The sequence below is a fragment of the Carcharhinus amblyrhynchos genome, chromosome 2 (genome assembly GCF_965287045.1).
Source record: "Carcharhinus amblyrhynchos chromosome 2, sCarAmb.v2.hapA, whole genome shotgun sequence".
Classification (NCBI taxonomy): Eukaryota; Metazoa; Chordata; class Chondrichthyes; order Carcharhiniformes; family Carcharhinidae; genus Carcharhinus; species Carcharhinus amblyrhynchos.
Genome location: NC_137325.1, coordinates 70061508 through 70205686, shown reverse-complemented (window position 1 = coordinate 70205686; position 144179 = coordinate 70061508). Strand labels below are relative to the sequence as shown.

Here is a 144179-nt window from a genome sequence, read left to right as displayed (position 1 = left end):
GACTGCTGGATGAGTCAGTATGGCTTTGAATATTCTAGTACCAGTTCCTGTGGAGGTGAAGGTAGATTTGAGAAAGAATTAGAAATTCTCCCAGTTACCATAGTAGAGCTGTAAAATCGGCACAGATTACAAATAAGAGTAGCAACCCTATTATCAGTGCTGGGGAATAACTGCTACAAGCTACGTTTCATCCTACCTCACTGAGAAGCAGAAAAGCCAGTCTTGTGCAATTTTGGAGGCCTTGAAGACCCACTTTAAATCTTCTATGAATTTTATTTATGAACACCAGAGCTCAGAATGAGGGGGAGAATATTGATCAGTATGTGACTGCACTGAGCTATCTTAGTTGAATATTGTGAGTTTGAGCAACTGAAGGTTGATCTGATCAAAGAAAGAATTATACTATGGCCAAGAGATCTGGCTATGACAGCTTGTCTGCAGAGAGAAGAGAAACTTACTCTCAGGAAAGCTGTTGACATGTGCAAAAGCTCTGACGTTATGAAGAGTACTGATGGGAGAACTGATGAGGCTTTGCACTGTGCAGAGAGGCAGTCCAGGCCTTACAAATGCAAGGCAAAAAATGAAGAACTATTTACAAAAGGGTCAGCAAAATGATCAAGGCTAGAGTACAGGATGTAAATATTGCAGCAGATGCCACACAAAAGTGAAGGAAGCATATCCAGTGTTGGAAGCCAGCATTTTAATTGTAAGAAGCTGAATCACTTTGCAGGCAAATGTTTTGCTGGAAAGAAGAGAAGGAGGCTTATAAAGATGGTTGCTGGAGTGATGTCGGACATTGATTCTAACAAATCACTCTATATGTAGAAAAGCTGGCAACATCAAGTCTTTTGGTAAAAATTTATACAATGTGACTGCAGAAGGACAGCATCAAGTTAATCAGATAGACACTACTGCTGTGCGCAAGATCACGAGCTTTCCAGACCTGTTTAAAGTTGCTTAAGATGATGACCCAAAAATAAACTTAAAGATAAAGATCAATGACTGCCAATGAGATTGTAGAATGCCAGAAAGCACACTTCAGGCACCATTCCTGACATTATGATAAGTGATGATGGCCCTTATTCAAGAGTGAAGAATTCAGACACTTAAGCCCAGATTCTGGCCATGACTGAGAAGCTCTCTGTCACAGTGAAAATCCTGGAAATGGCTAAAAATTCTAAATCCTATTTCCCAATGTGGCATTTCCCATCCTCATGGGGTTGGGACTGGGTTCATGCATGCACAATTCATGGAGATAAGTGGACGTTTAGGATGTTCAATTGCCTCCAATGAATTGGGATTTTGGTAGGCCAGGAGTATGAAACCTGTAGTGTGCAGATTAGACTAAGTAAGAGCTGGTCTGAACTTGGTAGATTTGTCTGGATACCCAGAGGTGCTGTATGGAGAGGTAAGGTAGCTCTTTGGATAGGGTCATATGGCACCTTTGGAAGAGGTAAGGCATCTTTTGGGATTGTCAAGACACCCTTTAGGATTGTTAATATGATTATGCATGAACTCATTGGAATTGTGGGGTTGTTAAACAGTCCAGCTGTCAAGTACTTGTTAAAACTGTCAAAGCCATTAAGGAAGGGTTAAAACTCTCCGGGAACTGTCAAAGATACTAAATGAGTTGACATGGAGGGTTAAGGGTGGTGCCTGGGTCATGGATTGGCATGAGTTGGCACTAAGTCAACATTTGGATAGAAGAGACTTTGGTGGAGAGAGTGGCATGGTTGGCAAGAGGGTATGAGAGACAATTGGACATGGGCCGAGGGGCATTGGGAAATAAGAAGCCATGTGGGATGGGTGAGAGGCGTAAATTAGAACATAGAACATAGAACATAGAACATTACAGCGCAGAACAGGCCCTTCAGCCCACGATGTTGCGCCGACCAGTTAAAAAAAAACAATGACCCACTAACCTAAACCAATCCCTTTTCGTCCATAAACCATAAACCTATGCCATAAATTGGCATAGGTTGGCATTGATCTTTGTGCACCTGACATGGAAGGAAAAATCTGAGCCTTGAATGAATGGGAAATTCAACAACACTACCTGCAGTCAAGTAGAAAAGCTGAAGCAGTGGTACAAATTTCCAAAAGCGTCATCAAAACATTGCATGTGCATTCAGCACAAATCTGCGCAAGGCAATCCTACAATAGTGAAACACACCTACTGAAAGCAGTTTGTGCAGTCTTGTCTAGCAACTATTATTGTGTTATTGTGTTGCACCCAAACTTCTCTTCCAATAGCTAAGAACTGCTGAAGCCAGAAGTAATAACAGGAGTCAGTAACAAAATCAAAGTGAGATGGGAGGAAGTCAAATAAAGTGGCCAAATCATTGCCTGAGTTGAGAGTTGGAGAGCTGGTCAAAGGGCAAACATTCAATGCACTCAACAAAAATCAGTCCACCTGACAACTTGGAACCTGTGTAAAGCAGTTGTACATAGGGAAAAGGAACAGCCAGATATACTATTGCAACTACAGATGAATGTGTGCAACTGGAGAAGCTTCTTCATAACAGACAGCTGATGAGGAAGAATTGATTTCTGAACAAAGAACAGGAAGACCATCAATCAGAGAAAACTGCTCCCCAAAAAATGCAATGGATCAGCAATAACAGTTGCTATAGAAATGACATTCCCTGGAGTGGCAAGATCACCCCAGAACCAGCAGAACCAGATGAACAAGCAACAACTTGTACACGTAGCATTAGAAGGCCTGCATTATTTAAAGATTGTATGCAATGTATGTGGAGAGACAGATGAAAGTGAGTCAGACTATAATGAACATTTTTCTGTTCATGCATGTTTTTTTCATAGACAGTGTATAGAGCAATCTGTAACTTCAAATGATGGTGCGTGCAATACATCTGTCAAGGGAGCATGATTGAAGAAGTTAACATCCTTTTGAACTTGGTAGACTTCTTTCACTGGCTGAGGGTTGCTCTGTAACCTATTTACGGTTTCCATAGCCCCAAGCCATATTAAAATATTGATTAGCCTCATCATCAAGTATATTTGCCCAACTGGGTAGAAAGGGCATTGCAAGTTTGATTGTCTACTTCCTAGTTCTTGCTGGGTCTGCCCTTCACCATTTGGGCGACGTGGTGCTGCTCTGATGTTTCTGCGGTAGCTCACTACATAATGGAGTTGGAGTTTCCACCCCAGTGCAAAGAGGAATCCTGTAATTTCTGAAGCTGTGATGCATTCCTAAACATGTTCCTCCATTTAAATATGTATAAATCCTTGCCTGGTGTAAAAAAGCAAGTGATCATGGTACAACAGTTACATCACCTATAAATCAGATGAAGTTTCAATGCCACCTAGTGTATGTATAATGCCTTGCAAATTAAATACTACTTGCTCCAAATTTACCATGTTGTGACCGTCATCTTGTGCCAGTTTGAGTTGTTCCTTTTATTTATATGTTTATTCAGAATAATATTACAGAGTAAATATTCAGATGCGAAAGCATTTTCAACATCTTCTAAAACCAGTTCAAAACTGCTGACAATTAATCATTTTCTTCCTTTTCTTTGGAAGTAGATATAGATCATAAACAAAATGCAAAGAAAAGCTGCATATGCTGGAAACCTGAAACAAAAATAAAAGAAACACTCAGCAGGTCAGTAAATATCTCTGTAGAAATTGGATGAGTTTAATATTTCAGGCATAGAACTGATGAAGATTTCACAGATGCTGATTGACCTGCTGAGTGTTTCCAGCATTTTCTGATTAGATATGGTCAGGCACTGGTAGAGACTGCCATTGAACCTCTTCAATATATCCACAAATAATGGGGGGAAACTGACTTTAGAACTGTCTGAGACTATGGAGAAAAGCAAAGGCCCTGAAAGCCTATCAACTGTAATGATGGTGATTTGTGCACCAGAATGAGACATAGCACTCACACTGCCCCAGCCCGCAGGAGTCAAGCTTAGTGTAGCTATGATGCTGAACCTATATATTTTTTAGTCATTGATGGATCTGGGCATTGGTGGCTAGGCCAACATTTATTGCCCATACCTAATTGCCCCTGAGAAGGTGATACAAAGAACAAAGAACAACCCAGCACGGGAAACAGGCCCTTCGGCCCAACGAGCCCGCGCCGCCGCATCACCCTACACCTACCCTGCCCTGCGTGTATGTGAGTGGAACCCCTAACTTAGCCAGATTCAGGGGAGAATAGTGTCAATTTGGTACACCAATCAGCCTAAGAGCACATCTTTGGGGTGTGGGAGGAAACCGGAGCGCCCGGAGGAAACCCACGCAACCACAGGGAGAATGCACAAACTCCCACAGACACAGGCCCAAATCCATGTATCTGCACAGCTAGCAGTGCTAGTCACCGAGCTGTTGCGGCGCCCGTCTACCGGTCCAGGATCAAGCACACACACCGACATGAAGTACTAGGCCACTCCCGGAACCTCCAAGAGCAGCCCACGCACGACCCACCGTGTTCATGCCCCTCGTTTGACAACGAGGTGGACCTCCACCTGCGGAATAAAAGACAAAAACGTTAACACGTAAGTCTGCATTTCCGGTGTCCCCCGAGGCTCTATCCCTATTTAATACCCCCTACTATTACCCTCCATCCTTGTTTCGCTCATGTGTCTATCTAAGTAAACCTTAAACAAGTCCAACGTGCCTGCCTCCACCACCCTAGTCGGTAGTGCGTTCCATACCCCCATGACCCTCTGCGTGAAGAACCTTCCTCTCACATCCAAATTATACTTCTCCCCCCTCACCCTTAGATCGTGACCTCTCGTAATTGTACCCAATCTAGGGAGCAGCCTCTCACTATTGACTCTATCTATTCCCTTCAGTATCTTATGTACCTCTATCATGTCTCCCCTTAATCTCCGTCTTTCCAAGGAGAAAAGTCCCAGTTTCTCCAACCTTTCCTCGTAACTCAGTCCGTCCATGCCAGGCAACATCCTGGTAAACCTCCTCTGCACCCTTTCCAGAGACTCCACGTCCTTCCGGTAGTAAGGTGACCAGAACTGGACGCAGTACTCCAAATGCGGTCTAACCAATGTTCTGTACAACTGAAGCATTAGACAGCAGCTCCTATACTCTATACCCCTTCCTATAAAGGCTAGCATTCCATAAGCTTTCGTCACAACCTTCTCCACTTGTGCCGCAACCTTCATAGACTTGTGAACCTGCACTCCCAGGTCCCTCTGTATTTCTACACTCCTAATCGGTCTACCTTTTATCACGTAGCTCCTCTCTGCATTATTCCTTCCAAAATGCATCACCTCGCATTTGTCAGGATTAAATTCCATCTGCCACCTATCTGCCCAATGTACCAACCTATCTATATCCTGCTGTATCACCTGACATTCCACCTCAGTATCCGCCAATCCTGCCATCTTGGTGTCATCTGCAAACTTGCTGATCACACCACGTACGCTCTCTTCCAAGTCATTTATGTATACTACAAAGAGGAGAGGTCCCAGTACTGAGCCCTGCGGCACACCACTGGTCACTGGCCTCCAGCCCGAAAAGGTCCCCTCAACAACTACCCTCTGTCTCCTATTGCCCAGCCAGTTCTCAATCCACCTAGCTACCTGCCCTTGTATCCCATGTGCCTTAACCTTTTCTACCAGCCTACCATGAGGGACTTTGTCAAACGCCTTACTGAAATCCATATAGATGACATCAACGGCTCTCCCATTGTCAACCGTTTTTGTCACCTCCTCAAAGAATCTACCAGATTCGTAAGGCAAGACCTCCCTCTAACAAAGCCATGTTGCGTATCCCTAATCAGATCGCAACGCTCCAAATGCTCATACATCCTACCCCTAAGTATTTTTTCCATTAATTTCCCTACCACCGATGTCAAACTCACCAGTCTATAATTTCCAGGGTTATCCCTATTACCTTTTTTAAACAGCGGTACCACATTAGCTACCCTCCAGTCTTCTGATGATGATTAGCTATGTTCATGAACTGCTGCAGTCTATGTGGTATAGGTACACCCTTAGTAATATTGTGTAGGTTAGGTGGATTGGCCACACTACATTGCCCCTTTGGGCCCTGTTTTACCATTTTGATTTTAAGTGCTTGGCGGACTTGAAAGTGGGAGTGTTTCAGATCTGACTTTTAGACCCGTTCTGAGGTGTCCCCAAACGCATGCTGACTGCAAAAGTATCAGTGATTCCGAATCGCACTGCACAAACCTGTGAGCAGGGCTTAACGTGCCCTAAGCCCTGCAACTCCAAGTGGAGCCACGTCCCTTCCAGGTTGGATAATGCCTCTCCCTGGCCCCCATAGACATTACCCCATCCCCCAACATTACTGACTCCTTTTACCCCCCAAACTCCTGCCACCCAGACTGATCGCAGGCTCTTCCCTCCCCCCTTCCCCCTCATCAACTTCAAGCAAAATGGCAACGGACACCTCTTCCCCTCACCAATCTCAGGTAGAGTGGCAGCGGACCCGCCCCTTCCCCTCCACTGATCTCAGGCAGAGTGGCAGCAGTCCCCCCATCCCCTCCACTGATCTCAGGCAGAGTGGCAGCAGAACCCGCACCCCCCCTCCCCCCCACCCCGCCCAACCTCCCCACCATCACCACCACTGATGTCAAGCAGAGAGCCATCAGACACTAGGCACTTACCTCCGTTCTAACTCTCACTGATGGAGCACCCAAATCGGACTTATGTGGAGCATGTCTGTTTTGCGCCAATTTTGGATGGGCGAACACACTGGTAAAGTGGGAAGTGGGCATGCAGCCCATTAAGTCAATTTAAATGCTTTTGGGGTGTGATTCTGATTGTGGCCATTTTTGGGCCTTGTTAAAGGGCTGCCGTGGTATAGGCTGGCGTGGATCGCGCTACTCGCCTCACGCCTGACTTTACCAAGTTTGCATGCCCAAAAATGGGCACAACAACTTGGTAAAATTGGACCCTTTGTGTCCAAAGGTGTATAGATTATATGGATTAGCCATGGTAAATGGGCCTGGATGGGATGCTCTTTTGAGAGAGTTGGTGCAGACTCAATGGGCCAGATAGGATTCTATGACTAGGGAGAACATTCCAGGATTCTCATCCAGTCACAATGAAAGAATGGTAATATATTTCAAAGTCAAGATAGTGAGTGACTTGGATGGGAAATTCCAGGTGGTGGTATTTTCAGGTATCTGTTGCACCTGTCCTAGAAGGTAGTGGTTGTGAGTTTGAAAGGTGCTGCCAAAGGAGCTTTGGTGAGTTCCTGTAGTGCATTTTGTAGGTGATGTGGAGATGCCAGTGTTGGACTGGGGTCTACCAAATGAGAGGTCATATGACACCGGGCTATAGTCCAACAGGTTTATTTGTGATTTCTGCCACATCCCTCCTGGGCCGGATAATGCCTCGCCCTGGCCCCACAGACATTGCCCCACCCCCTCAACATTACTGACCCCCTTATCCCCCCAACCTTCTGCCACCCAGACTGATCATGTGTTCTTCCCTCCCGTCTCGCTCATCAATCTCAAGAAAAGTGGCAACAGACCCCCCATTCCCACACCAATCTCAGATAGAGTGACCACCCCCTCCACTACTGATCTCAGACACAGTGGCAGCAGACTGTCCCCTCACCCTTCACCTCCACTGATCTATAACCAGTGTTGGATTATAATGTGGTGTTGTATGACATCTCATCTTGTAGATGGTACACACTGCTGTCACTTTGCATTAGTGGTGGAGGGGTGAATATTTGTACATGGGGGGCCAATCAAGGAGTTCTTCATCCAGATGGTGTGAAGCTTACTTAGTGTTGCTGGAGCTGCAGTCATCCAGACAATGGAAGGATTGTATCACACTCCTGACTTGTGATGCTGGACAGTCTTTGGGGATTCAGAAGATAAGTTGCTTACGGCAGGATTCATTACCTCTGACCTGCTCTTGTAGCCATTGTGTTAATGTGGTGAGTCTAGTTGAGTTTCTGGATAGTGATAACCCCAAGGATGTTGATAGTGGGGGATTCAGTGATTGTAACACCATTCAATGTCAAGGGGTGATGGTTAGATTCTCTCTTGTTTGAGATGTTCATTGCCTGGCACTTCTGTTTATCACCTGTCAGCCCAAGCTTGGATATTGTCCAGGTCTTGCTACATGTGGATATAAACTGTTTCAATATTTGAGGAGTTGCGAATAGTGCTGAACGTTGTGCAATCATCTGCTAACATCCCCACTTCTGACCTTTTGATGGTCATTAATGAAGCAGCTGAAGTTGTTGGGCCTAGGGCACTTCCTTGGGAAAAAGGAAGCATTTGTCAAGGCTAGGAGGCTGGGAATACATGAAGCAAGTGTGGAATACAAGGAAAGTAGAAAGAAACTTAAGCAAGGAGTAAGGAGGGCTGAAAGGGGTCATGAAAAGTCATTGGCCAACAGAATTCAGGAAAATCCCAATGCTTTTTATACCTATATAAAGAGCAAGTGGTAGCCAGAGAAAGGGTTAGCCCATTAAAGGACAAGGGAGAGAATCTTTGCATGGAGCCAGAGGAAATGGGTGAGGTCTTAAATGAATACTTTGCATCAGTATTCACTAAAGAGAAGGACTTGGTGGATGATGAGTCTGGGATGTGTGTGTAGATAGTTTGGGTCATGCTGAGATCAAAAAGGAGGAGGTATCTTGAGAAGCAATAAGGTAGACAGTCCCCAGGGACTGATGGGATATACCCTAAAATGCTGAGCCAGGCAAGGGAGGAAATTGCTGGGGCCTTGAGAGAAATCTTTGTATCCTCACTGGCTACAGGGGAGGTCCTAGAGGATTGGAGAGTAGCCAATAATGTTCCTTTATTTAAGAAGGGTAGCAAGAATAATCCAGGTAATTACAGGCCGATGAGCCTTGTTGCATCAGTGGTGGAGAAATTATTGGAGAGGATTCTTTGAGACAGGATTTACTCCCACTTGGAAATAAATGGACATATTACCAGGAGGCAACATGGTTTTGTGAGGGGACATCATGTCTCACTAACTTGATCGAGTTTTTCAAGGAAGTGATGAAGATGATTGATGAGGGTAGGGCAATGGATGTTGTCTACATGGAATCAATAAGGCTTTTGACAAGGTCACTCATGGCAGACAGGTACAGATGGGATCAGAGGTGAGCAGGCAAGATGGATACCGAACTGGCTCGATCACAGAAGACAGAGGGTAGTAAGTGACGTTCTTCAGGGACCAGTGCTGGGACCTTTGCTATTTGCAATATAAATAAATGATTTGGAGGTATATGTAACTGGTTTGATTAGTAAGTTTGTAGACACAAAGGTTGATTGGATTGCAGATAGCAATGAGGACCGTCAGAGGATACAGCAGGATATAGATTGGTTGGAAACTTGGGCAGAGAAATGGAAGATGGAGTTTAATCCAGACAGATGTGTGGTAATGCATTTTGGAAGGTCTAATACAGGTGGGAAATATACAATAAATGGCAGAACCCTTAAGAGTTTTGATAGGCAAAGGGATCTGGATGTACACGTACACAGGTCATTGAATGTGGCAACACAGGTGGAGAAGGTAGTCAAGATGGAAATGTCATGCTTGCCTTCATTGGCCAGGGCATTGAGTTTAAAAATTGGCAAGTCATGTTGCAGCTTTATAGAACTTTAGTTCAGCCGCACTTGGAATATATTCAATTCTGCTTGCCACACTACCAGAAGGATGTGGAGGCTTTGGAAAGACTGCAGAAAAAAATTATCAGGATGTTGTCTATTATGGAGGGCATTAGTTATGAGGAGAGGTTGGAGAAACTTAGTTTGTTCTCAGTGGAATGACGGAAATTGAGGGGTGACCTAATGGAAGTCTCTAAGATTATGAAGGGTATGCACAGAGTGGATAGTCAGAAGCTTTTTCCCGGGGTGGAAGAATCAATTACCGGGGGCACAGGTTTAAGGTGTGAGAGGGAAGGTATAAAGGAGATGTACGAGGCAGGTTTTTTTACACAGAGGGTGTTGGGTGCTTGGAACTCGCTGCCAGGCAGTGTAATGGTAGCAGATACAATAGTGACTTTTAAGGGGCATCTGGACAAATATATGAATAGGTTGGGAATAGAGGGATATGGTTCCTAGAAGAGTTGGAGGTTTTAATTCAGTCGGGCAGCATGATTGGTGCAGGCTTGGATGGCCGAAGGGCATTTTCCGGTGCTGTAATTTTCTTTGCCCTTTGTTCTAACTCCTGCAGTGATGTCCTGGAACTGAGATGATTGAACTCCACCACAACCATTGTCTTTCATGCTGAGTATGACTTTAACCCACAGAGAATTTTCTCCCTGGTTCACATTGACTCCAATTTTGCTAGGACTCCTTGCTACCACCCTCAGTCAAATGCTACCCTCATGTCAAGGATAGTCACTTTCATATCCCTGGAGTTCAAATTTTTTATCCAAGTTTGAACCAAGGCTGTAATGAGGTCAGGAGTTGAATAACACCAGCTGTAACCAAACTGAATATAAATGAGCAGGTTATTACTAAGCAAATGCCACTTGATAGCACTGTTAACCCCTTCCATCACTTTACTGTTGATTGAGAATGGATTGATAGGGCATTGATTGGCCGGGTTGGATTTGCCCTGTCTTTTGTGCACAGGCAAAAACTGCCAGTAGATGGGGGTGTTGTGGTTGTATTGGAACAATTTGGTTAGGGGTGCAACAGGTTCTGGAGCACAAATCTTCAGTACTATTGCGAGAATGTTGTCAGGGCCCATCGCTTTTGCAGTTTCTTGATATCCTGTAGACTGAATCGAATTGGCTGAAGATTGGCACCTGTGATGCTGGGAACCTCCAGAGGTTCACTTGACGAAGGGACTAACCCCAAAAGCTAGTGAGTTTACTATCAAATAAATCGGTTGGACTTAAACCTGGTGTGGTCAGACTTTTTACTGTGGGAACCTCCAGAGGAGGCAGAGAAGGATCATCCACTTGGCACTTCTGACTGAAGATTTTTGCTAGTGATTCAACCTTACCTTTCACACTAATGTGCTGGGCTCCTCCACCATTGAAGATGGGGATATCTGTGGAACTTTCTCCAGTACGTTATTTGAGTGTCCATCAGCTTTCATCTCTGGGTGTGGCAGGATTGCAGAGCTTACATTTGATCTGTTGGCTGTGGAATTGCTTTGCTCTATCACTTGCTGCTTATGCAGTTTGGCATGCAACTAGTCCTGTGTTGTAGCTTCACCAGATTTGATACCTGATTTTTAACCAGGCCTAGTGTTGCTTTTGGTTTGCCCTCCTGCAGTCTTCATTGGTCTGAGATTGATCCCCTGGCTTGGTGATAATGGTAGAGTAGGGGATATGATGAGCCATGATGCTACAGATTGTGATTATATACAGTTCTTCTGCTGCTAATAGCACCTCATGGTTGCCCAGTCTTGAGTTGCCTGACCTGTTCAAAGTATGATTTAGCACAGTGGTACTACCACACAACATGATGGAGGGTCTCCTCTATGTGAAGGTGGGACTTTGTCTCCACAGGATTCTGTGTTGGCTATTCCTACTGATGCCTAAGCTCATCCTCATGACAGTGTGCTTTTCCCTTGTGTCCTCTCACCACCTGTTGCAAACCCAGTCAAGCAGCTACATTCTTTAGTACTAGGCCAGCTTGGCCTGTAGTGTCAAAGAACAAAGAACAAAGAACAACGCAGCACGGGAAACAGGTCCTTCGGCCCAACGAGCCCGCACCGCTGCATCACCCTACACCTATTCTACCCTACGTGTCTACGAATGGAACCCCTAACTTAGCCAGATTCAGGGGAGAATAGTGTCAATTTGGTAAAACCGATTAGCCTAAGAGCACATCTTTGGGGTGTGGGAGGAAACCGGAGCGCCCGGAGGAAACCCACGCAACCACAGGGAGAATGCACAAACTCCCACAGACACAGGCCCAAATCCATGTATCTGCACAGCTAGCAGTGCTAGTCACCGAGCTGTTGCGGCGCCCGTCTACCGGTCCAGGATCAAGCACACACACTGACACGAAGCACTAGGCCACTCCCGGAACTTCCAAGAGCAGCCCACGCACGACCCACCGTGTGCATGCCCCTCGTTTGACACGAGGTGGACCTCCACCTGCGGAATAAAAAGGCAAAAACGTTAATCTTACAAGCCTGCTTTTCCGGTGTCTCCCGAGGTTCTAACCTTATTTAATAGCCCCTACCATAACCCTCCATCCTCGTTTCACTCATGTGTCTATCTAACTGAACCTTAAACGATTCCAACGTTCCTGCCTCCACCACCCTACTCGGTAGCGCGTTCCATACCCCCACAACTCTCTGCGTAAAGAACCTTCCTCTCACTTCCAAATTATACCTCTCCCCCCTCACCCTTAAATCATGACCTCTCGTGTTTGTACCCAGTCTAGGGAGCAGTCTCTCGCTATTAACTCTATCTATTCCCTTCAGTATCTTATATACCTCTATCATGTCCCCCCTCAATCTCCGTCTTTCCAAGGAGAATAGTCCCAGTTTCTCCAACCTTTCCTTGTAACCCAGCCCCTCCATGCCAGGCAACATCCTGGTAAACCTCCTCTGCACCCTTTCCAGAGACTCCACGTCCTTCCGGTAGTAAGGTGACCAGAACTGGACGCAGTACTCCAAATGCGGTCTAACCAACGTTCTATACAACTGAAGCATTAGACGGCAGCTTTTATACTCTATACCCCTTCCCATAAAGGCTAACATTCCATAAGCCTTCCTAACAACCTTCTCCACTTGTGACGCAACCTTCATGGATTTGTGAACCTGCACTCCCAGGTCCCTCTGTATGTCTATACTCCTAATCTGTCTACCTTTTATCACATAGCTCCTCTCTGCATTATTCCTTCCAAAATGCATCACCTCGCATTTGTCAGGATTAAATTCCATTTGCCACCTATCTGCCCAATGCACCAACCTATCTATATCCTGTTGTATCACCTGACAATCCAGTTCAGTACCCGCCAACCCTGCCATCTTGGTGTCATCAGCAAACTTGCCGATCACACCACCTACGCTCTCTTCCAAGTCATTTATGTATACTACAAAGAGGAGAGGTCCCAGTACTGAGCCCTGCGGCACACCACTGGTCACTGGCCTCCAGCCCGACAAGGTCCCCTCCGCAACTACCCTCTGTCTCCTATTACCCAGCCAGTTCTCAATCCACCTAGCTACCTGGCCTCGTATCCCATGCGCCTTAACCTTTTCTACCAGCCTACCATGAGGGAATTTGTCAAACTTTGTCCTGTTGCGTTTTGTGTCCTTGCCATTCTCAGTGCTTCCTTGAAGTGATGTTCAATAAGGAGGAGTACTGATTCATCAGCTGATTTAGGTGGGAATAGTAAGTGGCATTCAGCAGATTTCCTTCCCACATTTGACCTGATGTCATGAATCTTCATGGGGTTCAGAGTCAATATTGAGGACTTCCAAGGTAACACTGTTCCACGTGTATAGAATTGTGCTGCCATCTCTGCTGAGTCTGACCTGCCAGTGAGGCAGGACGTACATATCTGGTGATGGTGGCGTATGGAACACTATCTTTAATATATGATTCCATGTGTAAGACTGTGTCAGGCTGTTGCTTGACTAATTTGTGAGACACTTCTCCCAATTTTGGCACAGATATTAATAAGGAGAAATTTTTAGTGTGACTGGGCTGAGTTTACCACTGTTATTCTGGTGCCTAGGTTGGTACCTGGTGGTCCATTAGTTTTATTCCATATTGTCTTTTTAGTGGTTTCATACAACTGAATGGCTTGCTAGGTCTTGCCAGAGAGCATTTACAAGTTAACCACATTGCTATGGATCTGGAGTCACATGTAGCCCAGACCAGGTAAGGGCGATAGGTTTCCTTCCCTAAGGGGAGTTAATGATAATTAACAATGGTTTCATGGTCATCATTTTACTTTTAATACCAGATTTTTACAGAATTCAAATTCTACCATCTTCCATAGTGGATTCAAACTCCACTCCCCGGACCATTACCTTGGTTACTTGTCCAGTGACAATACCACTAAGCCATGGCTTCCCCACAAATATGAAAAGTTGCTCAGCGTATATATTAGTCACAAAAAAAGCAGAATAAATCTAACCTGGCCAATTAACACTATGCTGGTATCAGATCAAAGTGCCAGCATGCAACGTAAAACAAGTGGCATTAACCAATCAGCTATGTATGACCTCACCACCACTGATCCTGTCTCTCCAGCAAGGACTACTAAACGTTAGTCAGGATTGGCTGACTATTCTTCTAATTAGTTCAGGAGTACTGAAATCAATTGTAGTGCTCCACCAATTGATGTCAGACTCTATGGCTTATCCGGAAGGATTTTTTTTTGGTTCATGCAGTTGGCTGCACTCAGACGTTAGAGTAAAAGGATTTTTGAATGAAGACCTTCTCACAGCCATTGTTGAATTTTCAGGCTTTGCACCAGAGAATTGTGGAAAAGCGCCTAGATTTTGGCTGTAGATGGCTTGGGGGTCTGATGGAGCAGGGCTCATGATTTGGAGGACAGGGAGTAATAGGACTTGATGGTTGCCAGCCTCAGGGCCTGGTTTTATGTCACCCAGACAGAGAAGGCAGGACAATAATATTTCAGGGCAGTGGGACACACAGTTGGCTAAGAGGTTCGTAAGGATCATCATTACACCTGAAAGACTCTTAACACTGAAATAATCAACACTGCTTAAAATACATAGCAAAATCCGAACTAACTTTAGCTGAAGCTTGTTACTCACACTCCAAACTCACTTTGTTATAAACAAAAGTACTTTTTAATGGAATTAACAGCCTCATGGCAAACCAAAGTTTAGAAAAAAATCTTTCTTTCACTTTTTGTGCACTTTAAACATTTTAAAACACATTTACAAAGATTAGCCCATCTAAAAAATCTCTGAGATGTCTCCTATCTCTGCACACCGTAGTTAGAATGAAAAAAACCTTGTAAATAAGTAGGTGTAAATATTTATCGAACATTGGGGCAAGCAGGCGAAGTGAGCCACATGATGGCACAGTGGTTAGCACTGCTGCCTCACAGCACCAGGGACCTGGGTTCAATTCCTGGCTTGGGTCACTGTCTTTGAAGACAGTGTTCTCCCTGTGTCTGCATGGGTTTCCTCCCACAGTCCAAACGATGTGCTGGTTAGGTGCATTGGCCATGTTAAATTCTCCCTCGGTGTACCCAACAGCACTGGAGTGTGGCGAATAGGGGATTTTCACAGTAACTTTATTGCAATGTTAATGTAAGCCTACTTGTGACACTAATAAATAAATAGTTAAAGTTAGCACTAATTTTCATTAAGCCAATTCAATGCAGCGCTTCCATACGGAGACTTAAAAAAAAGAGTTGGGAGTTTAAACGTGGCTTGCATGCAAGTCTGTGTGTTGGGACTTCGGCATAGTCCCCATGACATGTGCAGCGTATAGTCTCTGCACGCCTGAAGATTTCATGGAAATTATGGGCTATTGCTCATCAGCTGAGGTTCATAGCATGCACATTTATCAACTGACCCATAGGGATTGCTCTATTATGCATCATTAATCAGGTTAAAGTCCAACAGGTTTATTTGGTATCATGAGCTTTCGGAGCGCTGCTCCTTCATCAGATGAGTGGAGAGCTGGGTTCACAAACAGCTTTTTAGATAAAGATGCAATATATATAGTGCTCCAAAAGCTTGTGATACCAAATAAGCTTGTTGGATTTTAAACTGGTATTGTGAAACTCCTTCCTGTGCCTACTCCAGTCCAATGCTGTCATCTCCACATCATGGCATAATTAATCAAATGCTTCACAGTAACCCATTGGATTTCTTGATATACCTACAGTAATAACTTCACAATCATTGATCCTGAGAATCTTTTCATGCATCAAGGGGAATTGGTAACTGAAAACCTAACAGAATGACTCATATTTAAAAATGAAACAATGTTATACAAGTATCTTGAAACAATCTGAATTAGTACCAGCTGACATACAATAGATATAAACACATTTTAGAATAGGGCAGATAAACGAAATACAACACAGAGAGGTTTGAAACATACGATTATACATAAATTTTTAACCATAATGCAGAGAAACTTAGGAAGGACTAAAACTTTGTGACCGAATAATGCTTCCTTGAAGGAACCTGTTAAACCACATCTAAACTGCATTGCATTCCATGGAGTCATCGCCTCCTTCTCCACCACACCCCAATCATAGTTTCACAGAACAAAACTTTAACACATATCATGCGTTCTGATTGGGCAACTTGCGGGAAGTCATCATTATTCCGTGATACTTGAGGGGGAGGTGAAGAAGAAAATCATCAACCTAATCATCTGACAATCAAAAGTTCTCTGAGTGCTTAGACGAAGGGTCATTCTGACTCAAAATCTTCTCTCTGTTTTCCCTCCACAGATGCTGTCAGACCTGCTGAGATTTTCCAGTGTTTTCTGTTTTTGTTTCCGATTCTAGCATCCGCAGTAATTTGCCTTTATCTCTATGAAATCTAACGTTTCCAGGAAAGGATATCTGTTTTACCTGTCATGCAGAGGATGGAAAGTCCTGAAAAGTCTGAAAATACTTTTCTCCTTGTAAGGAGCAATGAAGCACAAGACAATATTTTCTGCACAAGCAACAAAAACTCTTGAACTGCTGAAATATAATAATTTAAGTTTTGAAAAACAATATTAAAATCCTTTGAGAGTACAACTGAGCTGATGGGTAATGATAACTTAATTCAAATAACAACTGATGTTTTAAACATATTTAATACAATCCCTCAAAAAAGGGCATAAATCTAGGATTAATACTGGTAATTACAGTAAATGAGGGGACTGGAAGAAATGTCTTTGATTGGCGGTTGGTGACTAGTGGAGTGCCCCAGGGGTCGGTGCTGGGGCCTCAGCTATTTACCATTTATATAGATGATCTGGAGGAGGGAACCAAGTGTATGGTGTCGAAATTTGCTGATGACACCAAGATTGGTGGAACGGCAAATTGCGCAGAGGGTGTGGAGAGTCTGCAGAAGGATCTAGATAGGCTGGGCGAATGGGCCAGGAAATGGCAAATGGAATTTAATGTTGGCAAGTGCGAGGTGGTCCACTTTGGTAGGAATAATGGTAGGAAGGACTGTTACTTACGTGGCGAAAAACTGCAGCAGGCGACGGTGCAGAGGGACCTCGGGGTCCTTGCGCATGAGTCGCAAAAACCCAGCCTGCAGGTGCAGCAGGTGGTCAGGAAGGATAATGGGATGCTGGCCTTCATAGCGAGGGGGATTGAATATAAAAGTAGGGAGGTCTTGCTGCGGCTGTTTAGGGCATTGGTGAGGCCGCAGCTGGAGTACTGTGTGCAGTTTTGGTCGCCATACTTACGCAAGGATATTTTGGCCTTGGAGGGAGTGCAGAGGAGGTTTACTAGGCTGATACCGGAGTTGAGGGGGTTGAGCTATGAGGAGAGGCTGAATAAACTAGGCTTGTACTCGTTAGAGTTTAGAAGAATGAGGGGAGATCTCATTGAGACGTATAAGATGATGAATGGGATGGATAGGATAGAGGTGGAGAGACTCTTCCCGCTCAGAAAGGACAGTAGGACTAGGGGGCACAGCCTCAAGATAAAGGGGGGGCGGTTTAGAACGGAGTTGAGGAGGAACTTCTTCACTGAAAGGGTGGTGAATCTCTGGAATTCTCTGCCCGTTGAGGTGGTGGAGGCTGCCTCGCTAAATATTTCTAAGCGGCGGGTTGATGGGTTTTTGATAAGCGAGGGGATTAAGGGTTATGGGGAGAGGGCAGGAATGTGGAACTGAGCCACGAGAGATCAGCCATGATCTTATTGAATGGCGGGGCAGGCTCAAAGGGCTAGATGGCCTACTCCTGCTCCTATTTCTTATGTTCTTATGTTATGTTCTAAAGCTTATATAATTGGAAATGCATCACTGTAAGTAGCTTCTGAAACTGAGTCAATCGGAAAGTTTAAAAAGGAATCAGATGAACCCTTGAAAAAAAATGCTGACATTTCTCTAAGTCTATAAAAAGTAATGGCTAACATGAAAAGTCCCTTGAATAAAGAAACAGCAAAGTGAACTACTGTATCAATAACAGAAAACACGCAGCGGTTGTTGACAGTAGTTATTAATAAGGTAGATGTGACTTAACAATTAACAAGTCGTCAATCCTTGGTTGTAAGTCTAGAGGGCGAGTAATAAGTAAATATATGTGATAAGTTAACATAAAGTCAGGATCGGTTTCAAAGCAAATCTGGCCTCCTAGTGATAGGCATAACAAAGCTTTTTTTCCAGTTACTTAGGTTACCTTACTATAACAATTTGTCTTTCCATTACAATTCTCTTTGTCAATTCCCCTCCCCCCCTCAATGTTCTGACTCCTTGTTGGGCTTGATCTTCATGACAATGGTCTGTCTCTGGTACCTTGTAAGAAGTCTCACAACACCAAGTTTAAGTCCAACAGAATATTAGCAAAAGCCACTAGCTTTTGGAGCGCTGCCCCTTCAGGTGAGTGGGAGTTCTATTCACAAACAGGGCATATAAAGACACAAACTCAATTTATAAAATAATGATTGGAATGCAAGTCTTTACAGGTAATTAAATCTTAAAGGCACAGACAATGCGAGTGAAGAAAGCATTAAGCACAGGTTAAAGAGATCTCCATCTCCAGACAGGACAACCAGCAAGACCCTGCAAGCCCAGGCAAGTCACAGGGGCCACAGACAGCGTGACATGAACCTAAGATCCCGGCTGAGGCCATTCCCATGCATGTGGAACCCGACCACCAGTCTCTGCTCAGCACCTCCATGCCACCTTGGCCAGAACAATAAATGAGGCCAGGTTTCCTGATCACATAACTGAGCGCCATCCTGTCCTCGTTCCTATGGATCACTGGGAAGTACTGATTGATTTTCTTCGCATGTAAGGGCAACGAGGGCAACTGCTGTAGCACTTCTACTTCCTCATTGATTGCAGTTCATTAGCTTAGATAAAATTGATACCAAATCTAAAAAACACTGTAGTCCATGTTCTGTAATTACTTATTTACTGACTAAATAGATTTGCTTAACTATTGGACCTACTGAGCTGAACATAAAACTATTTCTTTCCCACGGACAATAACCTGTTTCTGTAACTTCAGCTGCTCAGATACAATTAATTTGTCATTCGATATCCAGGAAAACAAATAAATTATTAATTGCATTGCTAAATGATTCAACACTGATGGAAACAATGTCTCTAGCCAAAGTCAACAAATGACGAGCTTTTTGTTTGAAAATACAATATAAACTATTATTCGAAAAGCAGTGCTAAAAGGTTTTTAAACCAAAATACTAAGATTCAGACTAAACACAGTGCACCAGCAACACCGATATATTTAATTGTTCACATTTTCTTCCTAACCTCTATGATAAAAATCTACAATCCTCCAGCAAAGATTAGTGTTGAAACAATCAAACATACTTTTCAAATAATTAATTATTTTTTCAGTAGTTTAAGAACCAACTTGTTTTTATAATCTAACAATATGCTTCAGTCCTGAGGTACAGTGTAACTCTATTCTACAGTTTGTACAGCATATAGGTCCATGCTAATTATGGATATGATGACTGAGCCATTAAAGACCATTGTGGTATCCCTCAATGATGCTACAGAAACAATACAAAAATCTTCATCAGAATACCACACATTAGTGCTCGTATGAACACATTGGTCAACTACTTTTGAACACACATAGACGTTGGGAGTAAATTTATTGGGAGCTACTCCATTCCCATAACCATGAAGCAGAAATCTCCTTTAAGCAGAATCAAGCAGGTCAGCTCACCTGAAATTGCAGTAATGGAGCATGAACACACAATGACAGATTTATAATGAAAAACACCATGTTTGGCACAGGGCCCCAAGCAAAATCAGTCTCTGATTGGATGAGAACCAAAGAATGGGAAGATAATTAATGGTTGGTCAATGTGTGTGCACGAGGCGAGGGAGAGGCGTGGTGGACATCCATAATGAGGACACATTGTGGGAAGCTGTAGTCTGCACCGACAGCAGAGTGGACGCCCCCTCTCCCAGGCTACCAGCAGGAGTCTGAGGGCTCAAAGCCATGACTAGTTCAAGATTATAGTGTGGTGTGCAGAAGCCAAGCAGCAGAATATATCCCTGGCCCTCCCACCTGTCCATGCCAGCAGCAGTTGTGCGGTGCCCCAAGGTGAGGTATAGGCGTAGCAGCCACAACAAGAATACGGCATGAGTGATGTAGACTGCCTTGAGTCTCCAGGTGAATGAGGTGAGGGTTGGGGAGAGAATGTGAGGGCATTGGAGTGGAGGGAACAGTGTAAGTGAGTTGTGGGGAGGAAGAATTTGTGAGTGAGTTGCGAGGAGCGAGTTTGTGAGAGGGGAATGGATTGGGGAATAGGAGTGGAGTGGAGAGCATAAGAGGGTTGAGGGGAGGGAGATTTTGTGAGGGGATTGTTAGGAGGGAGAGTTTGTGAGGGGGCTGGATGGAGATGAGGGGGGGAGGAGAGTAGAGTACAGTGAGTATTTGAAATCCACGACAAGGATCAAGGTTTCATAGTTAAAAGATGAATTCAGTTTTTGCAGAGCAAGAACCTGATAAAACTTTGGGATTGACTGTGCAAATGCCTGCTCTTTCAAACACTTCATCAGGTGCCTAAAAATCAAGATCAGTTTCTTTTGCACTATAAAGCAATATGAAGCGACACTGTCAAACTGGCAATCAAAATTTCAGAGAAATGAAAGCACAGCAAGAGCTTGGGTGAATTGTCTGATGACTTGCCAATTTCTGGAAATACCATATCGACTGCAAAATTTGAACAAGTGGGGTCTGAAATGACAATGGAGCTACAAGATATTGCTGATTCTATTAAAGTGAGGGAAGAAACCTACCCTTAAGACATTGCTTTATGGCCAAAATATGTTTCACTGGGTGTGATAGAATATTTTGTACTAAGTAAACTGGAAAACATAGATAAAATGGAACATTTGAGTAAGGAGTTTGAAGTTGGTGGCCGAAAACAGGTTAGAAGTTTTCATAAATCCTGTCTTCTGAGGGCACGGGAAATGGGATGATGGAAATTAGCAGTTGGTTGATTGCTTTTCTGAAAATCTCTAAGGCCATCCACTATTATGTTGCAAATTATTCTCCGACCCTAGAAAAGGGAAACAAATATTTGTCAGCGGGTATTTTAATTGAAGAAATTTTGAGAGATGTTGCTGATCATGAAACTTCCAAAGTTCATATTAATGCTATGAGTGCTTTTATTCAAGGGTGTAACTTATCTGGAAGAATTGATTCTGCTTATCAGCTCAATTTGAAAAGGAGTCTTCTTATTGGAGGAAAGTGCTGAGATGTGTTGTTGCCACAGTTAAACGGCTATCTCCTTTGGGACTACCTCCAAGAGGACATGATGAGACATCATTGTCAAATCAAAAGGATAATTTTTCAGCAAGTTTTGTGTAAATTCAAATCAGACAAGTTGACTCTGATTGGTTAATGTGTTACCAAAGGAATGAACCAGGGAATGTCTGTCCCTCCCAAGCTTTTCTTTAGCTGAAAAGATGCAAAATGTGGACATGTTCTTTTTGTTTGCAAAGGACACTGTCCTGTGCGGAGGCCCGAACCTCCTGGCTGTTTATGCTGGCAGGATCTACTGGTCCTGCCAATGACACACTCCCAGCCATGGGTTTCCCAAGTAGCATAAGCTGAAATCAATGGGATATCCCGTTTACAGTGGTGAGATCAGAAGATGCTGCAACCGGCCAATGGCATGCCACTTCCTGCCATGAGAAAGATGCTACGGGGTGACCAGAAAATCCAACCCCCTCACCACCCAGCCCCCCACCCCCACTCCTGTAGTTTCTAGAATGTGTAAGTGAGCCTTGTTACAATCCTAACTAATAATCATAAATTGGTTGTCAATGTAATTCCTAGCACAATCAGAGTTAATTAGTCAGCGTTGTCTAATCACAGAATCACATGTTATGCTGGATATTATGTTCTGAGTTTTGCGAGCATGGGCTGATTGAGTATAATCAGTACTTTTCCTGTAGTGAACCGCTAAAGGGATCTGTTGTTTGATATGATCTACTAGTCATTGGGATGTATGGTCTACATACCTAGTGTCATGCTGAAATTCATATATCACATTTCTCATTTATGTAGTAGCCAGAAAGTTGTTTTGGCTTGACAGCTGCATCCTGTTAGTAGAGAATACCACTTGTGTTGCTATTGCATTGTATCAGCATAAAAAGGCTAACTTCATCTGTTGCTCAATATTTAAAATACCTTAGCCTTCCAGGGTAACCTAAGGTAGGCTGGGCACTTCTCAGGACAAAAGTGACAGATTGAGGCCCATTCATGAATTTGTGTGATTATACAGCAAGTAATGATCTGATCAGGGTAGCCATTATTCCACAGGATAGCTTTGACACATCCTATTTCAGCATCAAACTTGCACTGTGAACAAATAGCTCAGGTCCTATTTATGAGGTTGCTGATAAGGCCAATCTTATAGTGTTTGGAACTATAGAAATCCTAATGTTTATATTGACCAGCAATTTAAAATTCCCTCCATTGCCCATGATGGTCTCCCTGTGACTTCCACACACACTATCTCCAGGGATTCATCAGTGATTCCCAGCGAATACCCCACAGTAGTAATGGTAATAGCCACCGCTTCCAGTAGGACTACTGGTACAGGAGAACTTCTGGCCTTTGATTGGCCTTCAGCTCTTGGGAGTTGCATTTCCACCACAGAGGCTCTTAAGATAAGAGGCTTGATGCTGCCCAGGTAAGCGCCTGATTTGAATGTAATATAGTATGGAGAAAAGCATTGGTTCTCCCACTGGTGAGCATGGCCCCCATAATGGGGGAACTGTTGCCCCCATTAAATCCTGCCTGTGGAGTCAACTAAAGTTTTTATGAGGGAGATAGCCATTTACTTGTGTACATTTGCTAATCAAAATAAGTTCATAACTTAAAGTTTTCAAGTTGCCTGTCCAATTTCCAAGGATTGGGTCAGAATGTGCATGAAAAGTTTTCTCTACATTCACAGCTGGGTAATGAGATAACTCTCAAATTGCCTCTTGGGCTCCCTAATGGCAAATAAGGAAGGCAAATTGAGTTCTCTAACATGCTGAAGAACCTCTATTTAAGGCAGTTTAAACCAGTTTCCCTTTGTACTAGCAGGGTTAGAAACCACCTCGACTAGTAATCCATTCAAGTTGGAGGCACTGTGAACTGTAAGGAGGATAGTATGGAACTTCAAAAGGATATGAACAGTTTAGTGAAATAAGTGAACAAGGGACAGATTAATTCAATGCAGGAATTGGCAAAGGAAACAAAAAATAGAGATATAGGAGACTTTTTTTCGCACAGTGAATGGTTAAGTTCAGGAACTTGCTAACTGAAAGTCTGGTGGAAAGAGGTATCATTGAGGCATCCAGGATGGAATTGGATATTATCTATAAAGGAAGAATTGGCAGGGTTACGGGGAAAAGTTGTGGCCATTTGGAGAGCCAGTGCAGACAATATGGATCATTATGGGTCTCTTGTGCTGTAACAATTCTGTGATTCTGTGGAAATTATAACATCAACAGCATGAGATAAACATAAACGTATTTAAGGATTATCACTTCTCTTCAAATAAGCGGATTTTAAACAGTGATACAAATGAAAAATTGGAATCATTGTAAGAAGTTTCAAGGAATTTTTGATTGGCAATTGTCCCAGAATGTTTTTGGAACATCATCCCTTCATCCACAGAACCTCTGCGCACATGTGGCAGTTCAAGTAGGTGGCTTTAATGTTAACTTCTGGTGAAGTACTATTTTAGTAATTTAAGCCTTTACGTAGAGACATAAAGGGCCATTCATGATTTTCAGCTTCCACCCAGGAAGCCAAACCCCAATGGGCACAGATTGGACTTAGTGTTACAATATTGTGGACTTGGTAAGAACCAGCTTATGTGGTTTTCTACTGGAAGTGTAGCATTGTCAGTTCACCCTACACTCTGAAGATCTACATCAAGGCTTGGATGAATATATGGTTGTTAAATTTGCCAATAACACCAAGATAGTTAGAAAGTAAGTTGTCAAGAAATGGTAGGTCGTCCACAAAGGGATGTGGATAGGTCAGAAATTGGTAGATGGAGTATAATGTGAGAAAATATGAACTTGTCCATTTTGGCGGGAACAATAGAAAAGCAGTAGAGTATGTAAATAGAGTGAGATTACATAACTCCATGGTACAAAAGGATATGACAGCCCTGGTACATGGATCACAAAAGTTGGTGTGTAGATACACTGAATAATTAGGAAAGCAAAAGGAATGTTGTTGTTTATTGCATAGGGAATGAAATATAAAAGCAGGGAACATTTCATTCTCAAGTGGAACAGCATCTTGGTGAGACCACATTTGAGGTATAGTTTTGGTCTCCTTATTTTATAAAAAATATAAATACATTAGAAGCGGTTAAGGTTCACTCAACTGATTGCTGGGATGAAGGGCCAATAGAAGGATTGAAAAGTTGAACAGGTTGGGCCTATACCCATTGCTGTTTAGAAGAATGAGAAGTGAACTTTTAGAAACATACAAGTTCCTGACGGTACTTAGTCAGATGAATACTGACCAGGAAGATGTTTCCTCTTGTGGGAGATACGAGATTAGAACTAGAGGACATGGTTTAAAAATAAAAGGTTTCTTTATTTGAGACAAGGTGAGACAAATTTTTTTCTTTAGCGGGTCATTAGTCGGAGGAATTCTCTTTCCCAGAATACAGTGGAGGCTGAGTCATTGAATTTACTCCTGGCTGAGTTTGATAGGCAAGTGAGTCATGGATTTTTGTGGGGGAAAGCAGGAACATGGAGATAAGGCCACAATCAGATCAGCCATGATCTTATCGAATGACAAAGCAGGTTTGAAAGTCTCAGCAATCTGTCTTCCTGCTCTTAAGTCCTATGTTCCTATGACTACCCATATCAGTGGTACAAAGTGAAGTAAAATGAGAAATAACGAGACATATGATAAAAATGTAAAATATACACTGCAACAATTGAGATGAAGAACAAAGAAAATTTCAGCACAGGAACAGGCCCTTTGGCCCTCCAAGCCTGCACCAACAATGCTGCCCGATCGCACTAAAACCCCCTACCCTTCTGGGGACCGTATCCCTCTATTCCCATCCTATTCATGTAATTATCAAGACACCCCTTAAATGTCACTATCGTATCTGCTTCCACTATGTCTGGCAGCGTGTTCCAGGCACCCACCACCCTCTGTGTAAAAAAACTTGTCTTGTACATCTCCTTTAAACCTATGCCCCCTAGTAATTGACTCTTTCACCCTGGGAAAAACAGTTGAGGGCTGTACAGATACACAATTCAGCATATTAGCATTTGACATTTCCCTCTTCCATGTCCTGAACCCAGGCCAAACAAAACCAACAGGAAGTATCAGCTGAATGAGAATGAAACAGAATGCCCCAGTCACACCACAGAAGAACCTCGCTAAAAACTTTGGCGTTCACAACATTGGCAAAGTCAAAATCATTAAAATTAGTAGCCCATCTGGAATGAACAGGTTTATTTAGAGAACAATGACACAAAAATGTCACTTTGTCCCCTATAAACCAAATCAGCAACATACTGAAGATCAGCAACACTGGCTTCACAGACCTTGATTAATTTTGGTGAATGTGCTGGGTATTGAAATAGTTAGCTGCATATCCTAACTTTCAAGTATTAAGCAAAAATGAAATGTATGCTGCAGTATAAAAAGTACGCTGAGATACTAGCAGAGCTATTGAAACATTGCAGGAACATAGTCACAACAGAGTTTGCTGACCTATTCAGAGGATCGGGACTGCGGCGAACATCCAGGATGACTGGAGGTGAGGAGTAATCAACAAGCTGCCAAAGAGGTAGAACCTCAGTGACTTCAACAATTGGAGGGACATAATACTGCTACCTGTACCTGGCAAGGTCTTCAGCATGGTGGTCATTAACATGTTGAAAGTGGAAGTAAACAAGACCCTTTGTGAAGAACAGATGGCTTTCGGGGTTGGCAAATAAAGTAGATCTTTACATTTAGGAACATCTTGGAGCAGAGCCAAGCATATCAGAAGTCACTTGTTATCAATTTAATTGATTTCAAGAAGACTGTTGATAACAAACATTGGCAGTCACTCTGGTAGATTATAAGACAGTAGAATATCCCAGAGTGACATATTAACATCTTTATACCATGCCTCCAGCTGCTGCAAGCATGAATACGTTCAGTATCATTACAGGAGTCTGGCAATGCTGCATACTCTCCTTATTCCTTTTCTTCTTGGTGATTGAGGGAGGTGGTTGCAAACTTTGGCATTCTGTGAAAACACCAGTAGTTGACAGAGCAGTATTTCACAGATGACATTGCTGACTAGAGAACTGCACACACACTCCAATACATGAACACCAGTCTTGAGTGTCATGGCAACAAAGTTGGTCTACACACCAGCTTTAGGAAGATCAACAACTGGGTAACAACAAGGCCTTCTCAACGTCACTGGACAAAGAACACCAAAGACTTTCAACACTTCTCCTACCTAGGGGATAAGACCTCCAGAGAGGGTGATGTAAAAATCGACATCCACACAAGAATTGGGAAAACAGCATCAGTTTTACAGCAACTTCACAGGATCTGGCCATCCAACACCATCAACATGGCTGTGACACAATATGCCCATTAGTAATGCCAACTGCAATCTATGCCAGTTAAACATAGAAGAGAACAGCAAAGGTGTCACCTTAAGTTGGACATCTTTCACCAGTTTTGCCTATGTAAGATACTGGGCATCACATAGAGAAACAACATCACCAATGAAGATGTGTCACAGAGGATTTTTAAAGTTTTTTACAGTTTATTTGTTATTGTCACAAGTAGGCTTATATTAATACTGCAATAAGTCACTGTGAAAATCCCCTAGTCGCCTGGCATCCCCTGGTGCCTATGCTGATCCACAGAGGGAGAATTTAGCAATACACCTAACCAGCACACCTTTCAGACTGTGGGAGTAAACCAGAGCACTCAGAGGAAATCCACACAGACACAAGGAGAACGTGCAGACTCCACACTGACAATGACCCATGCCAGGAATCAAATCCCCGTCCTTGGTGCTGTGAGGCAGCCGTGCTAACAACTGTGCCACCATGCTGGTTAGTCAGAAGCACCTGTGGGATATTGTGACACAGAGACATCTAAGATTGGCAGGACATGTATTTCGCTTCCTGGACATTTGTTCTGCCAAATTTGTCAGCAGCAAGGACATCACAGATAGAAAAAGATGGGGGTGGCCAAAGACTTGGAAAAGTATATTTAGGGAGGACCTCAATAAACTGCAAGGGACTGGAGCTGGTGACTAAGCCTTGTTGCCAGCTGACCCACACGAAACCAGAGGATCTAAATCAGGTACTGAGATCAAATCATTTTTGAGTGAAAAATGTAATTTATTTTGATGTGCATGAATAATATAAACATTCTATACATTTCCAATAGGCATTCCATCCCTCTTTCTTAATTTTTTTATATTCATCTGTGGGACAAGAACATCAATAGCTGGCCAGCATTTATAGCCCATCTCTAGTTGCCCTGCGAAGGCAGTTGAGATACAATCACATTCCTGTCAGCCTGGAGTTACATTTAAATCAGACCAGGCAATGATGGCAGATATCCTTTCCTAAAGCACATTAGTGAACAAGATGGGTTTTTTCTGACAATCAACAACAGTTTCATGGTCATCAGCAGATTCTTAATTCCAGATTTTTTTTATTGAATTCAAATTCCACCACCTGCCATGGCAGGATTCCAACCCAGGTCGCCACACCATTAGCTGAGTTTCTGGATTAATACTCTAGCCATTGATGCCAGTGGCCCACCATTTCCCCATGTTCACAGCCCGACCCCGACCCCGACCCTGCTGACTGGCTCTTGTAGGACTTCACTCGTCATAGTCGGTCCCTCGGCTCATTCCCAGCAGTTTGAGGTTCGAAAGCAAAAGTCAGCTGATTGCAGGCGCCTGCGCATCGTTGGCGTTTCCGAGCAGCCTGTCTTTGCGATCCTGCAATTCTGAGGGAGGAAGAGGTGCCGCTGCTGCTGGGTTTGCGTCATTTTCAAGCCAATAGTTTGCCTGCCTGTGGAAGAAGGAAGGCTTTCTTGTGTTGCTGGGGCAGCGGAGCGGGTGCTGATTGTCCTTCGCCGTCCCCGGAGCTCGCGACTTCTCTGCACAGCTGTGTCCAGGGGGCTTGATTGTGAGGATGGTTTGCGGCGGCTTCACCTGTTCGAAGAACTCGCTGTGTGTGCTGAACCTGCTGTACATTGTGAGTACCTGCTGCTGTGGGAAGAGGGAGAGAGACATATGGCAGCAATCCCGCAGGGCTTGGAGATGACGGAAATGACTGAAAATATCAGCCCCCCCCCCCTTGAAATATTATTGCTTTGCTTCTTCTGATTTGCAATTGATATATTTGAAATGTTGATTTCCTCTCGGGCTGAATTTATATTCAGTGCAGTTGTTAGATAGAAGGTTGTTCGACCACCGTGCTTCATTCACCGCCCCGTTGTATATTCACATTGTACTTGTACATTCGCCCCCCCAGGTCCTATCCTTCACCCATCTATTACACCTTTTTTTTGTATGTGTGGTGATAGCCTGTGGTTTTTCATCTGTTCGAAACCCGTCGCACCGTCCCCGTGAAAGCACATTACGTGTTACACTCCTACATATGGGCTCTGGTAATATATTTGCATAAGCAGCAAAATATTCAGGAAGCTGTGTGGTTGGGCGTGTATCTTGCAACATTCAGCACTTGCACTACTGTGCTCGAGATTCGACATTTTTTAACCGAATTTTAGTATTAAGGACAATTTTAATGAGGCTGGAATTCATTGTACATGTTTTGGATAGTTGTCAATAACGTTAAGGTTAAAAGATGCAGTGCCGTACCCCATGTCATCCGTCTATTTTGTGAATAATTAATGCAGATGAAAAATGGTACCTTCTGGTTTTTGGCAGCATTTTCTGGATTGCAATGCTTAATCCTTTACAAGTGATCAGAGTGACGTGCATCTATTGAGAGTAAAATAAACCCGAGTTCAGACCAATGTCGTATGAGAATTGGTCACAAGTCTTGTGTGAAATCAGTGGCTCATTTATGGTCTTGAAATCACTCTTTGGAGTCTGGTACACTGTGTCAATTCTATGCAAAACTGAATTAATTTTTTTGTCAGTGTCCACAGTTAGTTCACTCAATTTCAGGAAGTGATAACATCAGTGTTAATTATTTCATTGCTTCCGAACGCCCAGTTTCTTAGTGAGATGATCATTATTTCTTAACTTAATTTGAACTTTTGGTAATTGTACAATTTTTAAAGATTTTTAAAACCAGTTTACTTTGCAAGTAATGACTCCTACTCTCTCTCTTACACCAGTAGCAGTAACTGTGACATGTTGATCCAGAATTTTTATCCTTAAGCAGTGAGATCCTGAGAAAATTGGCCAGATTGTTTGGAAGTTTATCTGCATATCAAAATGCATTATTCGAAGAAAAGTTTAACTTCCATGTTATTTTTCTTCAGAAAAGGGATGTTTACCAGTTAAATTAAGCAATTCCAGCAAAGGGTTCAGAGATTGTAATTCTGAAGATAAATGGGACATCGAGCATTAGAAATTGACACATTTGATTTATAGTTATCATATGCATAAGTATACAGTGAAAAATATTGTTTCCTGCATGCTATACAGACAAAGCATTCTGTTCACAGAAAAGGAAAGGAGAGAGTGCAGAAAGTAGCATTACAGTCACAGATGGGGTGTAGAGAAAGATCAACTTAGGTCCATTCAAAAGTCTGATGGCAGCAGGCAAGAAGCTGTTTCTGAATCATTTGGAACGTGACCTCAGGCTTTTGTATTTTTTTCCTGATGGAAGAAGGTGGAAGAGAATATGTCTAGGGTGTGTGGTTCCTTAATTATGTTGGCTGCTTTTCCGAGGCAGCAGGAAGTGTATATGGAATCAGTGAGTGGGAGGCTGGTTTGTGTGATGGACTGGGCTTCATTCACGACCCTTTGTAGTTTCTTGCAGTCTTGGGCAGAGCAAGAGCCCGACCAAGCTGTGAACATCCTGTTGACTTCCTCTTTGTGTGCGGTTTGTTTAAATACTTCTGTTGTATTTCCTGCCCCTGTCCTTAAGTGTGAAACCTACATTTGGAAGTAACTATTCTAGTCTTAAAATTGCTATGTAAGTAGTGCTTACAATTATTCAACGAAAAAAGAATTATTGTGTAATGAGAGCATGCCAATTATCGAATTTTTAAACTGGCAAGTGACAGAAGACTAAATTATTAGACTGTCTTATAGCCCAGTTAACATAAACATGGTACAACATTTTTAGGATGTAGATGAAAATTTTGTTAAAGTTACAAAAATGTTGGGTAATTTTAAAGTTCAGAGTTGGTCTTAATAAGCAGGGTACTTGCAGGGCAGACAAGGAAGAGATGGTTGAGAGTGAACACATTCAAAAGGGAGGGAGAGCTGAGGGTGAATGTACTAAAATCAAAAGGGAGTGATAGCTGAACGTAGGAATTGGTAATAAGTGAGTCATCTCGTAAACGTGATGTGGCCAGCCTAGATTCAGACCCTGAGTAAACAATCAGACCAGTAATTTCAGGGCCAGTATTGCCATGTCAGAAGGATAAGTGCTGAAGGATGCAGAGTAATAAGGGACATTGGATGAATTAACATTAATAAAATAAGCAAGACTGGTATAAACCACTGTGTAGATACCCTCCTGATTATGTGCGAACATGTGAATTTAAGCGACTTAGTCTTTCTGACCTGCTCTGCCATTCAATAAGATCATGGTTACCTGATTGTAATCTTAACACCATGTTCCCACCTACTGCTGATAGCCTTTCACCTCTTGCTTATCAAGAATCTATTTACAATCTATATTATCAATAGATTCCAAACACTGTCCAACATTGAAAAGATAAATTCCTAGCAGCTGGTTAGCAAAGCTGAGAGGGCAAAGACACCGCTTACGTGTCACAGGTTATGTTTATACCTGATTGTTCCTTAGGAAAGTGAATAGGTGGTAAATTATCAGAGCAATGTATACAGAATGATGAATTGTCAACCTAGAGCTAGAGTAGTATGTATTGAGGGAAAGTTAAAGGAATGCTGAAGGGGCAGATAGGAATTGACTGGTAATTGTCCATGTAGGGTTAAATGATGAAATTTAGGAAGAAATAAGATACAAAGAAAAAATTTAGGAAGAAATAAAAGATTGGCATTTAAAACCACAAATGAGGAATAGTTCACAACACCAGATCAATCATGATCTTGAATGGTAGAGCAGTCAGAAGGGTCTAAGTGGTCTACTTCAGCTCTTAATTTGTATGTTCACAGCAAATTGATAGAGGATGCAAACTATATTTTAAGCATAATTCCAGTATATAGGAATAAGAGCATTCACTCTGAAAATTAAGGTGAATGAGTAGCTTTGTAGCATGTTGTGAGCACAGCAGCATTGTTTTCATGAATACCTCCATCCTCCTGGAATAAAAAGGACAGGTTCAGAAGGCTAGAAGTAAACCAAATAAGGATAAAATCTTATAGGAATAGGACCACTGAAGCTTAAACCGCTGACCTATTAAATTGGACCGGTTGGGGTGGGTAGGAGCCTGGAGAAGCAGAATTCTAAACAAGATGGATTGTCAGGTAGAGGGCAGTCAAAGGTAGGCAAGAACACCATTTCACCAAAGGGCACATTAGAAACAAGGAATAGGTAGAAACTGGTGAATGCCCTCAGGGGAAAGACAGTAAGTTGTAAACATGCAAACACTATTCAAAATTACATTATAAAATCTGCCAGCTAGGAAATTAGGATGTTGCGGTATAACAAAGACATGATTTGAGTTGGAGGATGGAAATGAATATAACTGAAAGAGATGTGGATTATTCTAGAAAATAGAACAAACTAAATAGAAGTTGATGCAACCCTATATGACAGAAAGCCTTGGAGGTAAAATAGGTCAATTGTGCACAATGTAAAAAAAACTCCCATAATGGAACACTGTCAACAGACTTCTAAATGCAAAATTAAATGTAGATGCTAAGGGCATATTATTGGCTACCGGTTCAGCTTAACTTTCTATCTGGAGAGAATAAGTATGTGAAACTACAAAATTATTTTGATGAGAGTGTGATGACTAATATAAACCAGAAAAAAACAAGAAGTTTGAAGTCAAGTTGATTACGTCTAATGCATGTTCGCTTTTCACCTTTTTTTATTCTTTCATGGGATGTGGACTTCTTTGGCTAGGCCAATTTTTATTGCCCATCCATAATTGCCTTTGGAAAAAGTGGTGGTGAGCCATTTTGAACCACTGTTGTCCATGTTAGAGAATCATAGAATACTAACAATGCGGAAGGAGACAATTCGGTCTATCAAGTCTGCACTGACTCTCTGACAGAGTGCCTTACCTAGGCCCGCATCCTCCCCTTTCCTTGTAACCTCATGCATGTACTCTACTGATCCCCTTAACCTATACATTTTGCCAACTAAAGGGCAATTTAGAATGGCCAAATCACCTAACCACATCTTTGGACTGTGGGAGGAAACCAGAGCACTGGAGGAAACCCATGCAGACATGGGGAGGTCATACAAACTCCACACAGACCAGTCACCCAAGGCTGGAACCAAACCTGCATCCCTGTCACTGAGAGGCAGCAGTGCAAACCATTGTGCCACCCCTAAAAAGAGGCTATCTGACCCACCGAGTCTGTACCAACTTCCCAAGAGAACGCTCCACCTGGCCCTCCCATCTGCCCTATCCTTGTAAACCCACGTTCACCATGGCTAATCTATTAACCTGCTCATTTTGGGACACTAAGGGGAATTTGGTATGGCTTATCCATTTAACCTGAACATCTTTGGACTGTGGGGGCAAACCAGAACATGTGGATGTTCCACGTAGACATGGGGAGAACATGCACACTCCACACAGTCACCCAAGTCTGGAATTGAACTCTGGTCTCTGGCGCTGAGACTGAGCACTGCTAACCACTGTAGTGGTGTAGGTACACCGCAGTGCTCTTTGAAAGTAAGTTCCAGATTTTTAAACCCAGCAACAATGTAAGAATGGTGATAGAGTTCCAAATCCGGATGGCATGTGGCTTGTGAGGAGAGCTTGCAGGTTGTGTTTTTCCACTGCATCTGTTGTCTTGTCCCTCACTTCACATCTTGAGTTTAGCTCATTGTTCATGTTTGGATTAAGACTGTAATGAGGTCAAGAGCTGAGTGGCCCTGTAGGAAACAAAGATTCAGTGAGCAAGTTATTTCTGAGTAAGTGCTGCGTGATCCGTTCCATCACTTTGTTGATGACCATGAGTAGACTGATGGAATGGTTATCAGCTGGGTAGGATTTGCTCTGCTTTTTGTGGATAGAACATAACTGGATAATTTTTCACATTGTTGGATAGATATTGGTGTTGTAGCTGTACTGAAACTCGAGGGGCACAGTCCACCACCTTACACGATTGACTGTGGCAGGACTGCAGAGCTTAGATCTGATCGTGGGACCACTTAGCTCTGTTTATCACACGTTACTTCTGCTGTTTGGTATGCAACTGTGTCCTTTCCATCCTTAGTCCAAGTTGTATTCAAGGGAGAGTACAGATTCATTAGCTGAAGGAGGGTGATAGGTGGTAATCAGAAGGAGCTTTTGTTGCCCATGTTTGAGCTGATGTCATGAGACTTCGAGTCCAAATCAATATTGGCAGCTGCCTCCCAAATGCATGCCATATGCCACCACCACCTCTTGTGGGTTTGTCCTGTTAGTGGCACAGGAGCAAGAGTAGGCCATTCAGCCCTCTGAGCCTGCTCTGTCGTTCAGTGAGATTATGGCTGATCTTCGACTTCAGCATCATTTCCTACACTATCCCCTGCACTATTGAACATGTCTTGAACGTAATGACTGAGTCTCCACAACCTTCTGGGGCAGAGAATTCCAAAGGTTCACTGCCTTCTGAGTAAAGAAATTTCTCATTTCAATCTTAAATGGCCTACCCCTTATTTTGAGACTGTTCCTTGGTTCTGGATTCTTCACCAGCCCCGCCCCACCCCACCCTGCCCTGCCACCGCCACCCTTCCCAGACATATCCTTCCTGCACCTATCTTCTCAGGCCCAGTAAGAATTTTGTATGTTTGAATGAGATCACTGAGGTCTGTTCACATGCTTCTAAACTCCAGAGAATAAAGGCCTCAGTCTATTATCCTATCCTTATTGGACAATCCCTCCATTCCAGTATTCAACTTGCTTTTTTTTGACTTCCTGAATATAAGAAGTATAGAGTGATGCAAATTTGTAATTTAAGGGCTCTGTGATAATCTAAATTTCTGTGAATGCTTGCTTCACAGCATTACATTTGTTAGTGTACATCAATTTTCTCGGGTATTGTGATGTAACTGCAGGATTGAAGGTTCGTGCACAGTTGTTTATCAGAAAATAACTATAATTTGACGATGATCAAGTATGAAGTTAAGAACACTGAAGAAAAACAAGAGTTCAAGGTTAAAGGTATCTAAATGGGAACTGTTTTATTATAAGAAATACATCACTTCCTGACAGTAAGTTTGAGCAGGTGTTACTGAGTTAGAGATCGAGCGTAGTAATGCTCCTGACATTTTTTATTCCCTTGTTCAGCCAGATGGTGCTCACATGTGCACATTGGATCTGATTTTAGTTTCTCAACACACCTAAAAGGCTGTGCTGATTTCAAAGCAGCAACACCTCACTATTCAGCCCTATTTTACCTTGATACGCCAACTTCCAAGACCACGTGATTTAATATGTTAGAGCTTGTTAAGTATTTCTGCAAGGCAGCTTTAAGGAATGAAAGTATTGCAAGAAGCCTCACAACACCAGGTTAAAGTCCAAGGTTGATTTGGAATCGAGAGCTTTTGGAGCGCTGCTCCTTTATCAGGTGAGTGAAACAGCAGCGTTCCAAAAGCTTGTGCTTCCAAGTAAACCTGTTAGACTTTAACCTGGTGCTGTGAAACTTCTTACTGTGCCCACCCCAGTCCAATGCTGGCATCTTCACATCATGAAAATATAGTACATTTGCAGTTGGAGGAGGGCATTTTAAGGCAATAAAGAAATTGTAATATAAACAATGAGTAGATGATATATTATTGTTAAAATTAGCACAGGATTCAGGGTGTTTTAGGATTTGATTTTAACTTATGGTTGCATTTACTTTAGAATATGTTACTGGCAACTATTTACAAGCTATGATTAATGCTTCCATTATTTGGGGAGAAAAGTAAATAGGAAATACCTTATTTGTAGTTAGTTTGAATTGCCATAGAGAGCAGATATGCATTATTTTTAAAATTAATATTCAGTAGAACCCCATCAATGTTTCTGATTTTTCAAACAATTTAGTGTGCCTGCGTGTTTACAGTGGGTGTAGGCTTGAGAAATGATGCTTACAACTTTTTGTACAAATGGTAATGTTTAATCTGTCAGTTAATTTGTACACCTTTTTAATTTAATAGTGAACAGTAATTGCTGCAAGGTTTAGATATCTGCAATAAAATTATGCAGTGGGATAGAGAATATAATTTTTCCCTGTGGTGTACTGATGTTATGTAGAGTAGATTTTCTAGCACCAGCAGCTTACAAAGGGCTTCTGGCACATTGAAAAAAAGACTGTTTTTCTATTCTGTGAAGTAATTTCTGAAGTGTAATCGTTGTAGGAAACAATTACAGCAAACTCTTACAAGCAGCACTATAATAATGACTAGATAATTTTTTTATGATGTTGATTGAGAGAAAAACATTGGCCAGGACACCAGGGACAACTCCCATGTTCTTCAAAATAGTGGCATCTTTAACATCCAACCAAGTAAGTTAGGCTTTGCTTTAATGTCTCATCTGAAGAATGGCACTACTGGCACTGGAGTGTTGGCCTTGATTTTTTTTTAATGTGCTCAAGCCCTGGAGTGATACTTGATCCCTAATGATTTAAAGGCGAGTGTGTTACCAACTGAACATGGTTAGCATGTAAAACTTCAGTAATTTTGATGGGAGAGGAAGTGATGTGGAACACTGAGCAAGTAGCAAACTGGTTTTTTGAAACCAAAATCATAACAGATAGATAGTGATAAAAGCCACTCATAAGTGCTTTATTAAAAGGCCACGGCTACCCAAGGAAGGGAAATAAACCGTATGTTTGGAGCAATTGAAAGGCTTTGCAGTCATTTCAACTATGTGAGGGCTTGACTTATTTAGGTTAAAAAGGAGGCCTTAACGAATCTTCTGCACATTCACTGCATGGGCTTTATACAGCAACTATAAAATTGCAATGCATTCTGGAGCATTAAGAATTGATTCAATAATGAGGCCAAGGAATCTGAAGCACAGCTACACTTAATATGGCTGGCAAGAATCACCAGTTAGCTTTATTGTTGTATTTGAACCTAAATTAATATATTGCAAGGAAAGATGTACTGGTAGCTGTTGTAGAAGATACTATTAGAAAAGAACAATTGTTTGAGTGAAAGGAAAATGAGTTCTGTTTTGTTTAATCCTGGCTTTCTCCCTCAGTCCTAAGACTGTAACTTGTCTCAAGTAGTTACATGATTCATGTGTACCTTCATGGTAAGTCTTGACAGGCTACTCAACCACATTAAAGCTTAATACTGTTCTTGTCCAACACCCAACCATGCAGCTTCTGTAGGAATTTCTGGACAATGATCAGAACTGGGAATTCTGGCCACTTTCCATCTACCTAACTCAACAACAATTTATTTGTATAACACTTTTTAACATAATGCCCCAAGCAACTTCACAGGAGCTATCTTGGAGGATTATGAGGCTGAGGTTACAGAGCTAGGGAGGGGCAAGACCATGGATGGATTTGAAAACAAGGATGAGAATTTTAAAAGTCAAGCTGTTGCTTGATTGAAAACCAGTGCAGGTCAGTGAGCATGGATAATGGGGGAACGGAATAGCTAAGGCATGAGGTCATCCAAAATTCTGTTGCCTAAGTTTATAGAGAGTAGAATGTAGGACACCAGTTTGGAATGTCTGGTCTAGAAATAACAAAGGCATGAATAATGGTTTCAACAGCAGATAAGGAAGAGGAATCATAGAATCCCTAAAGTGTAGAAGGAGGCCATTCCACCCATCAAGTCTCATGCCCACTCTTCGCCCTATCCTCGTCACTGCATGTATTTGCCACACTAATCCCCCTAACCTACATGTCTTGGGACACTGAAGGGCAATTTAGCATGGCCAATCCACCTAACCTACACATCATTGGACTGTGGGAGAAAACCAGAGCTCCTAAAGGAAACCCATGCAGACATGGGGAGGATGTGCAAACTTCACGCTGGCAGTCACCCAAGGCCTGAATCTAACCTGGGTCTCTGACACAGAGGTAGCAGTGCTAACCACTGCCATTGTGCTGCTTGGAACGAAGTGATATTGGTGCAAATGGCTGATATTCAAGATGGCATGACTGAGTTTGGAAGTTTACTCGGAGTCAAATGTGACATGAATGTTGCGAACAGACTGGCTTAATCTCACTGTTGCCAGGGAGAGTGATGGAGTTGATAGTTAGGGAGTGGAGTTTGGAGCAGGGACTGAAAATAATGACTTAGAAATAGAAACCCTACAGTTCAGAAAGAGGCCATTCGGCTTATCGAGTTCGCACCGGCTACAATCCCACCGAGGCCCTATCCCCACATCCCTACATATTTTACTGGGTAATTCCACTAACCTATGCATCTCAGGACATTAAGGGACAATTTTAGCATGGCCGATCAACCTAACCCGCACAACTTTGGACTGCGGGAGGAAACCAGAGCACCCGGAGGAAACCCACGCAGACACAAGGAGAATGTACAAACTCCACACAGACAGTGACCCAAGCCGGGAATCGAACCCAGGTCCCTGGAGCTGTGAAGCAGCAGTGCTAACCACTGTGCTACTGTGCAACCATTTTTTTTGAAATGTGTGCTTTTTTTTATGACTATATTGAGTAATTTTAATATAATTTGGATCTTAACAGCATTTTCTTTGCATTTTTGATGTCGTGATTGTCAAAACAATTTTTTTTACAGTAAACAGTTGAGTAATTATTGTTTACATAGAAACATAGAACAGTACAGGCCCTTCGGCCCTCAGTGTTGTGCCAAGCTATGTACAAACCCAAGGTCAAGCTATTCCACTCCCTATCATTCTGATGTGCTCCATGTGCCTATCGAATAACCGCTTGAAAGCTCCTAAAGCGTCCGACTCCACTATCACAGCAGGCAGTCTATTCCACATCCCGACCATTCTGAGTGAAGAATCTACCTCGGACATCCCTCCTATATCTCCCACCGTGAGCCTTATAGTTATGCCCCTAGTAATAGCTGCATGCACCTGAGAAAATAGTCTCTGCATGTCCACTCTATCTATCCCCCTCATCATCTTATATACCTCTGTTAAGTCACCTCTCATTCTCCTCCGCTTTAAAGAGAAAAGCCCCCGCTGCCTCAACCTTTCCTCATAAGACCTATCCTCCAAACTAGACAGCATTGTGATATATCTCCTCTGCACTTTCTCCAATACTTCCACGTCCTCCTTCTGGTGAGGTGACCAGAACTGAACACAATATTCCAAATGTGGTCTCACCAACGTCCGGTATAGTTGCAACATGACCCCACGGTTCTTAAACTCAAACCCCCTGTTAATAGACACTAATACATTATAGGCCTTCCTCATGGCTCTATCCACTTGAATGGCAACCTTCAGACATCTGTGGATATGAATCCCAAGATGTCTCTGTTCCTCCACATTCCTCAGAACTCCGCTGTTGACCCTGTAATCCGCATTCAAGTTTGTCCAAACAAAATGAACCACCTCGCACTTATCAGGGTTAAAATCTATCTACCACTTTTTGGCCCAGCTCTGCATCCTATCAATGCCCTCCACCTCATCCACTACTCCACCAATCTTGGTGTCTTCAGCAAATTTACTAACCTATCCTTTAGCCCCCTCTTCCAAGTCATTGATAAAAATCACAAATAGCTCTGATGCCTGTAGTACACCACTGGTAACTGGCCTCCAGTCTGAAAATTTTCCTTCCACCACCACCCTTTGTCTTCTATGAGACAGTCAGTTACTTATCCAATTGGCCAAATTTCCTTCTATCCCACACCACTTTATCTTTTTCATGAGCCCACCATGGGGAACCTTACCAAATGCCTTACTAAAATCCATGTATATGACATCAACTGCTCTACCTTTGTCTACACACTTAGTTACTTGCTCAAAGAATTCAATCAAATTTGTGAGGCAGGACTTACCTCTCACAAAACTGTGCTACCACGGATTAAACTGCATCTTTCCAAATGGTCGTAAATCCTATCTCAGGACCCTTTCCATTAACTTACTGACCACCGAAGTAAGACTAACTGGCCTATAATTACCAGGGTCGTTCCTATTTTCTTTCTTGAAGAGAGGAACAACATTTGCCACTCTCCAGTACTCTGGCACAATCCCCATGGACAGTAAGGACCCAAAGATCAAAGCTAAAAGCTCCACAATCTCATCCCTTGCCTCCCAAAGTATCCTAGGATGTATGCCATCTGGCTCAGAGGACTTATCGACCCTCAGATTTTTCAAAATTGCTAATACGTCTTCCCTTAGAACATCTACCTCCTCCATCCTATCAGCTTGTATCACACACTTATCCTCAGAAACATGGCCCCTCTCCTTAGTGAACACTGAAGAAAAGTATTCAACACCTCACCTATCTCTTCTGACTCCATGCACAAATTCCCATTACTATCCTTGACTGGCCCTAACCTCACCCTGGTCATTCTTTTATTTCTCACATGAGTAAAAAGCTTTCGGGTTTTCCTTTTTGACCTACCAAGGACTTCTCATGCCCCCTTCTAGCTCTCCTAAGCTCTTTCTTGAAGTCATTCCGAGCTACCTTGTAACCCTCAAGCGACCCAACTGAACCTTGTTTTTTTCATCCTTACGTACGCCTCTTTTTTCCTCTTTAACAAGACATTCAACCTCCTTTCTGAACCATGGTTCCCTCACTTGGCCATTTCCTCCCTGCCTGCCAGGGACGTACCTGTCAAGGACATGCAGTATTTTTATCCTTGAAAAAGCTCCACTTTTTGTTTGTGTCCATACCTGACAGTTTCTGTTCCCATCTTATGCTTTCTAATTCTTGCCTAATTGCATCATAATCACACCTGCTCCAATTATAAACCTTGCCCTGCCATGTGACCCTATCCCTCTCCATTGCAATAATGAAGGACACTGAATTGTGGTCACTATCTCCAAAGTGCTCTCCCACAAACAAATCTAATATTTGGCCTGGTTCATTACCCAGTACCAAGTCCAATGTGGCCCCACCTCTTGTCGGTTTATCCATTATTGTCAGGAAACCCTTCCGCACACACTGTACGAAAAGTGTCCCATCCGAACTATTCGACCTATAAAGGTTCCAATCACTATTTGGAAAGTTAAAATCACCCGTGATAACTACCCTGTGACCTCAACACCTATCCATAATCTGCTTTGCCATTTCCTCATCCACATCTCTCTTACTATTTGGGGGCCTCTAGAAAACTCCTAACAATGTGACTGATCCTTTCCTATTTCTAACTTCAGCCCATATTACCTCAGTAGGCAGATCGCCCTTGAAATGTCTTTCAGCAGCCATTAAACTATCCTTGATTAACAATACTACTCCTCCACCTCCTTTACTGCCTTCCCTACTCTTACTGAAACATCTATACCCTGGAACTGCCAACAACCATTCCTGTCCATGGTTCTAACCATGTCTCCATAATGGCCACAATATCATAGTCCCAAGTACCAATCCACGTTCCACGTTCCAAGTTCACTTACCTTATTCCTGATGCTCCTTGCATTGAAGTAGATACACTGGGTATACTGTTAAATGTAATGTAGTAATCCAGAATTTTCAACCGCTATATTATGCTCAGTCATTTAGCACACTACCTGATGCTAGGGTGCTAACATTTGAACGAGCTTGAAAGGGTATTGAAAAGGTTACAAATTGGGAAAGAATAGTGAAATGATCCTGTTTGGACAGTGATAGGAGTTAAAGGATAGACCTTACAGATTTCTAAATTTATTCATTTTACAGCATGTGGGCATCACTGGCTGGGTCAAGAATTTATTACCCATCCCTAAATGCATTTTAGGGATTTCGGAGGGCATTTGAGAGTCCCTCCATTTCAGAGGGCATTTGAGAGTCAATCACATTTCTGTGGGTCTGGTGTCACATGTAGGCCAGAGCAGGTACAGGTGGCAGATTTACTTCCCTAAAGTGAAGCAGATTGGTTTTTCCGACAATCGACAATGGTTTCATGGTCATTAGTAGACTCTTAATTCCAGATTTTTTTTACTAAATTCAAATTATAAACGGTGGATTATTACATGTGCAAATCAGCACAGATAAACAGATTGGGGTGGTGACATATAGTTGAAGGAATAGTGTGAGAGAAAAAGGAGGATTCTGTTTTTTTGGAACACACAACAGTATTGTGAGTGGAAGGAACTTTACTTTTGGGACAGGCTTCACCTGAATTAGGGTGGGACTGAGGTCCTAGTGTGAAGGATAAATAGGGCATTGACAAAGGGTAGACGTTAGTAATAGAGAGGAGGCTCAGGTGGAAAGCTTGTGTCGATAATAGTTCATAAACAAACTGAGCCAAGGGAGACACGAAGTAGGTTTAATGGGCAAGTATGACAATTGGCAGGACTTGACGATTAGTTTTTCCAGTTGTGGCCTCAAATAATCCTTGTCATTAAAATTATTAGTGAATACAAGATAGAAAGCCACATATCCAAATTTACTGATGGCACAATGGTAAGTGGCCAGTTTAAGCAGTGTAGATAAAATAATCAGTGAAGTGAATGGGTGATTCTATAGGAATCAGATTTCAGCGTAGACAAATGTGATATCATCCATCGTAGACTGAAAAAAAGATTGAAAAGGGTATTTTCTAAATAGTGAAAGTGAGAAACAGTGCATCCTAAACTGCCAATAACAGGTGCTGAAAATATTCAAAAAGGTTAATGGAGTTCTTGCCTTTATGTCAAGAGGAATCAAATATAGTTTTTGGAATCATACTAAGTTGTAAAAATCTAGTCAGACCACATTTGAATACTATGAGAGATTGCAGGCATCACTCCTGAAGAATTATAAGTAGGCCTTGGAGTGCAGTGTAGGTTTACCAAAATGACACCTGGACTCCAGGGGTTAAATTGAGAACAGTTGCACAAATTAGATTGTGTTCTGTGAAGTTTAGAATATATTGATGTGATTTGTTTGAAGTTTTCAAGATAATAAGGGAAAACATAAAGTAGGTTGAAAAAACTATTTCCATTGGTTGTGGAGTCTCGGACTAGCGGGGACATGGTCGTAAAATTAGAACCAGACTTTTCAGAAGTGAAATTAAAAGAAACACTTATTTTCTCTCAGAGTTGTAGAAGTTTGGAGTTCTTCTCAAATAGCAATTTCTGCTCGATCAGTTGTTGATTTAAAAGCTGAGATTTATAGATTAGGGATATGGGGCAAAGGTAGGAGTTAAGCTTCAGCTATGATTTCATTGAATGATAGCATAGGCTTGCTGGGCTAAACAGCCGACTCTTGTTGCCATGTTCCTAGGTGTAAAATGTGCTTTATTGTGGTGTGTTCTTATGTAAACCGTGAATTATTCTTTGCAAATGGTTTCTCCACTTTCACTTTATTGAAGCTTACCAGTTCAATCTTATGACTCAGGCAGGTGGAGTGAGTGTAATTTGCTATACGTAGGGCATCTTCAGTAGACATCCTTGACCTTTCCCAACCTTTCATTCTTCAGTTAAATCTGCCATTGGGATTTGCATGCAGAAGGCATACCATCCTAATTTAAATATATATGCATTTGCCACTAACTCCAATTATAAAATAATTATATACTAAGGTAATATTTCCTTGTAGCATTTACTTATTGCTTTGCCCTATGGAGTCAGAGGCTGATCATTGGTGTGATCTGCATTCTCGTTGTATGGGCCTTTATTTTAAGTAATTCCAGCCCCCATCTCGGATCTTTTTTTCCTTACCCTTTGAGTTAACTGCCTGCCCGTCATCACCTCTTAATCTATATAAATTCTTCTAACGATATAAATGATTTTTTAGAGCCACTTTTTTTTTTGCAATTATTGAGGTCACTTCTTGGTATCATCTGTATCAGTTAAACCACCTCAGCATTACTTCCTTGTGCATGTTCACCTCAAAAGACAAACACTTCATTGAGTCAATAACAACTCCAAATTCAGAAGTGCCAAACTTTTGGCCTTACATTTGTCATATCTCTGCAATTGTTGATTAACTTATTCTCTTGCTTCCAGTTTTGAGGCATTTGTTTCCAACATGATTTCATCATTTTCCTATTCTTGTCATTTCCCTGATGTGGTTACTATCTTCAGCTTACTAAGTCCAAGGGATGCAAGCTGAGTTGTACCTGTGTTATCGGTCAGTTGCTTGATCTGACTTGACCACATGCAGGTCAGATTAATCCCACTTTGCTCTTCAAATAGTTTCATTATTCTGAATGGCAAAAATAATAACAGGCTCCTTTTCTTTACTAATACTTTACTAATAACTACTAATAACTATCCCATCTCACTCCATACTAGTAAGTGTGTAGATTTCTTAGTGTCCAAATCAAAGACAATTTGTTCAGCTGCCTCCATTGCATCTCTTCACACTTTAAGACAAACTTACTGTCGGTCTCATATTCTCATTTGCCATGAATCCTTATCTCTTACTCTAAACACCTCCTCCACAACAGCCTCAAACCTCCCCCCTCATCCATTGTTTCCATCACCTTCCCCAGTCTTACCAGTCAACTGGCCATGCATTCAACAAGTGTGATTAAGCTTGCTGATAAAATTTGTGACATCATTACTGTTCCCACAGCACTAGGGACATCAGATACAGATTACTTGACTGTTTTGTGCAACATCCCAGTGCTATGTTGAAGGGTGTCTCTAACTTTGCTATGACATGGAAGTCCTTCTCCCATTTATGCACCAAGTTCTTCCTCTTCAACCTCATAGTGTTCAATGCAAGCTTCAAAATCTGTCCATCTGTCTTTTTGCTTGGCATTCTTATTCGAACAAACCAATCTCAGACTTCAGTGATACCTTCCATTTTCCTCTCTGCAGATTGGTGTTTGTGGCATACGAAAGATCTGCATTAGGAGGAGTAGATGGGGATTATTATTTTGGTTTGACGCACAGCATGTGGGGAATGAGGGGAACAAATTTTTCTTTAGACATTTTTGTTCTTCTATCTCAATGGCTAGAATATTTGCTGTGTTGGTTTTTCCTCCTTCATGCCCTTAAAAAAAATCCTTTATTTTGTCGTACTTTTGTTTGTCTGCACTTATTATCATGTGGATTATTTAAATCTCTCTTCCACTAAGCATCTGGCATGTCATATAATTCATTAAGTTATTCTCTGGTGATTTTTTAGCAATTTTATTAATTCATTGACCGGTATTGATGATTTTTCATGGTGTCAATGTTAATGTATCTGTTCCATTTGCCTTTTGCCAAAGAGTGTGATGCAGCTACTTTCAAAGAAAATTCATGAGTTTATTTAAGCTTCCAAGTTTGAAAGTGAGGGTTCTCAACCTACACTGAGCCTTCAATCTGTAACATTTCAGCTGTAATGATTTGTTGAATAATGCAACATTTGTAGTTATACAACATGCCAACCATAATATTTTTATTTACCACGTTGTTCCATTTGGAAAACATGACTCAGTACTGTTGTTTTAATAACAATGTTCAAATACAATTTATGATAGTTTATCATAACCTGTGCTAGTTAATTTATTTCTTGTGGTAAAGCAGGAAATATTTTGTACAGCATTACAAAAGACATGGGTGTATCATTGACATGACAACCACACAATAGAACCTACGTAGAATCATAGAAACCCTACAGTCAGAAAGAGGCCATTTGGCCCATCAAATATGCACGACCACAATCCCACCCAGGCCCTACCCCCATACCCCTACATATTTATCTGCTAATCCCTCTAACTTAAACATCCCAGGACACTGTTTTAGCATGGCCAGTCAACCCAACCTGCACATCTCAGGACTGTGGGAGGAAACCGGAGCACCCGGAGGAAACTCTCACAGACACGAGGAGAATGTGCAAACTCCACACAGACCCAAGCCGGGAATTGAACCCAGGTCCCTGGAGCTGTGGAGCATAGTGCTAACCACTGCGCTACCTTGCCGTCCGTCAAAGACATTTGCACACTATCTCAGTCTTCAAGCAGTATGTCTTGTGTTAGAACAACTAATGTTAATACTGGACAAGTCAGATTGCAAAATGAAACCTGGACCTTTGTATATGCTTTTAGAAACCATGGAGGTAAAGTTACTTAACAAATTCACAGGAGCCTGCTGATGAACTTCTAACACAAAGAATAAAACATTCATTAAACAATATAACTGAAGTTTATTGCAGTAGACAAAAAGATTGGAAAGATCTCAATACAAGCATAAGATCTTTACTCCACACGTGGTGATTTCTGCTACTACTCTTGGACATGTGTGTGTCTCCTGCAGATGGAGGAAATGATGGAAGTGTCACACTGGGCTGACTTTGCAGGAGAGAGAGAAAGTAAACCACTGTTTATGCCTGACCAGTGAATCTGCTTAAGTGAGCATTTACGAGGCACCCGAACCTCTGCGGTTCTAGACTTTGGAATTATGATCTAGTCCTGTGATCCACCAGAATGAAAAGGGAGACCAGTAGGTGACACAAAAGGCCAAATTTTATTCAGGAAGGGATGACATTAACCAGATGTGTCAACATGCACGCATAATCAGTTACTATGCTATGGAAGGAAGAGACTAAGAACATAAGAACATAAGAAATAGGAGCAGGAGTAGGCCATCTAGCCCTTCGAGCCTGCCCCGCCATTCAATAAGATCATGGCTGATCTGTCGTGGCTCAGTTCCACATTCCTGCCCTCTCCCCATAACCCTTAATCCCTTCTCTTATCAAAAACCCATCAACCCGCTTCTTAAAAATATTTAGCGAGGCAGCCTCCACCACTTCAACGGGCAGAGAATTCCAGAGATTCACCACCCTTTGAGTGAAGAAGTTCCTCCTCAACTCCGTTCTAAACCGCCTCCCCTTTATCTTGAGGCTGTGCCCCCTAGTCCTACTGTCTTTTTTGAGCGGGAAGAGTCTCTCCACCTCTATCCTATCCATCCCATTCATCATCTTATACGTCTCAATGAGATCTCCCCTCATTCTTCTAAACTCTAACGAGTACAAGCCTAGTTTATTCAGCCTCTCCTCATAGCTCAATCCCCTCAACTCCGGTATCAGCCTAGTAAACCTCCTCTGCACTCCCTCCAGGGCCAAAATATCCTTGCGCAGGTGCGGCGCCCAAAACTGCACACAGTACTCCAGCTGCGGCCTCACCAATGCCCTATACAGCTGCAGCAAGACCTCCCTACTTTTATATTCAATCCCCCTCGCTATGAAGGCCAGCATCCCATTCGCCTTCCTGACCACCTGCTGCACCTGCAAGCTGGGTTTTTGCGACTCATGCACAAGGACCCCGAGGTCCCTCTGCACCGTCGCCTGCTGCAGTTTTTCGCCACGTAAGTAATAGTCCTTCCTACCATTCTTCCTACCAAAGTGGACCACCTCACACTTGCCAACATTAAATTCCATTTGCCATTTCCTGGCCCATTCGCCCAGCCTATCTAGATCCTTCTGCAGACTCTCCACACCCTCCGCACAATTTGCCGTTCCCCCAATCTTGGTGTCATCAGCAAATTTCGACACCCTGCACTCGGTTCCCTCCTTCAGATCATCTATATAAATGGTAAATAGCTGAGGCCCCAGCACCGACCCCTGGGGCACCCCACTAGTCACCATCCGCCAATCTGAATAGCACCCATTGACCCCCACTCTCTGCCTCCTATTTGACAACCAATCCTCTATCCACGCTAACACCCTACCCCCAACTCCATGTCCCCTGACCTTCTGCAATAACCTCTTGTGAGGTACCTTGTCAAACGCCTTCTGAAAATCCAGAAAGACCACATCCACCGGCTCTCCTCTATCCACTGCCCTAGACACATCCTCATAGAACTCCAGTAAATTTGTCAGACACGACTTCCCTTTAATGAAACCGTGTTGCGTCCGCCCTATCAAGCAATTCCCTTCAAGATGCCTCGCAATTTCCTGCTTAATGACGGATTCTAACATTTTACCTACCACAGACGTTAAACTAACCGGCCTATAATTCCCCGCCTTTTGCCTGGCACCCTTCTTAAACAACGGCGTAACATTAGCCGTTTTCCAATCTTCCGGCACTTCCCCGGAATCCAGCGACGTCTGGAAAATAACCACCAAGGCATCCACTATCACCTCCGCCATTTCTTTCAGAACCCTCGGATGCATTCCATCCGGTCCTGGGGACTTGTCCACAATCAGCCCCTCCAGTCTGTCGAGCACCACCTCTCTAGTAACAGTAATGTCATTAAGACCCTCCATTCCTACCACCTTTCCATCGCTAACACCCGGCAAATTATTCACGTCCTCCTCCGTGAAGACAGAAACAAAAAAGTTATTCAAGACCTTCGCCATATCCCCATCCCCTACCACTAGCTCCCCTTTCTCATCCTCTAAAGGACCAACGTTCACCCTAGCCAGCCTCTTCCTTTTTATATATTTATAAAAACTCTTGCTATCCTTTTTTATATTAAGTGCTAGCCCAGCCTCATAGCTTCTCCTACCCTCCTTTATCAACTTCTTTGTCAATCTTTGTTGACATTTAAACCTTTCCCAATCCTCTTCTCGCCCACTGCTCTTAGCTACTCTAAATTCCTCCGCTTTTAATTTAACACTTTCCTTCACCTCCTTCGTTATCCACGGCTTATTACCTCTCTTCCTACTGTCCTTTTTAACCATCGGAATAAATTTCTGCTGAGCACCAAGAAAGATCTCCTTAAAGATCCTCCACTGCTCCTCAGCAGACCTACCTTCCAACGCACTCCCCCAGTCCACATTCGCCAATTCTTCTCTCATCCTACCATACTCCCCTCTATTCAAACAAAGGACGCGCGTCCGGGAACCCACTTTCTCCTCCTCCATCTGCACCAGAAACTCCACCATACAATGATCACTCTCTCCAAGAGGATCCTTCACCGCAAGGTCCCTAATTCTACCCGCCTCATTACATAGCACCAGATCCAAGATAGCTCGCTCCCTCGTCGGCTCCAACACACACTGTTCAAGGAAATTATCCCGGCAGCATTCCAAGAACTCCTCCTCGAGCCCACCTCGTCCAACATGACATATGGATATTTTTAGGGTTACACAATTTTGTACAATTCTCAACCACCGTTCCTCAACACTTGGCTGTTTGGGGATTTCTGGAGACTGTAGATTATACTCACCACTCCTGGGGTCAAAGAGGCGGTGCTGTCTTTAAGAAAAGATCAGGGCCATCTTGCCTTCATGGAACATGCACCTTAGTCGTGTGGTTAGGTAGGTATAAACATCTTTGCTGTGCAGCCCAGACCTTCAGTTTGGGGTTGTGTACTGGATCTTTGCTGGTAAATGCTTGTTGAATTTCTTTTTGTTTGAGGAGTAATTTTAGAGTCTTTTCAGCTGCTGGAGTTGATAAGGAACAAGGTTGCGGCTCAGTCAAAGTTGATTTGTTCTGCTTGGAGGAGAGTCTGTGGCTGTTGTTATGGAGAAGTGAACCATCTACATGTTTGGGCTAGAAGAGTCTCCTGTCCTCTGTCTTTATCCAGTTTTAAAAAGATGCAGCCTTTGAATTTCTGACAGCTTTCTCCAAATGGTCAGTTGAATTTTAATGAGCGCTTGGAGCTGATGAGGTGCAAAATCATTTTGATGGTTCTCGAGGTGTTGATTGCTTTCCCATTGTGATGGTTTTGCAGCCTGGGCCCAAACCTGTTGGATTTTTGCAGACAACTTGGAGTCTATAATGTCTACTGTCCGTAGATATTGCAATGGGTGGCATTGTTAGCCAGCTCTAGCAGGGTCAGTTTTTGTGTAACTAGCAGGCTAGTTTTGCCATGACTCATCGGCCTTTGTCTCCTGGATGGATTTGATAAGGCTGTGTATCTCTTTTGTCTGTTGATGTCTTGTTTGCAGCCATTTTATGTCCATGTGTTTTGAAACATGGATTTTTGTTTCTCTGTATTTCAGCCAGTTTTGTCCATATTCTGCATATTGTATTAATGTCCATTAAAAGTTGGATTTACCTCCACTTACAGTGGCAACCCAAGCAGATTCTATGGATTCCTGAACCCACCCAGAAGCTTGTAATAGTGTGAACAACTCATCTCACTGAAATTTCATCTTTTCCGCAAGGAATTCCGATCTCCAGATTTGAAAACCTCATTTGGAATTCTCCAAATGTTGCTCCTGCTCAGATGGCTTCAACAGGGATCCACCTACAGGGTTTCAGTCTTGCCTTCTGAATTTTTTTTCCTTTGGTTCTCTGTGTACACTCTCGGGCTTTCCAATCTTCAGCCATGATAGCAGAACACCACTGCTTCAAAATGGTACCTTTGCCCCTACGGCCCACAGCACCGAGTCACCAACCTTCGGATGCTCTCTCTGATCTCCTATGCTTCTATCAAGCCTGCTGTTTCTTTAACTTGGAGCTTTTCTGTATAAAGTTTATCTTGACTCACCTCTGATCCCTGTCTTTGTCCCTTACCTCGGTTGCAGAATAAGCTAATTATTGCACAATGTAAGTGGTGCATTTTCTCTCTGTAATGATGAACGTTTGGTATTGTATCATTGCTGCTCTTAATATTAATGACCCATGCTACACATATATTAGATGATATTTATAGGCAGATGCCAACAATCGGCATTATCATTTTACTGTACCTTTCTGTAATAATTTGGTGACTTGATGGTACATCTTGAAAGGAGGCAAATATTGTGCATGATGGAGAGGGAGGGTTAAATGGAGGTGGGGTCTGGGGGGAGGATACAGGAGTAAGGAGCCTGGAAAGCGAGAAGCTACAGGGCTCATGATTTCTCTTGCTGGCCCTTGATCAAATTATTGCAAAATAATGTTGTTCAGCTTATTTCACCTCATTGATGCAGTTGGGATATATGATTTCCAATGTTGGTGCAAAGAATAAATCAGTCACATGACGTTTATGATGATTTATGCATGGTGAATGCATTGTATTTGTTTCACCTGTTAAGAGAGGAGAAGATCATATTCATTCTTAAAAATGGACATGCTTTCCCACTAATCTTCTACTATGTCTGTCAGATTTCATGCCAACATGCAAATTTATTCTGCAAAACAGGTCAAGCAACTTTGTCTATAGATACCCTATGCATAAGCTTTACTTGGCAATGTTTTCAATTCTTAAGTCTCACCTTCTAGTATGTGCTCTTCAACTCCTAATTTTCATCCTTCCTGTCTCATTCCTTCAGTGGTGGCAAAACCTTATGTACATATGAGCATACAAACGTTGAGAAAAAGGAGGCTATATGGCCTCTTGATACTGTTCCACCATTTGATAAGATCATAATTTCTCTGATCATGACTTCGACTTTCCTGCCTATCCTTTTATATCCTTAAATTCTTGACTTAAAGGGAGTTAGTTTAACTCCATCGTAAAAATATTCAATGACCCTTCCTTTACTGATCTCTGGAGACGAGGATTCCGCGACTAACAACCTTCTAAGAGAAACAAATTTGCCTAATCTGCATCTTAAATAGGAAGTCCCATATTTTTAAACTGGATCCCTGTTGGGGGTGAGAAAACGTCAAAGATTGAAGTTTAATATAATTGTGTAGTGAGGTTTAAGAATCTGTAATTAGTAAGAAGCTAATAAAATGGTTATAGATTCCTTTGTTACACAAAACCAGTTTTCTTTATTTAGGGATGATAAAGTTTTGGAGTTAGACAGTAAATGATGGCAGGGCTAGGCGCACAAAGATGAGTAAAAGCCTTTGCAATAGGAACACAATGTGACAAATAGAAGATGCGCTTCTTTTGGTAAATCTTGTATGTATTGTTAGATCAAAATTTAAACAATGTGTGCATGCAAAGCATGCTATAAATATATGCCTCCTTCATGTAATCATCAGAGCCTGCTACAGAGACCTCTGAAGGGAGACTCTCCCTGCATATACTTGAAAAATAACATAATCCTAACATGTTCTCTGTCTCCTGTGATTATCTTGTAAGAAGTCAGAAATCACAATCCCCAAGTTCTTAATAAGGGTGGCATGGTGTCACAACAGTTTGCACTGCTACCTCAGAGCACCAGGAAACTGGGTTTGATCCCAGCCTTTGGCCACTGTGTGGAGTTTGTGTATTCTCCCTGTGTCTGCATGGGTTCCCTCTGGTTGCTCCAGTTTCCTCCCAAACTTCAAGAATGTGCAGGTTAGGTGGATTGTCCATTATCCTTGGTATTTAAAATATGTTGATTAGTATCCCAAGATATGTAAGTTAGGTGGATTAGGGGTTATGGTGATAGGGCGGGCTGGGAGATGGGTTGAATCCGAGTTAAATGTTCTGTTGGAGAGTAGGAGCAGACTGAATGGACTGAATGGCCTCCTTTTGCACTGAAGTAACCTTCTTGAGTTGTCTGACTGAAAGGAGATTCATCCCATTGCACCCAAGATCTCCACCACAGGTAGGTTAAGAAGGCAGATTCTAAATCTACCCCAGCCAGAATGGAGATGGAACCCAATGTTGTTGGTATCAACCTGATCCACAATGACCATCCAAGCATGGTCCTCCAAGGAGTCTGAAATGCAGTGGCAGTGTATACTTCTACATGCAAGTTGTAGCAGAGAGTTATGGTTGGCGATGGTCAAGTCTCTGCTTTCTTTTCATCACGTGGCTGACCAGGAATCTTTCTCACTCTTCTGACCTCAGAATTGGCCTAAGTTAAAAGGATTTACAAGTTGTTCCTCAACCTGTTTTGTCATGTTATGAATACCCATTCATCGGCTGTCAAGTCCTTGAGTGAAATTTGAACATGGCACCTCTAGCTTAGAGGCAGGGTTGCCATGCACTGTGAGAATATCTCTGCCCTAGTTCTAGTCCCTCCCATAAGGGTAAACCCACTTTTAGCATGCACCCTGTCATGTCCCCTCAAAATTTTGTATATCTCAATACAATCACTTTAAATTCTTTTAAATTCCAGTAGGTACAGACCCAGCCTGTCCGATCTTTCCTCATCAAACAACTCTTTCATCCCAGAAAGTCTACTTTGAACTGCTTCCGTTACAGTTATATCTTTTCTTAAGCAAAGAAACCAAAGCTATACAGAGTTCCAGATGAACTCTCACTGATACCCAGAAACACATCCTTCCTTTTATGTCTTATTTCCTTTGGAGCAAATGTCTGTGATCTTGCTGTACCTTCATACTAACTTACTATGATTCCTGTACTAGCGCACCAGACACCCCTCAACTCTGCAATCTCTCTCCAATTAAATAATGTGCTGTTTTTCTGTTCTTCCTGCCAACTGAGTAACTTCACATCATCCTATGTTATACTCCATCAGTCACATTTTGGTCCACTCATTTAACCTATTTATATCCCTTTGCAAAGTTCTTATCTCCTCTTCTTAACTTATTTCTTACCTATCTTTGTGCCACTGGCAAATTTGCAACCACACATCCAGTTCCTTCATCCAAGTCATTGATATAGATCAGAAATAGTTGAGGAACCATCTCTGATCCCTGTGGCACTCCACTGGTTGCATCTTGCCAACCCAAAAATGACCAATTTATCTCTGCTCTCTTACTTTGTTAACTAACCAGTCATCTGTTCATTCAGATATGTTACGCATGATACCACAAGCTCTCTCTTATTTTGTGTAGTAACCTTTGATGTGGCACTTTATCAAATGCCTTTTGGAAATCCAAGTACATCACATCTACAGGTTCCTCTTTATCCAACTTTCTTGTTAGTTCCTCAGAAGTCTAGTAAATTAGTTGAACACAATTTCCCTATCTCAGAACTATGTTGATTCTGTCTGATTATGTTAAAGTTTTCTAAGTGTCCTGATGTAACCTCTTTTCGTAATAGATTTTAGCATTTCTCAGTGACATGTTAGGTTTGTTGGCCTGTAGTTTCCAGTTTTTTGTTTTCCTCTTTTTCTGAAAACAGTGGTTCTATTCACTATTTTCCAAAACTGATGGGGCCTTTCCAGAATTTGAGAAAATTAAAATTAGTTAATTGATTAAAAGATAAGGGAACGGCACTAAGCCATAATACTGATTTGGAGAACTAGTACAGACATGATGGGCTTGATGGCCACCAGGTGCTCCATAACAATTTTGTGATATCTGTAGCCACTTCTTTTAAAACTCTAGGATGAAGTCCATTAGGACCTGAGGATTTGTCAACCTTTAATTCTAATAATTGTCTGCCACCTTTCCCTGGTGATTGCAATTGTTTTGTGATCCATTTACCAATTGATTCCCAATTATGTATGATATTATTTGTGCCTTCCACAGAGAAGGCATACATGAAGTTTGTTCAATGTATCCACTTTTTTTTATTAAACCTGATGTGGAGTTGCCAGCGTTGGACTGGGGTAGGCACAAAAAATAGTCTCTCAACAAATCCAACAGGTTTATTTAGTGCCACGAGCTTTCAGAGTCACCTGATGAAGGGGCAGTGCTCCAAAAGTTCATGCTACTAAATAAACCTGGACTTTAACCTGGTGTTGTGAGACTGTTTATTAAACCTCTTCTGTTGCATCTTTATTGACTAACTCCTTACCCTAATTTCCAAGTTCACTTCAGTCAACTCTCTCTTTATACCCTTATAGTTAAGTTTAAAATATGAGCCTCAGGCCTTCTGTTCTCTCCCTCAAATTGAATGTGAAATTCAATCATGTTATGATCACTGCTACCTAGAGGCTCCTTTACTAAAAGGCTAGTAATTTACTTCTGTCTCATTGAATATGGCCAGGCCTAGAATAGCCTGCTCTTTGTTAGCTGCAGAGTATGCCACTGTAAGAACCTGTCCCAAAAACACACTATGATCTCATCATCCATGCTACCTTTGCCAATCTAATTAGTCTAATCTATATGTAGTTTCAAATGAAATGATTTTCATCAAGTGCCTGTTATGTGTTTCTTTATACTTCATTCTCCAGTTTAATTACTGGTAGTGAACCTAAAAACTACTGCAAATAGTTACCATAATTAACAGAGTTACCTCACCATCTTTTCCTAACTTCCTGTCCTCCTGCAATGTCATGTACCCTTGAATATACAGGTTCCAGCCATGTCTCTGTAATGGCTCTCCAATCAATAATATTTATTTCCGTTTGAGCTGACAATTCATCCATTTTGATACAAATGCAGTGTGCATTCTGTCAGAAAATTATTTCTTTTTACGATTCTTACAACCTCTGGCCTTATCTGCTGCCCAATCTTAAGTTTGTGTTCCTTCGCTTTCTATGTTCTCTGGTTATCATTAACCTTATTGATACCTCGTTCTCTTGCCTTGTCTTTCCCTCCAGTTTACTACATCTTCCCTCACTTGGGGGTGGTGGGGGAGATTCTCTCACCCCGCTGCGCTAGAAAATTAGCGTGGTGGGGGAGGGAGAATCCTGTGGCCGGACATGTGCGAGATTTGCACGCGTGTTTCCGCTGCACGCACATCTCCCAGTGCCGGATTTCCGCCACCATCAGATCCGTGTTGGAAACCAGCGGGAAGACAGGTAAGTAATTTAAATCTTTATTTAAATCTAATTTTAACGTAATTAGCAGCTTCCCATTTTCAGGGAGCTAGCAGCCCGACACTGCTGGAGGGTTGGGTGGTGGGGGGAGTGCACCCTGGGCAGTGCCAGTCTGGAACAAAGTGCCAATGTCTGAGGGCACCTTGGCATTTTGCCTATTGGTATTGGGCAGTGCTGGGGGGACAGGACATATGGGGGCGATCATAGAGGTGGGGGATTCCATTGCCACTTTGCATTGGGATCAGTGGGGACAAGAGGGAGGCCAGCAACCGGGATGGGAGGGGGTTCTGCACTACGAGAGGTTAGGGGCTGAGGGGCAGCTAGAGATTGGGGTGGGCTGGGGGGTGGGGAGGGGGGAAGAGAAGTCGGGGCTGGCCTGGGAATGATTGATAATGATATTCACGCTGGTGGCCTCTGCAGTGCAGGGTGTGGGAGATTCTAGTCTGAACTCCCACTGAAAAAACAAGCATGAATTACTCCAGTTTTCCTGCAAATTTAATGCTTAGAATTTTTTGCGAGAATTCCAGTCTTGATCTCTCACCCTCACTATTTAATTTAAAACCCTCTCTTGTGTCCTAGTTGTATGTCTCTCCAAAACATGGGTCCCAGTACAGTTCAGATGAAGACTGTTTCAACAGTATAGATCCCACTTTCCCAGAACCGCTTCCAGTGCCCCATGAATTGAAACTCATTTCTTCCATGCTATTCTTTGAGCCATGTTCTCACATAATTCAACTGCAGAACGTCACCTATCCTGTCATCTTCATTCTGTTTAAATAAATAATTAATCGCTTTCTTAATTGCATTTTAATACCTCATCTTGACTTTGATTATGTTCATATTTCAATTAATGTTCTACTTACAAGAACAAAGAAAATTACAGCACAGGAACAGGCCCTTTCGCCCTCCAGGCCTGCATCGACTATACTGCCTGACTGAACTAAAACCCCCTACTCTTCTGGGAGCCGTATCTCTATACTCCCATCCTATTCATGTATTTGTCCAGACGCTCCTTAAAAGTCACTTTTGTATCTGCTTCCACTACCTCCCCTGGCAGTGAGTTCCAGGCACCCACCATCCTCTATGTAAAAAAAAACACAGATTGAAATTCCCTAATTTAAATAAGATGCATAGATAAAACACTCCAACCAATTACTTGCTGACTTTACACCTCAATTTTTCATTGAGAAGCTCCTGGCGATGATGGATAACACTCTCTGTCCAGATTAATTGCTTTCAGTTTTTCTGTTGCTCAGTCTCGTGATTTTCTGTTCCACAGTCTGTCACGTTTTGTCATCATCACTGTGTACTGTTGAATGCTCCTTTCAGTTCCCTGCACCATTACATCTTGTGCAATCATCAAGTCTCCTTCAAGGGTACCACTTCAACCATACTCTCTTTGATCGCTACCACCCCCTTCCCCCACCACGACCTTTCATCTCTGCTTTGTGCCCATGCAGCTCCATGCTGAAGTACCAGTGAATGTTTTGCTACATAAATGATAAATGCTACTGTTGGTTATCAGTTCTATAGTAAACTGAGCAAAAACATTGCACCAGACATAAAAGCGCTTGATGCGAAATTCTCCTCAATAGTCAGTTTAACAGATTGAGCTGAAATTACATTTAAAATGTTTTTTCCTTTCCAATTGTAATTTTCCTCCATTCATTTGCAGTTACATGTTTAAGTGAGAGATTGGGCAAGGCAACCTTGGGCTTCCCCAACCCTGCTTTTTAGTTGACAGCTGAGAATGAGCAAAAGGAACCTATATGTTTCATCTATGATCCCTCCCCCTCCCTTCATCCCTTTATGCTGAATCTCTGCTTTAATCCATAATTTTCTTCCGAGATAATTGCCTAATGGAATATTTTTCTTGCATTGAGTATTAACATTTAACATTTTGGCTGTGATAAACTTCCCAGAATATATATTTTCTCCCAAATAAACGTAGTATAATGAATTTTGCTAAAAACACACAAAACAGTAATTAGGCATTATAATTCTTGGCAAGTTACTGTACAATACTAAGCAGTACATTGTTATTTGAACCCTCAGTTTGTGGATAAATTATAACATGGTGTTGCTTGGTACCTTTTGTACTTCATCTCCTTTTGCAAACAAGATAACAATGACCTCTTTTTATAATGTCAAAGCAAGACTGCTATGAATAGTGTTAGTAATGTTTAGAGGGAAACAATGACTTTCTACATCAGTGGGAATGGAAATTCTTTGTAAAAGCTTCCACTAAGAGATTTTGTCTGATTTTAAGCTTCCTTCTCAATGTCATTTTTAAATAAAATATTTTGTCAGTAACTTATCCTTGGAGACATTTCTCTGCAGCTTGTTATTCCATTAAAATAGCCATACTGATCTGAGGCCAGTTGCTATCCATCCTTAAAATTTCTTGATGAGTTGGTAGCAAGCAAGTCTATACATCAGTTTAAATATACTATCAAAGGCCATAACCGTGTATGTATATTTAATATTAGTTAGATGTGAAGTGTGTTAAATAAAGAGGAATTAATTGTGTCATGGGTTTGAATGTTGGCCTTGAAATTGAATTCACCCTGATTTTTGTGCAGCTTTAAAAGAATCATTATCTCTTTTTCCTCAAATCTATAATTTAAGGTCTGTGAACATTTAGAAATAGTTTATTTGGTCGAGAGCAATCAGCACAGATTTGTTAAAGGCAAGTTAGTATTTGACAAATTTTTAAGTAATAACCAATTGCATAGATAAAGAGAATGCAGTACATTTGCCAGAATTTTGCGCATTCACTTAATCTATGACATTTTGTAGCCTCCTTTTATCCTCTTCACAAATGTGTACAAGGTCATCTGAACCTGTTTGATAAGATGCCTTGAAGCTTGTTAGAAAATCAAGAATGTGGTGTAAGAAAATGCAGTTTGATAGTAAGATGGTCAGATAGAAAACTGGTTGACAGGAAGGAAACAAAGATGAATGAAATGGCATAAATGGGTCTTTTTCTGATTGTCAGATGCACTGTGTGGTATGTCACAGGTATCAGTCCTGGGGCCTCGACATTTTACAACTTGTATAATTGACTTGGATGGAGGGGTCGATGGTAATGTTTTAAGTCACTTACATTAATACTGCAATGAAGTTACTGTGAAATTCCCTGAGCTGCCACAGTCTGGCACCTGTTCGGTCAATGCACCTAACCAGCGCATCTTTCAGAATGTGGGAGGAAACCGGAGCATGCAGAGGAAACCCACGCAGACATGGGGAGAATGTGCAATCTCCACATGGACAGTGACCCGAGCCAGGAATCAAACCCAGGTCCCTGGCGCTGTGAAGCAGCAATGCTAACCACTGTATTACCATTTATGGTTGCAAATTTACTGATGATACAAAGGTGGTAGGAAGGTAAGTTGTGAAAAGGGTAAAAGGAGGCTACAAAATGACATAGATTAAGTGAACATGCAAAGTTCTGGCAAATGGGCCATAAAGTGGGCAAATGTGAAATTGTTCATTTTGGCAGGAACAATAAACAGAAGAATATTGCCTAAATGGTGAGAGATTGTAAAGCTCTGAGTGTCAAAGGGACTTGGGTCTCCTAGTGCACGAATCACAAAAGGTTAGTATGCAAGTGCAGCAAATAATTTAAAGCCATAGAATGTTGTCAGTTATTGTGAAGGGAATTGATTACAAAAGTAAGGATGTTATGCAGAATGCTGGTGAGACTACATCTGGAGTACCATGTACAGCACTGGTTCCTTATTTAAGGAAAGGTATAAATGCATTACAAACAGTTCAGAGAATTTTTACTAGACTAATACCTGGAATGGATGGGTTGTCTTATGAGGAAAGGCTGGCTTGATTGAAACACACAGATCCTGAGGGACCTTTAACAGGGTCGATCTGGAGAGGATGTTTCTTCTCGTCAGAATCTAGAACTAGCAGTCATTATCTTAAAAATAAGGAGTCCTTCGTTTAAGATCAAGATGAGGAGAATTCTTTTTCTCTGAAGATCGTGCGTTTTTAGAAATCTTTTTCAAAAGGCAGTGGAATATTTGAATATTTTTAAGGGAGATCGCTCAACAAATCTTTGATTAACAAGGGAATGAAAAATTATCAGGGGAGGACAGGAATGTGGAGGTTACAAGCAGATCAACCATAATCTTCTTGAATGGCAAAACAAGTTCGGGGGGCGAAAAACTGCAGCAGGCGACGGTGCAGAGGGACCTCGGGGTCCTTGTGCATGAGTCGCAAAAACCCAGCTTGCAGGTGCAGCATGTGGTCAGGAAGGCGAATGGGATGCTGGCCTTCATAGCGAGGGGGGGTTGAATATAAAAGTAGGGAGGTCTTGCTGCGGCTGTATAGGGCATTGGTGAGGCCGCAGCTGGAGTACTGTGTGCAGTTTTGGGTGCCGCACCTGCGCAAAGATATTTTGGCCTTGGAGGGAGTGCAGAGGAAGTTTACTAGGCTGATACCGGAGTTGAGGGGGTTGAGCTATGAGGAGAGGCTGAATAAACTAGGCTTGTACCCGTTAGAGTTTAGGAGAATGAGGGGAGATCTCATTGAGACGTATAAGATGATGAATGGGATGGATAGGATAGAGGTGGAGAGACTCTTCCCGCTCAAAAAAGACAGTAGGACTAGGGGGCACAGCCTCAAGATAAAGGGGGGGTGGTTTAGAACGGAGTTGAGGAGGAACTTCTTCACTCAAAGGGTGGTGAATCTCTGGAATTCTCTGCCCGTTGAAGTGGTGGAGGCTGCCTCGCTAAATATTTTTAAGACGCGGGTTGATGGGTTTTGGGGAGAGGACGGGAAAGTGGAACTGAGCCACGACAGATCAGCCATGATCTTATTGAATGGCGGGGCAGGCTCGAAGGGCTAGATGGCCTACTCCTGCTCCTATTTCTTATGTTCTGCTCCTAATTCATATATTCAGATGAATTGTGTTGCTTGGACATGAGAAGGCTTGGACAAGCTGTAATCTAGATCTGTTTTTGCAGTGAATGAATATAGATAATGGAACATATTTTAATTTTCTGATGCCACAAAAGTAAAAAGTTTGACATACTCAGGTTAATGTCCTTATTTCCATTGAAGCCGATTAAAGTCAGGTTTAATACGAAGTTTTTGAAATTCTGAAGCGTTTTGATGCTGAATAGGCAAAGCATGTTTTCTCTACTTGAGAGTCAGATAGGAACCATCAAATTAAAATTAATGCTCAGAAGGAGAGGAATTGAACAAATTTATTTCAAGGTTTATTAGAGCACAGAATGTTTTGCCACGGGTAGTGGTTGAGGCAGAGACTGTTGCTTCCTTTAAGGGAAAAACAGGTAATGTTTGAACCCAGAAGGCATGTAGGAAAATAGGATTGGGTTTGAATTGTTGTTGCAAAGATCAATGGGCACAATGGGCTGAAAGAGTGCGACTTCATTGTCAGCTTTTATGATTATGCAAAAAAAATGTTTTATCTTAAGATAGGTCTCTAATTCTAATCTTATGCCCTTTTTTCACAGCTGGTGAGTCTGTTACTGATTGGAATTGCAGCATGGGGTAAAACATTTGGACTCGTTACAAGCTTCTCTGTTGTCGCAGGAGTAATTGGAGTGGGAATCTTTCTTTTCTTTATTGCTTTGATTGGACTATTGGGAGCCATTAAGCATCACCAAGTGTTGCTATTTTTCGTATCCTTTGACTGAAAATAATTACTCAATATTTACTCTGATCATTGAGACTTGGTTCAAAAATGGTTTTTAGCATTGCATGGAAGAGAAATGGAGTCAGCACAAAGTAAATCGAAATATGCAGCATTAACTTTTTATTTAGTTATGATTAAATGCAAACGATGACAGTGAATCCATGAGGCAACATTCATTTGTTGGATAATTGGGTGGCGTAGTGGGTTAGGTGCTAGTCTTTCACCTTTGGGACATTGTCTCTAACTGATCTTAAAAGGATGAAAGTCTGCTAGGTGTGAAGGTTCTTTCACATATTGAATTTACATTGTTTCAATCCATTTTTTAATGGGGATTGGTCCCTAAAAAAAAAATCCTAATTGGCCATCTTATTAAATCACAGAATGACTGGTTTGAAAATAAAACAACATCAGAAGCTCAACCATGAATCAAACCAATTTGATGAGGCTGAGATATATTGGAATTGGAGTAAACATTGATATAAAAAAAACCCATTATGTTCTGTGATTACCCATGAGTAATAGCATCAGTGGTCTTCCTATACACATTGCAGTGGATATCCTGTATGCACTGAAAATACCGCATAATTGATGGAGGCCAGTTCCCCATAGGTATACTTGCAGAACCTGTTTCTTGCCCAGCATACACGGACTGACTATTTTGCAGTCTGATCCTGTCTTGAATCGAGAAGACTACAACATTTTGTCCACTGTCAAATGTCTCCAAATATCTGAAGGCTATGACTTTAAAAGTCTCCTCAATAGCCTTGATATCCAAGCAAACATTTAATAAAGATAGCAAGCCTAAATATCTTTGATTATTTTTATTACTGGAATTACTTGTGCATCCATGATTGTTTTCCTGACTGATGTGAGAAATATCAAATTTTGTTTTAGGTTTAAATTATCAAAAAAATTCATTGAAAAAAGATGAACAAGCAAGTAATATAGCATTTACAGTCAGTTACAATGCTTAATTGGAAGGAAAACAAAATATAGCAATTTCCATTAAATTACTATTCCTTTGAATTAACGCATACACCGTTTTGTTGCATCTCGCATGACTGCAGAAGTTGAGCTAGCCTGACTTAACTCTTAAGTTCTAAGCAGATTTTCCTCACAATTACTCTGGCACATGTGTATTTGCAAACAGTGTTTGATTTGAATAATGGCTTCAAAAATTAATTGGCTATCCTATCCACATTGAACAAAACTAGTTGTACATGTGGACAGAAGCAGCATTGTGCAGATGGTAGAAATCTGAAATATTTGTACACAATGAACTTGGCTTCCCTCCATTCGCCTCCTCTTTGAGCCATCCTTCCAATTTAGCATCCAGCTAAGCTGGAATTACTTATTTGTTTCAAGCTAATGAATGTTTAACCAGATTTAAACAAACCAAATGTAGATTAAAACAAAAACATCATTTTTGCAGCAGATCCTCAGAACAGAGGTCAGGTGTCAATATGTTGAGAGTCATGCTGCTGTATTGCAACATATGCTTTCTAATATAAAAGAGAATAAAATGCAGTGATAGAAGGAGTCCTGATGGTAACAGTCCCTTTGATCACACCTTCCACATTCCCTCTGGACTAAAAATTTAAAAGTTGACCTTGGACTGATGGTTTTGAGTGCTTCCTCAGCCTGCATTTGTTACCATCTTTTGTGGGCATATTTTTCCAGTATCATATACAAAATATCCATATGTTAGAATTGAATTTGGTAGAACATGGTCCAGACCCAGTTGAAGTGCCACCTTCTGTGAGTTCCTGAATATGCAATAGGCAAATTGTTTTCACTAGCAATGTCCTTAGTGGGTCCTGATTCCAAAGATTTTAGTGTGGCATTAGAAGCCCATTTAAATTCTATCTACTTAAATGGCCAAACTGCTGAAAGACAAGCTATGTGATAGAGCTGAAAGGTTGTCAGAATGCTTAACGTTTTGCCTTGGTGAGGTTGTACAAAATTGATGTTCACTTCTGAAGTTACATAATGAAGAAAGAAAATTGGAGCATTCTTACAAGGGCAATCTCCTGAATTACATAAATCTTTCAAATTTGCTCATGTTTGATTTGATTAATTCAGCCTTTCAAATAAAGGCAGTCTTTCCCCTGTCCAAACATTTTGCATGTCGCTCATGATGGGAAGCTCCTATTCTGCTTCAAAGAAATCAACTCTTGTCCCTTAAATGGAACGGTTCTGTTCTCCAATCTTGTTTCAAGTCAGTCAGAATACCAAAACACTGTTGTCATCGTCTGCTCATGCTTTATCTATTGCACTTGGTAGTCTAACATTTTGTGGGTCTGATCTGATTTCCCAACACACGAAGTCATGGGTGGAACTGAGTGCGCTTCATTATCTTCAGATCCTTTCTGTTAAATCTGTGCAGTTGCCCTTTAAGAGGTGCTGACTCATTGCATGTCTTCCCTACACATGCAGTGCACTTTTGGCCCTGGATGTGTGGGGTATATCAATGCAGCTAGATCCAATGAAAAAAATCAAACATCAGTGAATTAGAAGCTTGCCATTAGTTGGTCTTCTATAGCAGACACGCATTCCCTCATGATCCAGATCTTTATGACTATTTTCTACGATCATAACATTTAACATTGTAATACTTGATGCTTGTCACCAGATGTCGCTAACCCTACTGTTAGCAGCATTACGCCACAATATACCAAGTAATATTGTCCTCTTGCATAGGTTTCTAAAATCGCCCTGTGAATACAATCTACCTACCCACTAGTCAGGATCAGAACAAATTTCTATCAAATGCTGTGTTGATAAGATGAAATAAAGTAGGACTGGAGGGAGCTCCTTTGGAGTGTCAAACGTCAACATAACCCATTCAGTGAATGTTCTGTCCTATGCTGTAAAATTCTGAGTGATTGGAAGGGAGAAAATCTTTTTTGTCCGTGTATGAGAGATGTTAAATGCATCATGGGGGAAAAGAAAAATCTAATAATAGTCCTTAGTAATTGTGGTTAGTCTAGTATTGCAGGATGAAGTTCTAATGTAGCTTGCTTTACTATTTATTGTATATTGATGCGGTGGATGAAAAAAATCATCACCAGAGTTTAAGGCTTTTCATTATTTCCTCTTTAAAAAATAAAGTGCACATTATTGCAATTGTTCCCTTGTTTAGGGTAAGGTGTTTTCCTACTTCAAAAGTTTGACTGTTTCTGATTTATTCATACAGGAGAAGCCACCTAAGCAAAACATTGACTTTATTGGAATATTGCAATCTTTACGAATTTGCTCTGAATTCAGGAAAGCCAACCTGCTGATTTAGCAGAATGAACAAATCCTATCCAATTGCTCAGATAATATTGAAATTCTGATAGACTGGTAAAATGAGCAAAATCATTAGAAGCTCATTTGCCTTTCCTTGCAGAGCAGCTGAGAACCTCTACTGACCGAACTACAGATAGTTTGGGAAGGTGGTTGAGTCAGGGATGCGCATCAATAATAGGTGGGATAAATGGGACAGATAAATTTCTACCAATGAGTATAAATCAAATGACTTCTGTTCTTGGACTGTTTAGGTAGTGAGACCACTAATATTCCACGGGACTATTTGTGGAATTTGTGTCATTTCCGCAATAATGTTTTTTATTCCAATTCAATCCAATCAAGTCCAATTCAGATTCTCAACAAGTTGAGACATTCCTGATCCAAGCTGACAAGACAGGGCTCTCACCTTCTGTCTTGGGCTTGATTTACATGATCCAAGCTAATTGGAGTAGGTATAACTCCTCCTTCAAGGCCTGATCTCATTTATATCTTAACCAAAAGGCCAAGATGCTGCTTTTAAAAATTGCTTCAAATGAAGCTAAAATATTACCGAATGACTTCAACCAAGCACAGCACGTCGGTACTACACTTGATTTTAGCCAAAAGGCTGAGAAGCGATCATTTCCACAATAATGTGCGTAGATGAACAGAATGAGGAAGACTATAAATGATTAATCTTTGGCACACGAGATTAAGCAGGGTACCTGTTGGACTTTTGGCTAAGATCAAACGTAGTATTGACATCTGGCTTGGCTGGTGGTGAGAAGGGCACTCCCTGTCAGATCCTTTATGCACGCTCGAGGTCTCAACAGCACCGCATGCTGCCCTCAAAGCGGCTGCGGGGCTGATGAGATAGTCACACACCTCCTTGTGGAATGTGCCTTTGTAGAGAAGGTCTGGAGTGAGATGCAGTGGTATTTGTCGAGGTTCGTCCCGAGCAGCTCGGTGACACAGGACTCCGTGCTCTACAGGCTGTTTCTGGGGACGCACACCAAGACAAACATCAACTGCTGCTGGGAGGTCATCAACTTGGTGAAGGACGCACTTTGGTCCACCCGAAACTTGCTGATCTTCCAGCTGAAAGAACTGTCCTTGATCGAGTGTTGCAGACTGGCTCATTCCAAGGTCCAGGACTACATGCTGAGGGACACGTTGAAGCTTGGGGCAGCTGCCGCAAAGGCACAATGGGGAAAGGGCACACTATAAGGCCTTTTAACAGAGGCAGACCGAGGGCCTGGGAACTGCAGAATACCCTCGACCTGCGTGTCTGTGTGCCAATCTGAGCAATAACGACACACAGTAGTTTATTGAGGCCTGTATATAGCTTTAAGTATTGAAATGTAATGACTGTAATTTGTATAAAACTGTAAAAATGTTTTGATTCTGCACTGTTTGCAATTCAAAGCCATGTAGATTTGCAATAGTTTATTTGAGATTTTTATGAATAAAGTATATTTATGGAAAAAAAATGTAGTATTGACATGCTGCACTTGGTTGAAATCATTAGGTTGCATTTCAGCTTCATTTGAAGCAATTTTTTAAAGTGGCATCTTGGCTTTTTGGCTAAGTTGCAAATTAGATCAAGCCTTGGAGGAGGAGCTACACCTACTCCAATCAGCTTGGATCATGTAGATCAAGCCCAAGACAGGAGGTGAGAGCCCTGTCTTGTCAGCTTGGATTGGGAATGTCCCAACTTGTTGGGACTCTGAATTGGCTTTAATTTGACTTGATTGGAATGGAATAAAGTAAACAGAAAAAAATGTATGATCAAAGCCAAGACTCGGATTTCACAAAGAGCTTTCGTATTTTGATGGGGATTGTGGATTAAAGAAGCAGGCGTCAGATGACTGGCAGACAGCTGTCTACAACACTTGAGCTCTGCTGCTACTGGTGAATCGTTATGCTGGTTTGAAGCCTCTGGCTTGGACCTAACGCCGGTACAGATAGACTGTGTTTTCGAGCTATGGCAGCAACTGCTCCGAGAGCTACAGGCCAAGGGCTGCCCAACACCAGCTGGGTGAAGCCTTTGGGAGGAGACTCACTGGTGGGCCGCAACTATCTCATCAAGAAGGTGTTGTTCGAGTGCTGCGGGTTCCAAGCAGCAGACGTCTACAGTTTGGCTGAATACAGTAACCAGCCATATGTGGATGTCAGCTTCAGAAGCCTGTCAGGATGCGTCAAGTTCCTGACAGCCTTGAAGGAGAAAGGCAAAAAGGGGCTCCTCGCTATCCTGACTACAGAGCCCCTGTTCACCATGCCGTCCCAGCGGAACTGGGTTATCATATTCCAGATGTATAACCCTTATGTCCTTGCGGCTGACGTTGCTCTCCAGTACGTGGAGGTGAAGGAAGAGACCGTGGACGTCGTGGACAAATATGGGATCTGGACCTTTGAAAGGCGAGAGTCACTCTGAAGATTGACCCCAAGGGAGGTCTTCCGCACCCGCCTTCCAATTCTGTCATCGGGGGGAATCGAAGCTTCCTGTACTACATGGGACAGCCACAAGTGTGCCGCATCTGCGGCAAAACTGGACGTTTTGCCGCAAGCTGCAGCACCACCTTCTGTAGAAACTGCTTGAAGGAGAGCCACGCGATGAACGACTGCAAAGGCAGTAAATGTCGCAATCTGGTCATGTTTACAGGTACCCAGATCACCGGAGGTGGAGCGAGGAAGGCAAGTGCCCCAGCCGCCTCAGGGAACAAGAAGTCCACTGCAAAAGAAGCTGGTATGAAGAAAGCTTCTGATGTAAAGGTAGGTTCCCCAGTGCAGCAGGATGACACATCCACACCACCACCAGCAGAGGGCGCAGAGGCTGTGGAGCAGGAGAGCGGAGATACCCAGGACCCCTGGCAGGATGTAAAGTCAAACAAAAACAACCGGAAAAGGTAATCCCTGGCAGCTAGAGCCTCCAGTGATGATGCCTCCTCAGATGAGGAATGCTGGCAGCTGACGAAACGACAAGAGGCTCAACTTAAAAGCAACACTGGAACCACAGCAGGCACAGACCACAGACATCGAAGCAGCTGGGGACCATCCAGGCGACGGAAGCAACAGTGCGGCCGAGGCTATCTTGACCCCGGAGAACAGAAACAAGGACGCTGACAACGTCCAAGGTGGAGACCAGCCTGCAACCCCGGCACCAATTGAGGGCAGCATGACACTGACAATGTCACCCAGTCACGGTCGGGGATCTGAGGTAGGGTCGGACTGCTACCTCAGCCCTGCAGAATTTCATCAGCGCTGCAGGAATGCTGCACCTGCAGCATGCTGACTGAAAGACATGTAAGAACTGACAAATCTTTTAAATTTTAAAAATGTCTTTAAAGTTAGCCTCTGTAAACGTATGCAGCATTAAAGACGGTTTGAGATGTGCAGCCATCTTGTCCTACCTGGCCAATGTCAAAGCCGACCTGCTGTTCCTGCAGGAATGTGGAATACTGTCCATCTGGTCAGGTGGGAACGACTGCCGTTCCTCCGGCCTAGGCATTCTGCTGCGAGGAGGTGACTTTACCATTTCCAAAGTTAGGGAGGTGGTGGGAGGACACCTCCTCGTAGCAGACATCACCTACAAGAACTGCCCTCTCAGGCTGATTGATGTGTATGCCTCTGCAGTCAAGAGCGAGTGGCTGGCAGTTTTTGAACAGCTGCCACTGCTGCCCACCACCTCCAGGCCAATCATTCTGCGTGGGGGTTTTAATTGCGTAATAGACAAGGCCGACCGATCCAGCAGGGCTGAAAACAAACTAGACGCTACGTCCAGAGCCCTGCTGGAAACAGTCAAAGATGCTAAGCTGCTGAATGTCTTCAGCCACCCAGCAGACGGGCGCAGCGTAGGTACACGTGGTCGCGGCATGACGGGTCTGTCTGCTCCAGGATCGACTTCATATTTGTATCTCATGCGCTCAAATGTGAGGTCCACCGACATCAAGCTGGTGTTCTTTTCTGACCACTGCCTCCTGCTGGCCAACTGTCAGCTGGAGGAAAACCAGAAAGTGGGCAGGGGATCCTGGAAGCTAAATGTACAACTGTTGACCTCAGAGAACCTTGAGGAACCCCAAAAGGGTTTACCAAAGAAGGAGAGACCCTTCTTTGAGTTTCCATCGCTCTGGTGAGAAACCATCAAGGGCAACATCGAGGTTCTTCATCCGCAAAGGGGTTCAGAAGGCCAGGGAGAGGCGGAGGGGAAATGACCTGACTCAAAAGCATGCAGGAGCTACTCCAACTGCAGTCAATGGGAGTTAATTTCGAGGAGGATCTCCAGGAGGTGAAGGGCCAGCAAGCCTCGCTCTTTGCCTCAGAGGCTTCCAAAGTCATTTTCCAGTCCAGGGTCCGCTACGTGGAGCAGGACAAAAAGTGCTCGTGTTTCTTCCAGAAGGTGCACAGGGAAACCTCTGTGATCAGCAGCCTGAAGGAAGAAGATGGCTCTGTAAGGTCATTACAGTCTAACATTCTGAGAATCTGCAAATCCTTCTATGCCAGACTGTATGACCTGAAGCCAACAGAGAGCACGGCCTCCTAGTCTTTCCTGTCATCTCTCTCACACGTCTTACACAACGGCGAGCGGGAGAGCCCGGACAGACCGGTATCTCTGGATGAGCTGACAAAGGCCGTTGAGCCCTTTCAGAAGGGTATAACTCCCGGAAGTGATGGCTTACCGGCCGAGTTTTACTCGGCGTTATGGGACTTGATGGGCCCGGACCACCTCGAAGTACACGAGTGTGCTTCTGGAAGGCAGCATGTCAGAATCCATGAGAAAAGGCATCATTACCCTCATCTACAAGCAGAAGGGGGAAAGGGAAGAAATTAGAAATTGGCGACCCAGTTCACTATTGAACGTGGATTATAAGGTTCTGGCCAAGGTCATCCCAACTGGGTCAAGTCTGCTCTGGGGTCAGTGATCCATCCTGATAAAACCTGTGCTGTACCCGGCAGGAAGATCCTTGAGCCTCGTGCTACTCAGGGATACAGTCGCCTACGTGCAGGACAGGCAGGTGGATACGTGCCTCAGCCTAGACCAGAAGAAGGCGTTTGACAGAATATGTGATGGATGTGCTCTCCAAAATGGGCTTTGGCGAGGAAATCTGCAATTGGATCCAACTGCTCTACACAGACATCAGTAGCGCAGTTTCAATCAACGGGTGGAAATCAGAGGTTTCGGATCAGGCCTGGAGTCAGGCAGGGCTGCCCTCTCTCCTCCATCCTTTTTGTGTGCCAAGGCCCTCAGAAGCGACCCAGGCATCAAAGGCAGCGGAGGCACACAGGTCAAAGCCTCCCTGTACGTGGATGATGTGGCTGTCTTCTGCTTGGAACCCTCGTCTGTTTGCAGGCTCCTCCAAGTCTGCGAGCAGTTTGAGCTGGCCTCGGGAGCCAGAGTCAACCAGGGCAAGAGCAAGGCCATGTTCTTTGGGAACTGGGCTGACAGATCCTTTGTCCCTGTCACCGTCAAGGCAGATTATCTTAAGGTGCTGGGGATATGGTTTGAAGTGGCAGGGGCATGTGCCAAAAACTGGGACGAGCACATCGCCAAAGCCAGGCAAAAACTGGGCTTGTGGGAGCAACCTCCCTCTCCATCAAAAAACCTGGTGATCCGATGCGAGGTGCTGTCCGTGTTGTTGTACGTGGTGCAGGTATGGCCTATCCCCAAATCCTGAGCTGCAGTAGTGGCCCAGGCCATCTTCAAATTTATCTGGAGATCAAAGATGGATCACGTCTAGAGGGAAGCTATACACAAATCTCCAGAGAATGGAGGGAAAAGCATTCCCAACGCCGCCCTCATCCTGATGGCCACCTTTGTGTGGGGCTGCATCAAGCTTTGCGTAGATCCTCGGTACACTAATAGCAAGGCCACTACTTTTTGAGGTTCTACCTGTCCCAAGTATTGCGGAGGATGGATCTGGCCACACTGCCGTGGAATGCTCCAAGTAGTTGGACTGTACCGCAGCACCTGTCCTTCGTGGAGAAATTTTTCTGCAAACACACCTTCGACCATATGGCGATTAAGCAGTGGTCAGCGCGTAACATCCTCGAGGCCCTGAGAGAAAAGGAGATGGTGGATCCTGTCGGATGGTTCCCTGAGCAGACTGTCAGTGTCATCAGGCAGAACGCCTCATCAGCAAAACTCACAAACACCAAGACCTGGCTTGGCTGGTGGTGAGAAGGGCACTCCCTGTCAGATCCTTTATGCACGCTCGAGGTATCAACATCACCGCACGCCGCCTTTGAAGCGGCTGCAGGGGTGATGAGATGCTTGCACACCTTGTGGAATGTGCCTTCGCAAAAAGTCTGGACTGAGATGCACTGGTATTTGTCGAGGTTCTTCCTGAGCAGCTCGGTGACGCAGGATTCTATGCTCTATGGGCTGCTTCCGGGGATGCACACAGACAAATATCAACTACTGGAGGGTCATCAACTTGGTGAAGGATGCACTTTGGTCCACCCAAAACTTGCTGATCTTCCAGTTGAAAGAACTGTCCTCAACCGAGTGTTGCAGGCTGGCACATTCCAGATCCAGGACTACATGCTGAGGGACCTGCTCAAGCTTGGGGCAGCGGCCGCAAAGGCATAATGGGGCAAGGCCACGCTGTAAAGCCTTTCAATCGAGACAGACCGAGGGCCCGGTATCTGCAGAATACCCTTGGCCTGCGTAACTGTGTGCCAATCTGAAAAATAACAGCACAGAGTAAAATCTGAGGCATGTATATAGTTTTAAGATTTGAAATGTAATGAGTGTAATATGGTATGAATAAGATTGTATAGGACTGTAAAAATGACTTTTTGCGCACTGTTTGTAATTTTTAGATACGTCGGTTTGCAGTGGTTCATTTGAGATTATTTTAGAATAAAATATTGCTTGCATCGCTTTTTGGCTAAGATCAAGTGTAGTATCGACATGCTGTACTTAGTTGAAGTCATTAAGTTACATTTTAGCTTCATTGGAAGCAATTTTTAAAAGCAGCATCTCGGCCTTTTGACTCAGATGCAAATGAGATCAAGCCTTGGAGGAGGAGGAGGAGCTATGCCTACTCCAATCAGCTTGGATCATGTAGATCAAGCCCAAGACAGGAGGTGAGAGCCCTGTCTTGTCAGCTTGGATCAGAAATGTCTCAACTTGTTGAGACTCTGAATTGGACTTGATTGGATTGAATTGGAATAAAAAAAAGTATTGCTTCCATAATTTAACATTGCATTGATTACCTGCAGATGACAGCTGTGGTCAGGATAAAGTTCAAGGATTGATTAAATATGTTCCCTCTCCAGTCTACTGCAGTCTTGTTGATGTTTGAAGTGCGGTAAAGAAGCAGCTTGTGATTGGAGGAACAGCCCTTTGCAGAATCTTCAACTTCGCATACTGGCATTTTGATCAATGGCTCTGGGGACCATGTAGAACATCAGAGGTCACAATCTGCCCCGCTAGCCACTGGACAAATCTAAGCTAGACCTATTCTGTTGTGCTATATCAATAACTCTGCAAGTTTTGTTTTATCTCCTGGTGCTTAGCCAATTCCCTTTTGGAAAGCACATTTGAACCTGGAAGGGCATTTCAGATCCTAACCAATCTGAGTAAAAGGTTTGTTTCAAACCTACAGGTAAATAACCAAAAAAGCTTGAAACACAATGACAGATTTGTTGATTTTTGTTACAATCAGGTATATTATGATATGGTAGTTGTATATTATAAAATGCCATAAGATTTTGGGCAGCAAAAAATGTTAAATTTTCATATTTTCTTCCTTGACTACTCATTACTAGTATATGATCATTTTGTTCTTGGTATTTGTAGTCCAGTTCTCGATCTCCTGCGCAAGTCTAGCACTTAATGAGAATCAACAGGTGAGAAAGTTAGATTCTTCATTATCTTGCAAATTAAGATCTGGTTCTCAATTTCTCTTGCATTGATTTGAACTAACTTTTTTATATTCTGTTTGGCCGTGGAACTGTTTTAGGTACTTGATTTGACAACAAGAGTGTTGTAGCATGAAAACTGGCCTTCTCAGTTCTGAATATTAATTACAGACCCATTGAGAAATTTACGATTTCTGTGCTAGCCAGGACTTGGCTCCTAGTGGTCTAGCAGCTTACCGCCCCTCTGTTATTTGTATCTTCTCCTCCAAGGGCCACTCCATGTTGACGCCAAATAGGAGGCTGCTCGTGGGAAGATTGTGCTACCTGGGGCCCTGCTATACGCGCTCAGGAACTTCATTTGGTCCTTATGTCAAGTTCTTAAAGCACGTTGTTTGGAAAATAAAAAGAAACCTATGGATCTGTCATAGTTTCCAGGGATTAATTTTTATTTATCTTTAATGTGTTATTGATTGGAACGTTATTTTCTTGTTTCATTGGGTGGGTGATAAGGGAGAAATGAGAAACGAAGAGCAATGCACATGTGGTTTACGTAGTTCTGTTAATTGTATGTAATTTCTTAGTCTCAAGAGATTCTAAAGAAAAAAGGTTGAAGATCTGCTATAATCTTGGCTGATGAAGCAAATTAATCCAATGTTTCACGGAGTAAATGTTTTACAGAATTTGAATTAGTAAATCAGTGAGACTGGTCCAAAAACAGGATTTGTCATTAATGGCATAAGTAGATGGTCTCTTTTATATTTGCTGTCCTTTCACCCTTTTCAAATTGGATTCAAGTCTGATTTTGATTGTTGTCTTTTTTCCTGGATGACATGAGAACAGTCTCTACTCATTTCTGGGTAGACAAGGGGTTATGACATAAAATTCTTACTATTGTGTGCTAAATTGATAGTCTGCATCAGAGACTAAAAGGCTGGTTGGTGTTTGAAATGGCCGTGTGCCCAAATAGAGGGAACTTAATTGTTGTCTATGCCACATAAAGAACCCCTGGTTAAAATTGCATTCGGTTAGCACATTATGCACGGTTTATAATTGAATGAACTTATCCAAGTAGCACTGCCAGACTTGATCTTGTTTTTCACTTTAATGGAGTTACTTTATCTTATATTTTCTATCATGGAATGTGGGCATGACTAGCATTTATTTTCCATCCTTAAATGCCCTTGAAGTAAGAGGCTCGCTTGGCCATCTCCGAAGGGAGTACAGAGTCAGCCATATTACAGTGGATCTTGAGTTGTATGTAGGCTAAACCAGGTAAGGATGGCATAAGTGAACTAAGTGTGTTTTTACAGCAATCAAAAACGATTTTGTGGTAGCGTTACTGAGACTGACTTAATTTAATCTTTTGGAATTTAAATTTTACCAGCTGGTGTTGTGGGACTTGAACCTGAGCCCTCAGAGTGCAGCTGACCCTCTGCATTACTAGTTCAGTGGTAATGCCATTATGTTACCTGTTCTCCTAATTGAGGGAAGGGGCGGGTCAGGAAAGGAAAAGGGCAAGAGAGAGGGAGTGCCAAGATCAACGAAGGAAGTGGGACAAGAAGGATATAGTTGAGGGGGTTGGAGAAGGGGTAAAGAAGAGGGTTGGGAGAGCAGAAGGGTGAGGGTGAATGAGTTAAGGGTTCAGGAGCAGGAAAAGACAAGCAGAGAGAATGAGGGGGTCAAGGGATGAGTGAGTGGGGGGAGTGAGGAGGTCAGGAGAAGGAAAGGGCATGAGGGAGGGAACTAAGAGGGTCAGGAAATGGAAACATGAGAGAGGGGGTGAGAGAGGATTAGGACAGTGAAAGAGGGATAGGGAAAACCGAGGGGAACAGGAGAGGAAAATGGTAACTGGGAGAGAGTCATGGTAAGCCTGAGGAATGATGTGGAGATGACGGTGTTGGACTGGAATAAACACAGTAAGAAGTCTCACAACACCAGGTTAAAGTCCAACAGGTTTATTTGGTAGTAAGCGCCACTAGCTTTCAGAGCGCTACTCCTTCATCAGGTGAGTGTGGAGTTCTCGGAAACCTGAGGAAGCCAGAGGATTGGGTGTGTGGAAGGGAGACATGGAATTGAAGGAGGGAACAAGGAGACAGAGAGAGAAGCAAGAAAGCAGGAGGTAAGTAGCAAGAGTAGGAGTTAGATGATTCTTGGGCTAATCCAATAGGTTTTTAATGTAAAAATTGCAAGTCTGGAGCATAACCTACCTTAGTTACAAGAAGTGATTTTTATTTAGCACACTTTTGTTTAGAATGCTGATTTTTGAAGCACATTGAGATAGGAATACTGAGTACAGTTCTAGTCTCCCTATAAGAATACTATTAAACTAGAAAAAGTGAAGAAAAGATTTACTGGGATGCTACTGGGATTTGGTTTGAGCTATAAGGAGAGGCTGGATAGCCTGGGACTTTTTTCCCTGGAATGTGGAAGGCTTAGGAGTGATCTTATAGAGGTCTATATCATAATGAGGGTCATAAATCAGCTAGCTAGTCAAATTCCGCCCCCCCCCCGCCCAGAGGTAGGGAAGTCTAAAACTACAGGGTATAGGCTTAAAGTGAGGTAGGAGAGGTACAAAAGAGTCCAGGGGGCAATTTTTTGAGTGGTAAGTGCTTGGAACAAGCTGCCAGAGTTAATAGTAGAGGCGCATACAATCTTGTGTTTTAGAAAGCATTTAGACAGTTACATGGGTAGTTGGATATAGAGGAATATGGGCTAAAGGCAGGCAACTAGGGCTAGCTTAATGATCTTAAAAAGGACGGCATGGACAAGTTAGGCCAATGTCTCTATGGCTGTATTTAATTTGAGAATATTAGTGCAAACATTGTGTATTAGAAAAGGGAAATGTTCCTTTCTCCGGTAGTAATATCCGTCATCTTGTTCAATGCAACATTAACTCTTTTCCTTTTAATGGATTGTGGCAAAAAATAGTAGTTCCATTAGATGATGGAGAAAGGTTTGTTTGTATAGTACAGGACAGAGTAATGTGGGCCATTACCTGCATAGTCCATGTGGGTATCCTCATTGACATTGTTTCTGAATGCCTCATGGTCCTACAAGTGTCAGCCTTTGCACGTGAATGTATAAGAGTCATAGAATGGTTACAGCACAAAAGAGGCCATTTGGCCTGAATTGTCTGAGTTGGCTTTCTAAAGGAACAATTGACCTACTACCATTCCCCTGTTTTCTTACCATAGCACTGCACATTCTTCCTTTTCAGATAATCCAATTCACTCTTGAATGCCTTCAAACTTTCAGACAGTGCATTCCAGATCTTAACTATTCACTGCATGAAAACATTTTCCTTATGTTGCTTCTTTTGCCCATTGCCTTAAATCTGTGCACTTTGTTCCTGGTCTTTAAGAACATAAGAACATAAGAAATAGGAGCAGGAGTAGGCCATCTAGCCCTTCGAGCCTGCCCCGCCATTCAATAAGATCATGGCTGATCTGTTGTGGCTCAGTTCCACTTTCCCGCCCTCTCCCCATAACCCTTAATCCCCTCTCTTATCAAGAACCCATCAACCCGCTTCTTAAAAATATTTAGCGAGGCAGCCTCCACCACTTCAACGGGCAGAGAATTCCAGAGATTCACCACCCTTTGAGTGAAGAAGTTCCTCCTCAACTCCGTTCTAAACCGCCTCCCCTTTATCTTGAGGCTGTGCCCCCTAGTCCTACTGTCTTTTTTGAGCGGGAAGAGTCTCTCCACCTCTATCCTATCCATCCCATTCATCATCTTATACGTCTCAATGAGATCTCCCCTCATTCTTCTAAACTCTAACGAGTACAAGCCTAGTTTATTCAGCCTCTCCTCATAGCTCAATCCCCTCAACTCCGGTATCAGCCTAGTAAACCTCCTCTGCACTCCCTCCAGGGCCAAAATATCCTTGCGCAGGTGCGGCGCCCAAAACTACACACAGTACTCCAGCTGCGGCCTCACCAATGCCCTATACAGCTGCAGCAAGACCTCCCTACTTTTATATTCAATCCCCCTCGCTATGAAGGCCAGCATCCCATTCGCCTTCCTGACCACCTGCTGCACCTGCAAGCTGGGTTTTTGCGACTCATGCACAAGGACCCCGAGGTCCCTCTGCACCGTCGCCTGCTGCAGTTTTTCGCCCCGTAAGTAATAGTCCTTCCTACCATTCTTCCTACCAAAGTGGACCACCTCACACTTGCCAACATTAAATTCCATTTGCCATTTCCTGGCCCATTCGCCCAGCCTATCTAGATCCTTCTGCAGACTCTCCACACCCTCCGCACAATTTCTAGCAATGGGAACAGTTTCTCTCTATTTACTCTGTCCCTGTTCCTCATGATTTTGAATATTTCAATGAAATCTCTCAACCTTCCGTTATCTAAGCAGAGTACTCCCAATTTATCCAATCCATGTATATAACTGAAGTTCCGCATTCCTGGAACCACTTTCATAACTTTTTTTGCACCTAATGCTTTTACATCCATCCTAAAATGCAGCGCCCAAAACTGGATGCAATACTCCAGTTGAGGCAGAACCAGTGTTTTATACAAGTTTAATGTAACTTCCTTGATTTTGTACTTTATGCCCCTACTGATGATGCCTAGGATCCCACATGCTTTATTAACTGCGCTTGCGAATTTCACTGATTTGCATACATAACACCGAGGTTCCTCTCCTCTTGCACTCCCTTTAAACTTTTATTTTATATTCTTCCTGTCTTCTACCTACTAAAATGAATCACTTCCACTTCTCTGCATTAAATTTCATCTGTCACGTGCGTTAATTCCACCAACTTGCCTATGCCTATTTGAAGATTTTCACTCTGCTCCTCACAGTTCACTATTTCTAAGTTTGTATCAACTGGAGATTTTAAAATTGTGCCTTGTCTGCCAAGATCCTAAGTCACTAATATATCAAGAAGAGTAAGGATTCCCATGATAAACCTTGCTCCAATCTGTATAACAACTGTTAACTACTACTTTATTTTCTGTCACTCAGCCAATTTCATGTTCATGTTGATGCTGGCCACTTTATTCCATGAGCTACAACTTTGCTCGTAGCCTGTTGTGCGGCATTTTATTGAATAACTTTTGGAAGTTCATGTATGCCACATCAACAGCATCACCCTCATTGATCTCTCCATTACCTCAACAAAATATTCTAAATCAGTTAAATGTGATGTGTCCTCAAGTCCATGCTGCCTTTCCTTAATTAACCTGTCTTTGTTCATGTGACCGTTAATTTCAAACCAAATGATCATTTCTAGAAAGTTCCCTACCACCAAACTTTATATCCTTTTTTGAAGAAGGCTTTGAACATTTGTAATCCCCCAGTCCTCTGCACTACCCCTGAGTCTAAGGAAGATTGGAGAATTATGGCCCATCCCTCCACTTTCCATACTTGCTTCCTTTGATGCCCTGAATGGATCTCATCCATTCCTGGTGCCTTAGAAATTCTAAATGCAGACAGCTTATCCAAAATTCCCCCTTTATCATTTTAAACATTTCAAGAGTCCGAACCATCTTTTTTCATCAGGATTGCCATGGTAGTTTCTTCCTCGGTAAAGATAGATGTAGAATATTAATTAATAGCTCAACCTTGCCTCTGTCTCCATACATACATTTCCTAATTGGCCCCACTCCACCTTTTACTACGTATATGTGTTACAGAAGATTTTTGAATTCCTTTTACATTAGCTACCAATCTCTCCCCATACACACTTTTAATTTCTTTTCTGCCTGTTTTCTCGGTTGCATTATCTGTGGAGAGAGTAACAGAGTTAAGGTTTCAGGTCCACATGACCTTCTACAGAGTTCTCCACAGATGCTGCCAGACCTGCTGACTTTATCCAGCATTTTCTGTTTTTATTGTAATACAATGATCACTGTCACTATATGTTGCTCTATTGACATTTGATCTGCTTGGCTCACTTCATTCCCAAGAAGCAGGTGTTATCATCCACCTGACAACTGTCATAAGCACACTTATTTTTTATCTTGCCATTTCTCTTATTATCCAGGCAACTTGGCACTTGTTTGATGTGCCTTTTCCCTTCATGGGAACATAACTTGACTGTACCTGAATTATCTTGTCTTTGAAAGTAGTCAATGTTTGGATACAGTCTTCTCTGCCTGTTTGGATACAATCTTGCCTGCCAGTCTTTGGTTCCAATTTATCTGGGCCAAATCCATTCTGACCTGTATTGAAGTTGTCTTTCCATTTGTTAATTGTTCTTCCTGTCTTTTTTTTTGCCATAGCCACCCTCAATTAAAGGCAGAATGCTGCTGATGCTGGAAATCTGAAATAAAAGCAGAAAATGGTGGATAAACTCAGCAGGTCTGGCAGCATCTGTGGAGAGAGAAACAGAGCCAACATTTCAAGTCCACATGACCTTTCTACAGAGTTCTCCACAGATGCTACCAGACATGCTGAGTTTATCCAGCATTTTCTGTTGTAATACTTATAACATACGATGATCACTGTCCTTAAATGTTGCCCTATTGACACTTGATCCACTTAGCTCGCTTAATTTCCAAGAACAAAGTCTAGCAATGTCTTGTTTCTCATTGCATGTTCTGCGTACAAACACTTCTGCTGATATGTTTTGAATAGTGCTTTAAGCATATATTGTAACGTTATATGGAAAATATTTATAATGGAAATTCTTAAGTCATCAGATACCTGCCATGGTGCAGATGTATACCTCCTACTAATAGCAGTGACGCAAAGTAATCATGTATAAATCAATTGTTTTCTTTTTGTAAGCAATTTTCCATTGAAGTAGACTTCAGTTTTGTAAGGTAAATAATTCTTCATTTCCCACCCCTCGGCCAAAATACACATTTTTAATTTATTGTTCTTATGCCTTTCATCTGGCCCTGTATCCTCCTCCAGAATGAAGCTATGGCCCCATATCTGGGCCATGGTCTCTGTCTTCTGCTGGCCATCCCTATCCTTCCTGTTGATTTCTTTGCTTATCTTTCAAATTGTCATGGTGATGTAACATCAAGTCAATGTCTGCTGCTTGTTATTTGCTAGTTCTGGTCCATCCATCGCCTGCTATCAACACCGTTCCAGACCTCATCTTTTCAGGGCTGTAGTTCAATGCACTGCAGGGTTTGTGACTTTACTTCACCTGATGTGTTGGTTCTGGCCAGAATTCCATTTTGAGGTGGAAATCTGCTTCTACACTGGCTTCTGGGCTAACTGTGTCTTCACCCTTTGCTGGATAAGATCAGTAGCAGCTGAAATAACTGTTCTTTTTCCTGCTGCTGTTTCTCAGACCAGCCACCTCATTCAGGCAGATTCCATGGATTTATCTTCCACCCTGCACTGGGTCCTGAATTTTACTTCTTCCTTGAGTTTCATTCCCGATGCACTCACTCATCTTCTGACAATACAGATCTGCCTATGCTCACTGCTAACAGCTGAGGCCAGCATGCACCTCTGCTTGACCCTTAGCTCAGGGTGGACTTTCAATTGATTATCTCCAGCAGTTCATGCACTAACTTTTTCCCCACAAGTGACTGCAAACCTGGTTCATCAACACCTCAAGCTGACTCCACCTTCCTACAACCAATTTTATCCTGCCACTGAACTCCAGACTTTAACTTTGCACTTGATCGTACTGTCTTATTCCTAGCCTTCATTTGTGACCTGGATGTAAAGTAAAGGTAGGAACGAACTGACGTTATAGCACCTCAATCAAATTGAGATTCCGACAACTTGTTTTCTCATAATTTCTGAAGTTCGTTTGGGATACCCTGAGACATTAAATATGTAAATATAAACTCTTTTTAGCAATTGTTATATCAAAATGTAAGATAATACTGTTGTTTTCTTTCAGAACCATTTTCTGGAAGTGGGATGGAACAAATCTGTGGATACTAGAGGGGATGTGGAAGGATACTTAGACTGTTGTGGCTTTAATGATGTGAATCTAAATGAAACCTGCAAAGCTGTAAGTGCACAAAATGTAAATTAGAGCTTCGATGCCAAACTTAGTAGCTGTCGTTTGGAGAAAAATCTTAAATTCAATAATTTATTTCTGGTTGTTTCTAGGTTGCACAAAACTGTGCAAAATTTGGACTAGTACAAAGCTGTTCCAGCTATGTATCAGTGTGATGGAAATGGCATGACTCGGGTCTCTAAACCTCAGAGCAATAAAGCCAGAACATAAGAACATATGAAATAGGAGCAGGAGTAGGCCATCTAGCCACTCAAGCCTGCCCCGCCATTCAATAAGATCATGGCTGATCTGAAGTGGCTCAGTTCCACTTTCCCGCTTTCTCCCCATAACCCTTAATCCCCTTGTCTGCCAAAAACCTATCTACCCGCGTCCTAAATATATTTAGCGAGGTAGCCTCCACCACTTCAACGGGCAGAGAATTCCAGAGGTTCACCACCCTTTGAGTGAAGAAGTTCCTCCTCAACTCTGTTCTAAATTGCACCCCCCCCCCCCCCCCCCCCCCCCGCTTATCTTGAGGCTGTGCCCTCTAGTCCTGCTGTCCTTTCTGAGCAGGAAGAACCTCTCCACCTCTACCCTATCCATCACTTTCATCATCTTATACGTCTCAATAAGATCCCCCCTCATCTCATCCTTCTAAACTCTAACGAGTACAAGCCCAGTCTATTCAGTCTCTCTTCATAGCTCAACCCCCTCAACTCCGGTATCAGCCTAGTAAACCTCCTCTGCACTCCCTCCAAGGCCAAAATATCCTTGCGCAAGTGTGGCGACCAAAACTGCACACAGTACTCCAGCTGCGGCCTCACCCATGCCCTATACAGTTGCAGCAAGACCTCCCTACTCTTATATTCAATCCCCCTCGCTATGAAGGCCAGCGTCCCATTTGCCTTCCTGACCACCTGCTGTACCTGTAGGCTGGGTTTTTTGCGACTCATGCACAAGGACCCCGAGGTCCCTCTGCACCGTAGCATGCTGCAGTTTTTCGCCCTGTAAGTAGTAGTCCTTCCTACTATTATTCCTACCAAAGTGAATAACCTCACACTTGCCAACATTGTATTCCATCTGCCAGGTTCTCTCCCACTCGCTCAGCCTATCTAGATCCCTCTGCAAACTTTCAACACCCTCCGCACAATTTGCTGTTCCACTTATCTTTGTGTCATCAGCAAATTTCAACACTTTACACTCGGCTCCCTCCTCCAGATAATCTATATAAATGGTAAATAGCTGAGGCCCCAGCACCGATCCCTGCAGCACTCCACTAGTCACCAACTGCCAATCCGAATAGCACCCATTGACACCCACTCTCTGCCTCCTATTTGACAGCCAATCCCCTATCCACGCTAACACCTTACCCCCAACTCCATGCCCCCTAACCTTTTGTGCGGCACCTTATCAAACGCCTTCTGAAAATCGAGAAACACCATATCCGCCGGTTCCCCTCCATCCACCGCACTAGACACATCCTCATAGAATTCCAGTAAATTCGTCAGACACGACTTCCCCTTAACGAACCCGTGCTGCGTCTGCTCTATCAAACAATTCTTCTCAAGATGCCTCGCTATTTCCTCTTTGATGACAGATTCAAGCATTTTTCGTACAACAGACGTTAAACTAACCGGCCTATAATTCCCTGCCTTTTGCCTGCTACCCTTTTTAAACAGCGGCGTAACATTAGCCGTTTTCCAATCTTCCGGCACTTCCCCAGAATCCAGCGAGGTTTGGAAAATAATCACTAAGGCATCCACTATCACCTCCGCCATTTCCTTCAGAACCCTGGGATGCATTCCATCCGGTCCTGGGGACTTGTCCACCATCAGTCCCACTAGTCTGTTGAGCACTACCTCTCTAGTAACAATGATCTCATTCAGGCCCTCCACTCCTACCATCTTTCCATCGTTAACACCTGGCAAACTATTCGCGTCCTCCTCCATGAAGACTGAAGCAAAAAGCTTATTCAAGGCCTCAGCCATTTCCTCATCCCCCACCACTAAATCCCCCCTCTCATCCTCTAAGGGCCCAACATTCATCCTAGCCAGCCTCCTCCTTTTTATATATTTATAAAAACTTTTACTATGCTTTTTTATATTTAGCGCTAGCCTAGATTCATAATCTATCCTTCCTTTCTTTATCAACTTCTTCGTCATTCTTTGTTGATATTTAAACCTCTCCCAATCCTCTTCTCGCCCACTACTTTTAGCCACTCTAAACGCCTCAGCTTTTAATTTAATACTCTCCTTTATCTCCTTTGTTATCCATGGCTGATTATCTCTTCTCCTATGATCCTTCTTTACCATCGGAATAAATTTCTGCTGAGCGCCAAGAAAGATCTCCTTAAAGATCCTCCACTGTTCCTCAGCAGACCTACCTCCCAATCTGCACCCCCAATCTACATTCGCCAATTTCTTTCTCATCCTATCATACTCCCCTCTGTTCAAACAAAGGACACAGGTCCGGGACCCTACTTTCTCATCCTCCATCTGCATCAAAAACCCCACCATACAATGATCACTCTTCCCAAGCGGATCCCTCACAACAAGGTCCATTACAACAACCCTCCAACGTTTTTTGGGTCAGTTTGCAGTGGGCGCAAATAATAGTTTTGTCCAGTGGCAAGCTGCCACTTTTAATAATGCTCCTTATAAGCTTTTTTTGCGTTGTAGAAAGCAGATGCTTCAACCGCATGCAGAAAAATAAGTCACTGGTCCGGAAACAATGTTCTGCATTTCTGCCCAAACACGCATTTACAGCTCATATTTTGATGATCTCCATGTAGGTTTAAGAATTGTCTGAGGCTACTGGTGTAACTGACAGGATATGGTATTTGAAAATGCATTTCCTGATGTCATTCACATGAATGAGGTCATTGAACTTCTTTTGATTCTGTATCCATATTCTTGGGGCTGAACTCCTGGCAGAGGAGTTACGTACACAGCTTTATGGATCCCAAAGCCTGCTCATTGTGTGTTTAGCAGGTTTCTGGTCCTGCTGGATACAAAATGTCTTGCCTCATTTCCGCTCGCTCCACCAAGATCCCCAGTCAGCATTGGGATACCGTGGTACATATGTTATTCTGTGGCCATTGTTCTTTGTTGCAATTCCAAGTGATGTTGACACCTCCAGCAGCCACAGTGCATCTTCCTTTAAAATATGTGGGCTGGCTTTAAGGAACACTTGCACAAATTGGTTTTGGGGTCTGTTGCTGATGTGTGCATTCTATGAACAGCACTTGTAGTGCTGGTTCCACACAGCAGTCATGATCATTTGCACAGTATTAAATTGCAGTGGGTGTGGGGTAATCCCGCATTGTGGGGATATACAATTTAGCTCCCTCAGTCCTCTCTAGATTTTGTCTCAGTAACTCTCTAGATATTTCCTTCCTATTAATATTGATTGTTAAAAACCTCTGACAAGCGAAGATGGCAATTTGTGCATTTCTGTAGATATGTAGATATTTTGTGTCAATTTCATTTGTTTTAAGCCCAGCTTCCAAATTTTGTTTTCATGTCCCCTATGTATCTTGCAGTTACTCGCACAGTATCTGCTATGAATGAAGCTCAGGATGTCTCTGAAAAGAGCATTTAAAAAAATAAACTTCTAGCCATGTAATTGAATTGTCATTCTAACATCCTTCTTACTGAATAAATGCATTCATAAAAGCCAATTAAAAAAATCCCTCAAATGTTCAATCTGTTACAAAAGCGTGTATTCACCACATCAGAGAGATTACCAGGAAAAGGCAACACAATTGGATTGGCCATATTTTCAGGCATAAGCATTTGCTGAAGGAAGTGATTGAAGGAGGATTAGCAGTTTGTAGACCAAGTTGGAAAAGAGAATGATGCTCACCAAATGGAAATTGTAAGTGTGAGGTTCGTACAAGCAACTGAAGAGGAAAGTGCAAGGCTTGAAGGTGTGGGAAATGAGCAGAGGATCTACCCTTAGGTCGATCACTACTCAGTGCACCTTGATATATTGTCAGTTTTTAAAAAAAATTAAATGTTAGGGCAATACAAGGCAGACCAAGAGCTCAGGATAACAAACAGATATCAGGGCTATTTTCAGACCCTGAACTTGCTTGTGGGGCAGAGATGGTTAGTCATTGAGACTTTCATAGAGCCACCCTGTTAATTGTCTTGGATCTAGATTTGCCAGTTAAGGACAATAGGTGGGCTCTCCAAGCTGGAGGTGGGAGAGCAAATTGGAGGCTTTCCAGCTTGAAAGAGGCCACAGGCTGTGATAAAAAGTAAATAAGTAAGAGGGCACTTCAACATGTTTTTATATCTTAATGTTTTTATATCTTACATTATAAAATAGTTTTTACAGTCAGGCTTCCACTTTGGGTGGGGAGGTGGTTGTGGGTGGCAAGAAGTATGGGGCAAAAGATACCCCTCTATGGAGGGGCATGAGGCTGTACCAGCATTTGGGCAGGAATGTTACCTCGCTGCCTGTGGGAGCCTGAAGGTCAACTGGATTTCAGTTGCCAATCCTTTAATTAGCCTCAATTAGGTTGGTATTGGCCTGTTTCTCTCTACATGGAGAGTAACCAATGAAAGAGAGGTGGAATGGAACCAGGGAACTGACAAAAATATCACTGCTAGCCAGATTAATTCCTGCCTGTCTCCAGTCTGCCAGTGTCAAAAATCTAGCTCCAAATCTAACTTTATTTATCACAATTCATTTTTTATATTTATTTAAGAGATTCTGTTGGTGGGTCTTTCTGAGTTATTTAATGAACTTCGTTGATCGTTTCCAATGATGAACTCTCAGTAATCTATAGACAAAATCCATGAATTTAGCTGAACTGACAAACTACTGGTGATCATTGGTGTAAATATCTATTTATGTAAGGTTTTATATTCAAATAAATGTCAGTGCATTTGAAATTTTAGGCACTTTGAATTTGTTGCTTTTGTCAAATGTAAAGATACTTTTTGGAAATTTTTGCTACAGGCAACCAGTGCATACTGGAAGTTGATGGATACCACTCTTACTCTGACACTTTTTTTCTTGTTCCAGCACTGTGTTGCTGCTAATGAGTGTAAAGCATGTGGACCGATCCTAAAAACCTATGCTGGAGAAGTACTGAGATTTGTTGGTGGCGTAGGTCTTTTTTTCAGTTTCACCGAGGTCAGTAAAACTTGCAATAACATTAAAGAAAACTTAGTTCTGTTAACAAGGGCAGTGATGTTAACGTACAAGTTTAGAAAAATTGAAATAATTTCGATTAATTTTAGAATTGTTAATCACAAAGCTTGTAATTCCAATATTACAGAGTTCAGTTTTATATAGTTTATGCATTCAGGAGGATGTCCAAAAGTTAATATTAACTGTTTAGTATGCATGAGAAGAATCATGAAATCTTTCCTCAATGATTTTAAAGTTACTTATGGCCCCCTTTTTTGAAAATATTTGATGAGCTCAGTTGTTGAAATAGGTAGTTACCAACATTTCTGGTTTTGCTGCTTATTCCATTGACCTCAAGAGGTGTTTAATTTTAACAAATGTGACATTTGCTCTGACTTGGACCTTCATTGTGTTTTCTTTTTGAACAGGGGAACAGTTGTTGTATTTCTTATCTAGCTTGGGAGATTGTATTTGGGGGAGGGGATGTAAGTAAAATGCTGAGCGTAGATGCATTGTGAAAAGTGATTCAAAACCTAATAATTTTGGACCTACTGCAGTTCTGGGGAGCCAATATACACGAGATCTTCTTTGCTCAATCTTGCTTCTATTAGAATTGTGGTTCTATCATGCTACTTGGAAGCCATATGGACGTTACGAGAAAGCACTCAGTGTATATTTTACAATTTGCACATTCATGGGTGCAACTTGTACACAAATTTAGTAAGTGTTGCTCTTTCCTGAGTAAAAGTGGTCTGAGCACAAGGGGGATGATAATTTTTATTGCTGGATGAAAAATGAGTGGTGCTGAAAACCCATTTTATATCTCACTTGAATGTTCTTTTCCACTGCAATCTAGTCACTTCATCCCTTTTTTCACGAGGGGTAGAAGTTAAAATTACCTTCAATGTTATTGTATATATGCATGTAATTGCACAGTAACAAATTGTTTGAGCACATTAGCTTCTTTTATAACTTGCAAATGTTGTTTGTTTCAGATCCTCGGAGTGTGGTTAACACACAGATACAGGAATCAGAAAGATCCACGAGCAAATCCAAGTGCTTTCCTGTAAGAGAAGCCCTCAGAAATGTCACATCACTGGAACACTGCACTACTGAAACCTCCTGTGTTCTTTTTTGTTGTTGTTGAGACTTTCTATATCTAAAACGCCACCTGCTTGCAACATATGTCTTTCACCTGGGATAAGGGTTTTCTTTCCGTTATTACTTTCTGTTGTTCTGAAACTGAGAACTGAACTTGGTTGATCTCTAGTGGCATTCAAAGTTGTAAGAAATTTACTGCTGATTACTGTTGGCTATAGCCTAATCCTTGTCACAAGCATTTGGTCAGCACAAGAGGTTTCTGTGACATTTGTCTTTTCAAAACTACCTGCTTGTGCATTCTTAGAAAAGCACCATACTGATGACATTGAAAATTTAACCCCCAAGGAAATGAGGCAGTTGGCTCACAACATTATTAGATACCCCTGCCCCTAATGTATTGCAGTGTCTAATGACATAATTCTAGTTTTTAATTTTTTCATAAGTCCGTAAGTACTTGTTAGCTAAGTTCAAGGATATTTTATTTGATTGGGAGATAATCACAGTTAATGCTGAACAAACTAGAATGTAAATAAATAATTTTTTCTTTTTCTGTAACAGCTTGGTAGAGCAATTCATTATTGTATCATTTTCATGTTATACTTGGTGGGTTTTTCAGAAGACATCTCCAGATTTGCTTTCTGTCAAGTGCAAAAATCAAGAATTTTAAAGCGTTTTTACACATGGATCTCTTGATCCACTGTGAGCAATACTAGCCTGAAGAAATGTTTCTAGCTGCTTAAAGATCTTTTGAGTTCAAAAGCACTTGCAGGATTTTGTGTGTGTGTGTGTGTGTGTGTGTGTGTGTGTGTGTGTGAGAAGAGCTCATTTCCTTGATATGTGGCCCGAAATGGCTGATTTATTTCCCTAGCTTATTTGGAAGTGCTTGTAACCTATCTTTACACCTGCCAGTGTGATTTATAATGTGAAGTTCTGTTGTAGCACCGCACTGCCCTGATGATTACTAATAGATTTTAATATGCTGTGATTTTTTTTTTCCCCTGAGGTTTGGCGGTAATACTTTAATCTATTAACATTTACCATCATGGGCATTTGATTTTTTAAAAAAATAGTAATGTTTTGCTTTGAGTGCGTATAGTAAAATTGCTTTGTTAGAAATGTAGCTAATTTGGAAATAAATCACGCAAGATGTGTTGCAACACGTTTGTTTTTCTCTCCAAATGATTGAGAAACTCATTTTACTTAATTATATAAAATAATTATTATTGTGCATTTGTGTGAAATTTTGCTCATTGTATTCAGAATTACAATATATTTGATAGCTTGGTATCTTGGTATGTTTGTGTATATAGGCTAAAGCATTGATTGTTCATAATACAACACTGGAGAAACACAGTGATTTAACATGTCTTGTGGGAAAAATGCTAATGTGGAGAATATTACTACTGTATTTATGAGATTTGTAAAATTTAAGAGACCATGGGTAAATTGTGGACCTCAACCATTAAAGTTTCACTTATGTGGGTGGATGTTCTCTTTTATTTTCTTAGCTTGTTTAACTAAAATTTATTTCTATATTTTTGCTTGATTGGACTTGAATCAAAGTAATGAGCAACAATGAACATTTTTGCTTTCTGTTAAATATTGTTAATCCTCCTTTTAATTTTGCTTTAATAATTAGCTGTAGAAGTGACCTTTTAAATGATTGGGCAGGATATCTAAAAGCTGCATCAGACCTAGGTTTAAATATTTCTTCATGTCAGGAATGAGCTTATCAATTATCTTGCATCCACATATCCATCATGGGTCACTGGATAATAAATAAGAGCAGTAATTCCAGCTAGCTTTTTGACATTTCTTCACTTTCCTCCACTACCACCAAAATAAAATGTGAATTCAGTCAGTTCTTCAGATGCATCACCATTATTTTCCTGGCAAAGGTCAGCTAACAGTGCAGGTGTGAAAATGAATTGATTTTCATGTCTCAATATCACATTATATAGTAGATTTACCTGTGTAAGAAATGTTTAATACCTTTGGTATTAATTTGTGGAGATTTGCCTGTTTTTTATGTGGAATCCCACTCAAGGTGATACGGAATAGCATTACATTGTAATGTACAGGGCAAAAAAAAATTGCAGTCCGGTTACCTTGCAGTGCTTAATGTTATTGGTCATATCCTCTTGTTATATTTTGTCCAGACCTTTCCTGAAATTGCTGACAAACTTAGTCTCCACTATCTCCTATCACAGTCATTCTATTTCTGCATAGTTAAATTCTTCTAAATTTTAGACTATACTTTTGTGAGAAATTTATGACTCTGCCACTTTTCTATTTTGAATACTTCTGTAAGGTTAACCTAGGTCACCAGTTTTCCAGTGTGAACATTGTAGCTTCTGCATTCTTTCCTCTTACTTATGATAGCTAATCTCAGTTTACGAATTTAGTTGACCTTTATTCTTCCATCTCTAAAGCCTGAGTATTTTTTCTATCACAATGAGAATTGCACAAAGAATTTCAGCCGGACCAGATCAAAGCTTTATGTAAATTCACAACTGATCATGTTTTTATTGTTTTCTTTCAACTGCACAGTCCCAAGACTGAAGTCTACAGAAGAAAAGAAAGTGATCTTAATTACTGGCCTTCTGTGAGTGTGGATGAGTTAACCAATTGATCATATTCTGAGAACAGTTGTTCTTATCAACTGTTGTTAAGAACATTGTCATCAATCGTGACAATGAAGTTGTTATTGATGAAAAGCAATCCTGACTGAAACTGTACATGTGATGTAAGGGCAGAATTGTATAACTGGCAGTCAGGAAGTGTATGGGCCAAAATAATATTTGGTTGTAATGTCACCTAGAGCTGAACAAGAAGAATCAGAGTGTCTTATTAAGCCATATTGGCGGGTCACTCATCAGCACTGCCCAAAATTAATGGAACCTGTTCAATTCAGACAGTATTAGAGCCCATTAACGAGGGTTACATCATTTGCCAATTTTTATAGTTGGCATGCATGGCCTTGAAATCAACTCAACCTAAAGAGAAATAATTTGCTTGTGCAAGCTGAATTAACACTTGTTTATTCATCAACAGCTGATCAATGCAGTTTTAACCCTTAAACAACAAGTACTGGAAACTAATCATGTGACCTAACAATTAGCAATATTGATGTGTGAATGCTTTATCACCATTTGCCAGAGCATAGTATGGATATGTACCATATTCTCAACAACATGAGATGCAGAGATTCAGTAGCAATTGCATGACAGAGACAAGAAAACTGAGCATCCCCTTCCATGTATATATATCTGGATTTATGTTCATTCCTGATCTATGGTTGTTCCTCATTAGTTATTTGATGGACAGTTATTTTAACACTAAGTGAATCCATCTGGAATGGGTTGAGACATGTCAGCCATTATCTATATATCCAAGGCAGTTGTCAATTACCAAGCTAATGGGTCATTGAGTATGTAATGAATATCCTTATACAAGGTCTTTGAAAACTGTGCTAATCATTAGGCTGATTTGCCCTTCAGGAAGCTAAATGACATTTGTGTTGGTTGAAACACAGCCCTGCCTCTCCCCAATCTTATTTAATCCTATGAAGTCAAATAAATACTTTATAGAGCTCTGTAAATGGGCTGATGATTATTTCTCTATTCCATGTCTGGGTGTTCTGAAAAAGTGAAGTTGATTGCTTGGGTACATGTATTTTACACCACAGCTATTTCCACAAAATCCCAAAAATTGCACATGGCTCTTTGCCCAGCTTAAACTTGGTGATTACTAGCTACTGATAATGAACCAATAACTGAGGTAGATAAGCATCCGTTATTTTACACGCATTCGGTAATCCCGTTGAGCCAGGCAAAGCAATAATATACTTGAAGACATTCAGGACTGCACTGGTCAATCCATGACTCAAGATGGTGAGTGGTGTGTGCTGGAACTCCAGCCGAACTACCAATGGTTTGTAAAAAAGAATGTCACCATTCAAAAATTTCTGTAGTGGACACTGATAACTCCCGCCTAAATAATGCAGTCCAATGCATTAATGATAGCAAATAGAATGGGGATGGGTAGCCATGTGTTATTTTCCAGGAGCACAAATGAATTTCTGAGAGAAAAGGACGTAAAATGATAGTGGTGTTGAATGTGGCGACTAGCTGCATAGCTTTGTAGAAATGCTAAATAACTGGAACAAACATTGTGTGTAGGATGAGTTTTAAGGTGAAAGGAAGCATGAAACTTAAGATATTAACTTCATGAGTTTCTGAGGTGATCAATTAAATATGTTTTATATTCTTTCATGGGATATGAACATTACTGGAGAGGCCAATGCTTTTGCTGCTTATCCCTAACTGTCCTTGAGATGGTGGTAGGAAGCTACCTTCTTGAATCACTGCAGTCCATGTGGTGTATGTATGTCCATGGAGCTGTTTAGGGAGGGAGATAGAGGATTTTGACCCAGTGATAGTGAACAAATGCTGATATATTTCCAATTGAGAATGATATGTGACTTGAGAGACATCTACAGTTGGATATTTTCCCATGCATCTGCTACAATTGACTATGAAGGTAGTAAAGGTTGTGGGTTTGGAATGTGTTATTGCAGGTACCTTGAGGATTTTATGCTGATATTAAGTTGGTGGTGGAGGGGATGGAAGGGGTGCTGATCAACAGGCCACCTTGGATGGTCCGGAGCTTGTGTTTGCTTAAACCACACTCACCCAGGCAATTGGAGAGGTGTTTCAATCTCAGTATGTCACTTTTGTTTCTGCGTTACATTCAACAAATACTCTTCTATATGATAATTGACATAACAGTGACCAAACTTCCAGTGGTTGGAACTTCACCAGTGAGTGTTTCTCTCAAATTTGTTGATCAATGTATTTCAGTTTGTGGCATCTTCCACTTCACATGGGATTTGCTGGTCTCTCAGTAACTGAGAAGGAAAGGAAGGAAAGAATGTTGTGAGAAAAAGTAGCAACAGTGGGAGGAGACAAACAAGGAGAGCACAAAATGGGAAAATATAAGTAAAAGAAAGGGCATTCTGAAAGAGTCCAGCAGAGTTTCTGCAGCACAGATACTGAGAAACACAGAAAGGATCAGTCCTAACGCTTATGTTGTTTGTTATGACCTGGTGAGAAAGGGTGAACTAGCTCCCTTCTATTCAGCCTCCTCTGTTGGTTACAACAAATGTTTACACTTCTTTTGTATGAGGATATGCCTTTTCCACAACAGAGTGCATTTGGTAATCCAATGCCAGTGCCAACAGCAGCACCAACCCTCTACTCCAAAGGTTCATTCCAGGGTTCAGCTGGATTGCACAGACAGCCATCCACCTCTGCATACAAGAGGTCACCAGCACTCTCTTCAAGAGATTTGGTGATTTCATTAAATACCAGATGGACAGAGAGGCAGAGCAGTCCATGAGATTCATGGCCCTGGCTGGCTGTTTGTGAGTGCAAAGTGTGATCGATTGCACACATGTAGCCATTAAAGTACCCTCAGGCCAACTGGCTGCATTCATCAGCATAAAGCTGTTCTCCTGGTTAAACATTTAGATTGTGTATGACAATCAAAAATACTTTCTGCAGATGTGCGCCAGTTATCCAGGCAGCAGCCTTGATACTTATCTATTTCAACACTCAAAGGTGCCACACATGTTCACTCCATGGCAATCATGAAATAGATGGATCCTTAAGGATCCAGGATTCTCTCTCTGGGCCTGGTTCATGAAGCCTATAAGGAATTCTCACACTGATATAGAAACAAGATATAAATCTAGCTATAGCTTCACAAGGCTCATTGTCAAGTAGGTTATCGGTCTACTCAAGATACATTTCTGTTGTCTGGACTGTACAGGGGAAGCACTTCAGTACAATGTGATTAGTCTTATGAATTGTTATGGTTTGTTGCGCACTACACAAACTGGTCGTGCGAACAGTGGGGACGGAAGATTTAAACTTGGATGAGGAAGAGAACACACAAGTTTCAACAAAGATGATAGGAAGGATATTGTAGTTCATGAAGGATGACCTTCTACATAATGCAGATACCAGAGAGATCAAGCTCAATGCAAGGGAGGTGAAAAACAGCCTCACCTTCAATGATTCCAATGCTCCAATGTACTTTGAAGATCAGCTGGAAAAAAAATCTTCCTCTATGGTTATTGAAGTCAAATATAATTCAACTCCAAACCTCACATAAATTTTTCATCGCACGAGCGCTAATGCTCAGATGCACTGAAAGAGGAAAACATTATGCCTGTTACCCGACTACTGACGAGTGCTCCTACTCTTTCCCTGCCCAACTTCAGAAAACCCGTAATGACTGTAGCACACAACACTGAGACCAAAGTTTAATGCAACATATACTACATCGTATTTGCAAAGGCAAAGAAAGCCCAGTGATAACTGATGCCCTTCTTAAAATGTTTGCAAGTGTTATGTGAGATACCAAGCATCTGCAGATGACTTTGAGGTAGGCTGTTGGTTGCAGCAAGCGAATGATGTGATGTGATGTGTACCCTCTGAGACTGGATCACTTTCATTATCAGAGTGATAGCTTGAGGTAATCTTGGGCATTCCTCATGCGCATCCCCTTGCAATATTGCAGCCAAGGAAAGACACACTCAAATTAGGTCCAGAGATAATAGTCTCTCAAATACCAACCATGGTTTTAGGAGTCTCCCTTTCCAGTATGATCTCATCACCAAGTGCTCATGGTCCTCACTCTCCATGCCAGCCAATTTCTGCATTTTTAGAGCAACTGATCACCCTGTTTCCCAGCCAGCTCTATCTCAGCAGAGATTAGAGGAGGGATATCAGAAACCTCTCCACCAGCCTTCATCTGCTTCCTCCTGTTGTGAGTCCTTTTGTCTTGCAAGCACAAGTGAACAGTGAATTAGACTCCAGATGTGTCAGGTGAAATGCCCTCTATGCTGTTCTAATAATGGGTGCATGTATCTACGTCTCCCTTATGCCTGCACTCTTAAGTGAGGTACATGAGAAGGAGTGGGAACTCAAATGCATCCAATAATTCTGAAGCAGTCAGTGCAGACATGCATGATGGCCTGACCAATAGCCTGCAAATTGAATGACTCCACTGTCCCTTCCCACCCTTCATCCACAGTTGGTACTGCATTCATTCAGACTCAGCCTTGCGGTATGGAGTACAACATCTATTCTGTTCCCAAACTGCACCCAGTAGCAGCAGAAATAATAGCAGTGGCCCTAAGGCAGCAGGAATGGAGTGAACATGCCACCATTCAAAACCATTTCCTCATCACAGCGGCCATAGCCCGCTTCAAGCTGCCATGCCAACATTGAGCTCTCCTCAATTGTTTCCGCACTAGCCAAAGCCTTTGTGCAACAAAGTAACACAGGTGGAGCCTTGTAGGGAACCCAAACTGCAGCTGAGGTGCACCCCAATCAATAACTCACATCATTGAAAACTGTCCCCCGACAAAATTCAGTGGAGGGCTCCGAGAGCTCCATTTAGCCTCTGTGAAAGCTTATGCCTGGCTTGGTAATTACTGCATATGCTAAAAAAGAAAAGGTATCCAATTACGTTGTTGATATCTTCCTAGCTGTCCACCTCTGGCCTGGCTTCTTTGGTCATATTGGCCTTCTTCAGCCAGCTAACAAGGAAAGATCTCGAACTATCTGGAGGACCTCAACAAGATGCTGAACCTTGGGCCTATCCCATTAGCACTCTGCGACATCACTTCAGGGGATGCATTTAAGCCAACGACATATTTCTCTTTATAATTTCTCTTTCTCTTTGTAATTCCTTATTCATTAAAAGCTCTTCATGCATCTGCACAATTTGTTTTCTACATTTCTGTCCTTGCTAATGCAGCCCCTCTTCCATTCACAGTTGCTTTCAGTTACAAGTTCCTTCAGTATTTGGAGTGCTGCTTTGGATGCCTTTTAAAAATGGCGCCTCAACAGCACCCGTGTCAGATTTGTGACAGTCCTTTATCAGGCATCCCGCACAATGACTTCTGGTTGGTAATTGACCATCTGAAATGTGACCGTGTTTGGCTGGCTGTTGGAGATCCATGCCGGATTTGCACTGCCTTCCAGACCCAGGTCAGGAGCCAGGGGGTCACAACTAAGTTCCACCTGACATGTAAATACAACAAAAAAAATGTCAAGTGCACAGTTGACCAGAAGCTATTTATCAAAATGTTTATGATGTCTTGGACTTGCTATGCATTGAAGATGTTGCAAAGAAAGCTTTGGTGGGATGGTGTCTGGTGGTCTGTAGGTGGCAGTATTCTGTGAAGAGGGAGAAGTGGCAATCCACTTTGACGTAAGCAAGGCTTGACAAAACCAACAGCAAAGACCAAATGGGTTTCTGGGGCTCCTCCTGGACAACTAGTTCAGAAAGACAATGATATGGACCCAAATGGCGAGAGAGACTGAAGTGGAGGCATAGTGGAGAAGGGAGGTAGGCAGATTGGCTCTACAATCCACATTAGCAAAAATAAGTTTGCCACTGTTATTTCAATTCCTTTAAAAGGAATTTAATGACCAGAATGTGCTGTACAGTGCACAAGATTGTTACTGGTGTGTTGGATAAGGGTGATTCCTGGATCCAAGTAATGAACACTAATGGGAGAAGAGGTGAGAAATCTCTGGATAAGTTTGATAAAATTTTATCCATGGAACTTGATTTGAGTGGGAGTTGCTGTCGGATGAAAATCTGTGGCTGAGTATCTGAAGAAAAAGAGCTGGAATTGTGTCTGAAGATAAGTGTCTTGAGGATAACTGGGTTTGAAATTTAACCTTATCATAGGTGGAGTAGGCTGCCTGATAAATCTTTGTTGTAGTCGCTTTTTAGTGTGTAATTTACACTGACCATGATTTGTCTGTTTATTGATGCTTAATTTATGTTGATTCTGGTTTCATTATTAAAGTAAAAAATATAAAAAAGTGAAATATTTTCATTGGGGTTATTTGGTAAAGTTGGTTCTTATGATTTCTCCATCTGCATAAGGATCATAACAGTGAAAAGTTTTAAAAGAAAGCGTCCCATATAGTATAATTGCATGATATTGTACCGGCTAAAAGCAATAGGTAATTCTGAGCAGAATAAACAAGTTTTTATTGGCAACACCATGTTTGATAATTAACTAATAAAAAATATAATCAACCAATGTACTCTATTATAAAGTTCACATCTCAAAGTATTACTTGTTAATTCACCAAGGATTAATGTTCAACTGAGGTATATGATAAAACAGTGACTACAGTTCAAAAGTACTTTCTTTGCTGCAAAATATTTTATGACATCTGGAGGTTGTGAAAGGTGCTACATAAATGCAGGTTACTTTCAGATAGTATCATAAAGCTGCATAAAGTCCATCAACTTAATAATTATAGACACTGTGCACTTTGTATCAAAAGGATTTATTAAAATGTCATTGCTTACAAGTTGAAATGCCCAATATTGAGAGAATGTTATTTACATTTTTTCGCACATAACACAATACTAGGACAGAGACATGCAATGACTCTACAGAATGTTATGGTTACACGTGTTGCACAGAAATGATGTAACTAATAAAGCTTATGGGAGATAGATGATGCCAAGCTCTTATAATTCATGTTTCAACAGTACTTTGGCTGCCTTCATGTTTGAAGCCACTAAAGAAGAAGGGAAAATGTTATTCAGGTATGATACACAAATTAGAATGCAATATTCCTGCCAATGGCAGATTATTTATTGGATTCTGTCTGTAATCACACACACTGACATTGGTTAGTTTGCCATTTCAAATACACAACATATCAGCCTGTATGCCATCAACATTTGAAAGTTTGAAGGATGTTCTTGAGCAATGATCTGTTATTGTCTTTGATAAAGGTGAGTGCAAAATAATGGGATCATTCTCCCACCAGGATGAGGTACTTCATTAAAATCACAATTAGGCCTACAATAACACTGCAATGAAGTTACTGTGAAAATTCCCTAGTCCATCACTGATGCCTATTCAGATACACTGAGGGAGAATTTAGCATGGCTAACTAACCACACAGAATCCCTACAGCGCAGATGGAGACCATTTGGCTCATTAAGTGTGCCCTGATCTCAATCCCACCCAGGCCCTATTCCTGCAATCTCTCATATCTACTCTGCTATCAACCTAACCTGCACATTTCTGGAGTGTGGGAGGAAACTGGAGCATGAGGAGGAAACCCACACAGACATGGGGAGAATGTGCAAACGCCACACAAAGTGACCCAGGGTCCCTGGTGCTGTGATGCAGCTATGCTAACATAAGAAACAGGAGCAGGAGTAGGCCATCTAGCTCCTCGAGCCTGCCCTGCCATTCAATAAGATCATGGCTGATCTGTCGTGTCTCAGTTCCACATTCCCGCCCTCTCCCCATAACCCTTAATCCCCTTGCCTGTCAAAAACCTATCAACTCGTGTCTTAAAAATATTTAGCGAGGCAGCCTCCACCACTTCAACGGGCAGAGAATTCCAGAGACTCACCACCCTTTGAGTGAAGAAGTTCCTCCTCAACTCTGTTCTAAACCACCCCCCCTTTATCTTGAGGCTGTGCCCTCTAGTCCTACTGTCCTTTCTGAGCGGGAAGAGTCTCTCCACCTCTATCCTATCCATTCCATTCATCATCTTATACGTCTCAATGAGATCTCCCCTCATTCTTCTAAACTCTAACGAGTACAAGCCTAGTTTATTCAGCCTCTCCTCATAGTTCAACCCCCTCAACTCCGGTATCAGACTAGTAAACCTCCTCTGCACTCCCTCCAAGGCCAAAATATCCTTGCGTAAGTGCGGTGACCAAAACTGCACACAGTACTCCATGCCATCTTTAGGCAAATGTTTTAGCTTTCTCTTTAGTTATTTTGAAGCCAAATCATGGAATCGTAGAATTTTACAACATAGGAGATAGCCATTCAACCGATTAGATCTATGCTGGTTTATCCTTTATTTTCACTGGCCTTAGTACCCGTTCTAAAAAAATAGAAATTTTCCTTCCACCAATGCATTTCATATTCTAATAAGCTTGTGATAAAACAAACTTCTTTTGGTTTCCTTCTTTGGGTGCCCTTTGATAAATTCATACCTCCAATTCCTGATCAAGTGAAATATTTTTTCCTTTTGCACTTAAAACCCTTCAATGTTTCATTATCAGAGCTCCTCTTGCCTGCTCTGCTCTAATGAAAATAGCACCAGTTTCTTTAATCTCAACAGCTGAAGTAATGCAACTACAGATGGACCACAAGTTTAAGTAAAAATGAACAGTTGAACAACTTTTAGCAGTTATCACCAAGAAATTACAAATTCTGAAATGTTAAGTATTTGTCAAAAACCCAGACCTCCTAAGGTCAATTAAGTAATAATGCAATTTTCTCAGGGAGCTCTACAAGAGAAGGAAACCTGTGATTCGAAAGCACTGAGCATTTGTCAAGTAACACACTGCTTAACTTTACCAATGAGGGAGGTCTAAAAAGTTAATGTTCCTGACGTATACTCCTGGCTTGGTGTTTTGCCTGTTGGAAGCGTGCATCAGGAAATCACAAGTGCTTACCCAGCAATTTCATGTCTTTTTTTGCCATTTGGATATGATGCCACAGGCAAACAAAAAGCTGCCACTACCAGATTATTCAACCAATTCTACATGACCCTGAATCGGCACTTTTGCTGTAACTGCTACTCACTTACTGGTTGAACCAAAATGGGACCAGAGATTATGATCTCAACATTGTTAGAGCCTGCAAAGTGCTTTATCAAAAAGATGCTATTCTTAGATTTTACACAGATTCATCCAGGATTCCTGCTCCTGAGTTTCAATGGAACCTTACAGGAGGTTGAAGACAGAGGGGTCAGCTTGAATGTAAGGTGGAGAATTAAAACAATGGACAATCAGGAGCTCAGGGTCCGACTTGTACACTGAAAAAAAGGGTCTCACTAAGCTGTCACCCATTTTGCTTCAATTTTTTCTGCAAGTTTCAGTTGTACCATTTTTCCTTGTTTTTGATTTCAGGCATGTCATTCACATGTCTACACATCTTTTGTTTCTTACTCGACCATTCTTTGGCACTGAGTCACCAACTCTTGTCATTTAATCTCCCCTGTGTTCCAATCAATACAGACCTTCCTTTTGTTCATTTTCTACTTTCACCTTGCTGTTTCTTATACCCCATTGTATTTTGAATTTTTCCAGTTCTGATGAAGGTCATCAACCTGAAAATGTTAACATGGTTTCTCTCCACAGAGGATGCCTAACTTGGATATTTCCTACATTTTCATGTTTACAGCACGTATAGTATTTTGTTTATATAAAACACTGGCCAGAATTTTATGTCCTCCCCCTGCGTTATTGGAGCTGAATTCTCTCTGGGTTCCTGCCTGCGCAATCTGGTTGTGATGTTATGCTGGAACAGGCAGGGGCACTGGGCTGTTTCTTTCCCAGACCTCAAATTATAGGACTAGTGAGCAAATGATAGTTCATGAGGGAGGGTGGAAAAAGACAAAGTTCCCTCTCTTGTGAAAGAAGTGTCCCTTCTGACTGAGGGCCTGGTGATCTCTGGGCCTCCTTCCCCACTTCAGTCTATCCCCTGACATCAATATTGCCCCCTGGTGATCTCACAGACCCCACTCTGGGACTTCTACTCTTTACCCATCTTACAAGTTCTGGGACTTCCAAATAGCCCCCTGGAGTGTCTCTTCCAGTCTTTGCAGTGCTGTGCCTGGAAGGACTGGTGAAGTCCTAACCAATCTGATTGGCTGGCAGCACTCCAAGGTAGTATTTCCTCCCAGGTGAGGTAGGAAGCCCCACCTTTTGCTGCTCAATGCTTATTAGTGTAATTTGGCATTGGTGCTGTTGGAGTTGGCGGGCAAGTATTCAAGCCATTAAGAAATGTGACAAATATTTCCATTAGTTTAAAATAAATAATTTTGACTTACAGAGATCAATGTCACCAGCCTCATAAGTGTACAAACGATTGTCATACTTCCCTCTGATATCTGCTCTCACTGTTAAGGAAGGATCTGTATTCAAAGAAAGAAAACACTCAATACTTACAAGTACACATATTAAAGGCTGGGAATATTAACTAATATAACTACATTCCTCACAAAAATGTTATAATTCTTACCTACAAAGATTATCCTGGGAACATACTGACTGTCAGGCCATAAGTTTTTGTCAGTTGTCTCAAACTGTAAGGAAATGATGATTTAGTTGTAGTTGTAGTTTTTCGCAATACAAACAATACCAAAGTACATATATTGAAAAAAATGCAATGTATAAACTCGTATGTAGACAACACAAACCTGGTCTTATTGACTGGGGTACATGCAAGAGATATAGCATGAATAGGTATCTCTCCTTTTGTTTTCTTTCATTCCTGAAAGGGCCTAGCTGGCTGAAACTCACAGGGAAGCCACATAGTTGCACCCATGGAATGAGACCTGAATTCTCATGGAAATGGAAGTGCTTTGGACCTTAGCCAAAATGGTACCAGAGCCCAGATATCCCACCACTGAACCTGGCACCCACAATTTTTTTACTGGGGGTGGCAGCAAAGTGTAGCTGCCTTGATTCAAAAGCAATTTTTGAAAAAAACAACTCAGCTTTAGACATTTGAGTAAAAGCTCAAACTTTTGGAACCCTTTTGGGATGTTAACAATTGAAATTTGAATAAAAAGTGGATATGCTCTGTGGCACTGTCAAAAAGTCAAACAAAATCTCCTGCCCTTTAAATTGAAAAAAAACCCCCAGCCCATTGTAACTCAGTGCTTGCAATTTCAATACATGTTTACGCAAGCCTGCAAGTTATTACTATAGGATTAGTGTGGCTTAATGGCTTCCACGTACTAGCATTATCACAGTGGATGTCTGCAGGTTTATCTTAGTTCATCTCAGCTTGGTTCCAGAGATTGCCCATGGTGGCTAACTGGTTGAATGCAATGGAGGGTATAAGGGTAAAGGGTTGACATGGAAAATATTGGGGGATGGGGTGGAAAAAGATAAATAAGGTGTAATGAGTTAGTGTGAATGGAGTATCTGGGGGTTGAGTGATAGGCAGACTGCTTTCTGTTTTTCTTACAACTGGAAACAAATCTCAGGTAGACATTATATAGTTTACTTTTGCTCCACTGGCAATGTAGGCTAGTATCGCTGTGAATCAGCTTTTCTAATGCTGTCATTCTCATGAGAACAGTTATCAAGCTTTTCTACTCCAGTTTGACTGCTGGCCATACTGAGATTCATAGGCACTTCATCTATGTTGCTAATGTGACTTAACAATTACATGTGTTTTTGCCATCTCATCATGAACCTGCTTTATTATAAACCACTTTCGGTGTTAATGTCTTGATAGTTTGATTTTTTGAAAGAAATGTGTTTGTCTTACTTCTGTGCTGTGATCTGGGGTAATTTTGCACATCCCTTCACTCAACCATACTATGTGTCACATGCAAACCCAATAAATATATACAAGTACCAAACTAAACATTTGGACACCACTGCCAATAAAACCTTATTTTCTATTCTCAAATTCTTGTCACTTAATATTCCCATTATGAAATAGCAATACATTTAAAATTCTTCAATTTAAGTATTCACGGGTAAAAAGCATTCTTGATAAGTACTGCAAGTTAGACCAATGATTTTTAATGTGAAAAAGCAATTGCTACACAAACTGAAGGAGCAGAAGGAAAATAAATCTCCAGGGTTAGAAAGGTAATAATTTCCAAGGGAGTAGAGGAGCACTGTGAATCATTAACAATTGTGGGCAGTTAGTGGTCACTGGGGAATTTCTTGCAAATTGGAAACTGGCTAATATAATCCTTCTATTCAAAAGGGATAGCAAAGCACAGTAATTTAGTATAATTGAAAATCAGTTAATAGAATGCACTTGAGAATTATCGATAAAATGACAACCAGGAAAACAGCAATTAACCAAAACTAATTGGGGAAAGTCCTGCTTGACTGACAACCTTTTAATAACAGGCAGCTAAATGGAAGGTGCTAATCCTTATGGCACTATGTAGATTTCTGTGAGGCACTTGAAAAAAACTCCATCCTTAAAGTTACAAAGCTAATGCTCAGAGTGGATCAGGCAAACCCAAATCCGTTCCTTGCTTGCTCCAAAAAAAATTAAATTGATACCATTCATGGTTCCCACGAGAGAGAGACAAACAAGATCTATGCTAACAAGATAAGGTATTGTATCCCATCTTGGGCTTGATCTTAGCCAAAAGGCCTCTGTAAAGCATTTGTAAGAGTTTTCTTCATGAAAACCAACTACTTAAGAACAAAGTTGCAAGTATTTGTGTAAGGACTTGGGTGTGATAATAAATTTTTTGAGGAGGGTGGGGTGGAGATAGAGTAAGGAGGGGCTTAGAGATTGTGAATGCAAGTCAATTAGATATTCAGATGACACCAAACTGGTGAGATCAAAGGAGGTAGCCTCGATATTAAACAAAATATATAAGCAGGCTGGAATATGATAGATGATGAAGTTTAATGCAGATAAGTGTGAAATATTGCACACTAGAAAAATGAAGAACATGAATGGCTCTGAAATTGTTCAGTATGAAATTAAAAAGCTTGGTGTCTTGGCAGACTAAACACATTGCAGAGCACCAATGAATAGATCAAAAGACAAAACGTAAAATGCAAGTCAACTAATGCTTTGGTTAACTATACCATATTCTCGTCAGGCTGTTTGCCATTGAGAAAACTGTGCACACTACTGCTCTTCATGAATAAACCCCACTGGGATACTGCAAAGAGCCTCAAGATTGATCTCTAATGTTAAAGACATGCACCATGAGAGATTTGGGGAACTTTTTTTTTTACTTGAAGATGTCAGAGGTCAAATTAGACGTATATAAAATGGCAAACTGCATGGAAAATCTGGAGTATTATTTTGTAGTTAAACTACAAAAATAGGATAAATAAATTTATGATAATCCCAAAAATAGCACAAATTCATAATCATCTCCAGAACACTAGTAGTTTCCTACGTCAGTGCAGCAGCATAAAGTGCTTTTGAATATTTTATTTTCTCTTACCACAAGATTAAGCATAACAAAGTCCTCTTTTGCCATTTTCTGAATGTCCTTATGATCAGCAAATGCTTTCTTCAGGGCTGTTAGAGAGAGAAAAAAAAACACGTGTAGGTGAAGAGATAGTGAATGCTCCAAAATAAAGCAAAAACATCCCTCAGCAGCTATTTTACTCTAAAGCACAATTAACTATAATATAGGATTTTAAACTGTTTGTTGAAGTGATTAGTTACCTTGACTGTATGGGCATTCGTCCAGGTGGTGGATAACCATTAAAGGTCGATTGCTGAAATAGGAACACTATAATTAATTTCACTGTTTAAATCTGATGAAATGAATATTTAAAAAGCTTAATAATTCCCTTTCATAAGAGTGTTCAAATGCACTATGTTTTTTTTTACACAAGCGATTGTGACATTCAAGTATAATGTAACCAAAAATTATCTTAAGACATTTGGGTTACTAGTAAGCACATGAACCATTTTTAGAGGATTATACCAGGGTAGGGATTGTCCCAGTACACGGTTACATCAATAATCTGGATTCAGAAACACAAAAAATGATAAAGTTTGCAAATTATACCAAACTGGAATTTGCAACTTAAATTACAACTGGATTGGACAAATAAAGGCCAATACAATATAATTCAATAAAGTATAAAGTGTAGGGGCGGCATGGTGTCACAATGTTAGCACTGCTGCCTCACATTGCCAGATATAATTCGCAGCTTGGGCCTCTGTCTGTGTGGAGTTTGCACACTCTCCATGTCAGCATAGGTTTCCTCTCACCCCAAAGATGTGCGGGTTAGGTTGCTTGGCCATGCTAAATTTTCTTCTATTGTCAGAGGGAACTAGCTAAGGTAAATGCATGGGGTTATTGGGATATGGCCTGGGTGGGATTATGGTTAGTGCAGACTTGATGCGATTCTATGATTCCATAAAGTGCTACAATTAGGAAGGGAAGAAATGAGTTAATGAAATCACTAGGGTTGAATCTGAAAGAACAAGGAGTCTCAGCAGCCATAACATTAAACTCAAACTCAAAACAGTAATTTTGTGACTGATAATCAATAACTGATCAACAAGTGGGGGAGAATTCTTGGAATCATTTAAGAAACAATTCAGTTATCCAGTTGGGTTATATTAAGATTCAGTAATTTGTGGGCTGAATGGCTTTCCTGATTACCTACACTGGGATAGGCTTTGCCTCGTCCAATTGGTCAAGACCTGCCAATATCAGCTGAGTAATCTTTTGTGGATCTGAACATCACTTCAAATTCTTATGAGTTTGGAAAAGGCGATCCAAAAAAATGTTTTGTTGCTCAGTGATTCTCTCCCTATTACTGAGGCCATTCTTCCTTGTTATTTGCCTTAAAAAAGGTAATATCCTTATATATGAGAAATAAATTTCTAATTGACTTTTTGATATACAAGTGCAACATTGCCTCTAAGCTGTGTGGCCACACAACCAAGAATCAAACTAACTGGGCACAAGCAATGTTCCTTTATAACTGCATGCATGTCCGATACAGAGACAAGCTAGCTGTGCACCAGGAGACAAAAAGCCAGAAAATCTTAGCAGGTTTGACAGCACGGAGCCAATTTTTTGTGTCTAGATGACCCTTCGTCAGAGCTAATAGCAAAGAGAATCAGCAGAGATTTATACCATGAGGATGGGGAGGGGTGGGTGGGTGGAGTGCAGTAGGAGCAAGAAGGAGAGCTGGAATAGAGATATGGAAAGGAGGATTATAAAAATAGATGAAACAAAATGAAAATAAACAGAAATGGGATGAAGCTGGAGGAAAGAGTTCATGCTGTTTGTGCACCAAGAATTTAGATGAAACATGGTTATAAGATGCATCAATGGTTACTGGAGTCCACTTGGTCAAATGATATACTATTTACAGTGTGTCATGTGTTACATGCTGACAGCACCATGGGTAAGTTGCTATCCCTGTACAGAACAGCTGCTGATCAGGCTTTGCCATCTCAGTGCTCAAATAAGCTGATTATGATGATAAGTAAGAGTTGATCTCACTCAAGTTACTAAGGTGGTCAAGACACATTATGAATGATGCAGTGGGAATGCTACAGCACCAAAGGTAGAATGTCAGTCACATTAACCAGAAATGGACTGCAGACAGCCTGCGTGGTGCTGCCCCTTTTGGTTGTGTAAAGTGGCAGTGACTCAAGTTCTCATTCAGGGTTTGGCTTTTGGAGAAGTCCATAAACAAGAATAGCAGCAAGAAAGATTGGCCTATAACAAGGAGAGATCAGCCAGGAACAACATGGCCTCCTTGCATCTATAAGGTGATCCCTTTCCTTTTTGTAGTCAGGGCCATAATGAGCTGAGTACATCATTCCTGAACAGACTCCTAATGGGTTTAGTGGCCAGAGGCATAGCTAAACACCAAGCTTCTGCACCATTAACTTAGGATGATCCTACTGCAACAAACTGCATTAGTTTAAATAAAAACAGAAAATGTGAGGAAATCTCAAGCAAGTCTAGCAGCTTTTGGAGAAAGTATAGTTAAAATTTTGAGTCTGCATAACTCTCCCTCAGAGTTAAAGAGAGGGATGGATTTTATACTGAATAAGAGGGGGTGGAGCAAATTAGAAAATCAGTGATAAGAGTAAGCTCGGGATCATTGGAAAAAAAGATTTTTTACAGCAAAGGAAGCATTAAAAACTATACAAGCTGCTAATAGTGGCATAAAGATAGCAGAACAAAGATCAAGGTTCAGTGAAAGCAAAACGTAAGAACAAGTGACAGAAGGCTGTTTGTAGTGGGGTGTGGCAGAGATATTGCCTTGCAACAATATTTTTTAAAAAAGGCTCAAGGTGGAGAGGAAAGCTCAGTCTGAAGCTGTTGAACGTAAATGTTGAGTCCAGGGGCTGTAAACGCCTAATCAGATGCTGCTTCTCCAGTTTGTGTTGGACTTCATTGTCATATGAGAGGGAAACCATTGATCAGGAAGTACTGTTTTTGAATGTGGTATCATCAGGACAGATGTGATGGAGGTGAAGAAACTGGCAGAATGGAATAGAGTCCTTACAGGAAGCCAGGTATGAGAAGCTGTGGAAGTCTGTGGGCTTGTCATGAATATTGATGGTCAGTCTATCATCAGAAATGGAGACAGATCAAGGACAGGAAGTGTTGAAGATGGGACCATGTGAAGGTGAGGGGGGTAGAAATTGGAAGCAAACTTGATATATTTTTCCAGGTCTAGATAAAAGCATGAAGTGACACTGATATAGTCATTGATGTAATGGAATGAAAAAGAGTTGTCTGCCTGAAGAAATGAGCAGAGATAAAAGGTAATGAATTGCATTAGCTGGTTAGATGACCTGACTTCCCATGAAGACAGCTCAGAGGCCAAAGCATAACTTAAGCTAGATTTTTCCTGATTTAAACAAACATACCCATTAAATATGAACAAGTTGATTGACTAAACCAAACAACAAATGTTGGATCAATGGCCTAGAGTGGCAATTGAAACATTGTGGGTTTTTTTTAACATTACAAATTTATGCAGGTCGGGTTTACTGATTTTTGGGAATCTTTTCATTGTGCAGACCATTCCTTAGCCACAAGACAACTTACAAATCATTCCTTCATCTGTCAATACTGCCACAAGAACATATCCTGGAATGATATCTGTCAGTTACTGTCACTCCCTGAGGGGACAGTGTCTAACATTCCAAGCAGCAGTCCATACTCAATTGTTGATCATATTTCAAGAGAGCCTGGTAGATTGTGGGGTATCTGGGGAAATGGGAAAATCGTGGATGATCAGATTTGATTTTGCTAAATAGCAGAGCAAAGGACTTCCTTCAGCCCTTATATTTTATGGATTGTGAGCACCCTGTAGATAGGGTACGAGAAAATAAAATTACAGAATTAAAGAGAGCTTTTCAACTTCGATCTGCACTTTGCATAAACCACATTCAATCCATTCTACCAATGACACTGTCATACGTCATATCATAGAATCCCTACAATGCAGAATGAGACCATTAGGCCCATTGAGTCTACACCATCTACAATACCACTTATTCCCGCAACCACACATACTTACCCTGCTAATCTCCTTGATACTGGGGTCAATTTAGCATGGCCAATCACCTAACCTGCACACCTTTGGACTGTGGGAGGAAACTGGAGCATCAGGAGGACACCTATGCAGACATGGAGAGAATATGCAAACCGAGACCAGAATTGAACCTGGATTCCTGGTGCTTATGAGGCAGCAGTGCTAACCACTGTACCATCCCTAAATTCACGCTTATTATTTTTTGTGACACACAAAAAAGACATTTGTAATTCACCATACAGCTTTCTCTGACTTAAACAAGAGTGAACAGCTCTACACTTCACATTACTTTTATTTCCTCCTTCATCATTCTATTTCTTTTTAAGCAGGGCGGAAATATTTCATTTCCTGTTTTAACTATGATCGTTTCAAGTGGGAGGGCCACTTCTTGAACATTCCTTTCTTTTTTGATATACATTTCGTGTAATTGTTCTGTATGCATCGCCTGTTCCTATCCTGCTATGAACACACCCCATTAATAAGCACTGCAAGGTTTGAGTTTCCCTAAGCGTGCACTCTATGGATCATCTCGGGAATTCTTCCATTCAGCGTTTACCAGCTAATCTGATATGTGTATGCGTGAGTCTCCTATACAATATTAAACAAATGCAAGGAATGGGGAGAGCGAGCGGTGTTGTACTCGAAGGTGTACAGGTGCAGGAACAATACCGACAGACACTAGAGAGCGCGCTTTTGGATAAAAATGCAGCATTACCTCTTCCTTGATTTGAACAGTCCTTCCTCGTAGGTCTGGACCCAATTAATGTCGTCTCCCCATCCTAAGATTAAAATAAATACAAACATTAACCTAAAAACCACATCAGAGGGAAAGAGAGAGAGGAGAACACGAATCAAGTCAACTGCACACAGATAGCAAAGCATAACCAAACCATATACCCCGGAATATGGTGAAAAGTTGCACCTTACCTCTGGACAAACTGGGAGGGCATTTCTTCGCGTTTGTACTCTCGTTTTTAGCTGGAGGGCTCACAGTCTTGGATCCGGTGGCACCTCTTGCCAGACAACCTGAGACAGCCGCCAGCAGCACCAGTAGGAAAAACGAAAGGGCAGCCATCCTGGTGGGATTCGATTTGAATCAGAGGACTGGGGACACAAGGCACAGAATCAGCAAAATAATACGTTTCAACAATTCAACAACGCGGATATGCACGTCTCAATAATTCCAGAGAGAGAGATAAGGTTTAGGGAGTGTTCTAGGTTGTCAAAAATGATTTAACTTTCTTAGTGAAAATCAAAAGTAAAAGTTGCACCTCCTGTTCACCTGTAAGAGGTTCTGCCGAATCCGAGCCGGGCACTGTTCACACCGTGCTGTGATTCCGAAGTGCTATGTTCCCAAATATATACTTGATGTTCGCCATCCCATTGGTCACTATCCTTTAATCGCCCTCCCCAATTTGGGGACGCAGGAAGAATGGACCTCACTTAGATTATCTGTAAGTAATAATTCTAATTTTGGAACTTTTTGAACTCAGAACATTCAAGGTAAAGATTGCTGGGGATAATTTTGGCAATTTTAAATTGAGATAGTGAATTATTTTAAAAATGTGTCATCTTTTCAAGACAAATCAGTATCTGTTGATTTCTCTGAAAGCTGACTGGTCTCTTTGCTATTGGCTGAAAGTTTTACAGACAGTATGCTAATATGTTTTAATTACATTCCAATCCACTATTGTGCTGATTCACAACTTCAGATCTGGTTTTAAATGAATAGTGGCAACACCCCAATACTGCTTCTGCAATATTTATGGATTTCTTTGACAGAAATTAAGTTTAGGTGCTTTTTGAATAAAGGATTTTTCAAAATGTTCTATTTTCACATAATGGTTTCTGAAGTCAACAACCAGGGCACATCATGCATTTCTTCAGCCTGGTTTCAGTATATTCTTTTGCCCTTTTCTTCATGATTTTAATACACACAATGGCTATTTTACAGTTACTGTATGAGTTGAATTTGGGCCCTTTGAAAATTGGGGTCTTCCAGTCTTGGTTCTTCTTGTAATGCCACCAGGCAGGATTAACAACCTGCAAATCCTTCCAACACGTGCTAATGGCAGGCAGTAAGAGTGGGAGAGGTTCCTGATGTGCCATGTGATTGAAAGAAAGTTGAAGCTTCTACCGTCAACATCCATAGATCTAAAGTACAAATTTGTAAGAAGTCCAACAACTTGGACTCCCTTAGTGACCCGTAAAACACACATAAGCTTGACCTCCCAATGTTGATCTTGAGTTAGTGACTACTCCATATAAATTTAAAATTTCGTTTGTCTTTATTTTTAATTTGTTCACCCAATTTTAAAGATATTTAAACTATGCATCTAAATTCTTTTTTTCATGCACTACACTGGGAACTATACCATTTGAGGCATATTTCAGTTCTCTATTTATATTTCTAAAGTATGTGATCTCAGATTTTTCTCTACTGAATTCTATATGTCATTCACCTGTCTATTGCCTGCATATAGTCTCTAGTAGAGTCCCACAATGCTTCTGCTTGTTTTTTACACTTTGTAGTTTTGCATTATTAGCCAATTTTTCCTAAATCCAGATCATGTATATGCAATAAAAACACTGGTCCCTATACTGATCACTGTAGAACTCCAGCGACCACTGCACCAACCCCAAGAAACATAAATTTGTTGTAACCCTTTGACCTGATTGGCGAAACAGGTCACATGACCCTCAATAACCTTGTCTCTTAAAGGGCTTTGCTACTATATCTTTACCTCTTTAAGTCCCTTATTAACACATTCCAATAAAAGTTAAACTGTTTTAAGTATACATCATAACTTAATTCTTTAACATAGTTCATTATAAAGTCAGTCTATCAAGGGATCTTCTCTCCCCATGGGAGCGACACAGCTCGACATGAGGTCCCTCAACAGTAGGGGTAAATTTGGTTTGACTTTCAGAAATCGGGCTTTCAACTTGTAAAGGTGAATCAGTGCAGGTCACTTGGCCAGTTTCCACATGTGGTATGGAATAATGCCATTCGATGAAATGTTAGAATTCCTCGTTGTTAAATGCTGTCCCATTGTCTGAAATCAACACCTCTGGCAAACCATAGATGGCGAATGTTTGTCTTAACATTTCCACTGTTGCAAAATAAATCTTGGACTTCATTTCATAGATGTCTATTCATTTTGAGTGTTTATCTGCTATAAGTATGAACATTGTACCCAAGAATGGGTCTAGAAAATTAATGTGGAGTATCATCCATGTCTGATATAAAAGCAAAATACCGTCGATGCTGGAATCTGATACAGCATTTCTCTCGGAAGTCTCAGCAGGTCTGACAGCATCTGTGGGGAGAGAGCAGAACTAACGCTTTGAGTCTTGATGACCCTTTGTCAGAGGTGGGTGATCTAGTCATTCCCAAGGCTGCACCGAGATGGCTGACAAGTAAATTTTGTTGTTGCTGGCACTGACTGTACTGTTTAATCATGCTTTCTATACCCATGTCTGATCTGGGGCAACCATACATAGTTGTGAGCCAACATTTTCTTCTTGGACATCCCTGGGCGGATGTTGTGTAGTTTCTCTAACAATGACTTACTGCCACGCATGACTGACCATAAGAACATAAGAACATAAGAAATAGGAGCAGGAGTAGGCCAACTAGCCCTTCAAGCCTGCCCCGCCATTCAATAAGATCATGGCTGACCTGTCTTGACTCAGCTCCACATTCCCGCCCTCTCCCCATAACCCTTAATCCCCTCGCTTATCAAAAACCCATCAACCCACGTCTTAAAAATATTTAGCGAGGTAGCCTCCATCACTTCAACGGGCAGAGAATTCCAGAGATTCACCACCCTTTGAGTGAAGAAGTTCCTCCTCAACTCCGTTCTAAACCGCCCCCCCTTTATCTTGAGGCTGTGCCCCCTAGTCCTACTGTCCTTTCTGAGCGGGAAGAGTCTCTCCACCTCTATGCTATCCATCCCATTCATCATCTTATACATCTCAATGAGATCTCCCCTCATTCTTCTAAACTCTAACGAGTACAAGCCTAATTTATTCAGCCTCTCCTCATAGCTCAACCCCCTCAACTCCGGCATCAGCCTAGTAAACCTCCTCTGCACTCCCTCCAAGGCCAAAATATCCTTGCGTAAGTACGGCGCCCAAAACTGCACACAGTACTCCAGCTGCGGCCTCACCAATGCCCTGTACAGCCGCAGCAATACCTCCCTACTTTTATATTCAATCCCCCTCGCGATGAAGGCCAGCATCCCATTCGCCTTCCTGACCACCTGCTGCACCTGCAAGCTGGGTTTTTGCGACTCATGCACAAGGACCCCGAGGTCCCTCTGCACCGTCGCCTGCTGCAGTTTTTCTCCACGTAAGTAATAATCCTTCCTACCATTATTCCTACCAAAGTGGACCACCTCGCACTTGCCAACATTAAATTCCATTTGCCATTCCCTGGCCCATTCACCCAGCCTATCTAGATCCTTCTGTAGACTCTCCACACCCTCCGCACAATTTGCCTTTCCACCAATTTTGGTGTCATCAGCAAATTTTGACACCCTACACTCGGTTCCCTCCTCCAGATCATCTATATAAATGGTAAATAGCTGAGGCCCCAGCACCGACCCCTGGGGCACTCCACTAGTCACCATCCGCCAATCCGAATAGCACCCATTGACTCCCACTCTCTGTCTCCTATTTGACAACCAGTCCTCTATCCACGCTAACACCCTACCCCCAACTCCATGCCCCCTTACCTTCTGCAATAACCTCTTGTGAGGTACCTTGTCAAACGCCTTCTGAAAATCCAGAAAGACCACATCCACCGGCTCTCCTCTATCCACTGCCCTAGACACATCTTCATAGAACTCCAGTAAATTTGTCAGACACGACTTCCCTTTAACGAAACCGTGCTGCGTCTGCTCTATCAAGCAGTTCCCCTCAAGATGCCTCGCTATTTCCTCCTTGATGACGGATTGTAACATTTTACCTACAACAGACATTAAACTAACCGGCCTATAATTCCCTGCCTTTTGCCTGGCACCCTTCTTAAACAACGGCGTAACATTAGCCGTTTTCCAATCTTCCGGCACTTCCCCGGAATCCAGCGACGTCTGGAAAATAACCACCAAGGCATCCACTATCACCTCCGCCATTTCTTTCAGGACCCTCGGATGCATTCCATCCGGTCCTGGGGACTTATCCATAATCAGCCCCTCCAGTCTGTCGAGCACTACCTCTCTAGTAACAGTAATGTCATCGAGACCCTCCAGTCCTACCACCTTTCCATCTCTAACATCCGGCAAATTATTCACATCCTCCTCCGTGAAGACCGAAACAAAAAAGTTATTCAAGACCTCAGCCATTTCCCCATCCCCTACCACTAAGTCCCCCTTCTCATCCTCTAAGGGACCAACATTCACCCTAGCCCGCCTCTTCCTTTTTATATATTTATAAAAACTCTTGCTATCCTTTTTTATATTAAGCGCTAGCCCAGCTTCATAGTTTCTCCTACCCTTCTTTATCAACTTCTTTGTCAATCTTTGTTGACATTTAAACCTCTCCCAATCCTCTTCTTGCCCACTACTCTTAGCTACTCTAAACGCCTCCGCTTTTAATTTAACACTTTCCTTCACCTCCTTCGTTATCCACGGCTTATTACCTATCATATCCTCCCCCCCGCCACTGCCCCCTCACAGAAGGGTTTTAGTTGTTCAGACACCCCCTGCCTGTGCTAGCCATGAAAAACCATATACTTAACTCTGGACAATATTCTATCCTTCTGAGTCCAGTAATTGACATTTGTGTCAAGGAACTTCAAGGCAAGGATATTCATAAGCGGCCAACAATAAAGTCCAATGCTGTATCCTTCCAGGCGCTATTGGAGGGATGGTTTTATCTTCTCTGAATAAGCTTAGCAGGGATTTGTGATCAGTAATTATGGTGAAGTGCCATCCATAAACATATTGGTGGACTTTCTTTATCCCAGAGGTGATAGTCAAACCTTCTTTCTCGAATTGTGAGTATGCCTTTTCTACATCACGTAAAATATTTAAAGCGTAGCTGATGGGTCTTTCTAACCTGTCCTTCATTTTTTTGTGACAAAACAACTCCAACTTCTTAAAGAGATGTGTCACAAGTGAAAATGATTTAATTTGAAAGGATCAAAATGGATTAACAATCAGGGCTTGTTTCACTTGCAGAAGACTTAATTTTGTTGTGTCTTCCACTAACATCTCTGGTGTTTTTTTTAATAATGCATGTAGAGCATAGTTGACCTATAGAACAAGTAACTGGCTCAAATGGAGAGTCCAGATTTGCTTCATTCCAGCAAAGGAGTGATGCTCCAATCTGCAGCAAGGTCATGTATCGCACAAATAACTGGTAGGTAAATAATAAGATGCTGTAACAAAAAGAAAATGCTGGAAGATCAGAACATGTTTGGCAGCATCTGGAGAGCAAGAAATGGGTGAGATTCTCTGGTTTCATCTGTGATGGGACCTGTTGCGAGCAAAGACAGAAAATTTGGCATTCCAACCAAAACTCCATTAACTTTCAGCAGCATTGGAAAATCCCAGCTGCAGATGAGGATGGAAGATTGCTGCCAAAGTTTGCTACTGGACCTGAAGAGTTTTCCTATCATTTTCTGTTCTATTTCAGATTTCTAGTACCCGCAGTATTTTGCTTTTCTGTAAGTATCTGTGTTCTCTTTAACTAAGTTTGACTGCATAAAGGGAAAGGAATTTTGGAGATTTTGTTTCACCCTTGGGTTTTAAAATCTTTTATTTCCTCTCTCCCAGGAGATCATGTGAAGGCTGGCAACTGGTTGGCCTTTTCTTGCCCTTCACGTTTCATAACTCTGCACAGAACCCAAGCTAAATTGTCATGTCACATCATCAATCATTGATTCAACAATTTTTTTTATCATCAAAGCACTGGAAAGTGTAGGAATTGGCAGAAAATTTTGGAAAAAATAACTAAGAAGAGCAAGTCAGAAATAATGGAACTAAAAGAATGGATCATACCATAAAGAAGAAATTGCTTCTGAAAATCTATAAATGGATGGAGTGACAAATGATGGGTCCCACAGGGATGCTCTGCTATTGATCACAATAGCTTTGTAGGGCTGGGGGAGGTTCTTTTATTTGTCTGTGAATGTAAGGTATCTTTACCTTTGTGAATATGTTAGAAAAGATTGAGTGGATGGGAGGGAGGATATTGGGAGACACGAGTTGGCATTGGGAGGAATGTGGAATTTGCAGCTTCTCACAGCTGCCCAAGTTAAGGATTGTGTATTTGAAAATGTGAAAAAAAAAATCCCTATGCTTTTTCCCTTTTGAATGGATAACAGTCCTCGACCGGACCTTCGGGAGGTTTTGTAACTGCCAGTGGTTGTGGAAGTACATTTGATGGTGACCACGTGTACTTCTGCTGACCGAATGTCAGGTCAGTAATGAAAATCCCCTGAAATAAAGTTGCTAAACCTACTCACTTCCCCCTCCTGACAATGTTTGGGATGGGTAAAGGTCTCTCCTTGCCAATCCATTGAGTAAACCATCACAAAGACTAGAACTCAAGGTATTTAAGTCCTGCCCTCATTTCTAGCCATTTTAATGGACTGTCAGTTGAATTGGGCAGGAATATGTTAGAAGAGGCATAGACATTTAGGACTATTGAATAGTCAGTTTATTGTTTCTGCCTAGTGAAAGGTGGTGGAGTTTGGCAAATTGAAAGCCAAAAGAGCTGAACAACTAACCTTCAGCTTAAGAGCCTTCTTAATTCAGGAGACAGTCAGAGTGGTTTCTTCATTTTGGCTAACAACAATTAGTTTCTCATTAGTAAGCGTGGTGTTAGAGATATGCAGAGGCAATGCTGTGTCATTCCAATTGAATTCAAATTCATACAAATTGTGATTTAAAAATACATTTGCAAATTGCCTTTTGTACTTCGCCCCTCCTTTACAGAGAACACAGACCCACTAGCAATATTCCCTTTTGGGTTAAAATATAATCTGTTTGTCATCTTGAAAAATAAAGATGACGAAATAAATATTCTTTAATTGCTTTAAAATCATGTTACATTGTCATTGCTGTGCTAATGTCTTCGCTAGTGTTAACTGGTGTGTACAGGTATTAGAAATGTAAATAATTGCTTCCCTTTCTGAGACCTCTTATCTACAAATCAAAGAAACATACTTCTTGCCAATTCCACATTACAGCTAATCCATTCTCAGATGCTGCCGTGATCTTTGTGAGATTAGGTATATTTAACTTGCCAAATGCTGCTGTTCTCCACTGCATTCATCATGAAGCATTGTTCATTGGTTTTTCCCATTTTGAATACTGTTAAGGTATTGGAACTGAACAAAGTGAAATTATAAAGTTGTTCAACTGAAAGATTCATGAACCTGCCAGTCTCACTTCTGTGCTCAAGAATATAATCCATTTCCCTCTGTGTCATTCTCCAAGTTAATACAAACATGCATAATTAACCAAGGCAGATTTTAGTTTCAGTATGTTCTGAAGCGCATTAAGATGATGAGTTCAGCTGCAATGATTTTTTTCAATTGTCGAGTTAAACTGATTTAATTTTCTTAAAAGATGAGTGGTCTGACTTCAATTTATTGATATCAAATAAACCTCAAGATATATCTATATATTCAACCAACAAGAAACTACTGTGGACGCTGGTAAATCTGAATATCAGTATAGTAGATTGTCTTTTAAACTACCACACCCTTATATTTCTTGAAATTCTTTTTATGAGGCCAGAGTTGACAGGTTTGACTGCTTGCTCAGTTGGCTGGGAGCTTCAGATGGTTCTGAAAACTTGGCAACTTTTCAAAATATTATATACCTCGTCATATTTCATCGGTTTGTCTGAACGATGACTTGTCTTTTGGCTATTGGCTTGAAGTCTTATTAGGCAGTTTACATGTTATAATTTATTCAAAATGACCATTGTGCTGATTCATAACTTAAGACTTTGATTTAAATGAATACAATATTAATAAACTTTTCCATTGCATTACCGAATATCTATTCATGCCCATCAGCATATTTTAACAGCAAAAGAAGATTTCAATTTTTATTAGCCTTTGACTATCTATTTGGCTGATCAGATTGATGAAAGTCTTAGAATCCTACAGTGCAGAAGGAGGCCATTCATCCCATCAAGTTGGCACCAACCACAATCCCACCCAGGCCCTATCCCCATGCATTTACCTTGGTTGGTCCCTCTGACATTAAGGAGCAATTTACATAGCCAATTCATTTAATCCGTGTATCTTCGGACATCTTATTTTTTCACAAGATGTAGTAACCCTTTTTTTGCAAATTTAGCATACACATTAGGGGCAGGAGTAGGCTATTCTGCCCCTCATGCCTGTCCCAACATTCAGTAAGATCATGAATAATCTGATTGTGTCCTCAATTCCACTTTCCGCCTACCCCCCAAAAACCTTTGACTCCCCTGTTAATCAAGAATCTATCTACTTCTATCATAAAAATATTCAATGCTCCCACTTTCCACTACCTTCCAGAGAAGAGAGTTGTAAAGATCCTTGACCCTCTGAGAGAAAGCATTTTTTCTCATTACCCTTTTAAATGGGAGACCACTTACTTTTAAACAATGTGCCATAGTTCTAATTGAAAGAATTGGATTGGGAATTGAAAGGAATGAAGCACTGAATTTTCATGAAAAAGATCGAAACAATTGATTTTTTTGATTTCTGTATGGGCACAAGAAAAAGATGGCAGAATGATGGAACTTGTTTTAATGTCTCAAATGGGTGATTCAAGAGAAGCTGTGATTAATATTTAAGTTGGACTTTTTGCTGGTTGTACCAAGTAATATGGCTTACGATTTCATAGTACAAAATTAATTTTCTGATGATACTAATGTGGGCTTCTTTGTCAGGGAGTGATGACAAGGCAAAACAAATAGCGGTGAAAAACATTTTGTGTTTAATTTTCTGTTTGTTATGTGTATTCATGCAACATCTGGAAGATGTAAACCTATAATTTTCTTTAGAATCACCTATTGATTTAAGCTGTAGCAATGAGCAGCAATTGGAACTCATAGAATAAACTTTATTGAATCAATCAACTTGTAATGCACAACTTCACTGCTGTTTACAATATGAAGTAAGCTATCGACAGGTTTAGTTTCTTTTGTAAAGCCATGTTCTATCATACAGGAAACATTATACTTCAAAGTCATGCTGTGCAATGTCTCTTAGTCTATTTGTTTTAGATATTAACCTATTTATTGTAACTGATTAATATCTGTGTTAAAATATAATTTGCATGGATTGCATACTAATATAAAGTACAGTGTAACTTTTCTGTGAACTGTTATTAGATCTACTGTAGAACAAGATAGACTTATGAATGCATACTTAGTTGCTATATTGTTTACGTCAATCAAGGTGCTATTCTGTGTATGTTTACATTGCAAAATGTTATCGTTCTGAAAGAGGGCAATATTGAAAACATACTGGGTAAAACGTCGAAGCATCAGTGCAAGAAGCTTTAACTATATTTAGATGATGCTGGTAATAGTTAGAGGAGCCATTTTAAATGTTTGTTAAATTTATGTATATAGCAATTAAACAGCCTTTCTTTATGCGCAAGTCTTTTCCTAAACTATCTCATTCACATGCATGCTGTATTTGCAATTAATATCTAAGAAGTACATTAATTGATTTTTTTCATACCGATATCAACGGTTACAACACAAAGACACATTCAAAGCCACGATAAATGATTTTGTATTTTGCAGCCTTCTTTTAGAGTTATGGTTTTTATATCACTAGCGAACCAATTCATTTTACAAACAGGGGACAACATCTTCATTTGGTTGTGCTAATCTTGGTTATGAGTGAATTGCAGTTACTAAACTTTGGAACCTAGATTTATGTTTGAAATTTTACAATATAGTATAATTATTAGTTTTGGAGTTTTATTCCTAAATTTTCAGAACTGTTTGAGGTGAATTTTGCTGGCATAGCAGAAATGGCCAGTAGTACTGTGAAAATGGTGAGCAATGACCTGCTGCCACTATTGTGGCTGTGTCAATAGGTGGGATCTTCCAGTCCAGCCAATGGTGGCCCTCCTGCAGTAGGTTCCCCAATGGCAGTTCTGGCTGTCCATGGAAAATGCCATAGACAACAGTAGGACCAAAAGATTGGAGGGGAGGGCCAGAAAATCCCACTCAATTTTTCCCAGGCCTACTACTGGAGCCCTGAGTAGCTACTTGAGTCAAGTGATAGTCCCATTTAAAATGCTAATCATGCCCTAAGGCATACAGGCTGGAAAATGCTGCAAGCTCTTCAAAGGTCCACTGACTTTGGCTCAAACAGAAAATCCTGCCACTGTGAGGTGCGGGGGTGGGGGCATAAAATTCTGCTCATCAATTCAGCTGAGCTTGAGTTATTGATACAAATGTCAATGGGACTGTGAAATTTGCTTTGCGTGACAAGAAAATCTAAAGGCACGAGGAAAGGTGGGGAAAAAGCAGGTGAAGACAGCTTCCTCTGAATCTTCCTAGCTTTGAATTTTTTCAGTGTTGCTTGCATATATGTAATATGTTGAAGAAGGTGGGCAAATCTGCATCCTCCCTTCTGGAATTGAGGGCCAGCAAGCTAAGCACTTCACTGTCACTTTATTCTTGAGTTAGATTCAATCCGCATTCAGTTCTCATTCCATCGTAGAATACAGAAACAATTTCTTTGTTGAATATTAAAATATATTTTCCATTTGAAAATAATTAGTCTTGGTTGCCTTATTTTGTAAAGGATATTAAGGATTTGGAAAAGTGGTGGAGGAGATTCAAACGTTAGGGATGATCTTGTACCTATCTTAACTGTGAGTAAAAAAGGGACATGGATGTAAAATCTTGTGAGAATTGGAAAACAAAGTTCTTGGTGCGAGATCTTTTAAATAATTTTCCTATCCTATGCCAGTTACGTAAAGAAGGTGGGAACTTAATTTAAAAGCATCTAAATTTTAACATAATTAATAAGATTCCCTGCCATATTTCCTCCTACATTTAGAATGGGGGATGTTGCCCCAGTGGTTGTGAAAGGAGGGGTGGGGGGTTCTCTGTATTTGTGGGGGGGAGGATTTTTTAAATGAAAATTGGAGCATCCTTTTTTGATGTCCCAGAGCGATAATGTGATCCACGGCCTCAGATTTTCTCTACACAGAGTGCCACAATATCCAGTCCTGCAGCTGGATATTTTCTCATCTTAGCCAGCACTCTGTGCACAAAATGCAAAATTCTGACCATCCTGATACACTCCAAGAGTTAAGTCTACAAACTTCAAACAGTAATAAATCAGAAGTGATTTCATTGTGGTTTATAAGAGGATTGGGGGATTAGATTGTGTTCTTAATATTTAAGAAACAAAATACTGTAAATTCTGTATAAAAACATAAAATGCTGGTAATACTCAACGGCTTTGAAAGCATCTGTGGAAAGAGAAACAAACTTAGCATTTCAGGCCGATGAACTTCCATCATTTTAACTAAAAAGGTTATGGAGGGTTGGGGATTGCACTTACAAGTTATAGAAGGACAGAACAAGATTGAATTGGTGATTCTTTTTCCAGAGAATAATGAACATGTGAAGCAGTTTACCAGTGAGTCTGGTGAATGCTGATTCACATCAAGTCAGATCAGGTCCTGACTCTGGCTCGTGGGGAAGTCATCTTATGCAAGAGGTATATCTCCTCTATTTAAATCAGAGTGAATATAATCTTTTGGCCTACTCTTGATTACTTACGGGGCTCGGAGAAAAGTTTTCCAAAATTTATTTCCCCTAATCTGCCTAACGGCAGCACAGTGGCACAGTGGTTAGCACTATTACATCACAGCACCAGGGACCCAGGTTCAATTTCAGTCTTAAGTGACTATCTGTATGGAGTTTACACATTCTCCCAGTGTCTGCGTGGTTTTCCTCTGGGTGCTCCAATTTCCTCCCACACTCCAAAGATGTGTTGGTTAGGTTGATTTCCCATGCTACATTGTCCTTTAGTGTCCCAAGATGTGCAAGCTAGGGGATTAATGGGGTAAATATGTGGGATTACGGGCATAGGATCTGGGCAAAATGCTCGGTTGGAGAGTTGATGCAGGCTTGATAGGCCAAATGGCCTCTTTCTGTACTGTAGTGATTGTATGATTATAATTGCATTAGGGCTTTTAGCATGTTTTAACACTTTGCCCATGAGTTTATATGGATCAGATTGGATAGAAAGATTTTGTATAAAGTATCCAAACCATATGGAACAGGCTAGATGGACAATTGGGTTCGCTATTAACAAATTTTCATAGAATCCCTATTGTGCAGATGGAGGCCATTGTGCCCATTGTGTCTGCACCAATAACAATCCTACCCAGGCCCTATCTTACCCTACTAGTCCCCTTGACAGGGCAGTATTTTATTGGCACATCTGCCCAAGTTTCATATGATCCTGCCTGAGGCCAATGGAGATTGCTGTTTTCCAAGCCTCGCGCGCCCCCTGAATCGGGGTTGGCGCACTGGTAAAATTCTGGCCAAAGGGTCAATTTAGAATGGCCAATCCACCTAATCCGCACCTTTGGACTTCTGTATGTTCCATGTTGGTGAATGAGATTTAGGATATCAGAATGTCAACGTGATGGTTAAATGTCGATGTTGCATCACAGTCCTTAGTTACTTTCCAGGGTGCAGTGTGATTTCAACTTCAAATTTGTTTAAGTTGTATCAATTGTCCAGATCAAATACCTATTCAGATGGTAGGTTCCATTAAAATAAGCAGAAGTGTGGTAAATTAATGAAACGCTGTAAAAATGTGCTCAAACAAGATTGCTGTTAAGATAAGGCAATAGTGTGTGAAACATTGGTGGGTGCGTCAGGATACTGAGGCCAAATATACTCAGAAAAATAATGGCATCTTTTCTGTTTGGCCAGCAGTGTGCATTAGCGCATGTCAGAGGCACAGAATAAGTTAGTGGCTTTTACCCAACTGAAATAATCAGGAACATGCAAAAGAACCGGCAAGGTCAGCGCAAAAGAATTACGTTTTGTGTTGGATTTACATGAACTTATTCATATTCCCAAAGGCCCTGTACAGCAACCACTCACGTTTTCTAACCCACTTTGCCATGTACTGCCTGCTACTCTTTCATTCATCTTCAGAATACTGAACATCTCAATTTATTTCCTCCAGTTTGACTGTTGTGTATTAATTCTGTATTCATTTTTCTGTTTTTAAGTAGATCTGCTTGCCTCACAAACAATAATTTTACTAATTAACAGAGTCACGTTGTATTTTTTGAATCCATTGGTAAGAATCTCTCTCCCTGAAGGAAGAGGGTATTTTCTGTTGGAGCTAAAGCTATCCCAGCCAGTTAATTGCCAAACTTTATTCTTCATTGTTTTTCAAGTCCTTTGTATTTATGTCAGATTTTAACAATTGTCCCCTGTTTCATATCCAATTTTAGATAGAAAATCATATATGATGGCTTGGATATTACAATCATGGAGTGCAGATATATAATTAGACTCAAGAATGCAATAATGGCCCTGAGAGCGTTGCTCTCTCCCTCTCTCACTATGTTACACTAGATGCTTGTGCTCTTTATTTCATCTCTATCACTGTCTCTGTTTTTATCTTTGTCCTATCTCTGACTGTTGAATCTGTGCTTATTCTCTTCTACTCTCGTTTCTTGCTCCCTCTTTCATGCCTCCCTTATATGCCTCTTACCTCTCACCCCCTGAAGTTGATTTGGGTCATCCTGATCCTCTCCCATCTGATTATCTTTTTCATAATTTTCTCAGTTTGATAGTTTTCCTGAATCTCAGAAATGGTCCTTTACCCAATGGGTATGTTTGAATCTGAGACATTTCCATTGTTGATTGCAGTTCCCTTGCCCCAGCATCCATCCTCAGCTGCATTTTGTAACAGCTCTGTGTGAGAGTGATGGTGGTGTGTGCTTGCTTTGACTGTAGCAACATGATCCTGAATTTTTTTAGAAATGATGTCCCGATCTTGGAGCATTGGCGCTTGCTGGTGGGTTCCTTGAGATGAGCTCATTTGAATCTTTGAATGGGTGAGTGAATCCCATCTGACTGATGCTGCTTGCACCAGTGGGAAACATTCTTGTTTTTCCACTGGCGTAGGCACTTAGCCTGAAAATGGGTGAACTCTGCCCATAATTAATTGGGGAAGAAGACAATGATAATGCCAGGCTAATGTTCTGGGAAATGTGTTCAAATTCACCCACAATTGAAAATTCAGTTCATTGATCTGGATTTGCAAACCAGTGCCGTAGATTATTGTAAAAACCCATCAGGTTCAATAATATCCTTTAGGACACAAAATCTGCCATCCTTATCCACTCTGATTTATGTGATTTCAGACACACACAAATGTGGTTAACTCTTAATTGCCCTCTGAAACGATCTAGCAAGCCACTCAGTTCAAGGGCAATTAGACAGGAGTAACAAACAATGGCCTTATCAATGATGTCACATCCCACGAACAAGTTTTAAAAAGATGAAATGGCTTACATCTAAGAAATCTGTGGAAAAATTGTCAAAGAATCTCAAACAGGTTTCCATTGTTCTATGACACAGTAATGAGACGATACAAGTGCATCAGCCATGCTAAATTCTTCCTCAGTGTATCTGAACAGGCGCCGGAGTGTGGCAACTAGGGAATTTTCACAGTAACTTCATTGCAGTGTTAATGTAAGCCTACTTGTGACTTTACAAAGAGAATTAAAGGAAAATGTTTATACGCAGAATGGAATTTAATTCACTATTGATTTTTGTTGAAATGGCTTCCATAAATAGTTTTAAAAGGAAGTTGGATAATTGTTTGGTACAATGAATACTAAAATCTGTTGAAACAAGTTGGTTAAAGGGATTATTTTAGGTGACTCATATTATGGGATTGATCAAACTATCTTTTCCTGGGCTGGGACATTCTGTAAACCTATTATTAAGGGAGATAATTTACTATTATGATTAAGTGAATTATGTTGCTATTAAATGAAGAAAATCTGCATATGTATGTTTAGTATCTACTAAGCAAGTATATGAAGGTTCTTGCTTTAAAACTGGAGATTAATTAACTGATTAGCATGTCAGCCATTTTTTCCTAACCTCCTACTCATCCTATTCATGTGCTGTGCATGGCTTTGGTGACATGATATTTCAATGTGTACTCCTGATTTAAAAATACAAGCTCAAGAATTGTTGTAGTTTCAAGTTTGGGCCTCACTCAGAGCAACTCAATTCTTAAAGAAGTCGAAGGATATAGGGAATGGGGCAAACAAGTGATTAAAATGGGAGAAGGTTCATAACCCAACACAAGTCAGTTGGACTGAGTGGCCTGTTTCTGTCCATTGACAGTACCTAAGAAAGAATGATTCCCACTACAATTCTTTTGTTGTTCCTTGGGCAATAAATTCGCTGCTAACCCTATAAATCAGCTTCCATGTTAATCTACATACCAACAGCAATTCATTTACTGTGAAATATTTTGGGATGTATTTTGCACTGTATGGTCTGTTTCTATCTCCTATGAGGCACCAGGCTTTAAATAAATACATGTTTGTTCTTTATCACGTCAATGGTGACATATAGAGAAAGTGAAAATGATTTGTGATTCTCATTTCACAATTTTTGGCGGTAGGTGAGATTGCTGATAGCATGATAATTTGCATCATTGATTATTCTCATTTTGAAAGAATCCCTTTCAATTATTAGAGCTGCATGACCAATTCCAATGAAGATTTTGTAATTAGCCTCTTTCAGAATCTGAACTCACCCAGCAATTCTCACTGCTCTGCAGAAGTAAGCAACTGCTCTGTAACCAGCTCCTGAGAACTATGTTAATGAGATTATATTGATAACTTACTTTATCAAACTCTGTGAATATTTCACTTAAGTAAACAGCTGGCGCTGCATATAGCTATTATACCCTGTCTCTGATACAGTCTGACCTTTGTGTGGAACCAGTGAATTAGTTAAACAAACTTAACATATTCACCTGCTATAGGAGTAGATTCAATATTTATGTTAGGTGGGGCAAGTACTATGGAAACGAATGAAAGTAACAGGACATAAATTAATGCACTTTGTCCATTCAACCAAAAGGCTTTGCTCTTATTTAACTACTAGAAAAAGGTAAAAATCATATTGAAGACCAACAATGCTCTGTTGTAAAATAATAAAACATGACATAAGAACATAAGAACATAAGGACATAAGAAATAGGAGCAGGAGTAGGCCATCCAGCCCTTCGAGCCTGCCCCGCCATTCAATAAGATCATGGCTGATCTGTCGCTGCTCAGTTCCACTTTCCCGCCCTCTCCCCATAACCCTTAATCCCCCCTCCTATCAAAAACCCATCAACCCGCGTCTTAAAAATATTTAGCGAGGCAGCCTCCACCACTTCAACGGGCAGAGAATTCCAAAGATTCACCACCCTTTGAGTGAAGAAGTTCCTCCTCAACTCCGTTCTAAACCGCCCCCCTTTTATCTTGAGGCTGTGCCCCCTAGTCCTATTGTCTTTTTTGAGCAGGAAGAGTCTTTCCACCTCTATCCTATCCATCCCATTCATCATCTTATACGTCTCAATGAGATCTCCTCTCATTCTTCTAAACTCTAACGAGTACAAGCCCAGTTTATTCAGCCTCTCCTCATAGCTCAACCCCCTCAACTCCGGTATCAGCCTAGTAAACCTCCTCTGCACTCCTTCCAAGGCCAAAATATCTTTGCGCAAGTGCGGCGCCCAAAAATGCACACAGTACTCCAGTTGCGGCCTCACCAATGCCCTATACAGCTGCAGCAAGACCTCCCTACTTTTATATTCAATCCCCTTCGCTATGAAGACCAGCATCCCATTCGCCTTCCTGACCACCTGCTGCACCTGCAAGCTGGGTTTTTGCGACTCATGCACAAGGACCCCGAGGTCCCTCTGCACCGTCGCCTGCTGCAGTTTTTCGCCCCGTAAGTAATAGTCCTTCCTACCATTCTTCCTACCAAAGTGGACCACCTCACACTTGCCAACATTAAATTCCATTTGCCATTTCCTGGCCCATTCGCCCAGCCTATCTAGATCCTTCTGCAGACTCTCCACACCCTCCGCACAATTTGCCGTTCCCCCAGTCTTGGTGTCATCAGCAAATTTCGACACTCTACACTCGGTTCCCTCCTCCAGATCATCTATATAAATGGTAAAAAGCTGACTCCTATTTACTAATTCCATTAACGTTTCATTCCATTGGTCAAAATATTTCAAATTTATCAAATAGCTTTATTCAGGCAAAGGATTTGACCATAAACAGAAAATAATAAGTGGAAGGGGGAACAGTCATTTGTGATATGAATGGAAAGGCAGGGTAGCAAAGTTTTAAACAGATACTTCACAAAGTGAAAAGCCGCCTGTACTTCTTTTGTAAAAAGAAAGACATGCATTTACATAATGGCGTTCATAACCTCACAGTGCATTAGAGCCACTTAAGTACATTTTGAACTGCGGTCCCTGTCGTAATGTTCTGAGTGATCATGGAGAAAAGACCTCAAGTAGGTGTAATTATTTCTGATGCAAAGGAAGATGTTTATGATTTGAACAACGTCAATCATTGCAGCCCCAGGATATCATTGCTGCAGTTCTTCAGCATTGTGCCTTTAGCTGTTTCTCCAAGCACATGGCACTCATTTATATGTCAGGGTGAGGGTTGTTTGCTTTTTTTTAAGATACATTCACAACTCTTCTTATCTCAAAGTGGCACAGGCCAGCTGATAGCAGACCATGGGTGATGCTCAATATTGACCTGATGACTGGTGAAGTCTATACATGGTAAAGTTCATACCATGTATAGGCCAGACAGTGTCTATCTCCACAGAAAAATGATCCAAATCACTCCATTGATTTTCAATGGCACCATCATTGGAGAACTGCACACCAACAATACTCAATGGGCCACCATTGACCAAACGATTAACTGGACAGGTCCTACCAGCAATAAATTTACAGTTTGGATCATCTGCAATAAGTAACTCTCATCTTGAGCCCTCAAAGTTTCTCACTATCTGCAGGGTTCATGCCAGATGTGTGATTGTGGGAGCAATTGCAACAACATTCAAGAAGTTTGACAACATCTAGGACAGAGCAATCAGGTAAATTGGAGGCTTTGCTGTCAGTCTCAATATCCATTGGCTATCTCACCAGCAAATTGTGACTGCAAGATCTGTGATCTATAACAGGAATTTGCCTTCTGTGATGGTTTCAGGGACTTGCCAAATCAATATCTTAAAGGTGTTATATGTTACATATTTTATATGTTATATGATCCATCTCATGTTTTGTGCAAACTTACTTTGTGCAGATTTGCCAGTTAATTCTTAACACATCACAGGAGGCAGCCAGTTTCGGTAGCAGTTTCACATTAAGTAGGTGAAGTAATGACAATAAATATTGTAGAAAAGATACTGCAGCAAAAGTATTGCCAAAGCTTTTGATCTTGCACTCATCTTACACTCAGGACAAAAGCAAGCATGCCAAATTTCAAACGATCACAAGAGTTGAAATCAGAGGAGAAAAGGAATGTTGTTTGGATGACAAGTTGACTTTAAACGGCTGAGGCATTGCAATGGAGAAAGCAATGGGAAACTGTAGGTTCCCCGTGCTTCTGGGTAATTCAAAAAAGTCAGAAGCTTGAACACATTCCTTTTGTTTGCAGAGAATGAATCCATGACAATGACTATATGTAGCCTCTAGCAAGCATTAATGAGCCATGTTATGAGCATGACTGATTTTCTTAAATTGGTTGTCAGTGTAGTTATTGGCGCATTCAGGGTTTGTTCAATAAGTGCTGCCCAATCGCAGAATCACACCTAACAGTAGACATTTTGTTTTGTGTTTTGCAAGCACAGGCTGGTTGAGTACAGTCTGTACTCTGTCTATTCTCAACGGCCAGAGGAACATGTAGTTTGACCTGATCAGCCAATTATTAGGACATATGTCCTCATACTGGCACTGGAATTTAGTTACAAAATTGCTCAATAGTGTGGTAGGAAGAACATTTTTGCTAGGACTATCCATAACCTACATATTGATAGTGATGCCTTGTTAAAGTGGAACCTCAGAAGCAAAGAGTCTGGGAATGCCTGAACTATAAGATGTACTACAACCACTCACCAAGTTCACTTTAACAGTACTTCCCTTCCATGAGACATTTACCACTAAGAGGAATACAGTACTAAAATATGGAACTGAATCATGTGCAAGTGCCCTGCCAATCCCACTTTATCCTAATTTGGATAATTTGCAAAACTAAGGTAGTCAGCATGCCTTGGGAAGGAGTCTTGTGCTCCCGTGTAAGAGACCAAATAAACATGTAGCGGAATTATAGAACTGTGGATTCTCATAGTGCAGAAGAGGCCATTCGACCCATCAAGTCTAAACTGATGCTCCTACAGAGTATCTTACCCAGACCCTCTCTCCCATTCTAATAACCCCACACATTTACCATGGCTAATCCATCTAACCTGCATATCTTAGGGCATGAAGGGACAACTTAGCATAATGTGTATTAATGATCCTGTAATATCAACAAGGTTTTCAGGGCCATTCTCTAAAATAAATATGTATACTAATGTATATTTGAGGGCACCGTACTTGTGTCAAATGGATTTTGATAAATGGCAATTTCAGCGAGGAGTAAAGTGCATTATCTTGAATTGGTCTACTCGCTAGAGTGTATATAAGTTATTCCATTATCTCTGTTACTCCCTCAGGTTTTTCTGTGTCCGTAGGACAGAGGTGGGTAGAGAGTAGAGATTTGTCTGTGGTGTTTTCTAGGGTGTGAAGTCACAGCGCTAGGTGGAGTGAAATTCCACTGGAGACTGTGGAGTATGTTTATGTCATTCTGTGTAATGTCTCTACAATTACTGCTCTTGGGGAACAGTTGTTACCTCTGCGACTACGTTCTGTAGTTTAAAATGTGTACCAATAAGCCTTCATTATCTCATGTTTTGAAGATAAGGAAAAATAGCCCTAACATCTGTTATTTGCTAAAGATAAAAAACGATGAGCAATTACACAAAAATGATGGGACCGGAAGGAATCATCAAGGTAGGTTTTTCCAATTTTTTGAAAAATGCAATATACTTTAAAGATAGCTTCATAATTTCATAATTTTGATGTGGAATTTTACTCAAGACCGAGTGTGGCATCAGTGAGCCCGAGCAAAACTGAAGTCAATAGAAATCAGAGAGAAAAATCTCCACTGGTTGGAGTCATGCCTGACACAAAAGAAGATGATAGCGGTGGTTAAAGTCAATCATCTCAGCTCCAGGGCATCACTGCAGAAGTCCCTTAGGGTAGTGTTCTCGGACCAATCATCTTCAGCTGCTTCATCAGTGAGCTTCCCTCCATCCTAAGGTCAGAAGTGGGGATGTTTGTGGATGATTGCACAATGTTCAGCACCATTCACAGCTCGTCAGAGACTGAAGTAATCCATGTCCATGTGCAACAAGACCTGGACAATATCCAAGCTTGGGAAAGAAACATTTGTACCATATAAATGCCAAACAATGATCATCTCCAATAAGAGAGAATCTGATCATCTCCTCAAGACATTCAGTGCCATTACCATCACTAAATCCACCACTTTCAACACTCACTTTCAACTTTCAACAGAAGTGGTGGGGGTCCTCCCACTGGCTGAAGAACATGTGGCTGCCCTACATTATTTCCATGGGGCAGGCATGATGCTATTTGCGTGCCTGCAGGCACTTAACTGGCCAGCATCAGGCCTTCCACAAAATCAAACCCCAAAATGGGGCATAAATCCCTGTGCTCCATGGTCAATCAGAGGCTGTAACTCTTCATTGTTGGCAACATCACTGGGAGCAGTGACCACTGCTGGTAATGTTCCGAGGCCCAATCCAAGGATCACAACTGGATCTCTGGTCACAGGTGAATGAGATAGGGTCGGGGAAGGTGGTCGGGGGTGGGGGAGAAGCCGGGAGAGAGAGGCAGGGGGTTGGTGGGGCAGTGTGGCAGTGGTGCAAAAAGTTTGGAGGCAAAGGCAGGCTCTGGCTTTCAGTCTATCCCCCTCCCTACTGAACCTAGATCCCTTAATTGGGACTGAGTGTCTGAGAATGAGGGAAGCCCCCTATGACCACAGGACTCTTAAATCGGCCTCGCAGGTGGAGGAGGTGGTCAAGAAGGCGTATGGTGTACTGGCCTTCATTAATCGAGGGATTGAGTTTAGGAGTCGGGAGGTAATGCTGCAACTTTATAAGACCCTTGTCAGGCCTCATTTGGAGTATTGTGCGCAGTTCTGGTCGCCTCACTATAGGAAAGATGTAGAAGCTATTGAAAGGGTGCAGAGGAGATTTACAAGGATGTTGCCTGGACTGGGAGGCATGCCTTATGAAGTTAGGTTGAGGGAACTGGGACTCTTTTCCCTGGAGAGACGAAGGTTGAGAGGCGACCTGATAGAAGTTTACAAAATGTTGAGAGGAATAGATAGGGTGGACTCTCAGAGGCTATTTCCCCGGTTTGAAATGGTCGCTACGAGAGGACACAGATTTAAGGTGCGGGGAGGGAGGTTCAGAAGTGATGTTAGGGGTAAGTTTTTCACTCAGAGGGTGGTGAGTGAATGGAATCGGCTGCCGTCAGTGGTGGTGGAGGCGAACTCGCTGGGGTCTTTTAAAAGACTTCTGGATGAGTATATGGGGTTTAATGAGATTGAGGGTTATAGATAGGTCTGTAGGTTGGTAGGTGATGTGATCGGTGCAACTTGTGGGCCGAAGGGCCTGTTTGTGCTGTAGTGTTCTATGTTCTATGTTCTATGACACTGCAGTCAAACTGCCAGGGGAGAGACCGACACATCCATTACATTTCTGAGCCACCACTAAATTCTCTTGTGCCCACTCTGGTGGCACAATGGACAATGGTTAGCATTGCTGCCTCACAGTGCCAGGGACCACCTGGGTTTGATTCCCAGCTTGGATCACTGTCAGTGCAGAGTCTGTATGTTCTCCCGTGTCTGCATGGGATTCCTCCAGGTGCTCTGGTTTCTTCCCAGAGTCCAAAAGGTGTGCTGGTTAGGTGCATTGGCCGTACTCAATTTTCCCTCAGTGTATCCAAACAGGCATGAGAATGTGGTGACTAGAGGATTTTCACAGTGTTGGTTGAGTGTTAATGTAAGCCTACTTGACACTAAAAAATAAACTACAAACTTTAGGGATATTTGTTCTCAAGTTACCTGCCAACAGGGATTGACATCCCACTGCTGGCGGGTGGGATTCCCACATTAAGCCCTTCCCGCTCCCAACATTATTGAGGACACTATTGAAGGAATCCAATCTGGATGCTCCTACTTGATTCTCCCGGCCATCACGTGCATTCTGGTGGGCTCCAATAAATTCTGCCCTACGTTTCAGTGTAATCAGCCTTCTCATGAATAAATTTAATTATTACATAAGAATGCAAAGATTGGAGAAGATTTTGCATCCCAAAGGTCCTAAAAAGCAAACTAAGCTGACTGCACATCTTTTTTTTTCTCTCCCCAGGGCTTAGAATTTGGATCGTGCATGAAGTGGAATTTAACAATCTGCAGGTAGCTAAAGAGGCTGGTGGCTGCGACAAGCAAATATTCACCCTCACCTGCATTTTACTGGTGGATTACAGCAATGGCGCATGGATTTGGAGGCAGCTTGCTAGTTGTGGGGGCCAATATTGTTGGAGAGAGATGAGAGGATGATTGTGCAATCCTCCACAAACATCCCCACTTCTCACCTTATGATGGAGGGAAGGTCATTGATATCAGCCAAGGCTCTGAGATTAGTCTGTCTAAAAGTCAATTAGAAAAGGGAATGTGCTTGAACTGGTAACTGCCCATCATTTAAATGTGAATTCAGGAGGAACATTATTATTCTTCCTGCTGACTCCACACTCAGTTCAGCAGAAGTGTTTAATTTGTGTTTTGTTAAGGACTCAGCTGTGCTATGTACCTGAACAAGCTGAATGCAGCACACACACATAATGCTGCATTCAGCTGCGATGCAATTTTACAAAGGCAATAGGCTTAATGCTATTTCAGACAGAGCCCTGTGGACATCCAGGTCAGCTTAACTAATATGGTGTGTGGCACTCTTGAGCTGTGGGCTGCATATCACATGCCATGTGAGATACTGTAACACCAGCTTTCCCACCCAAAACAATGAGATAGAGGGTAGGCACATTTCGAAGGTGCTGAGAGCACAAAGGGAGAACGATGGAACTCTGTGACACCTAACCGGGATACTCTGGCAGCAATGATAATTCCCATCGAGAAGCAGGCATGACTAATCCAGTGGCTGTGAAGACATACCATTAGTGTGCTGGGAAGGTTGCACACAGCACAGGGGCCCTAGACTGAGACATCTGGTGTTATCTTGTGCAGGAACCAAGTTTTCACTCCAGACTGCGAGAAACACTGCTCATCCTAACAAGGAGTTATAGAGAGGGTGACATTTGCTTGAGTTTAATTACACAGGAATTAATCACTTGAACACAATGTTAAACATGGGAATTAATCACTTGAACACAATGTTAATCAATGTCCACACTGTGCAACTTCACCATCTTGACCTTTCACCCTGCTGCTACATTTTTTTGCATCTCCAACATCCACAGTGGTGGTGGAGGCAGCTTGCTCTGTGTTATGTCCTGTTGCCTGTGATGATCGTGGTGTGCATCCTCTGGTAGGCTGAGACCTGAGGTGCCCCATCCTGGTTTCGGGGTCATGGTTTTGACAGTGGTATCTTCCTCACTCTGTGGTGCTGGAGCTGAAGGCATCACAGGAGTGGGGATTTGGATTGGCTGGACATACCCAGAGTCAGCTGGATGGATAACCCTGGTGTGTGCACCTGAAAATCCTCCTCTATAGATTCCTTAGGGAGTTTCCTTGAGAGAGAAGGGCAGCTGGGCTGAGCCTGAATGCCCTGCTTCACTCTATCATTAATGCTAATGGATATCAGCAAGTGCCTCTATCAGGGAGTACAGCTCTTGCAACAGTGCAGGACAGATGTCATGGAGCAAGATCTCCACTGTGCTCACCATCCTGCAAGTGTTGACTTTGGTTCATTGGTCTATCACCACTATCACCTTGGACTGAGGGCAGATGGACTCTTCACTCATGCGTTTCAATCTGGGGAATTGCAGCAGACATCCCTTCCCAATGCTCCCAAGTTTGCCTTTGCAGCTCCAGCAACTAAGGCATGACCGAATCTGAAGCCTCCTCACCAAACTCAGTCTCAGCAGCTTCCTGGCTTCCAGCAATGCTCTGAGTGCCAGAACCCTGGGCTGTCCCAGTCCCAGTCTGCTGAGGATTGGACAGAACAATGTACTCACCAGACTGTGACACCAAAGTTGCTCTATAACTAGGTCCCATCGAGGAGTGCATCTCTGCACTGTTGGAGGCTGTGGGTGAACATTGTGATGAGCCAACGATATCTGTGTCTGCGTATTCCTCTTCAATGGTGTTCTCAGAGCTGGAGTCAAAGATCTGGCTCGAGGACATCCCCACCCCTCCTGCCCCCCAGCTTCTCTGATGTGCCTGTGACTAAGAGAAGTCATTAGTGCATTGCGGGGGCCTGTGAAACAGGAGACATCACTCACAGTATGATGGTCTGCTGGATGTTGCAGTGTTGGATCCTCATTTGGGTGAGTGATGCCATCCTTGCTGGCTACCTGAATCGCTCAATCTTCATATTGTGAGAGGACTTCATGCGACCCTCTATGAGTCTGGGACTGCTCCCTTTTGTTGTGTGCCAGTTTGTCCTGCATGAAGACAGATGGAGAGAGTGTAAGCAGACATGTGCGAGGGCAGATGATAAAGATACCTGGCACATGTGGATGCTGAGATGAGCCATGAAAGGGATGTGGACAAGACTTGCAGGGGAGTCAGATGTCTGTGTGTGGGGCTAGTGAGTGATGGTGTTCCTTGAACTGGCAGTGAATGAGATTCCTTGGAATATGTGACAGGTTTGCGACTGTGTGAGTTGAGAGTGATGAGAAGAGTGACTTACCCTTGCAGAACAGAAGAGATCATTTATACTTTTCGGCACTGGATGGCTGTCCTCTCTTTGAAATGGTTGGCACTGATCACCACTGCCACTACCTCCCATGCTGGATTGTGGTCTTTGCTCAGAGAGTGAGTAGAGGCCATTGTGGTGAGCCTCCACTACGTCCAGTAGGCATTCAGAAGGAGGCATCGCTGAATTTAGGGGCAGCATACTTCTTGGCTTTGGCAGCCATAAATTCACAGTGACTTGCTGTTCCTTGAAGAGTGCTTTGTGCAGGGGCTACCTTTAAATATGGTGCCCGGATTAATAAATCTCTGAGGCAAATCTGAGGCTGCTCTGCCAGTGATATGATGTGAAATCCTGTTTATTTTTTGCACTAATTGCCACACAGTACAGCAGAAAAACTCATTATTGGTATTGGCAGATTCAACATCAGACATTGCCGATTTCCTCGCCCAACATCAGACATTGCCGATTACTGGGATGATTCTGCCCAATATTCATTTTAAGGGGAGAATCACTCTGCTCTAGAACTAACACCACACATTCTAATACAAACAGAAACTCTTCCCATAAAGGAACCGATTAAAGTAACTAACTTGCTTTTTGGGATTTAATGCAATGACCAGATATAATTCTGATGTTCAGATATTTAATGAAGCTCCAGGACTCTTTGGGATGGCTTACTGCTTTATATAACTCAGTGATAGGTTTTCCTGCTGTTAGTATTTGGGAAAAGCCTGTTTCTAAGGCAGTTTGTTTTTTTTTGCTCTCTAGCACAGATGCTTGAATGGTTTTGGTGCCTCTACAAATATAGGATTGTCTGAATTTGGTGACCAGATCACTTCATGGCCTATTGTTGTTATTGCATCTTCACACCCATATTGTTTATCTACCCTTTAGGGAATAGTGGGAGAGTAATGGAAGAAATTCCGGGCTGATTATCAGCCCATTGAATGCTCCTTCCATGGCAACAAGTTCTTGTGTTGGACTCGAACCTGGAGATATTGATTCAACGGTAGGGGCTACTACTGCATGTCAAGGCTTCCATCCATGGCCTGTGAAATGAAATGATTAAGTTGCCTCCTGCTGCGTCACCCTCAGTGCCGGGTCCCTGTTCCTAATGTGACAAGAACACCTGCAGCTAACTTCCAGCATAGGTCTGGCACAACCATTGGTTATAATGGTCAGTTGCAGCCACAAGCCTCCCTCCACCACCTTACTGCAATGTTGGCCTAAGAAGATTAGGATGCCTCTTTAATTACAACCCACTGTCTTTGTGTTAGCAAATAGAGCTGATGAACTGCACCATCAATTTTCTGCAGATTCATGCCTCTACCTGGATTTTCTTGCTCTTCACTTTCAGCCTATAGCTTCTTAGTTGTCTTCCCCTACTGCCGTGAGAAAGGCTGTCAATAGGTGCTGAATAAACTTTTGCAAAGCTTTCAGAATGTTTGACCCCCATTGCAACACTGTTTTGATTATCTACTTCAACTTCCTGCTCTTTCCATTAATGTGCTCCCCATACCTGTCAAAATCAGCACTGAAGTTTCATAAATGAACTGCCATCTGAAAATTGTTGCAGAAAATACACTTCCGTTTAAACCCATCTATCAGGTCTAACTTGTACCTATATCAGATAACCTAGGCCACCACGTTTCTTTCAGAGGAATACTTGACACAAAAAAGGAAGTGACTCAACATTGAAGTTTCCAATAATAGAAATGTTTGGAGAATTTAAGTTAACATTTCCCCACTCTGATAAGTCACAGAACAAAATAAAGGATTCCTTAAAAAAGCATTAAAAATGATATTTTGTACCACTGTACGCGCTTAACCTGAAAGATAACATCAAGATTCTTTGCATTCATTGTATGACTACCATCGTTCAGAGTAAACAGAAGAAGAACCTTAAAAGTACTAATCCTTCGGGTACTGGCAACTTCTGGGGCATTCCTGTTTCTAGAGTTAGATTTTTTTTTAACCGGATTTTTTGTAACACAAAAAAATGCACATGGGCCTGGAGTTAGCAGCCAGTAGTGAAGGGCCACTGCTTGCCATTCATCACAATTACAGCAGCCCCATAACTTCTTGTGAGCTTTGAGCAGCAGTTTATGGCACTGAGATCATTTCCAGTATGCTACCCTCTTCAGAAGATTTGGGTTGGGATTTCACACAGGGACTGTGGCTCTGCCAAATAGCTTGAAAGTCAGAGTCTTGTCTGCCTGTCTGCCCTGGAAGCCATGACTTTATTTGATGTGGTTTCAGCAATTAATTCTAGCATTTTCTGTTTTTATATGAGGTAAACGGGTTTGGGGTTTACTGTTGCCAGTCAGGCTGGTCCTGGTGAGGGACAAGATAGTGTTGTGGGGAATGGGTTGCTTGTTAGGGTTGTGGGGAGTAGTGCAGAGGTGGCCTGTGCTGAGGAGGCATCTACAGAAGCTGTTAGGTTTTACTGGGTGTTATCCTCAAACTGACCCTGCAACCCCTTGCCCCATTGCCAGTAAAATATCAGTACCAGTGGGAAAAGACCCAGTGGCAAAAAAATTGGGTATTGAAAGAAGTCATTTTGCTTAAGGATGGGTGGGCTATTCTCCATGTCACTCCAAATCACTGGTAAAACATCAGCAAAAGCAGTAAGGTGAGGGAGGGCGGGGGGTGGGGACAGTGTCACAGTACTCCTGTCATCGCATCAGATTTTATGTCCATCTAATTAGTAGCCCAAATTTGATTGAGTTTTTTGAAGGGGTAACCAAGAAGGTCGATGAGGGCAGTATGGTTGATGTTGTCCACACAGACTTTAACAAGGCCTTTGACAAGTTACTGCACGGTAGGTTGTTGCACAAGGTTAAATCTCATGGGATCCAAGGTGAGGTAGCTAAATGGATACAAAATTGGCTTGATGACAAAAGCCAGAGGGTGGTTGTAGAGGGTTGCGATCAGTGGTCTGCCTCAGGGATCAGTGCTGGGTTCACTGTTACTTGTAATTTATATTAATGATTTGGATGAGAATATAGGAGGCATGGTTAATAAGTTTGCAGATGACACCAAGATTGGTGGCATAGTAGACAGAAAGAAGGTTATCTCAGATTGCAACAGGATCTTGATCAATTGGGTCAGAGGGCTGACGAATGGCATATGGAGTTTAATTTAGATAAATGCAAGGTGATGCATTTTGGAGATTAAACCAGGGCAAGACTTACTCAGTTAATGGCAAGGAACTGGGGAGAGTTACAGAGCAAAGAGATCTAGTGGTACATGTTCATAGCTCCTTGAATGTGGAGTCACAGATAGACAAAGTGGTGAAGAAGGCATGCTTGGTTTCATTGGTCAGATCATTGAATGCAGGAGTTGAGACGTCTTGTTGAAGTTGTACAAGACATTGGTAAGGCCACATTTTGAATAGTGTGTAAGTTATAGAAAGGATATTACAAACTGGGAAGAGTGCAGGAAAGATTTACTAGAATGCTACCGGGACTTGATGTTTTGGTTTATAAGGAGTGACTGGATAGACTGGGACTTTTTTCTCTGGAGCGTAGAAGGCTGAGGGGTGGTCTTATAGAGGTATATAAAATAATGATAGTCAATATAATTTTCCAAAAGTAGGGGAGTCTAAAACTAGAGGACATAGGTTTAAAGTGAGAGAAGAGAGATAAAAAAATCTCGAGAGGCAATTTTTTCACACAGAGGGTGGTGAGTATCTGTAACAAACTGTCAGCGATAGTATTAGAGGCAGGTACAATTTTGTCTTTTAAAAAGCATTTAGACAGTTATATGACTAAGATGTGTATAGAGGGATATGGCCAAATGCGGGCAATTGGGGACTTGCTTAGGGATTTAAAAAAAGAAGGGCGGCATGGACAAGTTGGGCCGAAGGGTCTGTTTCCATGCTGTAAACCGCTATGACTCTATGACTCCATTCCCGGGGCTGTGGTTGGATAAACATTGTGCCACGGTTGGTCTGAGTTAATCTAGTGGTGTTGGTTGTGGTATAAATGCCGGTCAGGATACCAGATCCTAACCACTGGAATATTTCAGTAACAAATGCTATATTAGAGTCAGGGTTATAGACATTCTGTTCACTAATGTAGCACAGTCTATCTTGCCTGAATTTAAATATATGGTATGTTTAACTTAAATTCTCCAAACATTTCTAATATTAAAAACTTCAACAACAGAAGAGAGAATGCTGGAAAATTTCAGCAGGTTTCGACTTTAGATGACCCTTTGTCAGAGCTCAAGACGAAGGTTCATCTAGACTCAAAAAGTTGGCTCTATTCTCTCCCCACAGATGCTGTCAGAGCTGCTGAGATTTTCCAGTATTTTCTATTTTTGTTTCAGATTCCAGCATCCTCTGTATTTTGCTTTTAGATCAAAAACTTCAATGCTGCAGGTGCTAATGGATATTCTTAAAATCATGTTGTGCAGGAAAAATTCAAGATCGTGTCACAGCATTGTGACTTCTTGTGAGCTGCCCCTAGCATTCCCTCCAATTCTATCTCCTACTCTCATTCTTTGCTCTTAAAAAAACTTAATCCTAACTCTCTAAACTGTCTAATAATGCTGATCTTTCTCTACACCCTAGCTAAGAATATGACACTATATTCTGCATTCTCTCCTTTCCATCCCCTGTATGTACTTTATGAAGGGTAATTTTTGTCTGTATAGTGCACAAGAAACAACACTTTTCATTGTATCCCAATACATGGACGGCATGGTGGCTCAGAAGGTGGCATGGCGGCTCAATGGTTAGCACTGCTTCCCCACAGTACCAGGGTTCAATTCCCAGATCATTGTCTCTGTGGAGTTTGCACATTCTCCCCATGTCTACGTGGGTTTCCTTTGGGTGCTCCGATTTCCTCCCACAGTCCAAAGATGTGGGGGTTAAGTTGACTGACTGTGTTAAGTTGCCCCTTGGTGTCCTGGGATTGTAGGTTAGAGGGATTTAGCTGAGGTGTCTTGGTGTTTATTGGTAGGGGGATTGAATTTAGGAGCCGCAACGTCATGTTGCAACTGTACAAAACTCTGGTGCATCCGCACTTGGAGTATTGTGTGCAGTTCTGGTCCCCACATTATAGGAAGGATGTGGAGGCATTGGAGAGGGTGCAGAGGAGGTTTACCAGGATGTTGCCTGGTATGGAGGGAAGGTCCTATGAGGAGAGACTGAGGGATTTGAGGTTGTTTTCGTTAGAAAGAAGGCGGCTAAGAGGGGACCTTATTGAAACATATAAGATGATTAGAGGTTTAGATAGGGTGGACAGTGATAGCCTTTTTCCTCAGATGGAGAAAGCTAGCACGAGGGGGCATAGCTTTAAATTAAGGGGTGGTAGTTATAGGACGGATGTCAGAGGTAGGTTCTTTACCCAGAGGGTGGTGAGGGATTGGAATGCCCTGCCTGCTGCAGTTGTAAATGCGCCTAGTTTGGGGGCGTTTAAGAGATCCGTGGATAGGTTTATGGATGGAAAGGAATTGGTTTAGGTTAGAGGGTCATTGCTTTTTAATTGGTCGGCGCAACATCGTGGGCCGAAGGGCCTGTTCTGCACTGTAATGTTCTATGTTCTATGTTTCTAAATGTGTGGGGTTGTGGGGACAGAGCCTGTGATAAGATTGTTGTCGGTGCAGACTCAATGGGCTGAATGGCCTCCTTCTCCACTGTAGGGTTTCTATGAATTCTATCATTTCTATCATGTGACAATAATAGAGCAAACCAAATCAAACCAGCTTCCAAAACGTAGACAGTAATTCTTCTTTTAAATAACTTCCTGTGAGTAACAAATAAATTTTATCCCAGCTAAAAAGCAACTTTTCTGAGACATTGACATTGAAATTTTTTTTTAAGTTGATAATTTTCACCCCCCGTGGTGTCTCAGTTGACCACACCAGCATGAAACTATGCCAAAAGAGACCAAAATTCTCCATCTATGCTGTAAACTGATCTCAGTTGATACAATAGTTTGAATGCCATGAGTAGTGCCTGTATTAGAGCAGTATAAAGTCACCTGGTTCAGGTCATTGATTGTTATTAGATAGGTATTTTCAGAAAACAATATTTTGGGGTACAGCATTTGAGGCATGACATGTAGTAATATGCTTGGGAAGGGCAGATAATCATTGGTCCATGGTTCCTATGGCTTCCCACTGGGCCATGTCTTGGTTTGTTGTAGACTAATTGAGATTAATCGCTATGATTAGTCAACAGCTACGTTATAATATTATCATGTGACTAATGCATTTGGTAGGAAGCAAACAAGATAGTTCTTGAAACAAAAACAGAAAATACTGGAAAATCACAGCAGGTCTGACAGCATCTGTGGAGAGAGAATGGAGCCAGAACTTTGAATCAGGATGACCCTTCATCAGAGCTGAAGACAAAGTGAATAAGATGCAAGTTGTACTGTCCTGGGAGGATTCGAAACATGAGGGGTGGAAATTCAATTAGAATCCAGGTGGGGTAAGATGGAGACAGTCGCTGAGGAAGGAAATATGGTTGTGAAAGCAAGTTTTGGAGAACACCTCACCGAACACCAGCAGGGATATGGAAAGCAATAAAGGTGGACAGGGTGAAAGAGATACCTCTTCGTGGTATACATTCAGAATACAATGGATGCTGGAATTTGAAACAAAAACAGAAAACGCTCAAAAATTTCAGCAGGTCTGACAGCATTTGTGGAGAGAGAATAGAGTCAACTTTGTCTTTAGCTCTAACAAAGAGCATAGGATCCTTATACATTGGTTCAACAACTAGGCACAAAATAATTCACCATTAATTATTATACAGTCAATAAGAGAAAATCAAGAGGATGTCTTTTCATCATTAATTGTATGCTACGTTCTGGAATTTAGCTGTCCTTGACCCTAGAAGTATGATTTAGAACTTTAGTTGACACTTCTTCTCATGGAACTAATTGTGCATCATTTTCATGTGGTATAGTAGCATACAAACAATTATCAGGCAACTCAGATTCAATTAAGTCTTTCATAGAAGTGTTTACAACACTAGGGACTAAAGAAGTTGGTGCTTCTGGAGATGGTTCTGAGAAATCATTTCGAGATGACAATTTGTCAGCATGGCATTGTCAAACTAGCTTATCTTCAGTTTGAACCATATCAGAAATTGCACCTGTTTTTGCTAAAACTATGGCTAGTACCCATTTCTCACTCTTGGCATAATTACTCATTAGCACTCAATTTTCTTCTTGAAATTAGTGTTGTTTTGTCTTCATTTTTCATCTATCAATTTGTGATTGCTATTGATGCTGTACTATCTCTGAAGTTTCTGGAGGTAATAACAAATCAGGTGAACTTTAGGTTGCATGAGTAGTATTTCTATAAGATGACAAACAGCTATTCACATGAGTGATAACAAAACTTTTTCTCTTGAAGTTTTTAAAGAATATTTCAAAGATTGTAAGAATCTTTTAGCTGATCCATTGGTCAGTAGATGCTAAGGTATCTTACAGGCATTTTATGTGCTGAATACAACTTGTTTGAGATAATTCTCAAATACTTATGAAGTAAACTGTGAACAATTATCACCAACAATCTGTTCTGGTTTTCTAAATCTTGCAAAAATTTCACCAAAATTTTCAGTAGTTTGTTTAGTTGTAATAGTGCTCATGAAAACACTTGTGACCACTTTGAGTGTGCATCAATCATGCCCAAGAACATATAACCCTCAAATGGACCAGCAAGATTTACATGCAATCATTGCTGTGGCATTTTAGATCACTCCCAAAGGTGTAAAGGAGGCAACAGTGGTGTCTTCCTTATTCATGCACAAGATTGACAGTGTCTCAGTTCTTCTCCAATCTGAGCATTCAGAACCAGCCATCAGAAATAAATATGTTAATTTTTTCAAACAGGTTACACCAGAATGTCCTTCATGTAGTTGTTCAAGGACTTTTCAACGTAGACTAGGAGGAATGATCGCTCAGATTCCTCATAATAGACACCCAGCTTGGAAAGTCAATTCAAACTCCTTTGACACATATGGTTTAAATCAGGGTGTGGGCAATGTATTCCAGCTATCATTCTTTTCAAAACCATATCATCACCTTCCCCATCATGGGACCATTTCTGATATGTCTCAGATCTTGAAAAGCTGTCACAGGCAAATGATCTACTAGCGAAAAATAAAAAATGCTAACAAAACTAGTTGGTGGCATCTGCTCAGTAGGTAAAGTTAAATGTGATAATGCATCAGCATTAGCATTGCACTCCTACTGATGATATCTTATACTGTAAGAGTATGCAGATAAGTGCGGTGACCATGTTTGCAATTGGCTCGCAGCTAATGATGGCTTTTACATAGCCCAAAAATAGTAGTTAAATGTCAATAATCAGTTGAAGATATGAAATAATGACCATATAAATATTGATGAAATCTTTGTGCACCAAAAATTTTACTCAATTTTTCTTTTTGTAGCTGAGCATTGTTAGATTCAGCATTAGTCAGAGTGTGCAAAGCAAAAGCTATTCATCATTCTTCTCCCAAAGGTATATATGAAGTTATTACCCCTACTCCATATGGTGACGTGTCGTAAACATAAAGTACTGGAAGTTTGGGATTAAAATAAAATACTTCTGCAAAGCATCTTTGACATCCTTGTATGCTTTGTCTCATTCTGTTGATTAGTCCCAAGGCTATTTCACACATAATAAATTAGGCAATGGCTCCAATAAAGTTAGGAACAGGTTTGCCATAATAATTTACTAATCCTAAAAGGGACTTCAATTGCTTTACATTTTTATACATGGTGCTTCCAGAGTAGTTTTCATCTTTTTAGGTGCTTTTTGGAGGCCTTTATTATCAATAACATGACACAAATACTGAACTGAGGTAAAAGAAATCACAATTTTCTTCCTTGATATGCAGACCATGTGCTTGAAAATGTTCCAATGTTGCCTTTAAGTTATTCAAGTACTCTTGTTCACTGGACCCTGTAATTGGAATGTTATTCGGGTGACAGTGTACACCAGAGAGACCACTTAAAGTATGAACCCCCGATCTTTGGAATGGAACTGGTGTGGTTATAAATCCAAAAGGTAATCTTTTATGATGAAGAAGAACTGTATGAGAATGGTTGAAATTCAGTGTCTATATTAATTCGTAAGTATGCTTGTGAAAGATCAATTTTGCTGAATTTCTGCCCACCTGAAAATCTGGCAAACAAATCTTCAATTAAAGGAAGCAGATATTGATCAACAAACAACACTGGATTTATTGTTATTTTAAAATCATCACAAGTACAAATTGAACCATTTGATTTCATGCCAGGTATAATGAGGGAATCTAGTCACTCATTATAACAAGACCCAACACACCGGTGTTATCAAGTCCTACTCATTCTTCTTCCATCTTGGGATGAATTGCATATGACACTGCTCTTGCTTTGAGACTTTTTGGTTGACTCTTTGGTTTTATCTTGAATTTTACTTGAACTACTTCATTCAGTCAAGTGACTGTTCAAGTATACTCTTGTATTTATCCAGAAGGTGCTGTAGGTCTGTTTTGACATTGACTAGTCTGGTGACAGGACTCCAGTTTATCTTCTCCAACTATGACCTCCCAAATTGAGCTGGAAAATTACAACGGACCACATTGAGAGGCAACTCCACTGTTTGTTCACTAAACTCTAAGTTGGCCATGATGTAACCTTTTAATGGCACAATCTCTTCTGTGTATGCCCTTTAGTGTCACATCAGCTGGTTCTAAAGGAAAATGCTTCAATTTTTGTTGGTATGTGGTCTCAGGAATTAAAAATACAGCAGCACCACTATCAACCTCCATCTGGATAGGTTGTTCACTTAACTTTGAAATCACCTAGAATCTATATCTACTTTTTCAAGGAAAATAATGTTCTCAACAGTATATGGGTGCCAAGCGGCTGCGCCATACTATAAGTGTGATGTAATCAATGTTTGGTGCAGCATTTCCTTTACTATAGTTGAAGAGGAAGTTCCCTTTCACAAGACAAAATATTTTTGATGCCTGTAGGCTGCATATTGACTTTGTACCTGTCACTTAAATTATTTTGCATATCGATTTCTAAGTAATGGCATTCTTTAGTGAATTCAAATTGGGAAATTATGCTTGTATAGTTGGGTACTGACAGACATTAAGTATTGTTGATTTGAATGGTTTGACATTTTTGTAAAGTGAATTTCATTCCTCACAATTGGCCTATATGATGAGGTTATTTAGATCTTTGGGCTAATCTCATCTGCTGCTTCAAAACTAACCCTACGGTCAGCAGCAGCTTGTGGAATGGAAAGGAAGAGGAAATAAAATTGAAAAGAAATGAGGTTTGTTAAAACTGCTTCATCCTATAACTATATTGGCTGTTACAATCCTAAAAAAGGGTTCTGTGGAAATCTAAATCCATATTTGTAGAAGAATTAAATTGACTGTTTAACTTATTTCATGAGACAAGGGCAGGAAGCAGAAACAGGTCTATCCGCTTTAGATTTGGCAAATTGTGACCTGAGTTTAATTGTTTTTCTAGGACTCTGCAGGTAAATTGTCATCATTAACATTATGTGGATATGCCGGCGTTGGACTGGGGTAAACACAGTAAAAAGTCTGACAACACCAGGTTTCAGTCCAACTGATTTATTTGATAGTAAATTCAAATTGAATTTACTATCAAATTCAAATTGAATTTACTATCAAATAAATCGGTTGGACTGAAACCTGGTGTTGTCAGACTTTTTACATCATTAACATTCCCAGTGAAGACATTTGTAATGTATGGGAGCACACATTGGGAATTTGAGTCCAGGAATTTCCTCCTGAATTTCCAGTATCCAGTCCAGGCATGGGAAGTTCTGCACCTATTGAAATACCCAGCAGTGTTTTAAAGCAGTTGTGCTGCCAATATATATTTCTAGTGTCTGAGTTACCAAATTTAAATATGATGCTTCAGAAGAGAACACAGATCCTGTACATAGTTGCAATGTTGCAACTGGACCAATTGTGGGAGCTGTGATTGTAGCTTTCTACCCTAATTTCCTGGTAGTATGATATGTAAATACTAAAGGTTACTTATGATCTTGTAGCTGAGCTTGAATGAACTCAGAGACAGAACCATAGGTTTGTTACAGTGCGGAAGGAAGTCACTTGGCTCATTCTGTATGCACCTTCTCTATAAATGAGAGACCGGTCATTGAAATGCTGCATTAAACATAATTATTAATAGTAATGATCAAGTTATTGATTTGCAAGTGCAAAATAGAAAGATTAGTTTTGCTTTTAAGTTCTTCTTCATGCTTCTCTTATTTCATTGTAACATCTGCACTACTCCATCAATAAGACAAGCAAACAGTGAAACAGCACGTAACTTCGGTGGAGAGTGGGATTGGCAGGCTGTTTCACCATGGGAGCCACCACATTACAAGTCCAGTTCTCTTTTCAGTCATCATTCATGCACAATCTTTCCTAGCAGAAGGTGCTGAGTAGCACTGATTCCTTTCTGTTCTTTAATCTAGGAATGCTAAAACCAAATGCAATAGATCATTAACTGTTGTAACAGATACATTGTTTTGCATTCATTAAAGTAAAGTTTATTTATTAGTCACAAGTAAGCTTACATTCACACTGCAATGAAGTTACCGTGAAAAATCCCCTAGTCGCCACACTCCCCTGGTGCCTGTTTGGGTACACTGAGGGGCAATTTAGCATGGCCAATGCAACTAACCTGCACATCTTTGGACTGTGCGAAGAAACTGGAGTACCCAGAGGAAACCCACGCAGACACAGGGAGAACGTGCAAACTTCACACAGACAGTGACTCAAAACTGGGAATCAAACCCGTGTCGGGGCACTATGAGGCAGCAGTGCTAACCACTGTGCGACCGTTCTGCTCACAATGTGACACTAAACATAAATATTACTGAGCCACGTGCTACCTTGGTTATTGAATACTCCATTAGGAAGAGCTAATTTTGAACTTCCTGACACCGAGATAAAATCACAGTAGCGTAATTAGATAGTAGGTTGATGTGTGCAAAATATTTTAAGTATGAGATGTTGGGCTGGCAATAAGAAAGTACAAGACTTAATTTGAACTTGTTGGTATCAGTCCTTGATGATAGCGTGGTATCCTCAATGGTCATTAGCGTGTTATTAATGGATAACCCTGGTCTTTAAGCAAACATCCTACCACATT

At 41.6% G+C, this 144179-nt stretch overlaps 2 protein-coding genes across 3 annotated transcripts; one reads left to right on the top strand and one right to left on the bottom strand.

The window, feature by feature from the left end:
• The first annotated feature begins 28002 nt into the window (after positions 1 to 28002).
• tspan13a (tetraspanin 13a) lies at positions 28003 to 87332 on the top strand. The gene is made up of 6 exons (XM_080207295.1): positions 28003 to 28325; positions 60352 to 60519; positions 71574 to 71654; positions 79489 to 79602; positions 84625 to 84735; positions 85728 to 87332. Exons 1-6 carry the CDS (start codon positions 28263 to 28265, stop codon positions 85800 to 85802), a joined length of 612 nt encoding a protein of 203 aa, XP_080063421.1. The 5' UTR covers positions 28003 to 28262; the 3' UTR covers positions 85803 to 87332.
• Positions 87333 to 95203: 7871 nt separating this feature from the next.
• Positions 95204 to 107348, bottom strand: LOC145355318 (anterior gradient protein 2 homolog). 2 transcript variants are annotated; one of them, XM_080207279.1, is made up of 8 exons: positions 107234 to 107348; positions 106879 to 107055; positions 106667 to 106730; positions 102092 to 102144; positions 101865 to 101941; positions 98939 to 99002; positions 98748 to 98831; positions 95204 to 95456 (listed from the first exon to the last, which is right to left on the bottom strand). In XM_080207279.1, the coding sequence occupies exons 2-8, from the start codon at positions 107024 to 107026 to the stop codon at positions 95407 to 95409; spliced, it is 540 nt and encodes a 179-aa protein (XP_080063405.1). In that variant the 5' UTR covers positions 107027 to 107055; positions 107234 to 107348; the 3' UTR covers positions 95204 to 95406. The 2 variants fall into 2 exon arrangements, with proteins under 2 accessions (XP_080063405.1, XP_080063412.1); XM_080207286.1 differs by having other exon boundaries at positions 107223 to 107316.
• Between the last annotated feature and the right edge of the window lie 36831 nt (positions 107349 to 144179).

Excerpts from the sequence above, each read along its gene's own strand:
- tspan13a (XM_080207295.1), top strand. The coding sequence starts at position 28,263 with ATGGTTTGCGGCGGCTTCACCTGTTCGAAGAACTCGCTGTGTGTGCTG. Across the intron at positions 71,655-79,488 it reads CACTTAATGAGAATCAACAG|AACCATTTTCTGGAAGTGGG; the intron begins GTGAGAAAGTTA and ends GTTTTCTTTCAG. Across the intron at positions 84,736-85,727 it reads TTTTTTTCAGTTTCACCGAG|ATCCTCGGAGTGTGGTTAAC; the intron begins GTCAGTAAAACT and ends TGTTTGTTTCAG.
- LOC145355318 (XM_080207279.1), bottom strand. The coding sequence starts at position 107,026 with ATGGCTGCCCTTTCGTTTTTCCTACTGGTGCTGCTGGCGGCTGTCTCA. Across the intron at positions 101,942-102,091 it reads CGAATGCCCATACAGTCAAG|CCCTGAAGAAAGCATTTGCT; the intron begins GTAACTAATCAC and ends TCTCTCTAACAG. Across the intron at positions 95,457-98,747 it reads GGCTGGTGACATTGATCTCT|TGGCTTCAAACATGAAGGCA; the intron begins GTAAGTCAAAAT and ends CTTCTTCTTTAG.